Here is a 141764-nt window from a genome sequence, read left to right on the forward strand (position 1 = left end):
TGGATTTCCGGAGTCGGGAACTTCTGTCTCCCCTGGACCACACATTGGCCTGGAGGTGGAGGGGGGTCCTGAACCGCTGGTGCCTACAGGCTCCAGTTTCACAGTAGAACCCAGAGAGGACTCCTCCGCCATCGATCCTGGGGGTGGGATCATGACGGAGGCAGGACCAGCTGGCGCGGCCGGGACGTCCGCCCCACAGTGTGTGGTGGATGTGTCGGCCGCTGGCGGTGACGACCCGGAGGAGGATGGGGATTCGGTATTGGGCACGGAGGATGACCTTGATTCCATCGCCAGTGAGGTGGTGGAGTCCCTCGTGCCTCCCAACGAATCTCCTCTCATCCCCACGGCGGAACTCTGGCGCTGATCATCCAGTCCGTCCGTGTCGCCCTTCAGAAAGCGGGCAAGCGCGCAGGCGTGAAACTGGTTGAGAGACGCCGTTTTAATGTGTTCCTCAATGGGTTGCTGGGGGAGTGGAAGGCCAGGTGCACTTCCAGGACAACATCCACCTGGTGCGGGCCCTGATCCATCTTTCCCAGAGGACTGGTCTGTCAGATGCCTTTCTCTCCCTCTGGGACTCTGCGCGCTTTCGGACTCGGGCCGCATTTCGTGGCCCGGGTCCGGCTTTTTTACACCGCCGCAGAGTGTCTGGTCAAAGTTAACGGGTCCTTGACAGGGCCCCTTCGCTTTGGGAGAGGACTGCGTCAGGGATGCCCCATGTCCGGCCAATTGTACACCATCTGCGTGGAGCCCTTCCTGTGCCTTCTTCGTAGGAGATTGACGGAATTGGCTCTGCGCGAGCCGGCCATGCGGGTCGTTCACTCGGCTAACGCCGACGACGTGCTCCTCACGGTCACAGATCCCGTTGACTTTCGGAGGATGCGCGACTGCCAGCAGACCTTTTCTGGCGCGTCCTCCGCGAGGATCAATTGGGAGAAATGTTCCGGACTCCTGGTTGGTCAGTGGCGGGTGGACTCCCTGCCGGAGGAGTTGACACCTTTTGCGTGGAGCACCACGCACCTCCTCTTTCTGGGAGTCCACCTTAGCCCCGCTGAGGAAGCCTGGCCGGCAAACTGGCAGGAGTTGGAGGCAAAAGTCACCGCTCGGCTGGGGCGCTGGGCAGGACTTCTCCGAGTGCTTTCCTACAGGGGCCGAGCGCTGGTCATAAACCAACTGGTGGCCTCCATGTTGTGGTACCGGTTGGTCACTTTGGCCCCGCCCCCTGCATTTGCCACCAAGATCCAGAAGAAACTCGTCGATTTCTTCTGGGGCAAGAGGAAACACTGGGTCTCTGCCGCGGTCCTGAGTCTCCCGATTGAGGAGGGCGGCCAGTCGCTGGTGTGCGTCCGCACCCAGGCTGCGACTCGCCGCCTTCGGACCCTGCAGAGATACCTGTACGTCGAGCGTCCTCCCAGATGGTGTGCGCTGGCGACGTATTTTTTCCGCCAATGTCACTGCCTTCAAGATGACACGCAGCTCCCGGTGGAGTCCGTTAGCCGCGCCTCTCTGAGGGAGTTGCCTGTCTTTTACCGGGATTTATTCTGAGACTGGAACATGGTCGCCTCCAGTCAGGGCACTCCCCCGCCGGTGGAGGAGAGCGCCTCGGCTGTCCGGGTGTCCGACTCCGGGGACGGGCCAACGGGCGGAGGAGTAGCCGAAGCCCCCTGGACGCTCCTCGCTGTGGGTGGTGAGGTGGCTCGGGAGCGCAGAGCTGACTCCCGCTTGGCCGGAACTGCTCATCGGACCCAGGCCCCGAAACCCTCCTCGGGAGCCAGTCCCACACAACCCGAGCCGCTTCTCAGAAATGACCTCTGTGCCATTCCAATCAGTGCGGAGGGGTTTCCTGTACGGGCTGCTCCTGCACACTCTCCACTTCCTCGCCCTCTTCAGCCGGCCGGACACGCCCTGGCGATCCGCGTTGCCATCTGGCGAGGGGAAACCCCGATGGAGGTCTCTCTACGCGGGAGTCTTCCCCCTTTACATCGGGGACCTGGGATGCAGGGTGTTCCACAGGGCAGTCCCGTGCAATAGACTTTTAAGCAGGTTCACAGACTCCCAGGCCGCCTGTACTATCTGCGGCCTGGACGAGTCCGTGTTTCACCTCTATATGGAATGTGTGAGGTTGCAGCCCCTCTTTGAGTATTTACGAGGCTGCTGCTCATGTTTTGGTTGCACTTCAGCCCCACGCTCCTGATCTTTGGGCACCCGGTGAGGAGGGGTGTGGGCCAGGAGGAGGATCTCCTCGTCGGTCTGCTCCTGGGCCTGGCCAAGGTGGCAATTTACAGGTCCAGGCTGCGGGCTGTCGGGGGGTCCGTCCTCCCCGATTGCCTGCCCCTTTTCCAAGGTTACGTTCGCGCACGGGTGTCCCTGGAGAAGGAGCCTGCGGTGTCCACCGGTACGCTTGAGGCCTTCCGCGACCGCTGGGCACCGCAGGGACTGGAGTGCATCATTGACGCCGAGAATGGCATTTTAATTTGAGTTTTTGTTCGATTTTAATAAAATTTAATAAAATTGCCCAAGCCCTAATTGCCCTTGAGAAGGTGGTGGTGAGCTGCCTTCTTGAACCGCTGCAGTCCATGAGGTGTAGGTACACCCACAGTGCTGTTAGGAAGGGAGTTCCAGGATTTTGACCCAGCGACAGTGAAGGAACGGCGATATAGTTCCAAGTCAGGATGTTGTGTGCATTGGAGGGGAACTTGCAGGTGACGGTGTTCCCCATTTATTTGCTGCCCTTGTCCTTCTAGTTGGTAGAAGTCGCAGGTTTGGAAGGTGCTGTCTAAGGAGCCTTGGTGAGTTCTGCAGTGCATCTTGTAGATGGTACACACTGCTGCCACTGTGCATCGGTGGTGGAGGGAGTGAATGTTTGTAGATGGGTGCCAATCAAGCGGGCTGCTTTGTCCTGGATGGTGTCGAGCTTTTTGAGTGTTGTTGGAGCTGCACCCATCCAGGCAAGTGGAGAGTATTCCATCACACTCCTGACTTGTGCCTTGTAGATGGTGGACAGGCTTTGGGGAGTCAGGAGGTGAGATACTCACCGCAGGATTCCTAGCCTCTGACCTGGTCTTGTAGCCACAGTATTTATAAGGCTACTCCATTTCAGTTTCTGGTCAATGGTCGCCCCTAGGATGTTGACAGTGATGGTAATGCTATTGAACATCAAGGGGAGATGGTTAGATTCTCTCTTGTTGGATATGGTCATTGCCTGGCACTAGTGTGGCATGAATGTTACTTGCCACTTATCAGCCCAAGCCTGGATATTATCCAGGTCTTGTTGCATGTGGACACGGACTGCTTCAGTATCTGAGAATGGTGCTGAACATTGTGCAATCATCAATGAACATCCCATTTCTGACCTTATGATTGAAGGAAGGTCATTGATGAAGCAGCTGAAGATGATTGGGCCTGGGACACTACCCTGAGGAACTCCTGCAGTGATGTCCTGGGACTGAGATCATTGACCTCCAACAACCACAACCATCTTCCTTTGCGTTCGGTATGACTCCAACCAGCAGAGAGTTTTTCCCCTGATTCCCATTGACTCCAGTTTTGCTAGGGCTCCTTGATGCCATACTCGGTCAAATGCTGCCTTGATGTCAAGGGCAGTCTCTCTCACCTCTGGAAAGAGATGCAGTAGTTTTTGTTGAAGTTCATCCAGAGCAGCTCCATAACATAGGAACATGGGAGCATGAGTAGGCCATTCAGCCCATCGAGCCTGCTCCACCATTCAATATGATCATAGCTGATCATCCACTTCAATGCCTTTTCCCCACACTATCCCTTTATGTCATTGGTATTTAGAAATCTGTCAATCTCTGCTTTAAACATACTCAATGACTGAGCTTCCACACCCTCTGAGGTAGAGAATTCCAAAGATTCACAACCCTCTGAGTAAATTGTCCCTGTCTCTGTCCCAAGTGGCTTCCCCCTTACTTTGAAATTGTGTCCCCTGGTTCTAGACTCCCCAACCAGGGGAACATCTTACCTGCATCTACCCTGTCTATCCCTTTAAGTATTTTGTAGGTTTCAATGAGATCACCTCTCATTCTTCGAAGCTCTAGAGAATACAGGACCAGTTTCCCCAATCTCTCTTCATAGGACAGTCCCACCATCCCAGGAACAAGTCTGGTGAACCTTTGTTGCATTCCCTCTATGGCAATAATATCCTTCCTAAGGTAAGGGGACCAAAACTGCACACAGTACTCCAGGTGCGGTCTAACCAAGGTACTATACAATTGGAGCAACACTGCACTACTCCTGTATTCCTGTAATGCAGGACTCAATGCTCTATGGGCTGTTCCCAGGGGCGCACACTGAAGTAAACAACTTTTAGAAAGCCAGCACAGACACGACTGGCCGAATGGCCTCCCTCTGTGCTGCAACAATTCTGTGATTCTGTGAACTGCGGCTGGAGGATCATCAACTCGGTGAAAGACACACTTTGGTCTCCTGAAACGTGCTGGTCTTCCAGTGCAGAGTTGTTCATGACCGAGAGTTGCAAACTGGCACATTCCCAGGTCCAGGACTACGTGCTGAGGGACGCACTGAAGCTTGGGGGCAGCCGCTGCAAAGGCTCAATGATGAAAGACTCAATGTAAGGTCCTTCCGCCATAGTGAACTGAGGGGCTGGAACTCGTGTAAAATGCTTCAGGCTTTATACACCAGGGAATGATTTTGCTATGTTATGCAAATGTACCTCTGAGGCTGTCAACCTCATTGTCTCTAAATGGTCAATCCACTTAGTGTCCCTGCCTCCGAGTCCCCACTTCCTGTCCCCGTCTCCTGGTTCTATCTCCTGATCCTGCCTTCTCTTCCTGCCTCCCCGTCCCCTCCTCCAGTAAACCCACAAGTGGGTGATTTTCAATTGGGTTTGAGATTTTTAATGTTTCAACATCTCACCCGACCCCAACCCATCGTTTTTAGGGGTTCAAATTCACCCCAGTGTTTCTGGCCAATGACCTCTCCTCAGAACTGATGGCTGTTTAATAATCTCTTTAATTGGTTACTGTACCCACTATCACTGATGGCCATAATTACATGAAATTGCACAGTATTTACAGCACAGAAACAGGCCATTTGGCCCATCTGGTCCATGCTGGTGTTTATGTTCCACATGAGCCTCCTCCCACCCCTCTCCAACTCATCCTATCAGCATATTAATTCATTAACAAATAAATATTGGTTGTTCCTTGGCACAGAGCAACAGTAAAACCAGACCCAGCATCCAGAATTGTTACACAAGATTCGCACAATCTCCCAGAAAGGACAGGAGTGGCATTCCGTAGAGTGTTTCCGTGAGTCTTTCTTGTAGTTCAACAGTGCAATGCACTTAGCGGCTATGACAGGTTCCAGCTCTTCAAAGTGAGATTGAAACCAGTCTGCATTCTGCTTCACACGTTTGCCATAGGTGGTCATGGCTGACTCATAGATGGCGTCTCTGATGTGGGCCCACTTGGTCTCTGCATCCCCTGTAGGAGTGTTTTGAAGGGCTTTTTCAAATGAATTTAGAAACTCATGTAACAGCTGTGGATGAGAAATTCTACTAGTGTTAATGCGCGGGCGGCCCTTCTGCTTGGAGTGATGCAGCTTCTTTGGTTTGAGTCTAACTTTGCTGCACACCAGGGAGTGGTCGGTGTCGCAGTCTGCACTGTGGAAGCTGCGTGTGATTTGAACGCTGTTTATCGAGGCTCGCCTTGTGACAATGAGGTCTAGCTGGTGCCAACGACGTGATCTTGGGTGCCTCCAAGAAACCTGGTGACAGGGTTTAGTGTGAAAGAACGAGTTGGTGATGTAGAGGTTATGATAGGTACACAATTCCAGCAGTCTCTGTCCATTCTCATTCATCCTTCCAATGCCATAGCACTCAAGGCAGGAGGGCCATGAGTCATGGTCGGCCCCAACCCAAAGACTACTAAGATATAAACAACATTTAAAAATAGAAAAAAATTAGAGTCCTTGCAAAATTACGCTCCTGCCGGATGTGGAACAGTCCAAGTTTGCTTGAAATCCTCACAGCCGTCCAATGAGGAACAAAAGGTTCTTCAACAGTAGAACAGTCCAGAGTCTAATTCAGAAGTCGAAATAGTTGCTCCTTCTCCAGCGATGAATTTCAACAATTAACAACTTGCAAACACTTTTTAATGAATCAATTTGGCTTTAGAATTTTTGAAGGAAAGAAGATTGTCACAGTCTAACTTCCCTTCCTTTAGTTTAAATTATCAGAGATCTCTGTTTTGGCTTGACTTTTTAGAATTTTGAGAGAGAATAATAAATAAACAGACTAAATACTCTTCCTTCAGTTTAAATGGTCTGTTTCTCCTTTCAGGTGCTGACATACAGCTGTCTGTCTGTTTCTCCATTAGAACAGACTGTTTTTTTCCCCATTATAAGCCAGTTCAAAATTAAATTGTCACAAATGTATCTCTCAATGCTCAGTCTGAGTGGCTGTATCCAAGGCAAGCAGGATGCACCCTTTGAAGCAAGTTGGTTCCCTCACTGTATGGTTGTGTCCAACAGCAACCAAAATGCACCTTCTTGATAACTCCTGAGGCTTGCTTGTTCTTCAAGCAGTACTGATCCTTTGCTGTCTTAAAGACACACCACATATTTCCCGGAGAAAAAAAAAAGACAGGATCATGACACTGCCAGACAGTTCCTAGGACACAAAAAGTCATTTCTCCTTTGTCAATAAGTTCTAATATGTGCTCTATTCTTGTGTTGTATTAGAACACAGGCTTATAACTTTCAAAGCCACAGGCACAGGCTTGACTGCAGAGCCTCCTGCTGGTTTTTTGGCCGACCAGTAATTGGCCTGGACATGCCCAGATTTGCCACACTGGGAACATGTCAGGTGGACCCTTACTGGTTTATCCCCTGGGTTCCTTTTAAAAGTTGGAGACTGTTCACGTTGTCCTGTTCTGCTCTCCTTATCTCTCAAGCCCATTTCTGTATCCCTGCTATCTCTCCCTAGTTTGTATGAGTCACTAGACCCAAATTTATTTGGAGTTAGGGATTTATGTATTAATTCATAGTCATCGCCCATTTTTGCTGCTTCCCTTACTCTTGTGATTCTTTGTTCTTCGATGTGGGTTCTTATACTACTTGGGATGTTATTTTTAAATTCTTCCAGCAACATCACTTCTCTCAAATTTTCATATGAGGGTTCTAGCTTGAGAGACCGTATCCAGCCATCAAAAGCCGTACAATGAATTCATTGTAAGTCTGTGTGGGTCTTTTCCGGGTGTGTCAGAATTCCTGTCTATATGCTTCCGGTACCAGCTCATATGCATTTAGTGTTGTAGTTTTAGTTTGTTCATAATCAGGAGCTTTCTTCTGCTAACGGGGAAAAGCTTCACGAGTCCTACCCATGAAGTCACCCTGTAAGAGGAGGGTTCAAAATTCTTTTGGCCATTTTAGCCTGGTAGCTATTTTCTCAAATTAGATAAAATATGAGTGTAAGGGGAGACTGGCGTATGGACATCATGGGATACTTGGCATAAGACCAACGCTGCTAAAACTTGAGAAAAGCATGTCTGTGAGACACAGGGAGTCACATGAATAATCTGATCGAGAAATAGACGCAGTCAGGGGGAAGGGACAGGGAATCACATGATAATCTGATCACAAAAAGATGAGATCAGGGAAGAGAGTAAGATGGGAGATGATGTAATTAAAGAAACAGCTCATCAAATAAACCTCCTGTAAACTGTATAAAATGACGCTCAAACATTGTGCTAGTAGAATCCCTACGATCATTTGTGAGAGTGGGACTTCTCCTTGCATGCTCGTAATTAAAGATCGCTTGTTTGAACAAGCCATCCATCTCTCGAGCGGTTTTCGGATACCGGGGCAAGCCCTCACCCTTACATTTGGCGTAGTCGGCAGGATACACCAAATCGGGACCACGACAGTGAGGAGACCAATCAAGGGGTAACTATTTACCACCCATAGTTAGGAAAGGTCTACCTCACAGTCGTGCGACTGGTACTTTAAGTGGGTATCAAAGAACCAACGGCTTGGAGACTCGAGTGCTGAGCAATCAAAGTGCGCGCGAGGGTAGTAGGTCGCGAGTTGAGAGAACCAGGCAGAGAGCCGTGCTGAGAAAGCTGCAACACAGAGCCACATAGTAGGTGAAGCCGCGCAGGGGACTGAGGTATCCCAAAGGCCGTTAACGCGCAGGTGACCACTCTGAGAGAGATCGGAAAGCAGACCTTCACATGAGGTCGAGGTACGCAGGGGATTTAAAGGGTATCTGGTAGGTTCATATACCGCTCAGGCAGGACACACTCTGACAGAATGACCAATAGTGCAGAAGGTGTAGATTGGGGATGGGAGGATGAGAATTCGTTCAGTAAAATGAAAAAAGGTGTGTGGAAATCTCATGACCCTCCCCACCCCACAGAAGCACAAAGAGCATGTTGGAAGGACCAAAAGAAAGATAGGAAGGATAAGGTAATAATAATTATAATTAACTCATACCGAGGACTCTGTCAGTGAGTCTATAAATACACCCAAAACCAAAAACAAATCCCACATATATAACCCACAGCGAGTTTTGCTGTATGGGAAAATGAAAAAAGGAAATTGAGTGCGCATCAGCTGACGAGATATTTGTAATTCACAAACAAGAAATGCTGGAAATACTCAGCAGGTCTGGCAGCATCTGTGGAGAGAGAAGCAGTTCTGATGACGGGTCATTGACCTGAAACGTTAACTCTGCTTCTCTCTCCACAGATGCTGCCAGACCTGCTGAGTATTTCCAGAATTTCTTGTTATTTCAGATTTCCAGCATCTGCAGTATTTTGTTTTTATTTTAGATATTTGTAATTCTTGAGTCTGTCTGAATTTCTATGTGGTCTGGTTCTGTGAGTTGTTTTCACTTGTTGGTTGAGGAGTGAATGCAATTGTTTTTTCCCTAAAATTATATAGAGATGAGATTCCTCTAGGGGGCGAGTGAGCTACGGCACTATGTGGCTGTGATTGTAAACTTTGTCGCTTTGATTGTTCTCTAAGTGAACTCTTGAAGACTCCCTTTGCCTGCCCTATGCTGTGTGAGGCTGCTGTAAAAGTCACTTTTTCTAGAGTTTTTGCTTACAGTTGTTTGAAAAGGTACCTTGAAGAAAGAACTAAGACTCATGGTTTAAGTTATTCTTTTGTGCCTTTTTTTCCCTAAAAATAAAGCATGACATTTCTATTGTTTTGATTTAGTTTTAAGTTGTTAAAGTGTTTGAATGGAGAATGTCAGCTACAGTGTGTGGGAAGCTTCCAGAGAGAATGTGTGTGTGGGTAAAAAAGGAAAAGATTTTGTGTGGATGATGAATGTGTTTTAAGTTTGTTTCAGCACTTTTGAGTTTAAAAGGAATTTCACATTGGTTTAGGGAATGGTAATGGGAATTATTATCGAGATTAAGAGAGAAGTAATTGAAACAAAGTAAACATTTTAATTATAAATTCGAGTAGACATTTCTGATGTTGCAAATTTGAATTTTATTTTGTTAAACATGTGGGAATCCTAATAAATAAATAAATATTTAATAAACGGATCTTTTTCCGAGTGGCAGGCAGTGACTAGTGGGGTACCGCAGGGATCAGTGCTAGGACCCCAGCTATTCACAATATATATTAATGATATAGATGGGGGAATTAAATGTAATATATCCAAGTTTGCAGACAGAACAAAGCTGGGTGGGAGTGGGAGCTGTGAGGAGGATGCAGAGAAGCTCCAATGTGATTTGGACAGGTTGAGTGAGTGGGCAAATACATGGCAGATGCAGTATAATGTGGATAAATGTGAGGTTCTCCACTTTGGTGGCAAAAACAGAAAGGCAGATTATTATCTGAATGATGATAGATTGGGAAAGGGGGAGGTGCAGCGAGACCTGGGTGTCCTTGTGCACCAGTCGCTGAAAGTAAGCATGCAGGTGCAGCAGGCAGTTAAGAAGGCAAATGGTATGTTGGCCTTCATAGCGAGAGGATTCGAGTACAGAAGCAGGGATGTCTTGCTGCAATTACACAAGGCCTTGGTGAGACCACATCCGGAATATTGTGTGCAGTTTTGGTCTCCTTATCTGAGGAAGGAGGGAGTGCTATGGAGGGAGTGCATCAAAGGTTCACCAGACTGATTCCTGGGATGGCAGGACTGACGTATGAAGAGAGATTGAGTCAATTAGGCTTGTATTTGCTAGAGTTTAGAAGAATGAGAGGGGATCTCATAGAAACCTACAAAATTCTAACAGGACTGGACAGACTAGATGCAGGAAGGATGTTCCCGATGGCGGGGGAGTCCAGGACCAGGGGTCACAGTCTAAGGATAAGGGGTAAGCCATTTAGGACTGAGATGAGGAGAGATTTCTTCACCCAGAGAGTGGTGAACCTGTGGAATTCTCTACCACAGAAAGCAGTTGAGGTCAAATCATTAAATATATTCAAGAAAGAGTTAGATATAGTTCTTACTGCTAATGGGATCAAGGGATACGGGGAGAAAGCGGGAACAGGGTACTGAGTTTGGATGATCAGCCATGATCGTATTGAATAGCAGAGCAGGCTCGAAGGGCCGAATGGCCTACTCCTGCTCCTTTTTTTCTATGTTTCTAATCCAGGCATGGGTTCTCACACGTGAGTTAGTTTTAAGTTTGGAGGCAGTTAATTTGAACTTTTTTTTTAAAAACAGTTGGTTTTAAGCTCAGACTGTGAAAAAAGGATAATTTGACAAAAGGGGTTTAAAAGTTGGAAAAAAGGGAGAATTTAGAAATTGTCTGAGTGAATTGAATAGCTCCACCCTTTTTTACTGTACAGAGATCAGCTGCCTGTAGGGATATATAGAATTTTATGTTTTTAAATTGATAAAGTATATTTGGACTGAATTAATTAATTTAGCCTCAAGCCAAATAATGTTGTGTTTGTTTATTACTAGGTGGACTGTGCAACCAGCACAGCAAGCAAATGCGACATCTCTAAAGATCAAAGAACTTTATCAGAGTATTGTGATAGTTTAGACTGAAGGCTTTGCTTTTCTTTTGAAAAAATGAGTTAGCTTTAAACTCATTCAGATTTGTTACTATTTGTTATCTTTTGAGACTTGAAGTGTTTGTAAAGCAGTTATAATCGACTTCCCTACAACTGTAGATACCTTTATCTCTGATAAGTTGATTTTAAAACCACCAAGCCTGGACAGTTTTGAAATTTCAATTGATATCAGGTTGCTGTTCCTTGCCCTCAAAGAAAAAGGGAATTTATTTGAGTTTAAAGGGATAAATGGAATTTTTAGTTTTAAAGGAAATGTTAATAAAAACATTCTTGGTTCAAGGAAGAATTTTTTATTTGAAGAGAAATAATTTGAACACATTGTCAGGCAATGATATTATTGTTTGAATTTGGGACAAGTTGTATAGAAACAAGATATTGTAACTAGTATGGTTTGGTCGTAACCTAGTAAAAGGTTATCTCAGCTGAAGAACAAGCAAACATGTACAATCTGTTGTTTTAATGTTATTTACTTATATGCTAATAGCTTAGGAATTGACAGTATCCTGTAAAGTATAAGGGATGGTGTTGAGTGAGGTGATCTGCAGTGTAGTCTTAATGAATAATAGTGCGGTTATCAGAGTTCTTTTATGAAAAAATGTAAAGTTTATGCAGATTATGCCACTCAGACACTCAGGAACTAGAGAAGAAACAGCTCGTCAAATAAACCTCCTGTAAACTGTATAAATTGACGCTCAAACATTGTGCTAGTAGAATCCCTACGATCATTGAGAGTAGGACTTCTTGCATGCTCGTAATAAAGAGCGCTCGTTTGAACAAGACATCCGACTCTTGAGGCGGTTTTGGATGCTGGGGCAAGCCCTCACCCCTTACAATGACTCAACCTCCTCCTCACTAAATCTTGGCACTAGTCTTGAGTGTTGCAGCACATCAAAGGTTTTCTCTGAATTGGGGATAAGGTTTGAGAGAGTAGCAGTATTTTCATTTTAGGTTTTCAGTCTCTGTAACTCAAATCTTCTTGCTTCTTCCTCTCTTTGCATTTTTCTTTCCTCTTTTTCCTTTTGAAACTGCATCTCCTTTTCCTCTTTTACCTTTCAAAGCTGAAACCCTTTCTTCCTTTTCCTTTTGAAGCTGAAACTCTCTCTCTTCTCTTTTCATCTGTAACTGGATTCTAGCTGGAATTATTTTTTCAGACTCTGATTCTAGGCTTTCTTCTTGTTCAGGGGTAAGTTTAAAATGGTGGCTAGAATTTTCACTGGTTCAGATTTCTTTGCATTTTGTCTAAAAGTGATTCCCACCTCTGTAGTTAACTTTGTAAATCTTCAAGACTTAATTTGTTTAACTTATCATGGGTTACAATAAACCTGTTGAATTCTCTTGAGAGTCAGGTTCTAGATTGTTGCAGGCCTGAAGTGATTGTAGATTTCTCTCTTGATTGAACATTCTGTTGAAGATGGTGGGTCACTTCCAGATCTCTCTGCTGTGTAATGTAGATGTCAGATTCTTTCAGCAGGGCAGGTGCTTTCTGACTTGCTGGAATGCCAGCTGTTACAGGTAGCGTCCCTTTCTGGGTCAGTCTCTCACTCTCTCTCTCTCTCACTGTCTTTGTTTAAAGGTAAAATTGTGTCACCTCTCATTTCCTATTAGGAGACACTCTGGTTTCTCTCCCATGGTGATCGCACAATAGTCCAGGACATGGCAACTTCACATCTCCTTTGTTTTAGAAGAAGACATTCAATCCTGGAATGTTTTTAGGATAGGTGTGATCTGGGTTTCATTAACAATTTTTGCCTTTGAAGATTTGTCTTTTGTCTTTGTCAGACTGTTTGGATACACAAAAGGCTAATCCCCTTTTTCTTCAATGGCCATTTTGAACCATTGTTCACTTTTAAAAATAAAGGTTTGTTTTTGAAATACAAAGTTCATGTTTCATAACTCTTTCACAGTCAGTCCATGAATGTTGTATCATCACACTTCTGATGTGTGTGACAACAGTAGAAGACTATTCGGCCCACCATGTCCATGTTGGCTCTCTGCGAAAGCTATTCAACTAGTCCACTGCAATATTCATTTAAGCAGTTTGATACAATTGAGTAAAAGGCCTTTTGATTTAACACTTTGGGGCTTTCACCCCAGTTGCTTTGCTTCATGGGGGAATGTGGGAGAGGGTTAATTCCATCATTGAGTGTGATTAGATCTGTACAGTCACTGCTGTAATATTACTAGAATTTACACTGTAGCAGATTATAGGAAAGTAACTTTTCTATTTCATAGTCCTGCAAACAGATGCGGAATCTCACAATGGAATTATTTTCATCTGCAAGTTATGTCAGGATGTTCCATATGTACAAGCACATGGACAGATCTCACCAAGAGATGTGCTGAGAAGAACAATCCCCATTCCAGGCTTGGTCTGTGCTGCAATGGTGCTACAGGCATTGCAACTGGTCTCAGTGTCCCTGGACAAACTCAACCATGGTGCCAGCCTTGTCTTTGTTCACTACTTGCAACAGTGTGACTGAGTTACCAAGCTCATAGTGCAGGGATCTAGACACCTGGCTCAACTGGGGACAATCTATCAACAGAATGCAATGGAGATATTGCAGTTTCTCATTGGTGGCATTTAGATTTCCGGGGTGAATATATCATACCGCCTGTAGTTCACCCACCACCTGCGCCTCATCCAATGCCAGTAGCTCACCCACCGCCTGTAGCTCACCCACTGTGTGTAGCTTACCCTCACAACATTTAAGAAGTATTTCGATGAGCACTTGAAACGCCATAGCATACAAGGTTACGGGCCAAGTGCTGGATAATAGGATTAGAATAGATAGGTGCTTGATTGCCAGCACAGACATGATGGGCCGAAGGGCCGGTTTCTGTGCTGTATAACTCTATGACTCTATGACTCGACCAACTGCCTGTGGCTCACCCACCGCCTGTAGTTCACCCACTGCTGGTAGCTCTCCATCTGGCTGTAGTTCATCCACTACGTGTAGTTCACCCACAGCCTGTATCGAAGCCACTGCCTGTAGCTCATTCACTGCTTGCAGCTCACCCGCTGCTTGTAGCTCGTTCGCTGCATGTAGTTCATCCACCGCCTGTAGCTCATTCGCTGCCTGTAGCTCATTCGCTGCTTGTAGCTCATTCGCTGCTTGTAGCTCATTCGCTGCATGTGGTTCATTCGCTGAATGTAGTTCATCCGCCGCCAGTAGCTCATTCACCGCCTGTAGCTCATTCACCGCCTGTAGCTCACCCACTGCCTGTAGCTCACCCACTGCCTGTAGCTCACCCACTGCCTGTAGCTCACCCACTGCCTGTAGCTCATTCACTGCCTGTAGCTCACCCACTGCCTCTAGCTCATTCATTGCTTGCAGCTCATTTGCTGCATGTAGTTCATCCACCGCCTGTAGCTCATTTACTGCATGTAGTTCATTCACTGCCTGTAGCTCATTCACAGCCTGTAGCTCATTCATTGCCTGTAGCACACCCACTGTCTGTAGCTCATTCACTGCTTGTAGCTCATTCGCTGCCTGTAGCTCACCCACTGACTGTAGATCATTCACTGCTTGTAGCACACCCTCTGCCTGTAGCTCATTCGCTGCATGTAGTTCATCCACCGCCTGTAGCGCCCACACTGCCTGTAGCTCATATACTGCCTGTAGCTCATTCGCTGCCTGTAGCTCATTCGCTGCCTGTAGCTCATTCGCTGCCTGTAGCTCATTCATTGCCTGTAGCTCATTCACTGCTTGTAGCTCACCCACTGCCTGTAGCTCACCCACCGCCTGTAGCTCACCCACCGCCTGTAGCTCACCCACCGCCTGTAGCACACCCACCGCCTGTAGCTCACCCACCGCCTGTAGCACACCCACCGCCTGTAGCTCACCCACCGCCTGTAGCTCACCCACTGCCTGTAGCTCACCCACTGCCTGTAGCTCACCCACTGCCTGTAGCTCACCCACTGCCTGTAGCTCACCCACCGCCTGTAGCACACCCACTGCCTGTAGCTCACCCACTGCCTGTAGCTCACCCACTGCCTGTAGCTCACCCACCGCCTGTAGCACACCCACCGCCTGTAGCACACCCACCGCCTGTAGCTCACCCACCGCCTGTAGCTCACCCACTGCCTGTAGCTCACCCACCGCCTGTAGCACACCCACTGCCTGTAGCTCATTCACTGCTTGCAGCTCACCTGCTGCTTGTAGCTCATTCGCTGCATGTAGTTCATATACCACCTGTAGCTCATTCGCTGCCTGTAGTTCATTCGCTGAATGTAGTTCATCCGCCGCCAGTAGCTCATTCACCGCCTGTAGCTCACCCACTGCCTGTAGCTCACCCACTGCCTGTAGCTCATTCACTGCCTGTAGCTCACCCACTGCCTCTAGCTCATTCATTGCTTGCAGCTCATTTGCTGCATGTAGTTCATCCACCGCCTGTAGCTCATTCATTGCCTGTAGCACACCCACTGTCTGTAGCTCATTCACTGCTTGTAGCTCATTCGCTGCCTGTAGCTCACCCACCTCCTGTAGATCATTCACTGCTTGTAGCACACCCTCTGCCTGTAGCTCGTTCGCTGCAAGTAGTTCATCCGCCGCCTGTAGCGCCCACACTGCCTGTAGCTCATTCGCTGCATGTAGTTCATATACTGCCTGTAGCTCATTCGCTGCCTGTAGCTCATTCGCTGCCTGTAGCTCATTCGCTGCCTGTAGCTCATTCACTGCTTGTAGCTCATTCGCTGCATGTAGTTCATTCGCTGAATGTAGTTCATCCGCCGCCAGTAGCTCATTCACCGCCTGTAGCTCACCCACTGCCTTTAGCTCACCCACTGCCTGTAGCTCACCCACTGCCTGTAGCTCATTCACTGCCTGTAGCTCACCCACTGCCTCTAGCTCATTCATTGCTTGCAGCTCATTTGCTGCATGTAGTTCATCCACCGCCTGTAGCTCATTCACTGCATGTAGTTCATTCACTGCCTGTAGCTCATTCACTGCCTGTAGCTCATTCATTGCCCGTAGCACACCCACTGTCTGTAGCTCATTCACTGCCTGTAGATCATTCACTGCTTGTAGCACACCCTCTGCCTGTAGCTCATTCACTGCAAGTAGTTCATCCACCGCCTGTAGCGCCCACACTGCCTGTGGCTCATTCGCTGCATGTAGTTCATATACTGCCTGTAGCTCATTTGCTGCCTGTAGCTCATTCGCTGTCTGTAGCTCATTCGCTGTCTGTAGCTCATTCACTGCTTGTAGCTCACCCACTGCCTGTAGCTCACCCACTGCCTGTAGCTCATTCACTGCTTGTAGCTCACCCACTGCCTGTAGCTCACCCACCGCCTGTAGCTCACCCACTGCCTGTAGCTCACCCACTGCCTGTAGCTCACCCACTGCCTGTAGCTCACCCACCGCCTGTAGCACACCCACTGCCTGTAGCTCATTCACTGCTTGCAGCTCACCTGCTGCTTGTAGCTCATTCGCTGCATGTGGTTCATATACCACCTGTAGCTCATTCGCTGCCTGTAGCTCATTCGCTGCTTGTAGCTCATTCGCTGCTTGTAGTTCATTCGCTGCATGTAGTTCATTCGCTGAATGTAGTTCATCCGCCGCCAGTAGCTCATTCACCGCCTGTAGCTCACCCACTGCCTGTAGCTCACCCACTGCCTGTAGCTCACCCACTGCCTGTAGCTCATTCACTGCCTGTAGCTCACCCACTGCCTCTAGCTCATTCATTGCTTGCAGCTCATTTGCTGCATGTAGTTCATCCACGCCTGTAGCTCATTTACTGCATGTAGTTCATTCACTGCCTGTAGCTCATTCACAGCCTGTAGCTCATTCATTGCCTGTAGCACACCCACTGTCTGTAGCTCATTCACTGCTTGTAGCTCATTCGCTGCATGTAGCTCACCCACTGCCTGTAGATCATTCACTGCTTGTAGCACACCCTCTGCCTGTAGCTCATTCGCTGCATGTAGTTCATCCACCGCCTGTAGCGCCCACACTGCCTGTAGCTCATTCGCTGCATGTAGTTCATATACTGCCTGTAGCTCATTCGCTGTCTGTAGCTCATTCATTGCCTGTAGCTCATTCACTGCTTGTAGCTCATTCACTGCTTGTAGCTCACCCACTGCCTGTAGCTCACCCACCGCCTGTAGCACACCCACTGCCTGTAGCACACCCACTGCCTGTAGCTCACCCACTGCCTGTAGCTCACCCACTGCCTGTAGCTCACCCACCGCCTGTAGCACACCCACTGCCTGTAGCTCATTCACTGCTTGCAGCTCACCTGCTGCTTGTAGCTCATTCGCTGCATGTAGTTCATATACCACCTGTAGCTCATTCGCTGCCTGTAGCTCATTCGCTGCCTGTAGCTCATTCGCTGCTTGTAGCTCATTCGCTGCATGTAGTTCATTCGCTGAATGTAGTTCATCCGCCGCCAGTAGCTCATTCACCGCCTGTAGCTCACCCACTGCCTTTAGCTCACCCACTGCCTGTAGCTCACCCACTGCCTGTAGCTCACCCACTGCCTGTAGCTCATTCACTGCCTGTAGCTCACCCACTGCCTCTAGCTCATTCATTGCTTGCAGCTCATTTGCTGCATGTAGTTCATCCACCGCCTGTAGCTCATTCACTGCATGTAGTTCATTCACTGCATGTAGTTCATTCACTGCCTGTAGCTCATTCACTGCCTGTAGCTCATTCATTGCCTGTAGCACACCCACTGTCTGTAGCTCATTCACTGCTTGTAGCTCATTCGCTGCCTGTAGCTCACCCACTGCCTATAGATCATTCACTGCTTGTAGCACACCCTCTGCCTGTAGCTCATTCGGTGCAAGTAGTTCATCCACCGCCTGTAGCGCCCACACTGCCTGTAGCTCATTCGCTGCATGTAGTTCATATACTGCCTGTAGCTCATTCGCTGCCTGTAGCTCATTCGCTGTCTGTAGCTCATTCACTGCTTGTAGCTCATTCACTGCTTGTAGCTCACCCACTGCCTGTAGCTCACCCACTGCCTGTAGCTCATTCACTGCCTGTAGCTCACCCACTGCCTGTAGCTCACCCACCGCCTGTAGCACACCCACTGCTTGTAGCTCACCCACTGCCTGTAGCTCACCCACCGCCTGTAGCACACCCACTGCCTGTAGCTCATTCACTGCTTGCAGCTCACCTGCTGCTTGTAGCTCATTCGCTGCATGTGGTTCATATACCACCTGTAGCTCATTCGCTGCCTGTAGCTCATTCGCTGCCTGTAGCTCATTCGCTGCTTGTAGCTCATTCGCTGCTTGTAGCTCATTCGCTGCATGTAGTTCATTCGCTGAATGTAGTTCATCCGCCGCCAGTAGCTCATTCACCGCCTGTAGCTCACCCACTGCCTGTAGCTCACCCACTGCCTGTAGCTCACCCACTGCCTGTAGCTCATTCACTGCCTGTAGCTCACCCACTGCCTCTAGCTCATTCATTGCTTGCAGCTCATTTGCTGCATGTAGTTCATCCACCGCCTGTAGCTCATTTACTGCATGTAGTTCATTCACTGCCTGTAGCTCATTCACAGCCTGTAGCTCATTCATTGCCTGTAGCACACCCACTGTCTGTAGCTCATTCACTGCTTGTAGCTCATTCGCTGCCTGTAGCTCACCCACTGACTGTAGATCATTCACTGCTTGTAGCACACCCTCTGCCTGTAGCTCATTCGCTGCATGTAGTTCATCCACCGCCTGTAGCGCCCACACTGCCTGTAGCTCATTCGCTGCATGTAGTTCATATACTGCCTGTAGCTCATTCGCTGTCTGTAGCTCATTCACTGCTTGTAGCTCACCCACTGCCTGTAGCTCACCCACCGCCTGTAGCACACCCACTGCTTGTAGCTCACCCACTGCCTGTAGCTCACCCACCGCCTGTAGCACACCCACTGCCTGTAGCTCATTCACTGCTTGCAGCTCACCTGCTGCTTGTAGCTCATTCGCTGCATGTAGTTCATATACCACCTGTAGCTCATTCACTGCCTGTAGCTCATTCGCTGCCTGTAGCTCATTCGCTGCTTGTAGCTCATTCGCTGCTTGTAGCTCATTCGCTGCTTGTAGCTCATTCGCTGCATGTAGTTCATTCGCTGAATGTAGTTCATCCGCCGCCAGTAGCTCATTCACCGCCTGTAGCTCACCCACTGCCTTTAGCTCACCCACTGCCTGTAGCTCACCCACTGCCTGTAGCTCATTCACTGCCTGTAGCTCACCCACTGCCTCTAGCTCATTCATTGCTTGCAGCTCATTTGCTGCATGTAGTTCATCCACCGCCTGTAGCTCATTCACTGCATGTAGTTCATTCACTGCCTGTAGCTCATTCACTGCCTGTAGCTCATTCATTGCCTGTAGCACACCCACTGTCTGTAGCTCATTCACTGCTTGTAGCTCATTCGCTGCCTGTAGCTCACCCACTGCCTGTAGATCATTCACTGCTTGTAGCACACCCTCTGCCTGTAGCTCATTCGCTGCAAGTAGTTCATCCACCGCCTGTAGCGCCCACACTGCCTGTGGCTCATTCGCTGCATGTAGTTCATATACTGCCTGTAGCTCATTCGCTGCCTGTAGCTCATTCGCTGTCTGTAGCTCATTCGCTGTCTGTAGCTCATTCACTGCTTGTAACTCACCCACTGCCTGTAGCTCATTCATTGCTTGTAGCTCATTTGCTGCATGTAGTTCATCCACCGCCTGTAGCTCATTCACTGCTTGTAGCTCACCCACTGCTTGTAGCTCACCCACTGCCTGTAGCTCACCCACTGCTTGTAGCTCACCCTCTGCCTGTAGCTCATTCACTGCTTGTAGCTCATTCACTGCATGTAGCACACCCACTGCTTGTAGCTCACCCACTGCCTGTACCTCACCCACTGCCTGTAGCTCATTCACTGCTTGTAGCACACCCTCTGCCTGTAGCTCATTCACTGCTTGTAGCTCATTTGCTGCATGTAGTTCATCCACCGCCTGTAGCGCACTCACTGCTTGTAGTTCATTCGCTGCCTGTAGCTCATTCATTGCTTGTAGCTCATTTGCTGCATGTAGTTCATCCACCGCCTGTAGCTCATTCACTGCTTGTAGCTCACCCACTGCTTGTAGCTCACCCACTGCCTGTAGCTCACCCACTGCTTGTAGCTCACCCTCTGCCTGTAGCTCATTCACTGCTTGTAGCTCATTCACTGCATGTAGCACACCCACTGCTTGTAGCTCACCCACTGCCTGTACCTCACCCACTGCCTGTAGCTCATTCACTGCTTGTAGCACACCCTCTGCCTGTAGCTCATTCACTGCTTGTAGCTCATTTGCTGCATGTAGTTCATCCACCGCCTGTAGCGCACTCACTGCTTGTAGTTCACCCGCTGCCTGTAGCTCACTCTTTGCCTGTAGCTCACCCACTGTGTGTAGCTTACCCTCACAACATTTAAGAAGTATTTCAATGAGCACATGATATGCTATAGCATAGTGCGGGGCCAAGTGCTGGAAAATAGGATTAGAATAGATAGGTGCTTAATGGCCAGCACAGACATGATGGGCCAAAGGGCCGGTTTCTGTGCTGTATAACTCTATGACTCTACCAACTGCCTGTGGCTCACCCACTGTCTGTAGCCCATTACTGTCTACAGTTCTCCCATTGTCTGCAGCTACCCCAACCCATAGCTCAGCCACTGTCTATTGCTCACCCACCGCCTGTAGTTCATCCACCGCCTGTAGCTCTCCATCTGCCTGTAGCTCATCCACCGCCTGTAGCTCTCCATCTGCCTGTAGCTCATCCACCGCCTGTAGCGCACCCGCTGCCCATAGTTCATCCGCCGCTTGTAGCTCATTCACTGCTTGTAGCTGATTCACTGCCTGTAGCTCATCCACTGCCTGTAGCTCACCCACTGCTTGTAGCTTATCCACCACTTGTAACTCACCCACCAGCTGTTATTTCCAGCACTCTACGCCCTCCCTTTGTAAGTACCAGAAATGTAGAACTCACTCCCACCAAAAGCAGCAGATGATAGCTGAATTAATAATTTTAAATCTTTTTCTGAGACAGGCTATTAAGAGTTATGGAACCAAAGCAAGTGAATGGAGTTAGCATACAGATCAGACATGATCTCATTGAATTGCAGAACAGGCTTGAGGGGCTGAACAGCCTTCTCCTGATCCTGTGTTCCTTCAATTAATACCAGCACATACTGCCACAATTGCAAACTTCTCCAAGCTTCCATCATTACCTGCATCCTTGGATTTTTTTTGATTTTTTTATTTAGAGATACAGCACTGAAACAGGCCCTTCGGCCCACCGAGTCTGTGCCGACCAACAACCACCCATTTTTACTAACCCTACAGTAATCCCATATTCCCTATCACCTCCCTATACTAGGGGCAATTTACAACGGCCAATTTACCTATCACCTGCAAGTCTTTTGACTGTGGGAGGAAACCGGAGCACCCGGAGGAAACCCACGCAGACACAGGGAGAACTTGCAAACTCCACACAGGCAGTACCCGGAATTGAACCTAGGTCCCTGGAGCTGTGAGGCTGCGGTGCTAACCACTGCACCACTGTGCCGCCCTTCTAGATCATCTAGCTCTTCTTCCCAGCCTCCCTCCTCAGCATAAGGGAAAGTCGTTGCTCCCCCCACTCTCTGGAGATCCCTTTCTAAACAACTTCCCCCACCCCACCCCACCCCACCATCCCGCAAAAAATCTCTCCCCAAAACTATTTCTCCAGCCATAGGTAGAGACCACTCCCCAAACGCCTACTTCCTGTTCAGTCTCCGCATCGCCCCCTTTTAGTCTTGGGCCTCTGAGTATTTGGCTATGTTCAGCTGGAGTTTGTTTAAGCAGTATAATAAACTAACTGCCAGGTTGTGATTAAATTTCCAAAGTACTCACCACACCCTGCCAAGATCCAATCGTAAACCACATTGAGAGCAGAAAAGCAACACAGCAAACAGGCATCCGTGACTAATCATCTCAAACTGTTAACTCCTCACTGCAAATGGATTGAACAAGTACAGCGATGGGATATAGCACAGAACAGGAAGAATTGTTAGATATACTGGCCTGAGACTGGGGGGATCCCTGCACCGAGGTTGTGCTGGAGGCTGGGGGGGATTCCTGCATCGGGGTTGTGCTGGAGGGGTCATGCTGGAGGCTGGGGGGATTCCTGCATCGGGGTCGTGCTGGAGGCTGGGGGGATTCCTGCATCGGGGTCGTGCTGGAGGCTGGGGGGATTCCTGCATCGGGGTCGTGCTGGAGGCTGGGGGGATTCCTGCATCGGGGTCGTGCTGGAGGCTGGGGGGATTCCTGCATCGGGGTCGTGCTGGAGGCTGGGGGGATCACTGCACCGGGATTGTGCTGAAGGCTGGGGGGATCCCTGCACCGGGGTCGTGCTGGAGGCTGGGGGGATTCCTGCATCGGGGTCATGCTGGAGGCTGGGGGGATCACTGCACCGGGATTGTGCTGAAGGCTGGGGGGATCCCTGCACCGGGATTGTGCTGGAGGCTGGGGGGATCCCTGCACCGGGATTGTGCTGGAGGCTGGGGGGATTCCTGCACTGGTGTCATGCTGGAGGGGTCATGCTGGAGGCTGGGGGGATTCCTGCATCGGGGTCGTGCTGGAGGCTGGGGGGATTCCTGCATCGGGGTCGTGCTGGAGGCTGGGGGGATTCCTGCATCGGGGTCGTGCTGGAGGCTGGGGGGATCCCTGCACCGGGATTGTGCTGGAGGCTGGGGGGATCCCTGCACCGGGATTGTGCTGGAGGCTGGGGGGATCCCTGCACCGGGGTCATGCTGGAGGCTGGGGGGATTCCTGCATCGGGGTCGTGCTGGAGGCTGGGGGGATCCCTGCACTGGGATTGTGCTGAAGGCTGGGGGGATCTCTGCACCGGGATTGTGCTGAAGGCTGGGGGGATCCCTGCACCGGGATTATGCTGGAGGCTGGGGGGATCCCTGCACCGGGGTCGTGCTGAAGGCTGGGGGGATCCCTGCACCGGGATTGTGCTGGAGGCTGGTGGGGATCCCTGCACCGGGATTGTGCTGGAGGCTGGGGGGATCCCTGCACCGGGATTGTGCTGGAGGCTGGGGGGATCCCTGCACCGGGGTCATGCTGAAGGCTGGGGGGATCCCTGCACCTGGGTCATGCTGAAGGCTGGGGGGATCCCTGCACCGGGGTCGTGCTGGAGGCTGGGGGGATCCCTGCACCGGGATCGTGCTGAAGGCTGGGGGGATCCCTGCACCGGGATTGTGCTGAAGGCTGGGGGGATCCCTGCACCGGGATTGTGCTGAAGGCTGGGGGGATCCCTGCACCGGGATTGTGCTGAAGGCTGGGGGGATCCCTGCACCGGGATTGTGCTGGAGGCTGGTGGGGATCCCTGCACCGGGGTCATGCTGGAGGCTGGGGGGATCCCTGCACCGGGGTCGTGCTGAAGGCTGGGGGGATCCCTGCACCGGGGTCGTGCTGAAGGCTGGGGGGATCCCTGCACCGGGGTCGTGCTGAAGGCTGGGGGGATCCCTGCACCGGGATTGTGCTGAAGGCTGGGGGGATCCCTGCACTGGGATTGTGCTGAAGGCTGGGGGGATCCCTGCACCGGGGTCATGCTGGAGGCTGGGGGGATTCCTGCATCGGGGTCGTGCTGGAGGCTGGGGGGATCCCTGCACCGGGGTCGTGCTGAAGGCTGGGGGGATCCCTGCACCGGGATTGTGCTGGAGGCTGGGGGGATCCCTGCACCGGGATTGTGCTGGAGGCTGGGGGGATCCCTGCACCGGGATTGTGCTGGAGGCTGGGGGGATCCCTGCACCGGGATTGTGCTGGAGGCTGGGGGGATCCCTGCACCGGGATTGTGCTGAAGGCTGGGGGGATCCCTGCACCGGGATTGTGCTGGAGGCTGGGGGGATCCCTGCACCGGGATTGTGCTGAAGGCTGGGGGGATCCCTGCACTGGGATTGTGCTGAAGGCTGGGGGGATCCCTGCACCGGGGTCGTGCTGGAGGCTGGGGGGATCCCTGCACCGGGATTGTGCTGAAGGCTGGGGGGATCCCTGCACCGGGGTCGTGCTGGAGGCTGGGGGGATCCCTGCACCGGGGTCGTGCTGGAGGCTGGGGGGATCCCTGCACCGGGATTGTGCTGAAGGCTGGGGGGATCCCTGCACCGGGATTGTGCTGAAGGCTGGGGGGATCCCTGCACCGGGATTGTGCTGAAGGCTGGGGGGATCCCTGCACCGGGATTGTGCTGAAGGCTGGGGGGAGCTGTTGTTTGTGCCAGTGATGTGAGTATGCGAGCCACCTGTGAATTGTCCAGAGATCTGATTCTCTTCCTCCCCGGTCCTTTCTAAATGCTGCTATATTTAACTGCCAGTCCTGCCAACCATCATTACAACTGCTAAACTGATATCAGATGTTCAATATAACTGCAAACAACCCCAACATCAACTATGCAGCCACATTTCAGTTATTCCCAATAAAATGGTGACAATATGTGACGGAGTGGGAATACTGTGAGAAATTCCTGGCTGGAGAGTGAGATTCCCAGTTTATTATTGGAAGTGCCCGCTGCAGTTCCAGCTCAGAGCAGCAGATGGTGGCAGCAGAATGTCAGACTTGAGTGACGAGGAATCGGAACTGAAACCTCGGAGAGGAAGTTTATTGAAAATGTTTCTTTCTCTCCAGAATGAATTTTGAAGCCTCGATTGCTCTGAATACCCACCTCAGCCTCCAACACTGGCCCCAGTCTGAGAATATCCTTCACACCCCGCCCACCCACTCTCCCGCCCCCTCTCTCCTCCCCTTCTACCTCCACCTCCTCCCTGTCTCTCACTCCTCCTCCACCCCCTCTCCCTGTCCACCTCCTCCCCCTCTGCCTCTTTTCCCTTCTCCCTTTACCACTACCCCTCATCTCCCTCTCCCCACTCCCTCCTCCCCCTCCTCTCCATTCCTCTCCCCCTCTGCCTCCTCCTACCCCCACTCTCCCCTCCCTACCCCTCACCCTCCCCTAACTTTTCCCACCGCTCCCCTCCACCTCCTGTCAGCATTTTGAGGATTTAATGCCATTTCTCTCTTGCCCTTGCTAGGCCTCAGACCAGCCACTGGAGTGGCAATGTGCTCCTCCCATCCCCTCCTAGCTGGGATCTCTGATGGGCAACCCTTATCAAAGTCACAAATGACATCCTGAGTGACTGTGACTAAGGTAAATTCTCCCTCCTTATCCTCCTCAGCCTGTCTGCATCTTTTGACACACAGTTGACCACACCGTCCTCCTCCATTGGTTCGCTGCTGTTGTCCAGCTGGGTGGGACTGCTCTCACCTGGTTCCATTCTTATCTAATTGGAGCCAGAGAATAACTTGCAATGGTTTCTCTTTCTGCTTCCACACCGTTACCTCTGGTGTCCCCCAAGGATCTATGTTCCACCCCCTCCTATTTCCCATCTACATTCTGCCCCTTGGTGACATCATCCAAAAGCACAGCGTTAGTTTTCACATGTATGCTGACAATACCCAGTTCTACTCTCTCAAACCCTCCAGAATCAGAGCTCTTGTCTGATATTCAGTAATGTACAACATAGTTACTTGAAAAGCTGCTGTTTCCACAAACCACAGGTGTTCCTGCACAGGTCAGTTTGACAGGAGAGGACAGCAGGAAAGGAGTGAAGGTGTTAATGTGAGTTAAAGTGAAGGACCATGTGACAACCTTTATATGCACAGGTGTGCCAGGGCCTGTAAACAGTGGGCGGCAGTTTCTGCACTTGTTCCCCTGGGGGGCATTGAGACAATAGAGGTGGTGGGAGGGGGGGGGAGATTGTGTTTCCAGTTGCTGTTTTTTTCTGTAGAGTTTCCCTCTAAACAATTCCCTTTGGTATTTTCTGTATCCAGTGCGTGCGTGTGGGCTGTTACTGACTCCATCCCTTACAGGTGTGCTGCTCATTCGAGTTATGTTTCAGTTTAATTAGATAAACATTTAACAAGGGTGCAGTATTTTGCTTTTATAGAAGAGTTAAATACTCCAGTTCACACCCACTCAGGCACTCCCACCTCTGCAATTAGACCTGCAGCTGAAGTAATGGAAAGTATGCAATGTGGTGAGTTAGTCCAGATTGAAAACATTCAGTGATCTCACTCCAATCCACACAGATACAGAAAAGGAGGCTTGGGCAGTCTTTAAGGAGAACCAAGTTCAACTGATAGTTCCCCTCACCCCCTGCCCCACACAATGCTCCCCATTTCCCCGAATACAAATTACAAACAAAACACACCAGCGAGAAGGGAGGAAGGGAACATTCTCAGTTTGCCTGGATGTGGCCAGTGGTGTTTCCCAGGGATCTGTACTGGAGCCTCAGCTTTTCACCATATTTATCAATGGTTTGGATGAAGGAATAGAGAGTTATATATCCAAGTTTGCAGATGACACTAAGTTGGGAGGCACAGTAAGTTGTGTAAATGAGAACAGGAAGTTACAGAGGGACATAGAGTCAGCAAAATGATGACAGATGGAGTTCAATGTGAGGATGTATGAGGTTTCCAGTTTAGACCTAAGAAAGATAGATCAGAATATTTTTTAAATGGCAAAAGGCTAGAAACTATGAAGGAACTGAAAGATTTTGGAGTCCAAGGTACAGAAATTACTATTGGAGAGATACAAAAATAATTTAAAAGGCTTATGGAATGTTGGCCTTTATCTCAAGAAGGCTGGAATACAAAGGGGTGGAAATTATGCTTTAACCAAGAGCCTTGGTTAGACTGAATCAGGAGTAACTGGGTTCAGTTCTAGGCCCCGCAGCTTGGAGGGGGTGCAGTGCAGATTCACCAGGATGATATTGGGGCTAAAATGGATAAATTATGAGGACAAATTACACAGACTGGGCTTGTATTCTCTTGAATATAGAAGACTGAGGGTGATCAAATTGAGGGGTTTAGATGATTGATGAAAGGATTTGATAGGGTAGATTGAGAAAAACTATTTCCTCTGGTGGGGGAGGGGGGAGTCCAGAACAAGGAGGCAGAACCTTAACATTCGTGCCAGGCTGTTCAGGGTGATGTCAGGAAACACTTCTTCACACAAAGCAGAGTGGAAATCTGGAACTCTCTCTCCCCAAAAACCCATGGATGCTGGAGCTGTCAAGACAGAAGTCAAAAGCCCAGGGTGACGAGCAGGAGCAGGTCCTCATCATCTGCTGCATGGGTCAGCTAATTATCACTGTCACCTCTTCTGTTTAATACAGTTTTCATTTGTCCCTTTACTCCTCCCCTACCTTCAAATAAAATGAGTAACCTTTTACTCAGTATTTATCCGACAACATGACAACACATCCATCACATCATATCACTGCTCCTAAATTACAACCTCAATGACAATAACTTCTTTAGAATATTTCAGCACGAAGTGTGTCCCTCATAGAATGATGCAGCAGAGGAGGCCATTCAGCCCATCGAGACTGCATCTGTTCTTTCAAAGAATAATCTAGTTAGTCCCATTTCCTCACTCTTTTCCCATATCCCTGTACTTTTTCCTCCAAATATTTATCCAATTCCCTTTTGAAGGCTTCTATTGAATCTGTGTTCACCACTCTATCCAGCAGTGCAATCCATATCCTAACAGCAGAGTGTGTAAAGAATATTATCGCTGTGGCTCAGCGGAGAACACTCTCTCCTGTTAGTTAGAAGATTGTAGCTTCAAGTCCCACTCCAGGACCTGACCAATCAAGTCTGGCACGATGTCAGTGGTGTCTTTTGGGTGAGATGTTAAACCAATGGGTCCTCAGCTGCACATTAAAGATCTCACAACTGCTACTTTGAAGAAGAGCCGGGGAGTTCTCCCTGTGTCCTGAACAATATTTATCCCTCAATCAGCATCACAAACAGATTATCCGGTCATTATCACAATGCTGTTTGTGGGCTCTTGCTGTGCACAAATTAGCTGCCACGTTTCCTACATTGCAACAGTGACGGCACTGCAAAAAGTACCTTCTGAAGAAGAGTCACTGACCTGAAACATTAACTCTGTTTCTCTCTCCACAGATGTTGCCAGACCTGCTGAGTATTTCCAGCATTTCTTGTTTTTATTTCAAAAAGTACCTCATTGGCTGTTAAGAGCTTTGGGAAATCCTGTGGTCATGGAAGGCGCTAGAGAAATGCAAGTCTTTCTTTGCCACTGGTACTTCTGCCAATCATCTCAGATCAGTGTCTCTGGTTCTCGATCCTTCAGCCCTTGGAAACAAGTTTCTCTTTATTTATTCTTTCAACACCCTTCATGATTTAAACACCTCAATTAAATCGCCTCAGCCTGGGGGTGGCTATTTAAACATATCAGTGCTTCACTGAGCTGAGAGGATGCAGAGGGCTGGAATAACGAGGAATCACGAGAAGGAATAACGAGGAATCACGAGAAAAGACTCACAAGAATGGTTCCAGGGATGAGGAATTTCAGTTATGAAGATAGATTGGAGAAATTAGGACTGTTTTCCTTGGAGAAGAGAAGGCTGAGAGGTGATTTGATAGAGGTATTCAAAATCATGAGGGGTTAGCTGGTGAAAGGATTGCGAACGAGAGGGCACAGATTTAAATATTTAGTAAGAGAAGCAAAAGTGACATGAGGAAAAACTTCTTCACACAGCGACTGGTTAAGGTCTGGAATGCACTGTCTGAGAGTGTGGTGGTGGCAGGTTCAGTGAGTGTTTAGGATCTGGAATGCACTGTCTGAGAGTGCGATGGAGGCAGGTTCAGTGTGCGTTTAGGATCTGGGATGCACTACCTGACAATGTGGTGGAGGCAGGTTCAGTGAGTGTTTAGGATCTGGAATGCACTGTCTGAGAGTGTGGTGGAGGCAGGTTCAGTGAGTGTTTAGGATCTGAAATGCACTGTCTGAGAGTGTGGTGGAGGCAGGTTCAGTGAGTGTTTAGGATCTGGAATGCACTGTCTGAGAGTGTGGTGGAGGCAGGTTCAGTGAGTGTTTAGGATCCGGAACGCATTTTCTGAGAGTGTGGTGGAGGCAGGTTCAGTGAGTGTTTAGGATCCGGAAAGCATTTTCTGAGAGTGTGGTGGAGGCAGGTTCAGTGAGTGTTTAGGATCTGGAATGCACTGTCTGAGAGTGTGGTGGAGGCAGGTTCACTGAGTGTTTAGGATCTGGAATGCACTGTCTGAGAGTGTGGTGGAGGCAGGTTCAGTGAGTGTTTAGGATCTGGAATGCAATGTCTGAGAGTGTGGTGGAGGCAGGTTCAGTGAGTGTTTAGGATCTGGAATGCAATGTCTGAGAGTGTGGTGGAGGCAGGTTCAGTGAGTGTTTAGGATCCGGAATGCACAGCCTGAGAGTGTGGTGCAGGCAGGTTCAGTGTGCGTTTAGGATCTGGACTGCACTGCTTGAGAATGTGGTGGAGGCAGGTTCAGTGAGTGTTTAGGGTCTGGAATGCACTGTCTGAGAGTGTGGTGGAGGCAGGTTCAGTGAGTGTTTAGGATCTGGAACGCACTTTCTGAGAGTGTGGTGGAGGCAGGTTCAGTGAGTGTTTAGGATCCAGAATGCACTGCCTGAGAGTGTGGTGCAGGCAGGTTCAGTGAGTGTTTAGGATCTGGAATGCAATGTCTGAGAGTGTGGTGGAGGCAGGTTCAGTGTGTGTTTAGGATCTGGGATGCACTGCCTGAGAATGTGGTGGAGGCAGGTTCAGTGAGTGTTCAGGATCTGGAATGCACTGTCTGACAGTGTGGTGGAGGCAGGTTCAGTGAGTGTTTAGGATCTGGAATGCACTGTCTGAGAGTGCGGTGGAGGCAGGTTCAGTGAGTGTTTAGGATCTGGAATGCACTGTCTGAGAGTGTGGTGGAGGCAGGTTCAGTGAGTGTTTAGGATCTGGAATGCAATGTCTGAGAGTGTGGTGGAGGCAGGTTCCGTGAGTGTTTAGGGTCTAGAATGCACTGTCTGAGAGTGTGGTGAAGGCAGGTTCAGTGAGTGTTTAGGATCTGGAATGCAATGTCTGAGAATGTGGTGGAGGCAGGTTCAGTGAGTGTTTAGGATCTGAAATGCACTGTCTGAGAATGTGGTGGAGGCAGGTTCAGTGAGTGTTTAGGATCTGGAATGCAATGTCTGAGAGTGTGGTGGAGGCAGGTTCAGTGAGTGTTTAGGATCTGGAATGCAATGTCTGAGAATGTGGTGGAGGCAGGTTCAATGAGTGTTTAGGATCTGGAATGCACTGTCTGAGAGTGTGGTGGAGGCAGGTTCAATGAGTGTTTAGGATCTGGAATGCACTGTCTGAGAGTGTGGTGGAGGCAGATTCAATGAGTGTTTAGGATCTGAAATTCAATGTCTGAGAGTGTGGTGGAGGCAGGTTCAATGAGTGTTTACGATCTGGAATGCACTGTCTGAGAGTGTGGTGGAGGCAGGTTCAGTGAGTGTTTAGGCTCAGGAACGCACTGTCTGAGAGTGTAGTGGAGGCAGGTTCAGTGAGTGTTCAGGATCTGGAATGCACTGTCTGACAGTGTGGTGGAGGCAGGTTCAGTGAGTGTTTAGGATCTGGAATGCACTGTCTGAGAGTGCGGTGGAGGCAGGTTCAGTGTGCGTTTAGGATCTGGGAGGCACTACCTGACAATGTGGTGGAGGCAGGTTCAGTGAGTGTTTAGGATCTGGAATGCACTGTCTGAGAGTGTGGTGGAGGCAGGTTCAGTGTGCGTTTAGGATCTGGGATGCACTGCCTGAGAGTGTGGTGGAGGCAGGTTCAGTGAGTGTTTAGGATCTGAAATGCACTGTCTGAGAGTGTGGTGGAGGCAGGTTCAGTAAGAGTTTAGGATCTGGAATGCACTGTCTGAGAGTGTGGTGGAGGCAGGTTCAGTGAGTGTTTAGGATCTGGAATGCACTGTCTGAGAGTGTGGTGGAGGCAGGTTCAGTGAGTGTTGAGGATCTGGAATGCACTGTCTGAGAGTGTGGTGGAGGCAGGTTCAGTGAGTGTTTAGGATCTGGAATGCACTGTCTGAGAGTGTGGTGGAGTCAGGTTCAGTGAGTGTTTAGAATCTGGAATGCAATGTCTGAGAGTGTGGTGGAGGCAGGTTCAGTGAGTGTTTAGGATCCGGAATGCACTGCCTGAGAGTGTGGTGCAGGCAGGTTCAGTGTGCGTTTAGGATCTGGACTGCACTGCTTGAGAATGTGGTGGAGGCAGGTTCAGTGAGTGTTTAGGGTCTGGAATGCACTGTCTGAGAGTGTGGTGGAGGCAGGTTCAGTGAGTGTTTAGGATCTGGAACGCACTTTCTGAGAGTGTGGTGGAGGCAGGTTCAGTGAGTGTTTAGAATCTGGAATGCAATGTCTGAGAGTGTGGTGGAGGCAGGTTCAGTGAGTGTTTAGAATCTGGAATGCAATGTCTGAGAGTGTGGTGGAGGCAGGTTCAGTGAGTGTTTAGGATCCGGAATGCACTGCCTGAGAGTGTGGTGCAGGCAGGTTCAGTGTGCGTTTAGGATCTGGACTGCACTGCTTGAGAATGTGGTGGAGGCAGGTTCAGTGAGTGTTTAGGGACTGGAATGCACTGTCTGAGAGTGTGGTGGAGGCAGGTTCAGTGAGTGTTTAGGATCTGGAACGCACTTTCTGAGAGTGTGGTGGAGGCAGGTTCAGTGAGTGTTTAGGATCCAGAATGCACTGCCTGAGAGTGTGGTGCAGGCAGGTTCAGTGAGTGTTTAGGATCTGGAATGCAATGTCTGAGAGTGTGGTGGAGCCAGGTTCAGTGTGTGTTTAGGATCTGGGATGCACTGCCTGAGAATGTGGTGGAGGCAGGTTCAGTGAGTGTTCAGGATCTGGAATGCACTGTCTGACAGTGTGGTGGAGGCAGGTTCAGTGAGTGTTTAGGATCTGGAATGCACTGTCTGAGAGTGCGGTGGAGGCAGGTTCAGTGAGTGTTTAGGATCTGGAATGCACTGTCTGAGAGTGTGGTGGAGGCAGGTTCAGTGAGTGTTTAGGATCTGGAATGCAATGTCTGAGAGTGTGGTGGAGGCAGGTTCCGTGAGTGTTTAGGGTCTAGAATGCACTGTCTGAGAATGTGGTGGAGGCAGGTTCAATGAGTGTTTAGGATCTGGAATGCAAAGTCTGAGAGTGTGGTGGAGGCAGGTTCAGTGAGTGTTTTGCATCCGGAACGCATTTTCTGAGAGTGTGGTGGAGGCAGGTTCAGTGAGTGTTTAGGATCTGAAATGCACTGTCTGAGAGTGTGGTGGAGGCAGGTTCAGTGAGTGTTTAGGCTCAGGAACGCACTGTCTGAGAGTGTAGTGGAGGCAGGTTCAGTGAGTGTTCAGGATCTGGAATGCACTGTCTGACAGTGTGGTGGAGGCAGGTTCAGTGAGTGTTTAGGATCTGGAATGCACTGTCTGAGAGTGCGGTGGAGGCAGGTTCAGTGTGCGTTTAGGATCTGGGAGGCACTACCTGACAATGTGGTGGAGGCAGGTTCAGTGAGTGTTTAGGATCTGGAATGCACTGTCTGAGAGTGTGGTGGAGGCAGGTTCAGTGTGCGTTTAGGATCTGGGATGCACTGCCTGAGAGTGTGGTGGAGGCAGGTTCAGTGAGTGTTTAGGATCTGAAATGCACTGTCTGAGAGTGTGGTGGAGGCAGGTTCAGTGAGTGTTTAGGATCTGGAATGCACTGTCTGAGAGTGTGGTGGAGGCAGGTTCAGTGAGTGTTGAGGATCTGGAATGCACTGTCTGAGAGTGTGGTGGAGGCAGGTTCAGTGAGTGTTGAGGATCTGGAATGCACTGTCTGAGAGTGTGGTGGAGGCAGGTTCAGTGAGTGTTTAGGATCTGGAATGCACTGTCTGAGAGTGTGGTGGAGGCAGGTTCAGTGAGTGTTTAGGATCCGGAACGCATTTTCTGAGAGTGTGGTGGAGGCAGGTTCAGTGAGTGTTTAGGATCCGGAAAGCATTTTCTGAGAGTGTGGTGGAGGCAGGTTCACTGAGTGTTTAGGATCTGGAATGCAATGTCTGAGAGTGTGGTGGAGGCAGGTTCAGTGAGTGTTTAGGATCCGGAATGCACTGCCTGAGAGTGTGGTGCAGGCAGGTTCAGTGTGCGTTTAGGATCTGGACTGCACTGCTTGAGAATGTGGTGGAGGCAGGTTCAGTGAGTGTTTAGGGTCTGGAATGCACTGTCTGAGAGTGTGGTGCAGGCAGGTTCAGTGTGCGTTTAGGATCTGGACTGCACTGCTTGAGAATGTGGTGGAGGCAGGTTCAGTGAGTGTTTAGGGTCTGGAATGCACTGTCTGAGAGTGTGGTGGAGGCAGGTTCAGTGAGTGTTTAGGATCCAGAATGCACTGCCTGAGAGTGTGGTGCAGGCAGGTTCAGTGAGTGTTTAGGATCTGGAATGCACTGTCTGAGAGTGTGGTGGAGGCAGGTTCAGTGAGTGTTTAGGATCTGGAATGCAATGTCTGAGAGTGTGGTGGAGGGAGGTTCAGTGAGTGTTTAGGATCTGGAATGCACTGTCTGAGAGTGTGGCGGAGGCAGGTTCAGTGAGTGTTTAGGATCTGGAATGCACTGTCTGAGAGTGCGGTGGAGGCAGGTTCAGTGTGCGTTTAGGATCTGGGATGCACTACCTGACAATGTGGTGGAGGCAGGTTCAGTGAGTGTTTAGGATCTGGAATGCACTACCTGACAATGTGGTGGAGGCAGGTTCAGTGAGTGTTTAGGATCTGGAATGCACTGTCTGAGAGTGCGGTGGAGGCAGGTTCAGTGTGCGTTTAGGATCTGGGATGCACTACCTGACAATGTGGTGGAGGCAGGTTCAGTGAGTGTTTAGGATCTGGAATGCACTGTCTGAGAGTGTGGTGGAGGCAGGTTCAGTGTGCGTTTAGGATCTGGGATGCACTGCCTGAGAGTGTGGTGGAGGCAGGTTCAGTGAGTGTTTAGGATCTGGAATGCACTGTCTGAGAGTGTGGTGGAGGCAGGTTCAGTGAGTGTTGAGGATCTGGAATGCACTGTCTGAGAGTGTGGTGGAGGCAGGTTCAGTGAGTGTTTAGGATCTGGAATGCACTGTCTGAGAGTGTGGTGGAGGCAGGTTCAGTGAGTGTTTAGGATCTGGAATGCACTGTCTGAGAGTGTGGTGGAGGCAGGTTCAGTGAGTGTTTAGGATCCGGAACGCATTTTCTGAGAGTGTGGTGGAGGCAGGTTCACTGAGTGTTTAGGATCTGGAATGCACTGTCTGAGAGTGTGGTGGAGGCAGGTTCAGTGAGTGTTTAGGATCTGGAATGCACTGTCTGAGAGTGTGGTGGAGGCAGGTTCAGTGAGTGTTTAGGATCCGGAATGCACTGCCTGAGAGTGTGGTGCAGGCAGGTTCAGTGTGCGTTTAGGATCTGGACTGCACTGCTTGAGAATGTGGTGGAGGCAGGTTCAGTGAGTGTTTAGGGTCTGGAATGCACTGTCTGAGAGTGTGGTGGAGGCAGGTTCAGTGAGTGTTTAGGATCTGGAATGCAATGTCTGAGAGTGTGGTGGAGGCAGGTTCAGTGTGTGTTTAGGATCTGGAATGCACTGTCTGAGAGTGTGGTGGAGGCAGGTTCAGTGAGTGTTTAGGATCTGGAATGCACTGTCTGAGAGTGTGGTGGAGGGAGGTTCAGTGAGTGTTTAGGATCTGGAATGCACTGTCTGAGAGTGCGGTGGAGGCAGGTTCAGTGAGTGTTTAGGATCTGGAATGCACTGTCTGAGAGTGTGGTGGAGGCAGGTTCAGTGAGTGTTTAGGATCTGGAATGCAATGTCTGAGAGTGTGGTGGAGGCAGGTTCAGTGAGTGTTTAGGGTCTAGAATGCACTGTCTGAGAGTGTGGTGAAGGCAGGTTCAGTGAGTGTTTAGGATCTGGAATGCAATGCTGAGAATGTGGTGGAGGCAGGTTCAGTGAGTGTTTAGGATCTGAAATGCACTGTCTGAGAGTGTGGTGGAGGCAGGTTCAGTGAGTGTTTAGGATCTGGAATGCAATGTCTGAGAGTGTGGTGGAGGCAGGTTCAGTGAGTGTTTAGGATCTGGAATGCAATGTCTGAGAATGTGGTGGAGGCAGGTTCAATGAGTGTTTAGGATCTGGAATGCACTGTCTGAGAGTGTGGTGGAGGCAGGTTCAATGAGTGTTTAGGATCTGGAATGCACTGTCTGAGAGTGTGGTGGAGGCAGGTTCAATGAGTGTTTAGGATCTGAAATTCAATGTCTGAGAGTGTGGTGGAGGCAGGTTCAATGAGTGTTTACGATCTGGAATGCACTGTCTGAGAGTGTGGTGGAGGTAGGTTCAATGAGTGTTTACGATCTGGAATGCACTGTCTGAGAGTGTGCTGGAGGCAGGTTCAGTGAGTGTTTTGCATCCGGAACGCATTTTCTGAGAGTGTGGTGGAGGCAGGTTCAGTGAGTGTTTACGATCTGGAATGCACTGTCTGAGAGTGTGGTGGAGGCAGGTTCAATGAGTGTTTAGGATCTGAAATTCAATGTCTGAGAGTGTGGTGGAGGCAGGTTCAGTGAGTGTTTTGCATCCGGAACGCATTTTCTGAGAGTGTGGTGGAGGCAGGTTCAGTGAGTGTTTAGGATCTGGAATGCACTGTCTGAGAGTGTGGTGGAGGCAGGTTCAGTGAGTGTTTAGGATCTGAAATGCACTGTCTGAGAGTGTGGTGGAGGCAGGTTCAGTGAGTGTTTAGGCTCAGGAACGCACTGTCTGAGAGTGTAGTGGAGGCAGGTTCAGTGAGTGTTCAGGATCTGGAATGCACTGTCTGACAGTGTGGTGGAGGCAGGTTCAGTGTGCGTTTACGATCTGGGAGGCACTACCTGACAATGTGGTGGAGGCAGGTTCAGTGAGTGTTTAGGATCTGGAATGCACTGTCTGAGAGTGTGGTGGAGGCAGGTTCAGTGTGCGTTTAGGATCTGGGATGCACTGCCTGAGAGTGTGGTGGAGGCAGGTTCAGTGAGTGTTTAGGATCTGAAATGCACTGTCTGAGAGTGTCGTGGCGGCAGGTTCAGTGAGTGTTTAGGATCTGGAATGCACTGTCTGAGAGTGTGGTGGAGGCAGGTTCAGTGAGTGTTTAGGATCTGGAATGCACTGTCTGAGAGTGTGGTGGAGGCAGGTTCAGTGAGTGTTGAGGATCTGGAATGCACTGTCTGAGAGTGTGGTGGAGGCAGGTTCAGTGAGTGTTTAGGATCTGGAATGCACTGTCTGAGAGTGTGGTGGAGGCAGGTTCAGTGAGTGTTTAGGATCCGGAACGCATTTTCTGAGAGTGTGGTGGAGGCAGGTTCAGTGAGTGTTTAGGATCCGGAAAGCATTTTCTGAGAGTGTGGTGGAGGCAGGTTCACTGAGTGTTTAGGATCTGGAATGCACTGTCTGAGAGTGTGGTGGAGGCAGGTTCAGTGAGTGTTTAGGATCTGGAATGCAATGTCTGAGAGTGTGGTGGAGGCAGGTTCAGTGAGTGTTTAGGATCCGGAATGCACTGCCTGAGAGTGTGGTGCAGGCAGGTTCAGTGTGCGTTTAGGATCTGGACTGCACTGCTTGAGAATGTGGTGGAGGCAGGTTCAGTGAGTGTTTAGGGTCTGGAATGCACTGTGTGAGAGTGTGGTGGAGGCAGGTTCAGTGAGTGTTTAGGATCTGGAACGCACTTTCTGAGAGTGTGGTGGAGGCAGGTTCAGTGAGTGTTTAGGATCTGGAATGCAATGTCTGAGAGTGTGGTGGAGGGAGGTTCAGTGAGTGTTTAGGATCTGGAATGCACTGTCTGAGAGTGTGGTGGAGGCAGGTTCAGTGAGTGTTTAGGATCTGGAATGCACTGTCTGAGAGTGTGGTGGAGGCAGGTTCAGTGAGTGTTTAGGATCTGGAATGCACTGTCTGAGAGTGCGGTGGAGGCAGGTTCAGTGTGCGTTTAGGATCTGGGATGCACTACCTGACAATGTGGTGGAGGCAGGTTCAGTGAGTGTTTCGGATCTGGAATGCACTACCTGACAATGTGGTGGAGGCAGGTTCAGTGAGTGTTTAGGATCTGGAATGCACTGTCTGAGAGTGCGGTGGAGGCAGGTTCAGTGTGCGTTTAGGATCTGGGATGCACTACCTGACAATGTGGTGGAGGCAGGTTCAGTGAGTGTTTAGGATCTGGAATGCACTGTCTGAGAGTGTGGTGGAGGCAGGTTCAGTGAGTGTTTAGGATCTGGAATGCAATGTCTGAGAGTGTGGTGGAGGGAGGTTCAGTGAGTGTTTAGGGTCTGGAATGCAATGTCTGAGAGTGTGGTGGAGGCAGGTTCAGTGAGTGTTTAGGATCTGGAATGCACTGTCTGAGAGTGTGGTGGAGGCAGGTTCAGTGAGTGTTTAGGATCTGGAATGCAATGTCTGAGAGTGTGGTGGAGGCAGGTTCAGTGAGTGTTTAGGGTCTAGAATGCACTGTCTGAGAGTGTGGTGAAGGCAGGTTCAGTGAGTGTTTAGGATCTGGAATGCAATGTCTGAGAATGTGGTGGAGGCAGGTTCAGTGAGTGTTTAGGATCTGAAATGCACTGTCTGAGAGTGTGGTGGAGGCAGGTTCAGTGAGTGTTTTGCATCCGGAACGCATTTTCTGAGAGTGTGGTGGAGGCAGGTTCAGTGAGTGTTTAGGATCTGAAATGCACTGTCTGAGAGTGTGGTGGAGGCAGGTTCAGTGAGTGTTTAGGCTCAGGAACGCACTGTCTGAGAGTGTAGTGGAGGCAGGTTCAGTGAGTGTTTAGGATCTGGAACGCACTGTCTGAGAGTGTGGTGGAGGCAGGTTCAGTGTGCGTTTAGGATCTGGAATGCACAGCCTGAGAATGTGGTGGAGGCAGGTTCAGTGAGTGTATAGGATCTGGAATGCACTGTCTGAGAATGTGGTGCAGGCAGGTTCAGTGAGTGTTTAGGATCTGGAATGCACTGTCTGAGAGTGTGGTGGAGGCAGGTTCAGTGAGTGTTTAGGATCTGGAATGCACTGTCTGAGAGTGTGGTGGAGGCAGGTTCAGTGAGTGTTTAGGATCTGGAATGCACTGTCTGAGAGTGTGGTGGAGTCAGGTTCAGTGAGTGTTTAGGATCTGGAATGCACTGTCTGAGAGTGTGGTGAAGGCAAGTTCAGTGAGTGTTTAGGATCTGAAATGCACTGTCTGAGAGTGTGGTGCAGGCAGGTTCAGTGAGTGTTTTGGATCCGGAACGCATTTTCTGAGAGTGTGGTGGAGGCAGGTTCAGTGAGTGTTTAGGATCTGGAATGCACTGTCTGAGAGTGTAGAGGAGGCAGGTTCAGTGTGCGTTTAGGATCTGGAATGCACTGCCTGAGAATGTGGTGGAGGCAGGTTCAGTGAGTGTTTAGGATCTGGAATGCACTGTCTGAGAATGTGGATGGAGGCAGGTTCAGTGAGTGTTTAGGATCTGGAATGCACTGTCTGAGAGTGTGGTGGAGGCAGGTTCAGTGAGTGTTTAGGATCTGGAATGCACTGTCTGAGAGTGTGGTGGAGGCAGGTTCAGTGAGTGTTTTGGATCTGGAACGCACTTTCTGAGAGTGTGGTGGAGGCAGGTTCAGTGAGTGTTTAGGATCTGGAATGCACTGTCTGAGAGTGTGGTGGAGGCAGGTTCAGTGAGTGTTTTGGATCTGGAACGCACTTTCTGAGAGTGTGGTGGAGGCAGGTTCAGTGAGTGTTTAGGTTCCGGAATGCACTTTCTGAGAGTGTGGTGGAGGCAGGTTCACTGTGCGTTTAGGATCTGGAATGCACTGTCTGAGAGTGTGGTGGAGGCAGGTTCAGTGAGTGTTTAAGATCTGGAATGCACTGTCTGAGAGTGTGGTGGAGGCAGGTTCAGTGAGTGTTTAGGATCTGGAACGCACTGTCTGAGAATGTGGTGGAGGCAGGTTCAGTGAGTGTATAGGATCTGGAATGCACTGTCTGAGAGTGTGGTGGAGGCAGATTCAGTGAGTGTTTAGGATCTGGAATGCACTGTCTGAGAGTGTGGTGGAGGCAGGTTCAGTGAGTGTTTAGGATCTGGAATGCACTGTCTGAGAGTGTAGTGGAGGCAGGTTCAGTGAGTGTTTAGGATCTGGAACGCACTGTCTGAGAGTGTAGAGGAGGCAGGTTCAGTGTGCGTTTAGGATCTGGAATGCACTGTCTGAGAGTGTGGTGGAGGCAGGTTCAGTGAGTGTTTAGGATCTGAAATGCACTGTCTGAGAGTGTGGTGGAGGCAGGTTCAGTGAGTGTTTAGGATCTGGAATGCACTGTCTGAGAATGTGGATGGAGGCAGGTTCAGTGAGTGTTTAGGATCTGGAATGCACTGTCTGAGAGTGTGGAGGAGGCAGGTTCAGTGAGTGTTTAGGATCTGGAATGCAATGTCTGAGAGTGTGGTGGAGGCAGGTTCAGTGAGTGTTTAGGATCTGGAATGCAATGTCTGAGAATGTGGTGGAGGCAGGTTCAATGAGTGTTTAGGATCTGGAATGCACTGTCTGAGAGTGTGGTGGAGGCAGGTTCAGTGAGTGTTTAGGATCTGGAATGCAATGTCTGAGAGTGTGGTGGAGGCAGGTTCAGTGTGTGTTTAGGATCTGGAATGCAATGTCTGAGAGTGTGGTGGAGGCAGGTTCAATGAGTGTTTAGGATCTGGAATTCAATGTCTGAGAGTGTGGTGGAGGCAGGTTCAATGAGTGTTTACGATCTGGAATGCACTGTCTGAGAGTGTGGTGGAGGCAGGTTCAGTGAGTGTTTAGGATCTGGAATGCAATGTCTGAGAGTGTGGTGGAGGCAGGTTCAATGAGTGTTTAGGATCTGGAATTCAATGTCTGAGAATGTGGTGGAGGCAGGTTCAATGAGTGTTTAGGATCTGGAATGCACTGTCTGAGAGTGTGCTGGAGGCGGGTTCAGTGAGTGTTTAGGATCTGGAATGCACTGTCTGAGAGTATGGTGGAGGCAGGTTCAATGAGTGTTTAGGATCTGGAATGCAGTGTCTGAGAGTGTGGTGGAGGCAGGTTCAGTGAGTGTTTAGGATCTGGAACGCACTGTCTGAGAGTGTGGTGGAGGCAGGTTCAGTGTGTTTCTAGGATCTGGAATGCACTGCCTGAGAATGTGGATGGAGGCAGGTTCAGTGAGTGTTTAGGATCTGGAATGCACTGTCTGAGAGTGTGGTGGAGGCAGGTTCAATGAGTGTTTAGGATCTGGAATGCACAGTCTGAGAGTGTGGTGGAGGCAGGTTCAGTGAGTGTTTAGGATCTGGAATGCACTGTCTGAGAGTGTGGTGGAGGCAGGTTCAGTGAGTGTTTAGGATCTGGAATGTACTGTCTGAGAGTGTGGTGGTGGCTGGTTCAGTGAGTGTTTAGGATCTGGAATGCAATGTCTGAGAGTGTGGTGGAGGCAGGTTCAGTGAGTGTTTAGGGTCTAGAATGCAATGTCTGAGAGTGTGGTGGAGGCAGGTTCAGTGAGTGTTTAGGATCTGGAATGCAATGTCTGAGAATGTGATGGAGGCAGGTTCAGTGAGTGTTTAGGATCTGAAATGCACTGTCTGAGAGTGTGGTGGAGGCAGGTTCAGTGAGTGTTTAGGATCTGGAATGCAATGTCTGAGAGTGTGGTGGAGTCGGTTCAGTGAGTGTTTAGGATCTGGAATACAATGTCTGAGAGTGTGGTGGAGGCAGGTTCAGTGTGCGTTTAGGATCTGGAATGCACTGCTTGAGAATGTGGTGGAGGCAGGTTCAGTGAGTGTTTAGGATCTGGAATGCACTGTCTGAGAGTGTGGTGGAGGCAGGTTCAGTGAGTGTTTAGGATCTGAAATGCACTGTCTGAGAGTGTGGTGGAGGCAGGTTCAGTGAGTGTTTAGGATCTGGAATGCAATGTCTGAGAATGTGATGGAGGCAGGTTCAGTGAGTGTTTAGGATCTGGAATGCACTGTCTGAGAGTGTGGTGGAGGCAGGTTCAGTGAGTGTTTAGGATCTGGAATGCAATGTCTGAGAGTGTGGTGGAGGCAGGTTCAGTGAGTGTTTAGGATCTGGAATGCACTGTCTGAGAGTGTGGTGGAGGCAGGTTCAGTGAGTGTTTAGGATCTGGAATGCACTGTCTGAGAGTGTGTTGGAGGCAGGTTCACTGAGTGTTTAGGATCTGGAATGCACTGTCTGAGAGTGTGGTGGAGGCAGGTTCAGTGAGTGTTTAGGATCTGGAATGCACTGTCTGAGAGTGTGGTGGAGGCAGGTTCAGTGAGTGTTTAGGATCTGGAATGCAATGTCTGAGAGTGTGGTGGAGGCAGGTTCAATGAGTGTTTAGGATCTGGAATGCACTGTCTGAGAGTGTGGTGGAGGCAGGTTCAATGAGTGTTTAGGATCTGGAATGCAATGTCTGAGAGTGTGGTGGAGGCAGGTTCAATGAGTGTTTAGGATCTGGAATGCACTGTCTGAGAGTGTGGTGGAGGCAGGTTCAGTGAGTGTTTAGGATCCGGAACGCATTTTCTAAGAGTGTGGTGGAGGCAGGTTCAGTGAGTGTTTAGGATCTGGAATGCACTGTCTGAGAGTGTGGTGGAGGCAGGTTCAGTGAGTGTTTAGGATCTGGAATGCAATGTCTGAGAGTGTGGTGGAGGCAGGTTCAATGAGTGTTTAGGATCTGGAATGCACTGTCTGAGAGTGTGGTGGAGGCAGGTTCAGTGAGTGTTTAGGATCCGGAACGCATTTTCTAAGAGTGTGGTGGAGGCAGGTTCAGTGAGTGTTTAGGATCTGGAACGCACTGTCTGAGAGTGTAGTGGAGGCAGGTTCAGTGAGTGTTTAGGATCTGGAATGCACTTTCTGAGAGTGTGGTGGAGGCAGGTTCAGTGAGTGTTTAGGATCTGGAACGCACTGTCTGAGAGTGTGGTGGAGGCAGGTTCAGTGAGTGTTTAGGATCTGGAATGCACTTTCTGAGAGTGTGGTGGAGGCAGGTTCAGTGAGTGTTTAGGATCTGGAATGCACTGTCTGAGAGTGTGGTGGAGGCAGGTTCAGTGAGTGTTTAGGATCTGGAATGCAATGTCTGAGAGTGTGGTGGAGGCAGGTTCAGTGAGTGTTTAGGATCTGGAATGCACTGTCTGAGAGTGTGGTGAAGGCAGGTTCAGTGAGTGTTTAGGATCTGGAATGCAATGTCTGAGAATGTGGTGGAGGCAGGTTCAGTGAGTGTTTAGGATCTGAAATGCACTGTCTGAGAGTGTGGTGGAGGCAGGTTCAGTGAGTGTTTAGGATCTGGAATGCAATGTCTGAGAGTGTGGTGGAGGCAGGTTCAGTGAGTGTTTAGGATCTGGAATGCAATGTCTGAGAATGTGGTGGAGGCAGGTTCAATGAGTGTTTCGGATCTGGAATGCACTGTCTGAGAGTGTGGTGGAGGCAGGTTCAGTGAGTGTTTAGGATCTGGAATGCACTGTCTGAGAGTGTGGTGGAGGCAGGTTCAATGAGTGTTTAGGATCTGGAATGCACTGTCTGAGAGTGTGGTGGAGGCAGGTTCAGTGAGTGTTTAGGATCTGGAATGCACTGTCTGAGAGTGTGGTGGACCAGGTTCAGTGAGTGTTTAGGATCCGGAAAGGATTTTCTGAGAGTGTGGTGGGGGCAGGTTCACTGAGTGTTTAGGATCTGGAATGCACTGTCTGAGAGTGTGGTGGAGGCAGGTTCAGTGAGTGTTTAGGATCTGGAATGCACTGTCTGAGAATGTGGTGGAGGCAGGTTCAGTGAGTGTTTAGGATCTGGAATGCACTTTCTGAGAGTGTGGTGGAGGCAGGTTCAGTGAGTGTTTAGGATCTGGAATGCACTGTCTGAGAGTGTAGTGGAGCCAGCTTCAGTGAGTGTTTAGGATCTGGAACGCACTGTCTGAGAGTGTGGTGGAGGCAGGTTCAGTGAGTGTTTAGGATCTGGAATGCACTTTCTGAGAGTGTGGTGGAGGCAGGTTCAGTGAGTGTTTAGGATCTGGAATGCTCTGTCTGAGAGTGTGGTGGAGGCAGGTTCAGTGAGTGTTTAGGATCTGGAATGCAATGTCTGAGAGTGTGGTGGAGGCAGGTTCAGTGAGTGTTTAGGATCTGGAATGCACTGTCTGAGAGTGTGGTGGAGGCAGGTTCAGTGAGTGTTTAGGATCTGGAATGCAATGTCTGAGAGTGTGGTGGAGGCAGGTTCAGTGAGTGTTTAGGATCTGGAATGCACTGTCTGAGAGTGTGGTGGAGGCAGGTTCAGTGAGTGTTTAGGATCTGGAACGCACTGTCTGAGAGTGTGGTGGAGGCAGGTTCAGTGAGTGTTTAGGATCTGGAATGCACTATCTGAGAGTGTGGTGGAGGCAGGTTCAGTGAGTGTTTAGGATCTGGAATGCACTGTCTGAGAGTGTGGTGGAGGCAGGTTCAGTGAGTGTTTAGGATCTGGAATGCAATGTCTGAGAGTGTGGTGGAGGCAGGTTCAGTGAGTGTTCAGGGTCTAGAATGCACTGTCTGAGAGTGTGGTGAAGGCAGGTTCAGTGAGTGTTTAGGATCTGGAATGCAATGTCTGAGAATGTGGTGGAGGCAGGTTCAGTGACTGTTTAGGATCTGAAATGCACTGTCTGAGAGTGTGGTGGAGGCAGGTTCAGTGAGTGTTTAGGATCTGGAATGCAATGTCTGAGACTGTGGTGGAGGCAGGTTCAGTGAGTGTTTAGGATCTGGAATGCAATGTCTGAGAATGTGGTGGAGGCAGGTTCAATGAGTGTTTAGGATCTGGAATGCACTGTCTGAGAGTGTGCTGGAGGCGGGTTCAGTGAGTGTTTAGGATCTGGAATGCACTGTCTGAGAGTATGGTGGAGGCAGGTTCAATGAGTGTTTAGGATCTGGAATGCAGTGTCTGAGAGTGTGGTGGAGGCAGGTTCAGTGAGTGTTTAGGATCTGGAACGCACTGTCTGAGAGTGTGGTGGAGGCAGGTTCAGTGTGTTTCTAGGATCTGGAATGCACTGCCTGAGAATGTGGATGGAGGCAGGTTCAGTGAGTGTTTAGGATCTGGAATGCACTGTCTGAGAGTGTGGTGGAGGCAGGTTCAATGAGTGTTTAGGATCTGGAATGCACAGTCTGAGAGTGTGGTGGAGGCAGGTTCAGTGAGTGTTTAGGATCTGGAATGCACTGTCTGAGAGTGTGGTGGAGGCAGGTTCAGTGAGTGTTTAGGATCTGGAATGTACTGTCTGAGAGTGTGGTGGTGGCTGGTTCAGTGAGTGTTTAGGATCTGGAATGCAATGTCTGAGAGTGTGGTGGAGGCAGGTTCAGTGAGTGTTTAGGGTCTAGAATGCAATGTCTGAGAGTGTGGTGGAGGCAGGTTCAGTGAGTGTTTAGGATCTGGAATGCAATGTCTGAGAATGTGATGGAGGCAGGTTCAGTGAGTGTTTAGGATCTGAAATGCACTGTCTGAGAGTGTGGTGGAGGCAGGTTCAGTGAGTGTTTAGGATCTGGAATGCAATGTCTGAGAGTGTGGTGGAGTCGGTTCAGTGAGTGTTTAGGATCTGGAATACAATGTCTGAGAGTGTGGTGGAGGCAGGTTCAGTGTGCGTTTAGGATCTGGAATGCACTGCTTGAGAATGTGGTGGAGGCAGGTTCAGTGAGTGTTTAGGATCTGGAATGCACTGTCTGAGAGTGTGGTGGAGGCAGGTTCAGTGAGTGTTTAGGATCTGAAATGCACTGTCTGAGAGTGTGGTGGAGGCAGGTTCAGTGAGTGTTTAGGATCTGGAATGCAATGTCTGAGAATGTGATGGAGGCAGGTTCAGTGAGTGTTTAGGATCTGAAATGCACTGTCTGAGAGTGTGGTGGAGGCAGGTTCAGTGAGTGTTTAGGATCTGGAATGCACTGTCTGAGAGTGTGGTGAAGGCAGGTTCAGTGAGTGTTTAGGATCTGGAATGCAATGTCTGAGAATGTGGTGGAGGCAGGTTCAGTGAGTGTTTAGGATCTGAAATGCACTGTCTGAGAGTGTGGTGGAGGCAGGTTCAGTGAGTGTTTAGGATCTGGAATGCAATGTCTGAGAGTGTGGTGGAGGCAGGTTCAGTGAGTGTTTAGGATCTGGAATGCAATGTCTGAGAATGTGGTGGAGGCAGGTTCAATGAGTGTTTCGGATCTGGAATGCACTGTCTGAGAGTGTGGTGGAGGCAGGTTCAGTGAGTGTTTAGGATCTGGAATGCACTGTCTGAGAGTGTGGTGGAGGCAGGTTCAATGAGTGTTTAGGATCTGGAATGCACTGTCTGAGAGTGTGGTGGAGGCAGGTTCAGTGAGTGTTTAGGATCTGGAATGCACTGTCTGAGAGTGTGGTGGACCAGGTTCAGTGAGTGTTTAGGATCCGGAAAGGATTTTCTGAGAGTGTGGTGGGGGCAGGTTCACTGAGTGTTTAGGATCTGGAATGCACTGTCTGAGAGTGTGGTGGAGGCAGGTTCAGTGAGTGTTTAGGATCTGGAATGCACTGTCTGAGAGTGTGGTGAAGGCAGGTTCAGTGAGTGTTTAGGATCTGGAATGCACTGTCTGAGAGTGTGGTGGAGGCAGGTTCAGTGAGTGTTTAGGATCTGGAATGCACTGTCTGAGAGTGTAGTGGAGGCAGGTTCAGTGAGTGTTTAGGATCTGGAATGCACTGTCTGAGAGTGTGGTGGAGGCAGGTTCAGTGAGTGTTTAGGATCTGGAATGCACTGTCTGAGAGTACGGTGGAGGCAGTTTCAGTGAGTGTTTAGGATCTGGAATGCACTGTCTGAGAGTGTGGTGGAGGCAGGTTCAGTGAGTCTTTAGGATCTGGAACGCACTGTCTGAGAGTGTAGTGGAGGCAGGTTCAGTGAGTGTTTAGGATCTGGAATGCACTGTCTGAGAGTGTGGTGGAGGCAGGTTCAGTGAGTGTTTAGGATCTGGAATGCACTGTCTGAGAGTGTGGTGGAGGCAGGTTCAGTGAGTCTTTAGGATCTGGAACGCACTGTCTGAGAGTGTGGTGGAGGCAGGTTCAGTGAGTCTTTAGGATCTGGAACGCACTGTCTGAGAGTGTAGTGGAGGCAGGTTCAGTGAGTGTTTAGGATCTGGAATGCACTGTCTGAGAGTGTGGTGGAGGCAGGTTCAGTGAGTGTTTAGGATCTGGAATGCACTGTCTGAGAGTGTGGTGGAGGCAGGTTCAGTGAGTGTTTAGGATCTGGAATGCACTGTCTGAGAGTGTGGTGGAGGCAGGTTCAGTGAGTGTTCAGGATCTGGAATGCACTGTCTGAGAGTGTGGTGGAGGCAGGTTCAGTGAGTGTTTAGGATCTGGAATGCACTGTCTGAGAGTGTGGTGGAGGCAGGTTCAGTGAGTGTTTAGGATCTGGAATGCACTGTCTGAGAGTGTGGTGGAGGCAGGTTCAGTGAGTGTTCAGGATCTGGAATGCACTGTCTGAGAGTGTGGTGGAGGCAGGTTCAGTGAGTGTTTAGGATCTGGAATGCACTGTCTGAGAGTGTGGTGGAGGCAGGTTCAGTGAGTGTTCAGGATCTGGAATGCACTGTCTGAGAGTGTGGTGGAGGCAGGTTCAGTGAGTGTTTAGGATCTGAAATGCACTGTCTGAGAGTGTAGTGGAGGCAGGTTCAGTGAGTGTTTAGGGTCTAGAATGCAATGTCTGAGAGTGTGGTGGAGGCAGGTTCAGTGAGTGTTTAGGGTCTAGAATGCAATGTCTGAGAGTGTGGTGGAGGCAGGTTCAGTGAGTGTTTAGGATCTGAAATGCACTGTCTGAGAGTGTGGTGGAGGCAGGTTCAGTGAGTGTTTAGGATCTGGAATGCAATGTCTGAGAGTGTGGTGGAGTCGGTTCAGTGAGTGTTTAGGATCTGGAATACAATGTCTGAGAGTGTGGTGGAGGCAGGTTCAGTGAGTGTTTAGGATCTGGAATGCACTGTCTGAGAGTGTGGTGGAGGCAGGTTCAGTGAGTGTTTAGGATCTGGAATGCAATGTCTGAGAGTGTGGTGGAGTCGGTTCAGTGAGTGTTTAGGATCTGGAATACAATGTCTGAGAGTGTGGTGGAGGCAGGTTCAGTGAGTGTTTAGGATCTGGAATGCACTGCTTGAGAATGTGGTGGAGGCAGGTTCAGTGAGTGTTTAGGATCTGGAATGCACTGTCTGAGAGTGTGGTGGAGGCAGGTTCAGTGAGTGTTTAGGATCTGAAATGCACTGTCTGAGAGTGTGGTGGAGGCAGGTTCAGTGAGTGTTTAGGATCTGGAATGCAATGTCTGAGAATGTGATGGAGGCAGGTTCAGTGAGTGTTTAGGATCTGAAATGCACTGTCTGAGAGTGTGGTGGAGGCAGGTTCAGTGAGTGTTTAGGATCTGGAATGCACTGTCTGAGAGTGTGGTGGAGGCAGGTTCAGTGAGTGTTTAGGATCTGGAATGCAATGTCTGAGAGTGTGGTGGAGGTAGGTTCAGTGAGTGTTTAGGATCCGGAAAGCATTTTCTGAGAGTGTGGTGGAGGCAGGTTCAGTGAGTGTTTAGGATCTGGAATGCACTGTCTGAGAGTGTGTTGGAGGCAGGTTCACTGAGTGTTTAGGATCTGGAATGCACTGTCTGAGAGTGTGGTGGAGGCAGGTTCAGTGAGTGTTTAGGATCTGGAATGCAATGTCTGAGAGTGTGGTGGAGGCAGGTTCAATGAGTGTTTAGGATCTGGAATGCACTGTCTGAGAGTGTGGTGGAGGCAGGTTCAATGAGTGTTTAGGATCTGGAATGCAATGTCTGAGAGTGTGGTGGAGGCAGGTTCAATGAGTGTTTAGGATCTGGAATGCACTGTCTGAGAGTGTGGTGGAGGCAGGTTCAGTGAGTGTTTAGGATCCGGAACGCATTTTCTAAGAGTGTGGTGGAGGCAGGTTCAGTGAGTGTTTAGGATCTGGAACGCACTGTCTGAGAGTGTGGTGGAGGCAGGTTCAGTGAGTGTTTAGGATCTGGAATGCACTTTCTGAGAGTGTGGTGGAGGCAGGTTCAGTGAGTGTTTAGGATCTGGAATGCACTGTCTGAGAGTGTGGTGGAGGCAGGTTCAGTGAGTGTTTAGGATCTGGAATGCAATGTCTGAGAGTGTGGTGGAGGCAGGTTCAGTGAGTGTTTAGGATCTGGAATGCAATGTCTGAGAGTGTGGTGGAGCCAGCTTCAGTGAGTGTTTAGGATCTGGAACGCACTGTCTGAGAGTGTGGTGGAGGCAGGTTCAGTGAGTGTTTAGGATCTGGAATGCACTTTCTGAGAGTGTGGTGGAGGCAGGTTCAGTGAGTGTTTAGGATCTGGAATGCACTGTCTGAGAGTGTGGTGGAGGCAGGTTCAGTGAGTGTTTAGGATCTGGAATGCAATGTCTGAGAGTGTGGTGGAGGCAGGTTCACTGAGTGTTTAGGATCTGGAATGCAATGTCTGCGAGTGTGGTGGAGGCAGGTTCAGTGAGTGTTTAGGATCTGGAATGCAATGTCTGAGAGTGTGGTGGAGCCAGCTTCAGTGAGTGTTTAGGATCTGGAACGCACTGTCTGAGAGTGTGGTGGAGGCAGGTTCAGTGAGTGTTTAGGATCTGGAATGCACTTTCTGAGAGTGTGGTGGAGGCAGGTTCAGTGAGTGTTTAGGATCTGGAATGCACTGTCTGAGAGTGTGGTGGAGGCAGGTTCAGTGAGTGTTTAGGATCTGGAATGCAATGTCTGAGAGTGTGGTGGAGGCAGGTTCAGTGAGTGTTTAGGATCTGGAATGCACTGTCTGAGAGTGTGGTGAAGGCAGGTTCAGTGAGTGTTTAGGATCTGGAATGCAATGTCTGAGAATGTGGTGGAGGCAGGTTCAGTGAGTGTTTAGGATCTGAAATGCACTGTCTGAGAGTGTGGTGGAGGCAGGTTCAGTGAGTGTTTAGGATCTGGAATGCAATGTCTGAGAGTGTGGTGGAGGCAGGTTCAGTGAGTGTTTAGGATCTGGAATGCAATGTCTGAGAATGTGGTGGAGGCAGGTTCAATGAGTGTTTCGGATCTGGAATGCACTGTCTGAGAGTGTGGTGGAGGCAGGTTCAGTGAGTGTTTAGGATCTGGAATGCACTGTCTGAGAGTGTGGTGGAGGCAGGTTCAATGAGTGTTTAGGATCTGGAATGCACTGTCTGAGAGTGTGGTGGAGGCAGGTTCAGTGAGTGTTTAGGATCTGGAATGCACTGTCTGAGAGTGTGGTGGAGCAGGTTCAGTGAGTGTTTAGGATCCGGAAAGGATTTTCTGAGAGTGTGGTGGAGGCAGGTTCAGTGAGTGTTTAGGATCTGGAATGCACTGTCTGAGAGTGTGGTGGAGGCAGGTTCAATGAGTGTTTAGGATCTGGAATGCACTGTCTGAGAGTGTGGTGGAGGCAGGTTCAGTGAGTGTTTAGGATCTGGAATGCACTGTCTGAGAGTGTGTTGGAGGCAGGTTCACTGAGTGTTTAGGATCTGGAATGCACTGTCTGAGAGTGTGGTGGAGGCAGGTTCAGTGAGTGTTTAGGATCTGGAATGCACTGTCTGAGAATGTGGTGGAGGCAGGTTCAGTGAGTGTTTAGGATCTGGAATGCAATGTCTGAGAGTGTGGTGGAGGCAGGTTCAATGAGTGTTTAGGATCTGGAATGCACTGTCTGAGAGTGTGGTGGAGGCAGGTTCAATGAGTGTTTAGGATCTGGAATGCAATGTCTGTGAGTGTGGTGGAGGCAGGTTCAATGAGTGTTTAGGATCTGGAAAGCAATGTCTGAGAGTGTGGTGGAGGCAGGTTCAGTGAGTGTTTAGGATCTGGAATGCAATGTCTGAGAGTGTGGTGGAGGCAGGTTCAGTGAGTGTTTAGGATCTGGAATGCAATGTCTGAGAGTGTGGTGGAGGCAGGTTCAGTGAGTGTTTAGGATCTGGAATGCACTTTCTGAGAGTGTGGTGGAGGCAGGTTCAGTGAGTGTTTAGGATCTGGAATGCTCTGTCTGAGAGTGTGGTGGAGGCAGGTTCAGTGAGTGTTTAGGATCTGGAATGCAATGTCTGAGAGTGTGGTGGAGGCAGGTTCAGTGAGTGTTTAGGATCTGGAATGCACTGTCTGAGAGTGTGGTGGAGGCAGGTTCAGTGAGTGTTTAGGATCTGGAACGCACTGTCTGAGAGTGTGGTGGAGGCAGGTTCAGTGAGTGTTTAGGATCTGGAATGCACTATCTGAGAGTGTGGTGGAGGCAGGTTCAGTGAGTGTTTAGGATCTGGAATGCACTGTCTGAGAGTGTGGTGGAGGCAGGTTCAGTGAGTGTTTAGGATCTGGAATGCAATGTCTGAGAGTGTGGTGGAGGCAGGTTCAGTGAGTGTTCAGGGTCTAGAATGCACTGTCTGAGAGTGTGGTGAAGGCAGGTTCAGTGAGTGTTTAGGATCTGGAATGCAATGTCTGAGAATGTGGTGGAGGCAGGTTCAGTGACTGTTTAGGATCTGAAATGCACTGTCTGAAAGTGTGGTGGAGGCAGGTTCAGTGAGTGTTTAGGATCTGGAATGCAATGTCTGAGAGTGTGGTGGAGGCAGGTTCAGTGAGTGTTTAGGATCTGGAATGCAATGTCTGAGAATGTGGTGGAGGCAGGTTCAATGAGTGTTTAGGATCTGGAATGCACTGTCTGAGAGTGTGGTGGAGGCGGGTTCAGTGAGTGTTTAGGATCTGGAATGCACTGTCTGAGAGTGTGGTGGAGGCAGGTTCAATGAGTGTTTAGGATCTGGAATGCAGTGTCTGAGAGTGTGGTGGAGGCAGGTTCAGTGTGTTTCTAGGATCTGGAATGCACTGCCTGAGAATGTGGATGGAGGCAGGTTCAGTGAGTGTTTAGGATCTGGAACGCACTGTCTGAGAGTGTAGTGGAGCCAGCTTCAGTGAGTGTTTAGGATCTGGAACGCACTGTCTGAGAGTGTGGTGGAGGCAGGTTCAGTGAGTGTTTAGGATCTGGAATGCACTTTCTGAGAGTGTGGTGGAGGCAGGTTCAGTGAGTGTTTAGGATCTGGAATGCACTTTCTGAGAGTGTGGTGGAGGCAGGTTCAGTGAGTGTTTAGGATCTGGAATGCAATGTCTGAGAGTGTGGTGGAGGCAGGTTCAGTGAGTGTTTAGGATCTGGAATGCACTGTCTGAGAGTGTGGTGAAGGCAGGTTCAGTGAGTGTTTAGGATCTGGAATGCAATGTCTGAGAATGTGGTGGAGGCAGGTTCAGTGAGTGTTTAGGATCTGAAATGCACTGTCTGAGAGTGTGGTGGAGGCAGGTTCAGTGAGTGTTTAGGATCTGGAATGCAATGTCTGAGAGTGTGGTGGAGGCAGGTTCAGTGAGTGTTTAGGATCTGGAATGCAATGTCTGAGAATGTGGTGGAGGCAGGTTCAATGAGTGTTTCGGATCTGGAATGCACTGTCTGAGAGTGTGGTGGAGGCAGGTTCAGTGAGTGTTTAGGATCTGGAATGCACTGTCTGAGAGTGTGGTGGAGGCAGGTTCAATGAGTGTTTAGGATCTGGAATGCACTGTCTGAGAGTGTGGTGGAGGCAGGTTCAGTGAGTGTTTAGGATCTGGAATGCACTGTCTGAGAGTGTGGTGGAGCAGGTTCAGTGAGTGTTTAGGATCCGGAAAGGATTTTCTGAGAGTGTGGTGGAGGCAGGTTCAGTGAGTGTTTAGGATCTGGAATGCACTGTCTGAGAGTGTGGTGGAGGCAGGTTCAATGAGTGTTTAGGATCTGGAATGCACTGTCTGAGAGTGTGGTGGAGGCAGGTTCAGTGAGTGTTTAGGATCTGGAATGCACTGTCTGAGAGTGTGTTGGAGGCAGGTTCACTGAGTGTTTAGGATCTGGAATGCACTGTCTGAGAGTGTGGTGGAGGCAGGTTCAGTGAGTGTTTAGGATCTGGAATGCACTGTCTGAGAATGTGGTGGAGGCAGGTTCAGTGAGTGTTTAGGATCTGGAATGCAATGTCTGAGAGTGTGGTGGAGGCAGGTTCAATGAGTGTTTAGGATCTGGAATGCACTGTCTGAGAGTGTGGTGGAGGCAGGTTCAATGAGTGTTTAGGATCTGGAATGCAATGTCTGTGAGTGTGGTGGAGGCAGGTTCAATGAGTGTTTAGGATCTGGAAAGCAATGTCTGAGAGTGTGGTGGAGGCAGGTTCAGTGAGTGTTTAGGATCTGGAATGCAATGTCTGAGAGTGTGGTGGAGGCAGGTTCAGTGAGTGTTTAGGATCTGGAATGCAATGTCTGAGAGTGTGGTGGAGGCAGGTTCAGTGAGTGTTTAGGATCTGGAATGCACTTTCTGAGAGTGTGGTGGAGGCAGGTTCAGTGAGTGTTTAGGATCTGGAATGCTCTGTCTGAGAGTGTGGTGGAGGCAGGTTCAGTGAGTGTTTAGGATCTGGAATGCAATGTCTGAGAGTGTGGTGGAGGCAGGTTCAGTGAGTGTTTAGGATCTGGAATGCACTGTCTGAGAGTGTGGTGGAGGCAGGTTCAGTGAGTGTTTAGGATCTGGAATGCACTGTCTGAGAGTGTGGTGGAGGCAGGTTCAGTGAGTGTTTAGGATCTGGAATGCAATGTCTGAGAGTGTGGTGGAGGCAGGTTCAGTGAGTGTTTAGGATCTGGAATGCACTATCTGAGAGTGTGGTGGAGGCAGGTTCAGTGAGTGTTTAGGATCTGGAATGCACTGTCTGAGAGTGTGGTGGAGGCAGGTTCAGTGAGTGTTTAGGATCTGGAATGCAATGTCTGAGAGTGTGGTGGAGGCAGGTTCAGTGAGTGTTCAGGGTCTAGAATGCACTGTCTGAGAGTGTGGTGAAGGCAGGTTCAGTGAGTGTTTAGGATCTGGAATGCAATGTCTGAGAATGTGGTGGAGGCAGGTTCAGTGACTGTTTAGGATCTGAAATGCACTGTCTGAAAGTGTGGTGGAGGCAGGTTCAGTGAGTGTTTAGGATCTGGAATGCAATGTCTGAGAGTGTGGTGGAGGCAGGTTCAGTGAGTGTTTAGGATCTGGAATGCAATGTCTGAGAATGTGGTGGAGGCAGGTTCAATGAGTGTTTAGGATCTGGAATGCACTGTCTGAGAGTGTGGTGGAGGCGGGTTCAGTGAGTGTTTAGGATCTGGAATGCACTGTCTGAGAGTGTGGTGGAGGCAGGTTCAGTGAGTGTTTAGGATCTGGAACGCACTGTCTGAGAGTGTAGTGGAGCCAGCTTCAGTGAGTGTTTAGGATCTGGAACGCACTGTCTGAGAGTGTGGTGGAGGCAGGTTCAGTGAGTGTTTAGGATCTGGAATGCACTGTCTGAGAGTGTGGTGGAGGCAGGTTCAGTGAGTGTTTAGGATCTGGAATGCACTTTCTGAGAGTGTGGTGGAGGCAGGTTCAGTGAGTGTTTAGGATCTGGAATGCACTGTCTGAGAGTGTGGTGGAGGCAGGTTCAGTGAGTGTTTAGGATCTGGAATGCAATGTCTGAGAGTGTGGTGGAGGCAGGTTCAGTGAGTGTTTAGGATCTGGAATGCACTGTCTGAGAGTGTGGTGAAGGCAGGTTCAGTGAGTGTTTAGGATCTGGAATGCAATGTCTGAGAATGTGGTGGAGGCAGGTTCAGTGAGTGTTTAGGATCTGAAATGCACTGTCTGAGAGTGTGGTGGAGGCAGGTTCAGTGAGTGTTTAGGATCTGGAATGCAATGTCTGAGAGTGTGGTGGAGGCAGGTTCAGTGAGTGTTTAGGATCTGGAATGCAATGTCTGAGAATGTGGTGGAGGCAGGTTCAATGAGTGTTTCGGATCTGGAATGCACTGTCTGAGAGTGTGGTGGAGGCAGGTTCAGTGAGTGTTTAGGATCTGGAATGCACTGTCTGAGAGTGTGGTGGAGGCAGGTTCAATGAGTGTTTAGGATCTGGAATGCACTGTCTGAGAGTGTGGTGGAGGCAGGTTCAGTGAGTGTTTAGGATCTGGAATGCACTGTCTGAGAGTGTGGTGGAGCAGGTTCAGTGAGTGTTTAGGATCCGGAAAGGATTTTCTGAGAGTGTGGTGGGGGCAGGTTCACTGAGTGTTTAGGATCTGGAATGCACTGTCTGAGAGTGTGGTGGAGGCAGGTTCAGTGAGTGTTTAGGATCTGGAATGCACTGTCTGAGAATGTGGTGGAGGCAGGTTCAGTGAGTGTTTAGGATCTGGAATGCAATGTCTGAGAGTGTGGTGGAGGCAGGTTCAATGAGTGTTTAGGATCTGGAATGCACTGTCTGAGAGTGTGGTGGAGGCAGGTTCAATGAGTGTTTAGGATCTGGAATGCAATGTCTGTGAGTGTGGTGGAGGCAGGTTCAATGAGTGTTTAGGATCTGGAAAGCAATGTCTGAGAGTGTGGTGGAGGCAGGTTCAGTGAGTGTTTAGGATCTGGAATGCAATGTCTGAGAGTGTGGTGGAGGCAGGTTCAGTGAGTGTTTAGGATCTGGAATGCAATGTCTGAGAGTGTGGTGGAGGCAGGTTCAGTGAGTGTTTAGGATCTGGAATGCACTTTCTGAGAGTGTGGTGGAGGCAGGTTCAGTGAGTGTTTAGGATCTGGAATGCTCTGTCTGAGAGTGTGGTGGAGGCAGGTTCAGTGAGTGTTTAGGATCTGGAATGCAATGTCTGAGAGTGTGGTGGAGGCAGGTTCAGTGAGTGTTTAGGATCTGGAACGCACTGTCTGAGAGTGTGGTGGAGGCAGGTTCAGTGAGTGTTTAGGATCTGGAATGCACTATCTGAGAGTGTGGTGGAGGCAGGTTCAGTGAGTGTTTAGGATCTGGAATGCACTGTCTGAGAGTGTGGTGGAGGCAGGTTCAGTGAGTGTTTAGGATCTGGAATGCAATGTCTGAGAGTGTGGTGGAGGCAGGTTCAGTGAGTGTTCAGGGTCTAGAATGCACTGTCTGAGAGTGTGGTGAAGGCAGGTTCAGTGAGTGTTTAGGATCTGGAATGCAATGTCTGAGAATGTGGTGGAGGCAGGTTCAGTGACTGTTTAGGATCTGAAATGCACTGTCTGAAAGTGTGGTGGAGGCAGGTTCAGTGAGTGTTTAGGATCTGGAATGCAATGTCTGAGAGTGTGGTGGAGGCAGGTTCAGTGAGTGTTTAGGATCTGGAATGCAATGTCTGAGAATGTGGTGGAGGCAGGTTCAATGAGTGTTTAGGATCTGGAATGCACTGTCTGAGAGTGTGGTGGAGGCGGGTTCAGTGAGTGTTTAGGATCTGGAATGCACTGTCTGAGAGTGTGGTGGAGGCAGGTTCAATGAGTGTTTAGGATCTGGAATGCACTGTCTGAGAGTGTGGTGGAGGCAGGTTCAATGAGTGTTTAGGATCTGGAATGCAGTGTCTGAGAGTGTGGTGGAGGCAGGTTCAGTGAGTGTTTAGGATCTGGAATGTACTGTCTGAGAGTGTGGTGGTGGCTGGTTCAGTGAGTGTTTAGGATCTGGAATGCAATGTCTGAGAGTGTGGTGGAGGCAGGTTCAGTGAGTGTTTAGGGTCTAGAATGCACTGTCTGAGAGTGTGGTGGAGGCAGGTTCAATGAGTGTTTAGGATCTGGAATGCAATGTCTGAGAGTGTGGTGGAGGCAGGTTCAGTGAGTGTTTAGGGTCTAGAATGCACTGTCTGAGAGTGTGATGGAGGCAGGTTCAGTGAGTGTTTAGGATCTGGAATGCAATGTCTGAGAATGTGATGGAGGCAGGTTCAGTGAGTGTTTAGGATCTGAAATGCACTGTCTGAGAGTGTGGTGGAGGCAGGTTCAGTGAGTGTTTCGGATCTGGAATGCACTGTCTGAGAGTGTGGTGGAGTCGGTTCAGTGAGTGTTTAGGATCTGGAATACAATGTCTGAGAGTGTGGTGGAGGCAGGTTCAGTGTGCGTTTAGGATCTGGAATGCACTGCTTGAGAATGTGGTGGAGGCAGGTTCAGTGAGTGTTTAGGATCTGGAATGCACTGTCTGAGAGTGTGGTGGAGGCAGGTTCAGTGAGTGTTTAGGATCTGAAATGCACTGTCTGAGAGTGTGGTGGAGGCAGGTTCAGTGAGTGTTTAGGATCTGGAATGCAATGTCTGAGAATGTGATGGAGGCAGGTTCAGTGAGTGTTTAGGATCTGAAATGCACTGTCTGAGAGTGTGGTGGAGGCAGGTTCAGTGAGTGTTTAGGATCTGGAATGCACTGTCTGAGAGTGTGGTGGAGGCAGGTTCAGTGAGTGTTTAGGATCTGGAATGCAATGTCTGAGAGTGTGGTGGAGGCAGGTTCAGTGAGTGTTTAGGATCTGGAATGCACTGTCTGAGAGTGTGGTGGAGGCAGGTTCAGTGAGTGTTTAGGATCTGGAATGCACTGTCTGAGAGTGTGTTGGAGGCAGGTTCACTGAGTGTTTAGGATCTGGAATGCACTGTCTGAGAGTGTGGTGGAGGCAGGTTCAGTGAGTGTTTAGGATCTGGAATGCACTGTCTGAGAGTGTGGTGGAGGCAGGTTCAGTGAGTGTTTAGGATCTGGAATGCAATGTCTGAGAGTGTGGTGGAGGCACGTTCAATGAGTGTTTAGGATCTGGAATGCAATGTCTGAGAGTGTGGTGGAGGCAGGTTCAATGAGTGTTTAGGATCTGGAATGCACTGTCTGAGAGTGTGGTGGAGGCAGGTTCAGTGAGTGTTTAGGATCCGGAACGCATTTTCTAAGAGTGTGGTGGAGGCAGGTTCAGTGAGTGTTTAGGATCTGGAATGCACTGTCTGAGAGTGTGGTGGAGGCAGGTTCAGTGAGTGTTTAGGATCTGGAACGCACTGTCTGAGAGTGTAGTGGAGGCAGGTTCAGTGAGTGTTTAGGATCTGGAATGCACTTTCTGAGAGTGTGGTGGAGGCAGGTTCAGTGAGTGTTTAGGATCTGGAATGCACTGTCTGAGAGTGTGGTGGAGGCAGGTTCAGTGAGTGTTTAGGATCTGGAATGCAATGTCTGAGAGTGTGGTGGAGGCAGGTTCAGTGAGTGTTTAGGATCTGGAATGCACTGTCTGAGAGTGTGGTGGAGGCAGGTTCAGTGAGTGTTTAGGATCTTCAATGCAATGTCTGAGAGTGTGGTGGAGGCAGGTTCAGTGAGTGTTTAGGGTCTAGAATGCAATGTCTGAGAGTGAGGTGGAGGCAGGTTCAGTGAGTGTTCAGGGTCTAGAATGCACTGTCTGAGAGTGTGGTGAAGGCAGGTTCAGTGAGTGTTTAGGATCTGGAATGCAATGTCTGAGAATGTGGTGGAGGCAGGTTCAGTGAGTGTTTAGGATCTGAAATGCACTGTCTGAGAGTGTGGTGGAGGCAGGTTCAGTGAGTGTTTAGGATCTGGAATGCAATGTCTGAGAATGTGGAGGAGGCAGGTTCAGTGAGTGTTTAGGATCTGAAATGCACTGTCTGAGAGTGTGGTGGAGGCAGGTTCAGTGAGTGTTTAGGATCTGGAATGCAATGTCTGAGAGTGCGGTGGAGGCAGGTTCAGTGAGTGTTTAGGATCTGGAATGCACTGTCTGAGAGTGTGGTGGAGGCAGGTTCAATGAGTGTTTAGGATCTGGAATGCACTGTCTGAGAGTGTGGTGGAGGCAGGTTCAGTGAGTGTTTAGGATCTGGAATGCACTGTCTGAGAGTGTGGTGGAGCAGGTTCAGTGAGTGTTTAGGATCCGGAAAGGATTTTCTGAGAGTGTGGTGGGGGCAGGTTCACTGAGTGTTTAGGATCTGGAATGCACTGTCTGAGAGTGTGGTGGAGGCAGGTTCAGTGAGTGTTTAGGATCTGGAATGCACTGTCTGAGAATGTGGTGGAGGCAGGTTCAGTGAGTGTTTAGGATCTGGAATGCAATGTCTGAGAGTGTGGTGGAGGCAGGTTCAATGAGTGTTTAGGATCTGGAATGCACTGTCTGAGAGTGTGGTGGAGGCAGGTTCAATGAGTGTTTAGGATCTGGAATGCAATGTCTGTGAGTGTGGTGGAGGCAGGTTCAATGAGTGTTTAGGATCTGGAATGCAATGTCTGAGAGTGTGGTGGAGGCAGGTTCAGTGAGTGTTTAGGATCTGGAATGCAATGTCTGAGAGTGTGGTGGAGGCAGGTTCAGTGAGTGTTTAGGATCTGGAATGCAATGTCTGAGAGTGTGGTGGAGGCAGGTTCAATGAGTGTTTAGGATCTGGAATGCACTGTCTGAGAGTGTGGTGGAGGCAGGTTCAATGAGTGTTTAGGATCTGGAATGCAATGTCTGTGAGTGTGGTGGAGGCAGGTTCAATGAGTGTTTAGGATCTGGAATGCAATGTCTGAGAGTGTGGTGGAGGCAGGTTCAGTGAGTGTTTAGGATCTGGAATGCAATGTCTGAGAGTGTGGTGGAGGCAGGTTCAGTGAGTGTTTAGGATCTGGAATGCAATGTCTGAGAGTGTGGTGGAGGCAGGTTCAGTGAGTGTTTAGGATCTGGAATGCTCTGTCTGAGAGTGTGGTGGAGGCAGGTGCAGTGAGTGTTTAGGATCTGGAATGCAATGTCTGAGAGTGTGGTGGAGGCAGGTTCAGTGAGTGTTTAGGATCTGGAATGCACTGTCTGAGAGTGTGGTGGAGGCAGGTTCAGTGAGTGTTTAGGATCTGGAATGCAATGTCTGAGAGTGTGGTGGAGGCAGGTTCAGTGAGTGTTCAGGGTCTAGAATGCACTGTCTGAGAGTGTGGTGAAGGCAGGTTCAGTGAGTGTTTAGGATCTGGAATGCAATGTCTGAGAATGTGGTGGAGGCAGGTTCAGTGAGTGTTTAGGATCTGGAATGCAATGTCTGAGAGTGTGGTGGAGGCAGGTTCAGTGAGTGTTTAGGATCTGGAATGCAATGTCTGAGAATGTGGTGGAGGCAGGTTCAATGAGTGTTTAGGATCTGGAATGCACTGTCTGAGAGTGTGGTGGAGGCGGGTTCAGTGAGTGTTTAGGATCTGGAATGCAATGTCTGAGAGTGTGGTGGAGGCAGGTTCAGTGAGTGTTTAGGATCTGGAATGCAATGTCTGAGAGTGTGGTGGAGGCAGGTTCAATGAGTGTTTAGGATCTGGAATGCACTGTCTGAGAGTGTGGTGGAGGCAGGTTCAATGAGTGTTTAGGATCTGGAATGCAATGTCTGTGAGTGTGGTGGAGGCAGGTTCAATGAGTGTTTAGGATCTGGAATGCAATGTCTGAGAGTGTGGTGGAGGCAGGTTCAGTGAGTGTTTAGGATCTGGAATGCAATGTCTGAGAGTGTGGTGGAGGCAGGTTCAGTGAGTGTTTAGGATCTGGAATGCAATGTCTGAGAGTGTGGTGGAGGCAGGTTCAGTGAGTGTTTAGGATCTGGAATGCTCTGTCTGAGAGTGTGGTGGAGGCAGGTGCAGTGAGTGTTTAGGATCTGGAATGCAATGTCTGAGAGTGTGGTGGAGGCAGGTTCAGTGAGTGTTTAGGATCTGGAATGCACTGTCTGAGAGTGTGGTGGAGGCAGGTTCAGTGAGTGTTTAGGATCTGGAATGCAATGTCTGAGAGTGTGGTGGAGGCAGGTTCAGTGAGTGTTCAGGGTCTAGAATGCACTGTCTGAGAGTGTGGTGAAGGCAGGTTCAGTGAGTGTTTAGGATCTGGAATGCAATGTCTGAGAATGTGGTGGAGGCAGGTTCAGTGAGTGTTTAGGATCTGGAATGCAATGTCTGAGAGTGTGGTGGAGGCAGGTTCAGTGAGTGTTTAGGATCTGGAATGCAATGTCTGAGAATGTGGTGGAGGCAGGTTCAATGAGTGTTTAGGATCTGGAATGCACTGTCTGAGAGTGTGGTGGAGGCGGGTTCAGTGAGTGTTTAGGATCTGGAATGCACTGTCTGAGAGTGTGGTGGAGGCAGGTTCAATGAGTGTTTAGGATCTGGAATGCAGTGTCTGAGAGTGTGGTGGAGGCAGGTTCAGTGAGTGTTTAGGATCTGGAACGCACTGTCTGAGAGTGTGGTGGAGGCAGGTTCAGTGTGTTTCTAGGATCTGGAATGCACTGCCTGAGAATGTGGATGGAGGCAGGTTCAGTGAGTGTTTAGGATCTGGAATGCACTGTCTGAGAGTGTGGTGGAGGCAGGTTCAATGAGTGTTTAGGATCTGGAATGCACAGTCTGAGAGTGTGGTGGAGGCAGGTTTAGTGAGTGTTTAGGATCTGGAATGCACTGTCTGAGAGTGTGGTGGAGGCAGGTTCAGTGAGTGTTTAGGATCTGGAATGTACTGTCTGAGAGTGTGGTGGTGGCTGGTTCAGTGAGTGTTTAGGATCTGGAATGCAATGTCTGAGAGTGTGGTGGAGGCAGGTTCAGTGAGTGTTTAGGGTCTAGAATGCACTGTCTGAGAGTGTGGTGGAGGCAGGTTCAGTGAGTGTTTAGGATCTGGAATGCAATGTCTGAGAATGTGATGGAGGCAGGTTCAGTGAGTGTTTAGGATCTGAAATGCACTGTCTGAGAGTGTGGTGGAGGCAGGTTCAGTGAGTGTTTAGGATCTGGAATGCACTGTCTGAGAGTGTGGTGGAGTCGGTTCAGTGAGTGTTTAGGATCTGGAATACAATGTCTGAGAGTGTGGTGGAGGCAGGTTCAGTGTGCGTTTAGGATCTGCAATGCACTGCTTGAGAATGTGGTGGAGGCAGGTTCAGTGAGTGTTTAGGATCTGGAATGCACTGTCTGAGAGTGTGGTGGAGGCAGGTTCAGTGAGTGTTTAGGATCTGAAATGCACTGTCTGAGAGTGTGGTGGAGGCAGGTTCAGTGAGTGTTTAGGATCTGGAATGCAATGTCTGAGAATGTGATGGAGGCAGGTTCAGTGAGTGTTTAGGATCTGAAATGCACTGTCTGAGAGTGTGGTGGAGGCAGGTTCAGTGAGTGTTTAGGATCTGGAATGCACTGTCTGAGAGTGTGGTGGAGGCAGGTTCAGTGAGTGTTTAGGATCTGGAATGCAATGTCTGAGAGTGTGGTGGAGGCAGGTTCAGTGAGTGTTTAGGATCTGGAATGCACTGTCTGAGAGTGTGGTGGAGGCAGGTTCAGTGAGTGTTTAGGATCTGGAATGCACTGTCTGAGAGTGTGTTGGAGGCAGGTTCACTGAGTGTTTAGGATCTGGAATGCACTGTCTGAGAGTGTGGTGGAGGCAGGTTCAGTGAGTGTTTAGGATCTGGAATGCACTGTCTGAGAGTGTGGTGGAGGCAGGTTCAGTGAGTGTTTAGGATCTGGAATGCAATGTCTGAGAGTGTGGTGGAGGCAGGTTCAATGAGTGTTTAGGATCTGGAATGCAATGTCTGCGAGTGTGGTGGAGGCAGGTTCAATGAGTGTTTAGGATCTGGAATGCACTGTCTGAGAGTGTGGTGGAGGCAGGTTCAGTGAGTGTTTAGGATCCGGAACGCATTTTCTAAGAGTGTGGTGGAGGCAGGTTCAGTGAGTGTTTAGGATCTGGAATGCAATGTCTGAGAGTGTGGTGGAGGCAGGTTCAGTGAGTGTTTAGGGTCTAGAATGCAATGTCTGAGAGTGAGGTGGAGGCAGGTTCAGTGAGTGTTCAGGGTCTAGAATGCACTGTCTGAGAGTGTGGTGAAGGCAGGTTCAGTGAGTGTTTAGGATCTGGAATGCAATGTCTGAGAATGTGGTGGAGGCAGGTTCAGTGAGTGTTTAGGATCTGAAATGCACTGTCTGAGAGTGTGGTGGAGGCAGGTTCAGTGAGTGTTTAGGATCTGGAATGCAATGTCTGAGAGTGTGGTGGAGGCAGGTTCAGTGAGTGTTTAGGATCTGGAATGCAATGTCTGAGAATGTGGTGGAGGCAGGTTCAATGAGTGTTTCGGATCTGGAATGCACTGTCTGAGAGTGTGGTGGAGGCAGGTTCAGTGAGTGTTTAGGATCTGGAATGCACTGTCTGAGAGTGTGGTGGAGGCAGGTTCAATGAGTGTTTAGGATCTGGAATGCACTGTCTGAGAGTGTGGTGGAGGCAGGTTCAGTGAGTGTTTAGGATCTGGAATGCACTGTCTGAGAGTGTGGTGGAGCAGGTTCAGTGAGTGTTTAGGATCCGGAAAGGATTTTCTGAGAGTGTGGTGGGGGCAGGTTCACTGAGTGTTTAGGATCTGGAATGCACTGTCTGAGAGTGTGGTGGAGGCAGGTTCAGTGACTGTTTAGGATCTGGAATGCACTGTCTGAGAATGTGGTGGAGGCAGGTTCAGTGAGTGTTTAGGATCTGGAATGCAATGTCTGAGAGTGTGGTGGAGGCAGGTTCAGTGAGTGTTTAGGATCTGGAATGCAATGTCTGAGAATGTGGTGGAGGCAGGTTCAATGAGTGTTTCGGATCTGGAATGCACTGTCTGAGAGTGTGGTGGAGGCAGGTTCAGTGAGTGTTTAGGATCTGGAATGCACTGTCTGAGAGTGTGGTGGAGGCAGGTTCAATGAGTGTTTAGGATCTGGAATGCACTGTCTGAGAGTGTGGTGGAGGCAGGTTCAGTGAGTGTTTAGGATCTGGAATGCACTGTCTGAGAGTGTGGTGGAGCAGGTTCAGTGAGTGTTTAGGATCCGGAAAGGATTTTCTGAGAGTGTGGTGGGGGCAGGTTCACTGAGTGTTTAGGATCTGGAATGCACTGTCTGAGAGTGTGGTGGAGGCAGGTTCAGTGAGTGTTTAGGATCTGGAATGCACTGTCTGAGAATGTGGTGGAGGCAGGTTCAGTGAGTGTTTAGGATCTGGAATGCAATGTCTGAGAGTGTGGTGGAGGCAGGTTCAATGAGTGTTTAGGATCTGGAATGCACTGTCTGAGAGTGTGGTGGAGGCAGGTTCAATGAGTGTTTAGGATCTGGAATGCAATGTCTGAGAGTGTGGTGGAGGCAGGTTCAATGAGTGTTTAGGATCTGGAATGCAATGTCTGAGAGTGTGGTGGAGGCAGGGTCAGTGAGTGTTTAGGATCTGGAATGCAATGTCTGAGAGTGTGGTGGAGGCAGGTTCAGTGAGTGTTTAGGATCTGGAATGGAATGTCTGAGAGTGTGGTGGAGGCAGGTTCAGTGAGTGTTTAGGATCTGGAATGCAATGTCTGAGAGTGTGGTGGAGGCAGGTTCAGTGAGTGTTTAGGATCTGGAATGCAATGTCTGAGAGTGTGGTGGAGGCAGGTTCAATGAGTGTTTAGGATCTGGAATGCACTGTCTGAGAGTGTGGTGGAGGCAGGTTCAATGAGTGTTTAGGATCTGGAATGCAATGTCTGAGAGTGTGGTGGAGGCAGGTTCAGTGAGTGTTTAGGATCTGGAATGCAATGTCTGAGAGTGTGGTGGAGGCAGGTTCAATGAGTGTTTAGGATCTGGAATGCACTGTCTGAGAGTGTGGTGGAGGCAGGTTCAGTGAGTGTTTAGGATCGGGAATGCACTGTCTGAGAGTGTGGTGGAGGTAGGTTCAGTGAGTGTTTTGGATCCGGAACGCATTTTCTGAGAGTGTGGTGGAGGCAGGTTCAGTGAGTGTTTAGGATCTGGAATGCAATGTCTGAGAGTGTGGTGGAGGCAGGTTCAATGAGTGTTTAGGATCTGGAATGCACTGTCTGAGAGTGTGGTGGAGGCAGGTTCAGTGAGTGTTTAGGATCTGAAATGCACTGTCTGAGAGTGTGGTGGAGGCAGGTTCAGTGAGTGTTTAGGATCTGGAATGCAATGTCTGAGAATGTGATGGAGGCAGGTTCAGTGAGTGTTTAGGATCTGAAATGCAATGTCTGAGAGTGTGGTGGAGGCAGGTTCAGTGAGTGTTTAGGATCTGGAATGCACTGTCTGAGAGTGTGGTGGAGGCAGGTTCAGTGAGTGTTTAGGATCTGGAATGCACTGTCTGAGAGTGTGTTGGAGGCAGGTTCACTGAGTGTTTAGGATCTGGAATGCACTGTCTGAGAGTGTGGTGGAGGCAGGTTCAGTGAGTGTTTAGGATCTGGAATGCACTGTCTGAGAGTGTGGTGGAGGCAGGTTCAGTGAGTGTTTAGGATCTGGAATGCAATGTCTGAGAGTGTGGTGGAGGCAGGTTCAATGAGTGTTTAGGATCTGGAATGCACTGTCTGAGAGTGTGGTGGAGGCAGGTTCAATGAGTGTTTAGGATCTGGAATGCAATGTCTGAGAGTGTGGTGGAGGCAGGTTCAATGAGTGTTTAGGATCTGGAATGCACTGTCTGAGAGTGTGGTGGAGGCAGGTTCAGTGAGTGTTTAGGATCCGGAACGCATTTTCTAAGAGTGTGGTGGAGGCAGGTTCAGTGAGTGTTTAGGATCTGGAATGCACTGTCTGAGAGTGTGGTGGAGGCAGGTTCAGTGAGTGTTTAGGATCTGGAACGCACTGTCTGAGAGTGTAGTGGAGCCAGCTTCAGTGAGTGTTTAGGATCTGGAACGCACTGTCTGAGAGTGTGGTGGAGGCAGGTTCAGTGAGTGTTTAGGATCTGGAATGCACTTTCTGAGAGTGTGGTGGAGGCAGGTTCAGTGAGTGTTTAGGATCTGGAATGCACTGTCTGAGAGTGTGGTGGAGGCAGGTTCAGTGAGTGTTTAGGATCTGGAATGCAATGTCTGAGAGTGTGGTGGAGGCAGGTTCAGTGAGTGTTTAGGATCTGGAATGCACTGTCTGAGAGTGTGGTGGAGGCAGGTTCAGTGAGTGTTTAGGATCTGGAATGCAATGTCTGAGAGTGTGGTGGAGGCAGGTTCAGTGAGTGTTTAGGGTCTAGAATGCAATGTCTGAGAGTCAGGTGGAGGCAGGTTCAGTGAGTGTTCAGGGTCTAGAATGCACTGTCTGAGAGTGTGGTGAAGGCAGGTTCAGTGAGTGTTTAGGATCTGGAATGCAATGTCTGAGAATGTGGTGGAGGCAGGTTCAGTGAGTGTTTAGGATCTGAAATGCACTGTCTGAGAGTGTGGTGGAGGCAGGTTCAGTGAGTGTTTAGGATCTGGAATGCAATGTCTGAGAGTGTGGTGGAGGCAGGTTCAGTGAGTGTTTAGGATCTGGAATGCAATGTCTGAGAATGTGGTGGAGGCAGGTTCAATGAGTGTTTCGGATCTGGAATGCACTGTCTGAGAGTGTGGTGGAGGCAGGTTCAGTGAGTGTTTAGGATCTGGAATGTACTGTCTGAGAGTGTGGTGGAGGCAGGTTCAATGAGTGTTTAGGATCTGGAATGCACTGTCTGAGAGTGTGGTGGAGGCAGGTTCAGTGAGTGTTTAGGATCTGGAATGCACTGTCTGAGAGTGTGGTGGAGCAGGTTCAGTGAGTGTTTAGGATCCGGAAAGGATTTTCTGAGAGTGTGGTGGGGGCAGGTTCACTGAGTGTTTAGGATCTGGAATGCACTGTCTGAGAGTGTGGTGGAGCCAGGTTCAGTGAGTGTTTAGGATCTGGAATGCACTGTCTGAGAATGTGGTGGAGGCAGGTTCAGTGAGTGTTTAGGATCTGGAATGCAATGTCTGAGAGTGTGGTGGAGGCAGGTTCAATGAGTGTTTAGGATCTGGAATGCACTGTCTGAGAGTGTGGTGGAGGCAGGTTCAATGAGTGTTTAGGATCTGGAATGCAATGTCTGAGAGTGTGGTGGAGGCAGGTTCAATGAGTGTTTAGGATCTGGAATGCAATGTCTGAGAGTGTGGTGGAGGCAGGTTCAGTGAGTGTTTAGGATCTGGAATGCAATGTCTGAGAGTGTGGTGGAGGCAGGTTCAGTGAGTGTTTAGGATCTGGAATGGAATGTCTGAGAGTGTGGTGGAGGCAGGTTCAGTGAGTGTTTAGGATCTGGAATGCAATGTCTGAGAGTGTGGTGGAGGCAGGTTCAGTGAGTGTTTAGGATCTGGAATGCAATGTCTGAGAGTGTGGTGGAGGCAGGTTCAATGAGTGTTTAGGATCTGGAATGCACTGTCTGAGAGTGTGGTGGAGGCAGGTTCAATGAGTGTTTAGGATCTGGAATGCAATGTCTGAGAGTGTGGTGGAGGCAGGTTCAGTGAGTGTTTAGGATCTGAAATGCACTGTCTGAGAGTGTGGTGGAGGCAGGTTCAGTGAGTGTTTAGGATCTGGAATGCACTGTCTGAGAGTGTGGTGGAGGCAGGTTCAATGAGTGTTTAGGATCTGGAATGCACTGTCTGAGAGTGTGGTGGAGGCAGGTTCAGTGAGTGTTTAGGATCTGGAATGCACTGTCTGAGAGTGTGGTGGAGCAGGTTCAGTGAGTGTTTAGGATCCGGAAAGGATTTTCTGAGAGTGTGGTGGGGGCAGGTTCACTGAGTGTTTAGGATCTGGAATGCACTGTCTGAGAGTGTGGTGGAGGCAGGTTCAGTGAGTGTTTAGGATCTGGAATGCACTGTCTGAGAATGTGGTGGAGGCAGGTTCAGTGAGTGTTTAGGATCTGGAATGCAATGTCTGAGAGTGTGGTGGAGGCAGGTTCAATGAGTGTTTAGGATCTGGAATGCACTGTCTGAGAGTGTGGTGGAGGCAGGTTCAATGAGTGTTTAGGATCTGGAATGCAATGTCTGAGAGTGTGGTGGAGGCAGGTTCAATGAGTGTTTAGGATCTGGAATGCAATGTCTGAGAGTGTGGTGGAGGCAGGGTCAGTGAGTGTTTAGGATCTGGAATGCAATGTCTGAGAGTGTGGTGGAGGCAGGTTCAGTGAGTGTTTAGGATCTGGAATGGAATGTCTGAGAGTGTGGTGGAGGCAGGTTCAGTGAGTGTTTAGGATCTGGAATGCAATGTCTGAGAGTGTGGTGGAGGCAGGTTCAGTGAGTGTTTAGGATCTGGAATGCAATGTCTGAGAGTGTGGTGGAGGCAGGTTCAATGAGTGTTTAGGATCTGGAATGCACTGTCTGAGAGTGTGGTGGAGGCAGGTTCAATGAGTGTTTAGGATCTGGAATGCAATGTCTGAGAGTGTGGTGGAGGCAGGTTCAGTGAGTGTTTAGGATCTGGAATGCAATGTCTGAGAGTGTGGTGGAGGCAGGTTCAATGAGTGTTTAGGATCTGGAATGCACTGTCTGAGAGTGTGGTGGAGGCAGGTTCAGTGAGTGTTTAGGATCGGGAATGCACTGTCTGAGAGTGTGGTGGAGGTAGGTTCAGTGAGTGTTTTGGATCCGGAACGCATTTTCTGAGAGTGTGGTGGAGGCAGGTTCAGTGAGTGTTTAGGATCTGGAATGCAATGTCTGAGAGTGTGGTGGAGGCAGGTTCAATGAGTGTTTAGGATCTGGAATGCACTGTCTGAGAGTGTGGTGGAGGCAGGTTCAGTGAGTGTTTAGGATCTGAAATGCACTGTCTGAGAGTGTGGTGGAGGCAGGTTCAGTGAGTGTTTAGGATCTGGAATGCAATGTCTGAGAATGTGATGGAGGCAGGTTCAGTGAGTGTTTAGGATCTGAAATGCAATGTCTGAGAGTGTGGTGGAGGCAGGTTCAGTGAGTGTTTAGGATCTGGAATGCACTGTCTGAGAGTGTGGTGGAGGCAGGTTCAGTGAGTGTTTAGGATCTGGAATGCACTGTCTGAGAGTGTGTTGGAGGCAGGTTCACTGAGTGTTTAGGATCTGGAATGCACTGTCTGAGAGTGTGGTGGAGGCAGGTTCAGTGAGTGTTTAGGATCTGGAATGCACTGTCTGAGAGTGTGGTGGAGGCAGGTTCAGTGAGTGTTTAGGATCTGGAATGCAATGTCTGAGAGTGTGGTGGAGGCAGGTTCAATGAGTGTTTAGGATCTGGAATGCACTGTCTGAGAGTGTGGTGGAGGCAGGTTCAATGAGTGTTTAGGATCTGGAATGCAATGTCTGAGAGTGTGGTGGAGGCAGGTTCAATGAGTGTTTAGGATCTGGAATGCACTGTCTGAGAGTGTGGTGGAGGCAGGTTCAGTGAGTGTTTAGGATCCGGAACGCATTTTCTAAGAGTGTGGTGGAGGCAGGTTCAGTGAGTGTTTAGGATCTGGAATGCACTGTCTGAGAGTGTGGTGGAGGCAGGTTCAGTGAGTGTTTAGGATCTGGAACGCACTGTCTGAGAGTGTAGTGGAGCCAGCTTCAGTGAGTGTTTAGGATCTGGAACGCACTGTCTGAGAGTGTGGTGGAGGCAGGTTCAGTGAGTGTTTAGGATCTGGAATGCACTTTCTGAGAGTGTGGTGGAGGCAGGTTCAGTGAGTGTTTAGGATCTGGAATGCACTGTCTGAGAGTGTGGTGGAGGCAGGTTCAGTGAGTGTTTAGGATCTGGAATGCAATGTCTGAGAGTGTGGTGGAGGCAGGTTCAGTGAGTGTTTAGGATCTGGAATGCACTGTCTGAGAGTGTGGTGGAGGCAGGTTCAGTGAGTGTTTAGGATCTGGAATGCAATGTCTGAGAGTGTGGTGGAGGCAGGTTCAGTGAGTGTTTAGGGTCTAGAATGCAATGTCTGAGAGTCAGGTGGAGGCAGGTTCAGTGAGTGTTCAGGGTCTAGAATGCACTGTCTGAGAGTGTGGTGAAGGCAGGTTCAGTGAGTGTTTAGGATCTGGAATGCAATGTCTGAGAATGTGGTGGAGGCAGGTTCAGTGAGTGTTTAGGATCTGAAATGCACTGTCTGAGAGTGTGGTGGAGGCAGGTTCAGTGAGTGTTTAGGATCTGGAATGCAATGTCTGAGAGTGTGGTGGAGGCAGGTTCAGTGAGTGTTTAGGATCTGGAATGCAATGTCTGAGAATGTGGTGGAGGCAGGTTCAATGAGTGTTTCGGATCTGGAATGCACTGTCTGAGAGTGTGGTGGAGGCAGGTTCAGTGAGTGTTTAGGATCTGGAATGTACTGTCTGAGAGTGTGGTGGAGGCAGGTTCAATGAGTGTTTAGGATCTGGAATGCACTGTCTGAGAGTGTGGTGGAGGCAGGTTCAGTGAGTGTTTAGGATCTGGAATGCACTGTCTGAGAGTGTGGTGGAGCAGGTTCAGTGAGTGTTTAGGATCCGGAAAGGATTTTCTGAGAGTGTGGTGGGGGCAGGTTCACTGAGTGTTTAGGATCTGGAATGCACTGTCTGAGAGTGTGGTGGAGCCAGGTTCAGTGAGTGTTTAGGATCTGGAATGCACTGTCTGAGAATGTGGTGGAGGCAGGTTCAGTGAGTGTTTAGGATCTGGAATGCAATGTCTGAGAGTGTGGTGGAGGCAGGTTCAATGAGTGTTTAGGATCTGGAATGCACTGTCTGAGAGTGTGGTGGAGGCAGGTTCAATGAGTGTTTAGGATCTGGAATGCAATGTCTGAGAGTGTGGTGGAGGCAGGTTCAATGAGTGTTTAGGATCTGGAATGCAATGTCTGAGAGTGTGGTGGAGGCAGGTTCAGTGAGTGTTTAGGATCTGGAATGCAATGTCTGAGAGTGTGGTGGAGGCAGGTTCAGTGAGTGTTTAGGATCTGGAATGGAATGTCTGAGAGTGTGGTGGAGGCAGGTTCAGTGAGTGTTTAGGATCTGGAATGCAATGTCTGAGAGTGTGGTGGAGGCAGGTTCAGTGAGTGTTTAGGATCTGGAATGCAATGTCTGAGAGTGTGGTGGAGGCAGGTTCAATGAGTGTTTAGGATCTGGAATGCACTGTCTGAGAGTGTGGTGGAGGCAGGTTCAATGAGTGTTTAGGATCTGGAATGCAATGTCTGAGAGTGTGGTGGAGGCAGGTTCAGTGAGTGTTTAGGATCTGGAATGCAATGTCTGAGAGTGTGGTGGAGGCAGGTTCAATGAGTGTTTAGGATCTGGAATGCACTGTCTGAGAGTGTGGTGGAGGCAGGTTCAGTGAGTGTTTAGGATCGGGAATGCACTGTCTGAGAGTGTGGTGGAGGTAGGTTCAGTGAGTGTTTTGGATCCGGAACGCATTTTCTGAGAGTGTGGTGGAGGCAGGTTCAGTGAGTGTTTAGGATCTGGAATGCAATGTCTGAGAGTGTGGTGGAGGCAGGTTCAATGAGTGTTTAGGATCTGGAATGCACTGTCTGAGAGTGTGGTGGAGGCAGGTTCAGTGAGTGTTTAGGATCTGGAAGGCACTGTCTGAGAGTGTAGAGGAGGCAGGTTCAGTGTGCGTTTAGGATCTGGAACGCACTGTCTGAGAGTGTAGAGGAGGCAGGTTCAGTGTGCGTTTAGGATCTGGAATGCACTGCCTGAGAATGTGGTGTAGGCAGGTTCAGTGAGTGTTTAGGATCTGGAATGCAATGTCTGAGAATGTGATGGAGGCAGGTTCAGTGAGTGTTTAGGATCTGAAATGCACTGTCTGAGAGTGTGGTGGAGGCAGGTTCAGTGAGTGTTTAGGATCTGGAATGCAATGTCTGAGAATGTGATGGAGGCAGGTTCAGTGAGTGTTTAGGATCTGAAATGCACTGTCTGAGAGTGTGGTGGAGGCAGGTTCAGTGAGTGTTTAGGATCTGGAATGCACTGTCTGAGAGTGTGGTGGAGGCAGGTTCAGTGAGTGTTTAGGATCTGGAATGCACTGTCTGAGAGTGTGGTGGAGGCAGGTTCAGTGTGCGTTTAGGATCTGGAATGCAGTGCTTGAGGATGTGGTGGAGGCAAGTTCAGTGAGTGTTTAGGGTCCAGAATACACTGTTTGAGAGTGTGGTGGAGGCAGGTTCAGTGTGTTTCTAGGATCTGGAATGCACTGCCTGAGAATGTGGATGGAGGCAGGTTCAGTGAGTGTTTAGGATCTGGAATGCACTGTCTGAGAGTGTGGTGGAGGCAGGTTCAGTGAGTGTTTAGGATCTGGAATGCCATGTCTGAGAGTGTGGTGGAGGCAGGTTCAGTGAGTGTTTAGGATCTGGAATGGAATGTCTGAGAGTGTGGTGGAGGCAGGTTCAGTGAGTGTTTAGGATCTGGAATGCAATGTCTGAGAGTGTGGTGGAGGCAGGTTCAGTGAGTGTTTAGGATCTGGAATGGAATGTCTGAGAGTGTGGTGGAGGCAGGTTCAGTGAGTGTTTAGGATCTGGAATGCAATGTCTGAGAGTGTGGTGGAGGCAGGTTCAGTGAGTGTTTAGGATCTGGAATGCAATGTCTGAGAGTGTGGTGGAGGCAGGTTCAATGAGTGTTTAGGATCTGGAATGCACTGTCTGAGAGTGTGGTGGAGGCAGGTTCAATGAGTGTTTAGGATCTGGAATGCAATGTCTGAGAGTGTGGTGGAGGCAGGTTCAGTGAGTGTTTAGGATCTGGAATGCAATGTCTGAGAGTGTGGTGGAGGCAGGTTCAATGAGTGTTTAGGATCTGGAATGCACTGTCTGAGAGTGTGGTGGAGGCAGGTTCAGTGAGTGTTTAGGATCGGGAATGCACTGTCTGAGAGTGTGGTGGAGGTAGGTTCAGTGAGTGTTTTGGATCCGGAACGCATTTTCTGAGAGTGTGGTGGAGGCAGGTTCAGTGAGTGTTTAGGATCTGGAATGCAATGTCTGAGAGTGTGGTGGAGGCAGGTTCAATGAGTGTTTAGGATCTGGAATGCACTGTCTGAGAGTGTGGTGGAGGCAGGTTCAGTGAGTGTTTCGGATCTGGAAGGCACTGTCTGAGAGTGTAGAGGAGGCAGGTTCAGTGTGCGTTTAGGATCTGGAACGCACTGTCTGAGAGTGTAGAGGAGGCAGGTTCAGTGTGCGTTTAGGATCTGGAATGCACTGCCTGAGAATGTGGTGGAGGCAGGTTCAGTGAGTGTTTAGGATCTGGAATGCAATGTCTGAGAATGTGATGGAGGCAGGTTCAGTGAGTGTTTAGGATCTGAAATGCACTGTCTGAGAGTGTGGTGGAGGCAGGTTCAGTGAGTGTTTAGGATCTGGAATGCACTGTCTGAGAGTGTGGTGGAGGCAGGTTCAGTGAGTGTTTAGGATCTGGAATGCACTGTCTGAGAGTGTGGTGGAGGCAGGTTCTGTGAGTGTTTAGGATCTGGAATGCACTGTCTGAGAGTGTGGTGGAGGCAGGTTCAGTGTGCGTTTAGGATCTGGAATGCAGTGCTTGAGGATGTGGTGGAGGCAAGTTCAGTGAGTGTTTAGGGTCCAGAATACACTGTCTGAGAGTGTGGTGGAGGCAGGTTCTGTGAGTGTTTAGGATCTGGAATGCACTGTCTGAGAGTGTGGTGGAGGCAGGTTCAGTGAGTGTTTAGGATCTGGAATGCACTGTCTGAGAGTGTGGTGGAGGCAGGTTCAGTGAGTGTTTAGGATCTGGAACGCACTGTTTGAGAGCGTGGTGGAGGCAGGTTCAGTGAGTGTTTAGGATCTGGAACATACTGTCTGAGAGTGTGGTGGAGGCAGGTTCAGTGTGTTTCTAGGATCTGGAATGCAATGTCTGAGAGTGTGGTGGAGGCAGGTTCAGTGAATGTTTAGCATCTGGAATGCACTGTCTGAGAGGTTGGTGAAGGCAGGTTCATTGAGTGTTTAGCATCTGGAATGCACTGTCTGAGAGTGCGGAGGAGGCAGGTTCAGTGAGTGTTTAGGATCTGGAATGCACTGTCTGAGAGTGTGGTGGAGGCAGATGCAGTGAGTGTTTAGGGTCTAGAATGCACTGTCTGAGAGTGTGGTGGAGGCAGGTTCAGTGAGTGTTTAGGATCTGGAATGCAATGTCTGAGAATGTGATGGAGGCAGGTTCAGTGAGTGTTTAGGATCTGAAATGCACTGTCTGAGAGTGTGGTGGAGGCAGGTTCAGTGAGTGTTTAGGATATGGAATGCACTGTCTGAGAGTGTGGTGGAGGCAGGTTCAGTGAGTGTTTAGGATCTGGAACGCACTGTCTGAGAGTGTGGTGGAGGCAGGTTCAGTGTGTTTCTAGGACATGGAATGCACTGCCGGAGAATGTGGTGGAGGCAGGTTCAGTGAGTGTTTAGGATATGGAACACACTGTTTGAGAGTGTGGTCGAGGCAGGTTCAGTGAGTGTTTAGGATCTGGAATGCACTGTCTGAGAGTGTGGTGGAGGCAGGTTCAGTGAGTGTTTACGATCTTTAACGTACTGTCTGAGAGTGTGGGGGAGGCAGGTTCAATGAGTGTTTAGGATCTGGAATGCACTGTCTGAGAGTGTGGTGGAGGCAGGTTCAGTGAGTGTTTAGGATCTGGAACGCACTGTCTGAGAGTGTGGTGGAGGCAGGTTCAATGAGTGTTTAGGATCTGGAATGCACTGTCTGAGAGTGTGGTGGAGGCAGGTTCAGTGAGTGTTTAGGATCTGGAATGCACTGTCTGAGAGTGTGGTGGAGGCAGCTTCAGTGTGCGTTTAGGATCTGGAATGCACTGTCTGAGAGTGTGGTGGAGGCAGGTTCAGTGAGTGTTTATGATCTGGAATGCACTGTCTGAGAGTGTGGTGGAGGCAGGTTCAATGAGTGTTTAGGATCTGGAATGCACTGTCTGAGAGTGTGGTGGAGGCAGGTTCAATGAGTGTTTAGGATCTGGAATGCACTGTCTGAGAGTGTGGTGGAGGCAGGTTCAGTGAGTGTTTAGGATCTGGAATGCACTGTCTGAGAGTGTGGTGGAGGCAGCTTCAGTGTGCGTTTAGGATCTGGAATGCACTGTCTGAGAGTGTGGTGGAGGCAGGTTCAGTGAGTGTTTATGATCTGGAATGCACTGTCTGAGAGTGTGGTGGAGGCAGGTTCAATCGAGGCATTCAAATGGGGAATTGGATAGTTAGCTGAAGTGGAAGAATTTGGATTGCGATGTGAGAAAGTGGGAGAATTGCACTAAGTGAATTGCTCATTCAGAGAACCACTGCTGATATGATGGGCGAATGGCCTCCTTCTGCGCTGTAACAATTCTGTGATTCTGTTTATTCTTGTGGGTGTGAACGGAGACAGTGCAAAGGTTTTGAGGGAGGGGCCAACAAGATTCAGGGTCCTGAAACCTATGGATCTCCCCGAGCGCAATTCCACAGAGAGTAGCAAGACTCCTGGCAGCGCCAGAACTGGTAACAAAAATCGATATCTATCTGTACCACCTTCAAAATTAATACATTTCTTATAAAAGATAGTTTTTGAAAGGTAACCTTTCCTTCGTGCCCCATTTAAACGCAAGTTCAGCAATTAAACTTTCTCCCCCCGAGACTCTGCTACAATTAAGAGAAATCACTCTGAGCCTCAAGCCTGCTAATTAAGAAAAATATAAAAATAAAATGCTCCCTCACACAGGACTTTCCAACAACACCAATCAAACAATATTTTGGTTTTGGCCCCTGCTGAATTCTTTGCTTTCCATTGCCCTGCTCAGGCCTGTTGTTACTTTGAGAGTGAACGTTGACTGGAGCCTTTTTGCTGCTTTAGGTTGTCTGTTTTGCTGTATCGTCTGAGAAGAGGATACAATTCACACTGAAAACAACGACAGTGTCAGACAGTGATGTTATCCTGGATCCAGATAATGTGACTCTTGGGCTGTTGTCACACTCCAACCGTGAAGACATTGAGGCAGATTCTGGTCCTGCCTGAACCCAGAGGCCTGAGGTCCAGCAGGAGACCCCTTGGTCAAGTGAATGGGTGGAGGTTGGCTGGTCTGTGAGGGAGGAATGCAGCAGGTGATTGGAGGGTAGCAGTGATTCTCCTGCTAGCTGCACAGGAACAGTTTCCCTCCTTCAAAAATATGTTTGAATTTACCTTTCGATGGCAAATTATGAAGAATTCCCATTGGAGCCGATCAGGCCAGACGATTCCATCAGGCCAGACACGCCCAGTTGGGCCAGACACGCCCAGTTGGGCCAGACACGCCCAGTTGGGCCAGACGGTTGCAATGGGGCCAGATGGTCTGAATCGGGCCAGACGTTCCCAATCAGGCCAAACGGTCCCCATAAAGCCAGACAATCCCAGTTGGACCAGACAGTCCCAATCAGGCCAGACCTCTCCAATCAGGCCAGACAGTCCCAATCGGGTCAGATAGTCATAGATAGTCATAGAGAGATGGTCCCAATCAGGCTGGATGGTCCCAACTGGGGCAGACAGTCATAAAGAGACCAGACAGTCCCAATCAGACCAGATTACAGGATAGATCAGGACATTAGGATGTTCTTGCTATAGCGGGAGTGCAGCGAAGGTTTACCAGATTGATTCCTGGGATGGCGGGACTGATGTATGAGGAGAGATTGAGTCGTTTAGGATTATATTCGCTAGAGTTCAGAAGAGTGAGGGGGGATCTCATAGAAACCTATAAAATTCTAACAGGACTTGACAGAGTAGATGCAGGAAGGATGTTCCCGATGGTGGGGGAGTCCAGAACCAGGGGTCATAGTCTAAGGATAAGGGGTAAACCTTTCAGGACTGAGATGAGGAGAAATTTCTTCACCCAGAGTGTGTTGAACCTGTGGAATTCACTACCACAGAAAGCAGTTGAGGCCAAAACATTGTATGTTTTCAAGAAGGAGTTAGATATCGCTCTTGGGTCTAAAGGGATCAAAGGGTATGGGACAAAAGCTGGAACAGGTTACTGAGTTGGATGATCAGCCATGATCATAATGAATGGTGGAGCAGGCTCGAAGGGCCGAATGGCCTACTCCTGCTCCCATTTTCTATGTTTCTATGTAGATGGTCTCAATCAGGCCAGACAGTCCCAATCGGGCCAGACGGTCTCAATCAGGCCAGACGGTCCCAATCGAGACAAACAGTCGCAATCGGGTCAGACGGTCCCAATCGAGACAAACGGTCCCAATCGGGCCAGACGGCCCCAATCAGGCCAGACGGTCTCAATCGGGCCAGACGGTCCCAATCAAGACAAACGGTCCCAATCAGGCGAGACGGTCTCAATCAGGCCAGAATGTCCCAGTCAGGCCAGACAGTCCCAATCCCAGATTTGATCATCCAAAAAATGCGTGCAATGCAAACCAGCTTCTGCTCCAATATCTCCCCTCGGCACGGGCAGCTTAACTTAAAAACACTTTCCCATCTAGTGTCACAAACTACACACAGTCAAAAGGTACAGAAGCTCTCTCATTGTGTTATTTGTGGGTCAATTAAAAAAATCAGCACGCTGTTTTATACAAATTATCAGTTCTTTAATCAATTCCTGTCATATTTTGTGCAGTAAGTGTCAGCTTGGCACACTTCTCAATTGGGAGTTTGTTCAAAACCTATGATAGGCGTTGAGCACATGATGGCGGCTGAGACTTCCATTGAGACACAGAGGGAGTGCCGCACTGTCGGAGGGTCAGTACTGAGGGAGTGCCGCACTGTCGGAGGGTCAGTACTGAGGGAGTGCCGCACTGTCAGAGGGTCAGTACTGAGGGAGTGCCGCACTGTCGGAGGGTCAGTACTGAGGGAGTGCTGCACTGTCGGAGGGTCAGTACTGAGGGAGCGCTGCACTGTCGGAGGGTCAGTACTGAGGGAGTGCCGCACTGTCGGAGGGTCAGTACTGAGGGAGTGCCGCACTGTCGGGGGGTCAGTACTGAGGGAGTGCCGCACTGTCGGAGGGTCAGTACTGAGGGAATGCCGCAATGTCGGAGGGTAAGTACTGAGGGAGTGCCGCACTGTCGGAGGGTCAGTACTGAGGGAGTGCCGCACTGTCGGAGGGTCAGTACTGAGGGAGTGCCGCACTGTCGGAGGATCAGTACTGAGGGAGTGCTGCACTGTCGGAGGGTCGGTACTGAGGGAGTGCTGCACAGTCGGAGGGTTCAGTACTGAGGGAGTGCCGCACTGTCGGAGGGTCAGTACTGAGGGAGTGCCACACTGTCAGAGGGTCAGTACTGAGGGAGTGCCGCACTGTCGGAGGGTCAGTACTGAGGGAGTGCTGCACTGTCAGAGGGTCAGTACTGAGGGAGTGCCGCACTGTCGGAGGGTCAGTACTGAGGGAGTGTCACACTGTCAGAGGGTCAGTACTGAGGGAGTGCCGCACTGTCGGAGGGTCAGTACTGAGGGAGTGCCGCACTGTCGGAGGGTCAGTACTGCGGGAGTGCCGCACTGTCGGAGGGTCAGTACTGCGGGAGTGCCGCACTATCAGAGGGTCAGCACTGAGGGAGTGCCGCAATGTCGGAGGGTAAGTACTGAGGGAGTGCCGCACTGTCGGAGGGTCAGTACTGAGGGAGTGCCGCACTGTCGGAGGGTCAGTACTGAGGGAGTGCCGCACTGTCGGAGGATCAGTACTGAGGGAGTGCTGCACTGTCGGAGGGTCAGTACTGAGGGAGTGCTGCACTGTCGGAGGGTCGGTACTGAGGGAGCGCTGCACTGTCGGAGGATCAGTACTGAGGGAGTGCCGCACTGTCGGAGGGTCAGTACTGAGGGAGTGCTGCACTGTCGGAAGGTCGGTACTGAGGTTGCGCTGCACTGTCGGAGGGTCAGTACTGAGGGAGTGCTGCACTGTCGGAAGGTCCGTACTGAGGGAGCGCTGCACTGTCAGAGGGTCAATACTGAGCGAGTGCTGCACTGTTGGAGATTCAGTACTGAGGGAGTTCTGCACTGTCAGAGGGTGAGTACTGAGGGAGTGCTGCACTGTCGGAGGGTCGGTACTGAGGGAGCGCTGCACTGTCGGATGATCAGTACTGAGGGAGTTCTGCACGGTCGGAGCATCAGTACTGAGGGAGCGCTGCACTGTCGGAGAGTCGATACTGAGGGAGCGCTGCACTGTCAGAGGGTCGGTACTGAGGGAGCGCTGCACTGTCGGAGGGTCAGTACTGAGGGAGTGCTGCACTGTCAGAGGGTCAGTACTGAGGGAGTGCCGCACTGTCGGAGGGTCAGTACTGAGGGAGTGCCACACTGTCAGAGGGTCAGTACTGAGGGAGTGCCGCACTGTCGGAGGGTCAGTACTGAGGGAGTGCTGCACTGTCGGAGGGTCGGTACTGAGGGAGCGCTGCACTGTCGGAGGATCAGTACTGAGGGAGTGCTGCACTGTCGGAAGGTCGGTACTGAGGTTGCGCTGCACTGTCGGACGGTCAGTACTGAGGGAGTGCCACACTGTCGGAGGGTCAGTAGTGAGGGAGTGCCGCACTGTCGGAGGGTCAGTAGTGAGGGAGTGCTACACTGTCGGAGGGTCAGTGCTGAGGGAGTGCCGCACTGTTGGAGGGTCAGTACTGAGGGAACGCCGCACTGTTGGAGGGTCAGTACTGTGGGAGCGCCGCACTGTTGGAGGGTCAGTATTGAGGGAATGCCGCACTGTTGGAGGGTCAGTACTGAGGGAACGCCGCACTGTTGGAGAGTCAGTACTGTGGGAGCGCCGCACTGTTGGAGGGTCAGTATTGAGGGAATGCCGCACTGTTGGAGGGTCAGTACTGAGGGAACGCCGCACTGTCGGAGTGTCAGTCGTGAGGGAGTGCTGCACTGTCGGAGGATCAGTGCTGAGGAAGTGCCGCACTGTCGGAGGGTCTGTAGTGAGGGAGCGCCGCACAGTTGGAGGGTCAGTACTGAGGGAGTGCCGCACTGTCGGAGGGTCAGTACTGAGGGAGTGCCGCACTGTTGGAGGGTCAGTGCTGAGGGAGTGCTGCACTGTTGGAGGGTCAGTACTGAGGGAGTGCCGCACTGTTGGAGGGTCAGTACTGAGGGAGTGCCGCACTGTTGGAGGGTCAGTCGTGAGGGAGTGCCGCACTGTTGGAGGGTCAGTACTGAGGGAGGGGCACACTGTCGGGGGGTCAGTACTGAGGGCTTGGCGCACTGTTGGAGAGTCAGTACTGAGGGAATGCCACACTGTTGGAGGGTCAGTACTGAGGGAGTGCCGCACTGTTGCAGGGTCAGTACTGAGGGAGTGCCGTACTATTGGAGGGTCAGTACTGAGGGAGTGCCGCACTGTTGGAGGGTCAGTACTGAGGGAGTGCCGCACTGTTGGATTGTCAGTAGTGAGGGAGTGCTGCACTGTCGGTGGGTCAGTACTGAGGGAGTGCCGCACTGTCAGAGGGTCAGTACTGAGGGAGTGCCGCACTGTCGGAGGGTCAGTCCTGCGGGAGTGCCGCACTATCAGAGGGTCAGTACTGAGGGAGTGCCGCACTGTCGGAGGGTCGGTACTGAGGGAGCGCTGCACTGTCGGAGGGTCAGTACTGAGGGAGTGCCACACTGTCGGAGGGTCAGTACTGAGGGAATGCCGCAATGTCGGAGGGTAAGTACTGAGGGAGTGCCGCACTGTCGGAGGGTCAGTACTGAGGGAGTGCCGCACTGTCGGAGGGTCAGTACTGAAGGAGTGCCGCACTGTCGGAGGATCAGTACTGAGGGAGTGCTGCACTGTCGGAGGGTCAGTACTGAGGGAGTGCCACACTGTCAGAGGGTCAGTACTGAGGGAGTGCTGCACAGTCGGAGGGTTCAGTACTGAGGGAGTGCCGCACTGTCGGAGGGTCAGTACTGAGGGAGTGCCACACTGTCAGAGGGTCAGTACTGAGGGAGTGCCGCACTGTCGGAGGGTCAGTACTGAGGGAGTGCCGCACTGTCGGAGGGTCAGTACTGAGGGAGTGCTGCACTGTCGGAGGGTCGGTACTGAGGGAGCGCTGCACTGTCGGAGGATCAGTACTGAGGGAGTGCCGCACTGTCGGAGGGTCAGTACTGAGGGAGTGCTGCACTGTCGGAAGGTCGGTACTGAGGTTGCGCTGCACTGTCGGAGGGTCAGTACTGAGGGAGTGCTGCACTGTCGGAAGGTCCGTACTGAGGGAGCGCTGCACTGTCAGAGGGTCAATACTGAGCGAGTGCTGCACTGTCAGAGGGTGAGTACTGAGGGAGTGCTGCACTGTCGGAGGGTCGGTACTGAGGGAGCGCTGCACTGTCGGAGGATCAGTACTGAGGGAGTTCTGCACGGTCGGAGCATCAGTACTGAGGGAGCGCTGCACTGTCGGAGAGTCGATACTGAGGGAGCGCTGCACTGTCAGAGGGTCGGTACTGAGGGAGCGCTGCACTGTCGGAGGGTCAGTACTGAGGGAGTGCTGCACTGTCAGAGGGTCAGTACTGAGGGAATGCCGCACTGTCGGAGGGTCAGTACTGAGGGAGTGCCACACTGTCAGAGGGTCAGTACTGAGGGAGTGCCGCACTGTCGGAAGGTCAGTACTGAGGGAGAGCCGCACTGTCGGAGGGTCAGTAGTGAGGGAGTGCTACACTGTCGGAGGGTCAGTGCTGAGGGAGCGCTGCACTGTTGGAGGGTCAGTATTGAGGGAATGCCGCACTGTCGGAGGGTCAGTACTGAGGGAGTGCCGCACTGTCGGAGGGTCAGTACTGAGGGAGTGCCGCACTGTCGGAGGGTCGGTAGTGAGGGAGTGCTGCACTGTCGGAGGGTAGGTACTGAGGGAGTGCCACACTGTCGGAGAGTCAGTAGTGAGGGAGTGTCGCACTGTCGGAGGGTCAGTAGTGATGGAGTGCTACACTGTCGGAGGGTCAGTGCTGAGGGAGTGCTGCACTGTTGGAGGGTCAGCACTGAGGGAACGCCGCACTGTTGGAGAGTCAGTACTGAGGGAGCGCCGCACTGTCGGAGGGTCAGTACTGAGGAAGTGCCGCACTGTTGGAGGGTCAGTCGTGAGGGAGTGCCGCACTGTTGGAGGGTCAGTAGTGAGGGAGTGCCGCACTGTTGGAGGGTCAGTACTGAGGGAGTGCCGCACTGTTGGAGGGTCAGTACTGAGGGAGTGCCGCACTGTTGCAGGGTCAGTACTGAGGGAGTGCCGTACTGTTGGAAGGTCAGTACTGAGGGAGCGCCGCACTGTTGGAGGGTCAGTACTGAGGGAGTGCCGCACTGTCGGAGAGTCAGTACTGAGGGCGTGGCGCACTGTTGGAGAGTCAGTACTGAGGGAGTGCCACGCTGTTGGAGGGTCAGTACTGAGGGAGTGCCGTACTGTTGGAGGGTCAGTACTGAGGGAGTGCCACACTGTTGCAGGGTCAGTACTGAGGGAGTGCCCTCTGTCTGGCCTCTCTCGTGGATGTAAAATTTCCCGTCGCCAGTATTTGAAAGACGAGCAGGGGAGTTCTCTCCAGTGTCCTTGGGCAATATTCATCGCTCAATCAACATCAAGAAAACAGGTTCTCGGATCATTACTGTTTGTGGGAGCTTGCTGTGCACAAAAATGGCTGCTTCATTTCCTGCATTACAACAGTGACATCACATCAGAATTATTTCATTGGTTGTGAAGTAGTTTGAGACGTCCTGGGGCTGTGAGACGTTCTGTCTTTGGGTGGTATTTAATGGCGGCGACGGGCTTCTCGCCCGCTGCCTGGAGAGCCAATGGGAGCCGTGCGGTGACGCTCGGGAAGACCTGTCAATCAGGCACTTCATTGGGCAGCAGCGGGAATTCCCCCAGGGTGAAAGACCCCGGGATAGATATCCCGCCCACTGAGAGCTGCCGGCCAATCAGAGGCCAGCCAATCAGAGGCAGGCCAATCAGACGCTGGGCAATCAGAGGCAGGCTAATCTGATACCAGCCAATCAGAGGCCAGCAGCTCTTTTACCCTGCAGCGCCACCAGGGAGGCAGTGGCTGCTGCTGGTAATGCACCCCCTGGCCTCAGTTTGTCATGGACCTGGGCCCCAGGTGAGAGATGGCAGGAGGGGTTTCTCAGGGTGGGGGTTCACAGGGAAGGGGGGGTGTTGTGGGGTCGGCAGGGGGGTGGCTCTCAATGGGAACCCCCACCTTTCCCTGGAGCCAGCAAGCCGGGTTTGCGGTCGTCTTCCCCATGTGGCCACAGGCTGATAATTAACATTAGGAAGAGGCCATTATCGGCCATTAACTGCCCATTTAAGGGCCTTAATTGGCAGCGGGGCAGGAAGACTGTCCACAGGCTACAGAGTGAATCGGGGTGGAGGTGGGAAGGTATGGGTCTCCCCTCACCCCACCACCATCTCGCCCGATTTAATACCCTCCCCGCCCCCAAACTCACCATGTGGGAGAGCATAAAATCCAGCCCTTTGTCTTTCTTAAATCTTCTTTGGCCTCCTTGTCTCGAGAGACAATGGGTAAGCGCCTGGAGGTGGTCAGTGGTGTGTGAAGCAGCGCCTGGAGTGGCTATAAAGGCCAATTCTAGAGTGACAGGCTCTTCCACAGGTGCTGCAGATAAAATTGGTTGTCGGGGCTGTTACACAGTTGGCTCTCTCCTTGCGCTTCTGTCTATTTTCCTGCCAACTGCTAAGTCTCTTCGACTCGCCACACTTTAGCCCCGCCTTTATGGCTGCCCGCCAGCTCTGGCGAACGCTGGCAACTGACTCCCACAACTTGTGATCAATGTCACAGGATTTCATGTCGCATTTGCAGACGTCTTTAAAGCGGAGACATGGACGGCCGGTGTGTCTGATACCAGTGACGAGCTCGCTGTACAATGTGTCCTTGGGGATCCTGCCACCTTCCATGCGGCTCACATGGCCAAGCCATCTCAAGTGCCGCTGGCTTAGTAGGGTGTATATGCTGGGGATGTTGGCCGCCTCGAGGACTTCTGTGTTGGAGATGCGGTCCTGCCACCTGATGCCAAGTATTCTCCAGAGGCAGCGAAGATGGAATGAATTGAGACGTCGCTCTTGGCTGACATACGTTGTCCAGGCCTCGCTGCCGTAGAGCAAGGTACTGAGGACACAGGCTTGATACACTCGGACTTTTGTGTTCCGTGTCATTGCGCCATTTTCCCACACTCTCTTGGCCAGTCTGGACATAGCAGTGGAAGCCTTTCCCATGCGCTTGTTGATTTCTGCATCTAGAGACAGGTTACTGGTGATAGTTGAGCCTAGGTCGGTGAACTCTTGAACCACTTCCAGAGCGTGGTCGCCGATATTGATGGATGGGGCATTTCTGACGTCCTGTCCCATGATGTTCGTTTTCTTGAGGCTGATGGTTAGGCCAAATTCGTTACAGGCAGCCGCAAACCTGTCGATGAGACTCTGCAGACACTCTTCGGTGTGAGATGTTAAAGCAGCATCGTCAGCAAAGAGGAGTTCCCTGATGAGGACTTTCCGTACTTTGGTCTTCGCTCTTAGACGGGCAAGGTTAAACAACCTGCCCCCTGATCTTGTGTGGAGGAAAATTCCTTCTTCTGAAGACTTGAACGCATGTGAGAGCAGCAGTGAGAAGAAAATCCCAAACAGTGTGGGTGCGAGAACACAGCCCTGTTTCACGCCACTCAGGATAGGAAAGGGGTCTGATGAGGCACCGCAATGCCTTTCATATTGTCATGGAATGAGGTGATGATTCTTAGTAGCTTTGGTGGACATCCGATCTTTGCTAGTAGTCTGAAGAGACCACGTCTGCTGATGAGGTCAAAGGCTTTGGTGAGATCAATGAAAGCAACGTAGAGGGGCATCTGTTGTTCACGGCATTTCTCCTGTAGCTGGCGAAGGGAGAACAGCATGTCAATGGTGGATCTCTCTGCTCGAAAGCCACACTGTGCCTCAGGGTAGACGCGCTCGGCCAGCTTCTGGAACCTGTTTAGAGCGACTCGATCAAAGACTTTCCCCACTATGCTGAGCAGGGAGATTCCACGGTAGTTGTTGCAGAAACAAAATATTCCCTATCACATGGATAAATTGAAAGAATTGTATTTCCAAACTCAAGTTAACTTATTGGCTGATTTCACAATCACAAGCCGATGGATCCAGGACATGAAGCCAAGGCAGGTAAATGAGGTTGAGATACAGATCAGACCTGAACTAACCGAATGGCGGGACAGGCTGAAGGGGCTGAATGGCCTCCTCCTCTTCCAATGGTCCATAAGTTTCCTTTTATTGATCAATGAAAAGAAAGTAATAGATACTGTACATAAACTGAAAGTGTAGGATATTTTCTGAAAACCGACCGATGTCTCTCTCTGAAAATCACTTGGTTTCAGTTTGGTTTGTGTGAATCCATCCTGTGATCTATTGATCTTGAACCAGGAACGCAATGGCAGTGTCTGTTGCTTCATTTTGAAATGTCCTTTGTTGTAAGGAGTTTGTTGCTGTCCAAATAAATTCAAGAGATAGTAAAATTTATCATTGAAGCAATGACTGGATGAAGCAGGAGCCAATACTGGGTTAACAATGGCCCTACCTAGAATTACACCGGTTTTTCAAACTGCATTTGAGTGGAATAATTTGGGAAAGGAAACATTGGGAAGGTCCACTAAATCTTTCAAAGAATCTGTCCAGGACAGGGCAGGGAAACAGGACAGAAATGCTCAGTGTTGACAGGCAGGCAAAGGGAGACAGAAAGGAAGATGTTAGGGAGGTAAAGCAAGCCTGCGATTGGCTTCTCAATGGACAAGTCCCAAAGCTCTCTAGGGGTCAGGAAGGGCAACCTCCGTAAGAGCAATTAAAGAATAGAAACCTTAAAATAAAACTCAAAATGGGTGAGGAGCCAATCGACTTCTCCAGCCCACACTGGTGCGACAGCATGAAAACGGCAGTGGACTGAAGGAACTTCTTGCCATGTCAGTGCCTGGGGCTGTAACACGAAAATAGGAAAATCCTATTAAAAACATATCAGTAGGTCTAAAATAGAGGAATGAAAAAAGAACTTTCATTTATATAGCACCTTTCACAACCTCAGGACATCCCATAGGAAGGGGAGGAGGCCATTTCGCCCCTTAAGCCTGTTTGGTCATTCAATTTGATCATGACTGATCTGATGGGAACTCCATCCATCTGCCTTACTTCTGTAACTCTTAATATCCTCATCTAATGAAAGGCACCCCAAACTCAATGAAGTACTTGTGAAGTATAGTCATTGCTGTGCTCTAGGGTGTGAACACAGTTAACATTGAGCAGTGCAGAGGAAGCCTTTTCAGGGGTGGGAATCCAGATTTTAAGAACATATAGCTTGTTCTGTGAAATCCCCAGCAGTAGCCCAAGTGGAAACTCCTGACTTTGAGAGTAGGGACAGCCAACACTAAGAGAACAAATTTGAAGCAAGGATTCCCTCCCTGAGGGACCAGGACTCTAAGCAAGGATTCCCTCTGGGGAACACAAGGTATTGAGCAGCGATTTTTAAAAAAAATTTAATTCATATGGCAAGATTAGGGAACCATGGATGACAGGTGAAATTGTGAGACTAGCTAAGAGGAAAAAGGAAGCATACATAAGGTCTAGGCGGCTGATGAAAGACGAAGCTTTGAAAGAATATCGGGAATGTAGGACCAATCTGAAACAAGGAATTAAGAGGGCTAAAAGGGGTCATGAAGTATCTTTAGCAAACAGGGTTAAAGAAAATCCCAAAGCCTTTTATTCATATATAAGGAGAAAGAGGGTAACTAGAGAAAGGATTGGCCCACTAAAGGACAAAGGAGGAATGTTATGCTTGGAGTCAGAGAAAATGGGTGAGATTCTAAACGAGTACTTTGCATCGGTATTCACCGAGGAGAGGGACATGACGGATGTTGAGGTTAGGGACAGATGTTTGATTACTCTAGGTCAAGTCGGCATAAGGAGGGAGGAAGTGTTGGGTATTCTAAAGGGCATTAAGGTGGACAAGTTCCCAGGTCCGGATGGGATCTATCCCAGGTTACTGAGGGAAAAGAGAGAGGAAATAGCTGGGGCCTTAACAGATATCTTTGCAGCATCCTTAAACACGGGTGAGGTCCCGGAGGACTGGAGAATTGCTAATGTTGTCCCCTTGTTTAAGAAGGGTAGCAGGGATAATCCAGGTAATTATAGACCGGTGAGCCTGACGTCAGTGGTAGGGAAGCTGCTGGAGAAGATACTGAGGGATAGGATCTATTCCCATTTGGAAGAAAATGGGCTTATCAGTGATAGGCAACATGGTTTTGTGCAGGGAAGGTCATGTCTTACCAACTTAATAGAATTCTTTGAGGAAGTGACAAAGTTGATTGATGAGGGAAGGGCTGTCGATGTCATATACATGGACTTCAGTAAGGCGTTTGATAAGGTTCCCCATGGCAGGCTGATGGAGAAAGTGAAGGCGCATGGGGTCCAAGGTGTACTAGCTAGATGGATAAAGAACTGGCTGGGCAACAGGAGACAGAGAGTAGCAGTGGAAGGGAGTTTCTCAAAATGGAGACGTGTGACCAGTGGTGTTCCACAGGGATCCGTGCTGGGACCACTGTTGTTTGTGATATACATTAATGATTTGGAGGAAAGTATAGGTGGACTGATTAGCAAGTTTGCAGACGACACTAAGATTGGTGGAGTAGCAGATAGTGAAGGGGACTGTCAGAGAATACAGCAGAATATAGATAGATTGGAGAGTTGGGCAGAGAAATGGCAGATGGAGTTCAATCAGGGCAAATGCGAGGTGATGCATTTTGGAAGATCCAATTCAAGAGTGAACTATACAATAAATGGAAAAGTCCTGGGGAAAATTGATGTCCAGAGAGATTTGGGTGTTCAGGTCCACTGTTCCCTGAAGGTGGCAACGCAGGTAAATAGAGTGGTCAAGAAGGCATACGGCATGCTTTCCTTCATCGGACGGGGTATTGAGTACAAGAGTTGGCAGGTCATGTTACAGTTGTATAGGACTTTGGTTCGGCCACATTTGGAATACTGCGTGCAGTTCTGGTCGCCACATTACCAAAAGGATGTGGATGCTTTGGAGAGGGTGCAGAGGAGGTTCACCAGGATGTTGCCTGGTATGGAGGGCACTAGCTATGAAGAGTGGTTGAGTAGATTAGGCTTATTTTCATTAGAAAGACGGAGGTTGAGGGGGGACCTGATTGAGGTGTACAAAATCATGAGAGGTATAGACAGGGTGGATAGCAAGAGGCTTTTTCCCAGAGTGGGGGATTCAATTACTAGAGGACACGAGTTCAAAGTGAAAGGGGAAAAGTTTAGGGGGGATATGCGTGGAAGGTTCTTTACGCAGAGGGTGGTAGGTGCCTGGAACGCGTTGCCAGCGGAGGTGGTAGATGCGGGCACGATGGCGTCTTTTAAGATGTATCTAGACAGATACATGAATGGGCAGGAAGCAAAGAGATACAGACCCTTAGAAAATAGGCGACATGTTTAGATAGAGGATCTGGATCGGCGCAGGCTTGGAGGGCCGAAGGGCCTGTTCCTGTGCTGTAATTTTCTTTGTTCTTTGTTTATATGATGTGAGCTCCTTTGGACAGGCCAGCATTTATTGCCCATCCCTAATTGCCCTTGAGAAGGTGGTGGTGAGCTGTCTTCTTGAACCGCTGCAGTCCATGTGAGGTAGGTACACCCACAGTGCTGTTAGGAAGGGAGTTCCAGGATTTTGACCCAGCGACAGTGAAGGAACGGCGATATAGTTCCAAGTCAGGATGGTGTGTGACTTGGACGGGAACTTGCAGGTGGTGGTGTTCCCATGCATTTGCTGCCCTTGTCCTTCTAGTTGGTAGAGGTCGTGGGTTTGGAAGGTGTTGCTGAAGGAAACTTGGTGCGTTGCTGCAGTGCATCTTGTGGATGGTACACACTGCTACCACTGTGCGTCAGTGGTAGAGGGAGTGAAGGTGGTAGGTGGGGTGCCAATCAAGCGGGCTGCTTTGTCCTGGATGGTGTCGAGCTTCTTGAGTGTTGTTGGAGTCACCCTCATCCGGGCAAATGGGCTGTATTCCATCACACTCCTGACTTGTGCCTTATTGATGGTGGACAGGCTTTCAGGAGTCAGGAGTAAGTTACTCACCTCAGAATTTCTAGCCTCCTTGAAGCCACTGTATTTATGTGGCTGGTCCAGTTAAGTTGCTGAGTAAGTGCCACTTGATGGCACTGTCAATAATACCTTCCATCCATCACTTTACTAATGATCAGTAGACTGATGGGGCGGTAATTGGCCGGGTTGGATTTTTCCTACTTCTTGTGTACAGGACATACCTGGGCAATTTTCCACATTGCAGGGTAGATGCCAGTGTTGTAGCTGTAGTGGAACAGCTTGGCCAGGGGCACGGCAAGTTCTGAATGACAGTCTTCAGTACTATTGCCGGAATGTTGTCAGGGCCCATAACCTTTGCAGTATCCAGTGCCTTCAGTCAATCCTTGATATCACATGGAGTGAATCAAATTGGCTGAAGTCTGGCATCTGTAATGCTGGGGACTTCAGGAGGAGGCCGAGATGGATCATCAACTCGGCACTTCTGGCTGAAGATTGTTGCAAATACTTCAGCCTTATCTTTTGCACTGATGTGCTGGGCTCCCCCATCATTGAGGCTGCGGATGTTTATGGAGCCACCTCCTCCAGTTAGTTGTTTAATTGTCCACCACCATTCATGACTGGATATGGCAGGATTGCAGAGCTTAGATCTGATCCGTTGCTTGTGGGATCGCTTTGCTCTGTCTATCGCATGCTGCTTACGCTGTTTGGTATGATGTATTCCTGTGTTGTAGCTTCACCAGGTTGACACCTCATTTTGAGGTATGCCTGGTGCTGCTCCTGGCATGCCCTCCTGCACTCTTCATTGAACCAGGGTTGGTCTCCTGGCTTGATGGTAATGGTAGAGTGGGGGATATGCCGGGCCATGAGGATACAGATTGTGGTTGAATACAATTTTGCTGCTGATGGTCCACAGCGCCTCATGGATGCCCCGTTTTGAGTTGCTAGATATGTTCGAAATCTATCCCATTCAGCACGGTGGTAGTGCCACACAACACGATGGACGGTATCCTCAATGTGAAGACAGGACTTTGGCTCCACAAGGTCTGTGTGGTGGTCACTCCTGCCAATACTGTCATGGACAGAAGCATCTGCAGCAGGCAGATTGGTGAGGCCTAGTAGATTTTTCCCTCTTGTCGGTTCCCTCGCCACTTGCCGCAGCCCAGTCTAGCAGCTGTGTCCTTTAGGACTCGGCCAGCTCGGTCAGTAGTAATGCTACCGAGCCACTCTTGGTGATGGACATTGAAGTCCCTCACCCGGAGTACATTTTGTGCCCTTGCTTCTTCAGTGCTTCTTCCAAGTGGTGTTGAACATGGAGGAGTACTGACTCATCAGCTGAGGGAGGGCGGTAGATGGTAATCAGTAGGAGGTTACCTTGCCCATGTTTGACCTGATGTCATGAGACTTCATGGGGTCCGGAGTCGATGTTGAGGACTCCCAGGGCAACTCCCTCCCTACTGTATACCACTGTGCCACCACCTCTGCTGGGTCTGTCCTGCCGGTGGGACAGGACATACCCGGGGATGGTGATGGCAGTGTCTGGGACATTGTCTGTCAGGTATGATTCCGTGAGTATGACTATGTCAGGCTGTTCCCTGACGAGTCTGGGACAGCTCTCCCAACTTCAGCACAAGCCCCCAGATATTAGTGAGGAGGATTTTATATGGTTGACGGGGCTGGGTTTGCCGTTGTCATTTCCAGTGCCTAGGTCGATGCCGGTTGGTCCGTCCAGTTTCATTATTAGACTTTTCTGTAGCTAGGCCATTTCAGACGGCAGTTATGTGTCAATCACATTGCTGTGCGTCTGGAGTCACATGTAGGCCAGACCAGGTAAGGACGGCAGATTCCCTTCCCTAAAAGACATGAGTGAACCAGATGGGTTTTTACAACAATCGACAATGGTTTCATCGCCATCGTTAGACCAGCTTTTTATTCCAGATTTGTTAATTAACTGAATTTAAATTCCCCCAGCTGCCATGGTGGGATTTGAACTCATATCTCTGGATCATTCATCCAGGTCTCTAGATTACTATTCCTGCCGAGGGAGCAGATTTTGAGTGTGGAGTTCCCCTGGGGTGTGCTCGGCTTGTTTGTTGGTTAATGATTTCCACAAGGGCAATGAAGGCAAGAGCCTTTGTTTCATCAATAGGACCGTTCCTGACGACAGTAATTGACAGGAGCACCTGCCTACTAAGCCAATGAGCTGCATGGGGCGGGGTTGAATGCTGTGATTGTCGGGCACTCTGTATAAAGTCCGGATGCTGTTGGTTACGTTCCTGGTCCTTTGGAATCTTCAGATTGGTAAGTAGAGGAGAGTTTGCAGTAGCCTATGGGCAGACTGCTCCAATCTTTTATTTGTTAAAGTGATGGATTATATTATTGTTAATTCTTTTTTTTAAAATTACTTTCTTGAGGAAAGAAACTACCTGAAAAGTATTTCAGTGGAGAATTGAACAAATTCTGCAACTACATTCCAATGTTTAGTAGACAGGAGCAGTTGGATTTGAAGCTTTAAGCTAATGATGAATTGGAGTGTGGAGTCAGTGTTGTTCTGGCTGTTGCTTTTAAGAGAAATCTTCTATTGTGTGTGGTGGAGATCTGTTTGATGTTCTGTGATCTAATATCTTCCTTTCACCCCAATTTTCTTTGTGCCAGCTCCCACTCGATCACAGCCAAGCCCACATCAACATCAGCAATGCTGTCTCAACTGGAAAGTGCTATGGACGCAATCATCAAAGTTTTCTACAGATACTCGGGAAAAGAGGGAGACAAGTACACACTAACCAAAGCTGAACTCAAGGAGCTGCTGAAGGGGGAGCTTGGAGCTTTCCTGAAGGTAAATGATAAAGTGTTAGCTTGGGTTGTAAAAACCCAGTAGTTAGAAATTGGTTGAGTGAATCGAGCTGAATGAATCCTGATGCAGAGAGATTCTGTGTTCAGTGTGAATGGGTCTCCTCCCATAGAAGGTGCTAGGATGCAGGTGAGTACCTAGACTTAGAGTCGATGACCCTTATTTTCGAAATGAATTGAAATGCTGTGCTCAGACTGAGCTCTGTGTAATGTCACTCTTTTTTCTGCTGGGTGAGCTCTGATTGGTGCAGAGCAAGCTAACAAGCCACCAATTAGATCCAAATCACTAGCTTTTGGAAGGAAGCAGCAACCAGTTTCCTTGTTGGGGGGCGGGGGGAGGTCAGGGGGCATGGAAGAAGACAGCGTCCATTCTGATAGCACCATTGTCCATCTCAGGACATCCCAAAGTGCTTCACAGCCAACAGAATACTTGTTTTGACGTGTAGTCATTATTGTAATGTAGGAAATGCTGCCGTCAATTTGCACAGAGTAAGATCCCACAAACAGCAATGCTATAATGCCTGATCATCTATTTGTAGTGATGCTGGGAATAACCCCCTTACAGAATAGTGACTGTAGGATCTTGTACCTCCATCTGAAGGGAGCAGAGAGGGCCTCACTTTAAAGTCTCATCTGAAAGAGAGCACGCTGGACAGTACAACACCCCCTCAGTATTACTCTAGGAGTGTCAGCCTGGATTTTGTGCTCCAGCCTCCAGAGTGAGGTTTGAACCGACAACCTCCTGACTCAAGTTGATACTTTACTACAACCACCGTACAGAACCACTGCAAATATACACCAATCAACTGTAGACCAGGACTTGCAGCTGCCTCTTAAACCAGTGCTGATTCCCACTGTCCTGTCAGGGTATCACAGGGAGTGGGCCCAGGGATATCTCATAGGGAAAATCCACAGCAACAGAGGCTTCAAATCATCAGCTGCCTTTCTACTTGGTGATGTTGTAAATAGTGAGGAGGAAAGCCTTAGATTACAGGGAGATATAGATGGGCTGGTAAGATGGGCAGAGCAGTGGCAAATGGAATTTAATCCTGAGAAGTGTGAGGTGATGCATTTTGGGAGGACTAACAAGGCAAGGGAATATACAATGGATGGTAGGACACTGGGAAGTACAGAGGGTCAGGGGGACATTGGTGTACTTGTCCATAGATCACTGAAGGCAGCAGCACAGGTAGATAAGGTGGTTAGGAAGGCATATGGGATACTTGCCTTTATTAGCCGAGGCTTAGAATATAAGAGCAGGGAGGTTATGATGGAGCTGTATAAAACGCTAGTTAGGCCACAGCTGGAGTACTGTGTACAGTTCTGGTCACCACACTATAGGAAGGATGTGATTGCACTGGAGAGGGTGCAGAGGAGATTCACCAGGATGTTGCCTGGGCTGGAGCATTTCAGCTATGAAGAGAGACTGAAAAGGCTAGGGTTGTTTTCCTCAGAACCGAGAAGGATGAGGGGGGACCTGATTGAGGTATACAAAATTATGAGGGACATTGGTAGGTTAGATAGGAAGAGACTTTTTCCCTTAGCGGAGGGGTCAATAACCAGAGGGCATAGATTTAAGGTAAGGGGCGGGAGGTTTAGAGTGGATTTGAGGAAAAAAGTTTTCACCCAGAGGATGGTTGGAATCTGGAACACACTGCCTGAAGGGGTGGTAGAGGCAGGAACCCTCACAACATTTAAGAAATATTTAGATGAGCATTTGAAACGCCATAGTGTAGAAGGCTACGGGCCAAGTGCTGGAGAATGGGATTAGAATAGTTAGGTGCTTGATGGCCGGCACAGACACGATGGGCCGAAGGGCCTGTTTCGCTGCTGTATAACTCAATGACTCTACTCAGCTGAGGTAAGCGACAGACACTTTCTCAGGAACATTTTCACTTCCCGAACATTGCTGCACAATCACTGGAAGGTTTACATCAGCTGTTCATTGCAACACCACAGATGCATTTCAATCATTTTCTGAACAGGCAGAGCAACTGGCATCAGAGTGGGTGGGAAGTGAGCAAGAGAGCAGAACTTGTTTAGAACCTTGATTAAAACTGCAATACTGTGAGCAATTCTGGCCTTCATATTATATAAAAGGATAGAGAGGCACTGGAAAAGGTGCAACAAAGATTTACAAGGATGATAGCAGAACTGAGAGGGTATAACTATCAGCAGGCTGAGAATCTTTTCTCTTAAAAAAACACTGAGGGTGACCTGATTGAGGTTGTTTAAATTATGGAGGGTTTTTAATAGAGTCGACATAGAGAAGATGTTTCCACATCTGGGGGAGACCAGGAATAGGGGCCATACTTATGGGGTGTAGGGGGAGGGGCAGGGTGAGGGATGGGATGTAGGGGGTGGGTACAGGGTGGGGGATGGGATATGGGGGATGGGATGTGGGGGGCCGGTACAGGGTGGGGGATGGGATGTGGGGGGTGGGTACAGAGTGGGGGATGGGATGTGGGGGGTGGGTACAGGGTGGGGGATGGGATGTGGGGGGTGGGTACAGGGTGGGGGATGGGATGTGGGGGGTGGGTACAGGGTGGGGGATGGGATGTGGGGGGTGGGTACAGGGTGGGGGATGGGATGTGGGGGGTGGGTACAGGGTGGGGGATGGGATGTGGGGGGTGGGTACAGGGTGGGGGATGGGATGTGGGGGGTGGGTACAGGGTGGGGGATGGGATGTGGGGGGTGGTTACAGGGTGGGGATGGGATGTGGGGGGTGGGTACAGGGTGGGGGATGGGGTGTGGGGGGTGGGTACAGGGTGGGGGATGGGATGTGGGGGGTGGTTACAGGGTGGGGGATGGGATGTGGGGGGTGGGTACAGGGTGGGGGAATGGGATGTGGGGGGTGGGTACAGGGTGGGGGATGGGATGTGGGGGGTGGGTACAGGGTGGGGGATGGGATGTGGGGGATGGGATGTGGGGGGCGGGTACAGGGTGGGGGATGGGATGTGGGGGGCAGGTACAGGGTGGGGGATGGGATGTGGGGGTGGGTACAGGGTGGGGGATGGGATGTGGGGGGTGGGTACAGGGTGGGGGATGGGATATGGGGGATGGGATGTGGGGGGCGGGTACAGGGTGGGGGATGGGATGTGGGGGGCGGGTACAGGGTGGGGGATGGGATGTGGGGGTGGGTACAGGGTGGGGGATGGGATGTGGGGGGTGGGTACAGGGTGGGGGATGGGATATGGGGGATGGGATGTGGGGGGCGGGTACAGGGTGGGGGATGGGATGTGGGGGATGGGATGTGGGGGCGGGTACAGGGTGGGGGATTGGATGTGGGGGGTGGGTACAGGGTGCGGGATGGGATGTGGGGGGCGGGTATAGGGTGGGGGGTGGGTACAGGGTGGGGGATGGGATGGGGGCGGGTACAGGGTGGGGGATGGGATGTGGGGGCGGGTACAGGGTGGGGGATGGGATGGGGGGCGGGTACAGGGTGGGGGATGGGATGTGGGGGTGGTTACAGGGTGGGGGAGGGATGTGGGGGCGGGTACAGGGTGGGGGATGGGATGTGGGGGGCAGGTACAGGGTGGGGGATGGGATGTGGGGGGCGGGTACAGGGTGGGGGATGGGATGTGGGGGGCGGGTACAGGGTGGGGGATGGGATGTGGGGGGCGGTTACAGGGTGGGGGATGGGATGTGGGGGGCGGGTACAGGGTGGGGGATGGGATGTGGGGGGTGGGTACAGGGTGGGGGATGGGATGTGGGGGATGGGATGTGAGGGGCGGGTACAGGGTGGGGGATGGGATGTGGGGGGTGGGTACAGGGTGGGGGATGGGATATGGGGGACGGGATGTGGGGGGCGGGTACAGGGTGGGGGATGGGATGTGGGGGGTGGGTACAGGGTGGGGGATGGGATGTGGGGGGTGGGTACAGGGTGGGGGATGGGATGTGGGGGGTGGGTACAGGGTGGGGGATGGGATGTAGGGGGTGGGTACAGGGTGGGGGATGGGATGTGGGGGGTGGTTACAGGGTGGGGATGGGATGTGGGGGGTGGTTACAGGGTGGGGATGGGATGTGGGGGGTGGGTACAGGGTGGGGGATGGGATGTGGGGGGTGGGTACAGGGTGGGGGATGGGGTGTGGGGGGTGGGTACAGGGTGGGGGATGGGATGTGGGGGGTGGTTACAGGGTGGGGGATGGGATGTGGGGGGTGGGTACAGGGTGGGGGAATGGGATGTGGGGGGTGGGTACAGGGTGGGGGATGGGATGTGGGGGGTGGGTACAGGGTGGGGGATGGGATGTGGGGGGTGGTTACAGGGTGGGGGATGGGATGTGGGGGGTGGGTACAGGGTGGGGGAATGGGATGTGGGGGGTGGGTACAGGGTGGGGGATGGGATGTGGGGGGTGGGTACAGGGTGGGGGATGGGATGTGGGGGATGGGATGTGGGGGGCGGGTACAGGGTGGGGGATGGGATGTGGGGGGCGGGTACAGGGTGGGGAATGGGATGTGGGGGTGGGTACAGGGTGGGGGATGGGATGTGGGGGGTGGGTACAGGGTGGGGGATGGGATATGGGGGATGGGATGTGGGGGGCGGGTACAGGGTGGGGGATGGGATGTGGGGGATGGGATGTGGGGGCGGGTACAGGGTGGGGGATTGGATGTGGGTACAGGGTGGGGGATGGGATGGGGGGCGGGTACAGGGTGGGGGATGGGATGTGGGGGCGGGTACAGGGTGGGGGATGGGATGGGGGGCGGGTACAGGGTGGGGGATGGGATGTGGGGGTGGTTACAGGGTGGGGGAGGGATGTGGGGGCGGGTACAGGGTGGGGGATGGGATGTGGGGGGCAGGTACAGGGTGGGGGATGGGATGTGGGGGGCGGGTACAGGGTGGGGGATGGGATGTGGGGGGCGGGTACAGGGTGGGGGATGGGATGTGGGGGGCGGTTACAGGGTGGGGGATGGGATGTGGGGGGCGGGTACAGGGTGGGGGATGGGATGTGGGGGGTGGGTACAGGGTGGGGGATGGGATGTGGGGGATGGGATGTGAGGGGCGGGTACAGGGTGGGGGATGGGATGTGGGGGGTGGGTACAGGGTGGGGGATGGGATATGGGGGACGGGATGTGGGGGGCGGGTACAGGGTGGGGGATGGGATGTGGGGGGTGGGTACAGGGTGGGGGATGGGATGTGGGGGACGGGATGTGGGGGGCGGGTACAGGGTGGGGGATGGGATGGGGGGGTGGGTACAGGGTGGGGGATGGGATGTGGGGGATGGGATGTGGGGGGCGGGTACAGTGTGGGGGATGGGATGTGGGGGGTGGTTACAGGGTGGGGGAGGGATGTGGGGGTGGGTACAGGGTGGGGGATGGGATGTGGGGGGCAGGTACAGGGTGGGGGATGGGATGTGGGGGGTGGGTACAGGGTGGGGGATGGGATGTGGGGGATGGGATGTGGGGGGTGGGTACAGGGTGGGGGAGGGATGTGGGGGTGGGTACAGGGTGGGGGATGGGATGTGGGGGATGGGATGTGGGGGTGGGTACAGGGTGGGGGATGGGATGTGGGGGGTGGGTACAGGGTGGGGGGTGGGATGTGGGGCGTGGGTACAGGGTGGGGGATGGGATGTGGGGGATGGGATGTGGGGGGCGGGTACAGGGTGGGGGATGGGATGTGGGGGGTGGGTACAGGGTGGGCGATGGAATGTAGGGGGTGGGTACAGGGTGGTTACAGGGTGGGGGATGGGATGTGGGGGTGGGTACAGGGTAGGGGATAGGATGGGGGAGGGGGTTTGGGGTGGGGGATGGGATGGGGGAGGGAGTTTGGGGTGGGGGATGGGATGGGGAGTGGGTTTGGGGTGGGAGATGGGATGGGGAGGGGATTTGGGGTGGGGCATTTGATGAGGGAGGGGGTTAGGGTGGGGAATGGAATGGGGGAGGGGGTTTGGGGTGGGGGATGGAATGGGGGAGGGTGTTTGGGGTGGGGGATGGAATGGGGGAGGGGGTTTGGGGTGGGGGATTTGATGAGGGAGGGGGTTAGGGTGGGGAATGGAATGGGGGAGGGGGTTTTGGGTGGGGGAAGGAATGGGGGAGGGTGTTTGGGGTGGGGGATGGGATGGGGGAGGGGGTTTGGGGTGGGGGATTTGATGAGGGAGGGGGTTAGGGTGGGGGAGGGGGTTTGGGGTGGGGGATGGGATGGGGAGGGGATTTGGGGTGGGGGATGGGATGAGGAGGGGATTTGGGGTGGGGGATGGGATGGGGAGTGGGTTTGGGGTGGGAGATGGGATGGGGAGGAGGTTTGGGGTGGGGGATTTGATGAGGGAGGGGGTTAGGGTGGGGAATGGAATGGGGGAGGGGGTTTGGGGTGGGGGATGGAATGGGGGAGGGTGTTTGGGGTGGGGGATGGAATGGGGGAGGGGGTTTGGGGTGGGGGATTTGATGAGGGAGGGGGTTAGGGTGGGGAATGGAATGGGGGAGGGGGTTTTGGGTGGGGGATGGAATGGGGGAGGGTGTTTGGGATGGGGGATGGGATGGGGGAGGGGGTTTGGGGTGGGGGATTTGATGAGGGAGGGGGTTAGGGTGGGGAATGGAATGGGGGAGGGGATTTGGGGTGGGGGATGGAATGGGGGAGAGGGTTTGGGGTGGGGGATGGAATGGGGGAGGGGGTTTGGGGTGGGGGATGGAATGGGGAGGGTGTTTGGGGTGGGAGATGGGATGGGGGAGGGGGTTTGGGGTGGGGGATGGGATGGGGAGTGGGTTTGGGGTGGGAGATGGAATGGGGGAGGGTGTTTGGGGTGGGGAATGGGATGGGGGAGGGGATTTGGGGTGGGGTATGGGATGGGGAGTGGGTTTGGGGTGGGGGATGGGATGGGGAGTGGGTTTGGGGTGGGAGATTGGATGGGGGAGGGGGTTTGGGGTGGGGGATTTGATGAGGGAGGGGGTTAGGGTGGGGAATGGAATGGGGGAGGGGGTTTGGGGTGGGGAATGGAATGGGGGAGGGTGTTTAGGGTGGGGGATGGAATGGGGGAGGGTGTTTGGGGTGGGGGGTGGGGGATGGGATGGGGGAGGGGGTTTGGGGTGGGGAATGGAATGGGGGAAGGTGTTTAGGGTGGGGGATGGAATGGGGGAGGGTGTTTGGGGTGGGGGATGGAATGGGGGAGGGTGTTTGGGGTGGGGGATGGGATGGGGAGTGGGTTTGGGGTGGGGGATGGGATGGGGAGTGGGTTTGGGGTGGGAGATGGGATGGGGGAGGGGGTTTGGGGTGGGGGATGGGATGGGGGAGGGGGTTTGGGGTGGGGGATGGGATGGGGGAGGGAGTTTGGGGTGGGGGATGGGATGGGGAGTGGGTTTGGGGTGGGAGATGGGATGGGGAGGGGGTTTGGGGTGGGGCATTTGATGAGGGAGGGGGTTAGGGTGGGGAATGGAATGGGGGAGGGGGTTTGGGGTGGGGGATGGAATGGGGGAGGGTGTTTGGGGTGGGGGATGGAATGGGGGAGGGGGTTTGGGGTGGGGGATTTGATGAGGGAGGGGGTTAGGGTGGGGAATGGAATGGGGGAGGGGGTTTTGGGTGGGGGAAGGAATGGGGGAGGGTGTTTGGGGTGGGGGATGGGATGGGGGAGGGGGTTTGGGGTGGGGGATTTGATGAGGGAGGGGGTTAGGGTGGGGGAGGGGGTTTGGGGTGGGGGATGGGATGGGGAGGGGATTTGGGGTGGGGGATGGGATGGGGAGTGGGTTTGGGGTGGGAGATGGGATGGGGAGGAGGTTTGGGGTGGGGGATTTGATGAGGGAGGGGGTTAGGGTGGGGAATGGAATGGGGGAGGGGGTTTGGGGTGGGGGATGGAATGGGGGAGGGTGTTTGGGGTGGGGGATGGAATGGGGGAGGGGGTTTGGGGTGGGGGATTTGATGAGGGAGGGGGTTAGGGTGGGGAATGGAATGGGGGAGGGGGTTTTGGGTGGGGGATGGAATGGGGGAGGGTGTTTGGGATGGGGGATGGGATGGGGGAGGGGGTTTGGGGTGGGGGATTTGATGAGGGAGGGGGTTAGGGTGGGGAATGGAATGGGGGAGGGGATTTGGGGTGGGGGATGGAATGGGGGAGAGGGTTTGGGGTGGGGGATGGAATGGGGGAGGGGGTTTGGGGTGGGAGATGGGATGGGGGAGGGGGTTTGGGGTGGGGGATTGGATGGGGAGTGGGTTTGGGGTGGGAGATGGAATGGGGGAGGGTGTTTGGGGTGGGGGATGGGATGGGGGAGGGGATTTGGGGTGGGGGATGGGATGGGGAGTGGGTTTGGGGTGGGGGATGGAATGGGGGAGGGTGTTTGGGGTGGGGGGTGGGGGATGGGATGGGGGAGGGGGTTTGGGGTGGGGAATGGAATGGGGGAAGGTGTTTAGGGTGGGGGATGGAATGGGGGAGGGTGTTTGGGGTGGGGGATGGAATGGGGGAGGGTGTTTGGGGTGGGGGGTGGGGGATGGGATGGGGGAGGGGGTTTGGGGTGGGGAATGGAATGGGGGAAGGTGTTTAGGGTGGGGGATGGAATGGGGGAGGGGGTTTGGGGTGGGAGATGGGATGGGGGAGGGGGTTTGGGGTGGGGGATTGGATGGGGAGTGGGTTTGGGGTGGGAGATGGAATGGGGGAGGGTGTTTGGGGTGGGGGATGGGATGGGGGAGGGGATTTGGGGTGGGGGATGGGATGGGGAGTGGGTTTGGGGTGGGGGATGGGATGGGGAGTGGGTTTGGGGTGGGAGATTGGATGGGGGAGGGGGTTTGGGGTGGGGGATTTGATGAGGGAGGGGGTTAGGGTGGGGAATGGAATGGGGGAGGGGGTTTGGGGTGGGGAATGGAATGGGGGAGGGTGTTTAGGGTGGGGGATGGAATGGGGGAGGGTGTTTGGGGTGGGGGGTGGGGGATGGGATGGGGGAGGGGGTTTGGGGTGGGGAATGGAATGGGGGAAGGTGTTTAGGGTGGGGGATGGAATGGGGGAGGGTGTTTGGGGTGGGGGATGGAATGGGGGAGGGTGTTTGGGGTGGGGGATGGGATGGGGAGTGGGTTTGGGGTGGGAGATGGGATGGGGGAGGGGGTTTGGGGTGGGGGATTTGATGAGGGAGGGGGTTAGGGTGGGGGATTTGATGAGGGAGGGGGTTAGGGTGGGGAATGGAATGGGGGAGGAGGTTTGGGGTGGGGGATGGAATTGGGGAGGATGTTTGGGGTGGGGAATGGAATGGGGGAGGGTGTTTAGGGTGGGGGATGGAATGGGGGAGGGTGTTTGGGGTGGGGGATGGGATGGGGGAGGGGGTTTGGGGTGGGGAATGGAATGGGGGAAGGTGTTTGGGATGGGGAGTGGGTTTGGGGTGGGGGATGGGATTAGGAGTGGGTTTGGGGTGGGAGATGGGATGGGGGAGGGGGTTTGGTGTGGGGGATTTGATGAGGGAGGGGGTTAGGGTGGGGAATGGAATTGGGGAGGGGGTTTGGGGTGTTGGATGGAATGGGGGAGGATGTTTAGGGTGGGGGATGGAATGGGGGAGGGTGTTTAGGGTGGGGATGTGTGTGGTAACTTCCAGTGAATAATGAGGGTGTAAGGGCTGGAATAATTAAGGGAAGAGTCTGTCGGCAATGAGAGAACAGCGTTGGCACGGGGCGGGACTGAGGTGTTTACACCAATCGGGGATGAGCTGAGTAGGAATACTGATCATTACTCAGTCCGAGTCCCCAGAGGGATTTGCAGCTTAAAGCTTCTACAGAAATGTGAGATAATTACTAGGTGAGATCTTAATGAATGTTTGAGGTGACAAACTGTCTGAGATCGAGTTATGGTTCTTGCAGGAAAGAATCATCAATGGAAATTGTCAAATGCTTGGGGGAGGCGGGAGGGGGGGGAGGGTGAAGGAAGTGAGAGGAGAGAAGGGGAGGGGGGAGAGCCACTGCCCTCTGGTACTGCACCCAAATACCCATTGTTTGTGTGAGCTCACGAATTGAATACTGAAGGGATAGTTAACTGTGGGAGCATCACAACTGGATCCGATTCAATGTCTTCACCAAGCCAAGCCAGCAAGTGTCATTAATTACCCTTTGCACTGTGTCTAGACTGGGAAGAGGTCACAACCTCTCCTTGTCCAGTTTAACATTGAATCAGAGTCACCAGCACAGGCTGTGTAACCAAAATATAAACCTGCTTACACATAACACACAGCAGATTCAAGGACATCCCATAATTGCAACAGGGAAGAGACTTTCCCTCTCGATACCCTTGTATACGTTTACTAAACAATCTCCCAGCATTAGTGTTGCAGCATTCTCCTGTAACCAACATTCTCACTGTAGTAGTCATCCTCCAATTATCACCACATTAATGTTTCCACCTGTCTGTTAAATCTAAACAAAGATTAGTTTTTAGCCATGGCTCATGAGTAGCTCTCTTAACTCTGAGTCATGAAGGCTCTGGGTTCAAGTCTCACTCGAGAGACTTGAGCACAAAATCCAGGTTGACACTGCTACAGCACTGAGGGAGTGCTGCACTGTCCGACACTCAGTACTGAGGGAGTGTTGCACTGTTCGAGGATCAGTACTGAGGGAATGCTGCACTGTCCGAGGGTCAGTACTGAGGGAGCGCCGCACTGTCCGACACTCAGTACTGAGGGAGTGTTGCACTGTTCGAGGGTCAGTACTGAGGGAGTGCTGCACTGTCCGAGGGTCAGTACTGAGGGAATGCTGCACTGTCCGAGGGTCAGTACTGAGGGAGCGCCGCACTGTCGGAGGGTCAGTACTGAGGGAAGGTCGCACTGTCAGAGGGTCAGTACTGAGGGAGCGCCGCACTGTCGGAGGGTCAGTACTGAGGGAGTGCTGCACTGTCCGAGGGTCAGTACTGAGGGAGTGCTGCACTGTTCGAGGGTCACTACTGAGGGAGTGCTGCACTGTCTGAGGGTCAGTACTGAGGGAGCGCCGCACTGTCGGAGGGTCAGTACTGAGGGAAGGTCGCTCTGTCAGAGGGTCAGTACTGAGGGAGCGCTGCACTGTCGGAGGGTCAGTACTGAGGGAGTGCCGCACATTTGGAGGGTCAGTACTGAGGGAGCGGCGCACTGTCGGAGGGTCAGTACTGAGGGAGCGCCGCACTGTCGGAAGGTCAGTACTGAGGGAGCGCCGCACTGTCGGAGGGTCAGTACTGAGGCAGTGCTGCACTGTCAGAGGGTCAGTACTGAGGGAGTGCCGCACTGTCGGAGGGTCAGTACTGAGGGAGTGCTGCACTGTCCGAGGGTCAGTACTGAGGGAGTGCTGCACTGTCCGAGGGTCAGTACTGAGGGAGTGCTGCACTGTTCGAGGGTCAGTACTGAGGGAAGGTCGCACTGTCAGAGGGTCAGTACTGAGGGAGCGCCGCACTGTCGGAGGGTCAGTACTGAGGGAGTGCTGCACTGTCCGAGGGTCAGTACTGAGGGAGTGCTGCACTGTTCGAGGGTCAGTGCTGAGGGAGTGCTGCACTGTCCAAGGGTCAGTACTGAGGGAGTGCCGCACTGTCCGAGGGTCAGTACTGAGGGAGCGGCGCACTGTCGGAAGGTCAGTACTGAGGGAGCGCCGCACTGTCCGAGGGTCAGTACTGAGGGAGTGCTGCACTGTCCGAGGGTCAGTACTGAGGGAGCGCCGCACTGTCGGAGGGTCAGTACTGAGGGAAGGTCGCACTGTCAGAGGGTCAGTACTGAGGGAGCGCCGCACTGTCGGAGGGTCAGTACTGAGGGAGTGCTGCACTGTCCGAGGGTCAGTACTGAGGGAGTGCTGCACTGTTCGAGGGTCAGTACTGAGGGAGTGCTGCACTGTTCGAGGGTCAGTACTGAGGGAGCGCCGCACTGTCGGAGGGTCAGTACTGAGGGAGCGCCGCACTGTCGGAGGGTCAGTACTGAGGGAGCGCCGCACTGTCGGAGGGTCAGTACTGAGGGAGCGCCGCCCTGTCGGAGGGTTAGTACTGAGGGAGTGCCGCACTGTCGGAGGGTCAGTACTGAGGGAGTGCCGCACTGTTGGAGGTGCTGTCTTTAATGAGATAATAAACCAAGGCTCTGTCTGGTGGAAGTAATAGATCCTGAAGCAGAACAAAGGAGATTCTGCCCAGTGTCCTGCAGCCAATATTTATCCCTCAATCAGGAAAAGTTTGCATTTGTGATTTCACTAAATGAAGACTGGAGGCAGCCTCTGCACAGCAATGTCTGTACAGTTCAATTAGTATTCGCACTGGAGACATTATCTTTACAGGCCAATCAACCCTATGGAGTGATTTCCCTTGAAATATCTGTTGATTGGCAGAGAGTGAAGAATGGACGAGCTGTCAGTTTTAACCTTTTTTCTTCCAACAGTATCAGAAAGATCCCAATTCTGTGGATTCCATCATGAGAGATTTGGATGTGAACCATGATGGGCAAGTGGATTTCCAGGAGTTTGTTCACTTGGTGACAGCACTCACCATTGCCTGCAATGACTTCTTTGTTGAGCTCCTGAAGAAACAGGGGAAGTTGTAAAGAGTAAAACGATGGGGCTTTGTGCTTGTGTGAACACAAACAAGCGCTGAATCCTCAACATAATCCCTCAAACTCTGGACATTGTTTCTGCAGCTTCAATAAAGGTGACACTCAGGCTGTGACTGCCTGCTTTCTTTCATTTCATTCGCTTTTTCAGTGTTTTCTAATAGTTTCAAGTTCAACAACAATAACAAGTGTTATCTGTATAACACATTTAACCGAGTCAAACATCCCGCAAGGTGCTTCATTTTTTTTTATTTAGAGATACAGCACTGAAAATGGACCTTCGGCCCACCGAGTCTGTGCCGACCATCAACCACCCATTTATACTAATTCTACAATAATCCCATTATCCCCACCTTCCCTATATTTCCCTACCACCTACCTACACTAGGGGCAATTTATAATGGCCAATTTACCTATCAACCTGCAAGTCTTTGGCTGTGGGAGGAAACCGGAGCACCCGGAGGAAACCCACACAGACACAGGGAGAACTTGCAAACTCCACACAGGCAGTACCCAGAATTGAACCCAGGTCCCTGGAGCTGTGAGGCTGCAGTGCTAACCACTGCACCACCCCAGAGGAGCATTATCGTACAAAATTTGACACTGAGCCACATAAGGAGCGTCTTAAAGGAGAAGAGAGAGACAGAGAGGTTTAGGGAGAGAATTCGAGAGCTTAGGGCCCAGGCAGCTGAAGGCATGGCCGTCAAGGTGAATAAAACTGGGGATGTGCAAGAGGCCAGAATTACGAGATCTCGGAGGGTTGTAGAGGCTGGAGGAGGTTACAGAGATAGGGAAGCTTCAGTTTCTTATGGATATGGGAATATTTATGGTGTGACACAGTCATAGCCCAATGGCCTGCCAAAAGAATGCACCAATCACAGGCCTCGACTAACCGTTTTCGGCTATTTCCATACTGCCAAGTTTGAACAGATTCACACATGGCACACTAACTCCCTGGGCACTAGTACTCAGAGAACACCCACTAGATTTGGGCAGTAAATATCAGGACAGGCTGCATGTACAATCCCAGTCGAACAAGTCCCACCCATATATCAACAAGGGATGTCTTGTCACACTGAACCTCCCAGTAAGGACAAGCATATTGTACACAGTCACTTTCAAAGGGATCTGTATTTGCAAGGAAATTACAGAGAGGTGCAGAAACTATGGAGTAGTTATAATGGAGAACTTAAATTATAAAACAAAAAGTGCTGGAAATACTCAGCAGGTCTGGCAGCATCTGTGGAGAGAGAAGCAAAGTTAATGTTTCAGGTCAGTGACCCTTCATCAGAACTGGCAAAGGTTAGAAAAGAAGTGAAGGAGAGGGGGTGGGGGGGGGAGAACAAAGGGGAAGGTGTTTGCTCGGGCAGGAGACATTAAATAACAAAGCTGGCTGGGAAAAAGGAAAAGCGTGTGTTAATGCTTGTGGTGAAAGGCAAAGCATCAGTTCCAGAGAGACTGTTAATTGCGAAATAATGAACAGCTCTGACTACATGCAAAACAGGCACATGGGTAAAAAATAAAATATTTAAAAAAGGCCAGTCATGCTCTGAAGTCATTGAACTCTATGTTCAGTCCACAAGGCTGTAGAGTGCCTAATCGAAAGATCAGGTGCTGCTCCTCGAGCTTGTATTGATGTTCACTGGAACATTGCAGCAGGTCAAAGACAGAAATGTGGGCATGAAAGCAGGGAGGAGTGGAAAACAACCGAAAGCTCGGGGTTATGCTTTCAGACTGAGCAAAGGTGTTCAGCAAAACGGTCACCCAATCTGCATTTGGTCTCCCCGAACTAGAGAAGACCACATTGTGAGCAGTGAATACAGTATACTACATTGAAAGAAGTACAAGTAAATCACTGCTTCACCTGAAAGGAGTGTTTGAGGTCTTGGATAGTGAGGAGAGGGAAGGTAAATGGGCAATTATTACACCTCCTGAGATTGCAGGGGAAGGTGCCATGGGATGAGGTGTCGGGGTAATGGAGGAGTGGACCAAGGTGTCGCAGAGGGAATGATCCCTTCGGAACACTGATAGGAGAGGGGAGGGGAAGATGCATTTGGTAGTGGCATCACATTGGATGTGGCGGAGGATGATCCTTTGGATGTGAAGGCTGGTGAGGTGGAAAGTGAGGACAAGGGGAACCCTGTCACAGTTCTGGGAGGGAGAGGAAGGAGTGAGGGTAGAGGTGCGGGAAATGGGCCGCACACGATTGAGGGCCCTGTCAACAACAGTGGGGGGAGAATCCTCGGTTGAGGAAAAAGGAAGACATATCAGAAGTGCTGTTGTAGAAGGTAGCATCATCAGAGCAGATGCGTCGGAGATGGAGAAACTGGGAGAATGGAATGGAGTCCTTACAGGAGGCAGGGTGTGAAGAAGAATCAAGGTAGTTGTGGGAGTCGGTGGGCTTATAATGAACCACGTGGCAGATGAAATTTTATGCAGAGTAATGTATAGTGATACATTTTGGTAGGAAGAATGAGGAGAGACAATATAAAATAAAGGATACAATTCCAAAGGGGGTGCAGGGGCAGAGGGACCTGGGGGTATATGTGCACAAATCACTGAAGGTGGCAGGGCAGGTTGAGAAAGTGATTAATAAAGCATACGGGATTGCAAGATTATTAGGTTGCTAAAAGTTACTAACCAGTGTATTAATTGTTAAATCCCAGCTATTATAAACTATCAACCAACTAATTATCATAAACTAACATTTAGCTTTATTTGAACTCTTCTTTGTAGTATGGTAAAGTGGAAAAACTTAGGAAATAAGGCACAGTATGGACAAGATGTCAAGACAGAGCGATGCTGGGAGATTATGTCAAGTTTTAAAATTCTTACTTGCAGCGAAAGGGTGAGTCCTTGAGAGCAGACAGTGAAAACAGCTTCTGTGTAGATTTGTCTTGTAATGAGATCAGGAACCTTGAAATGTAAAAACATTGAGATAAAGTGGTCAAAACAAAGAGGTACTACTTGTGCAAATCTGAAGGGTTAGCAACCATCACAAAACGATCCTTGGTTAGTTAAGAAAGGCATCTTTTAATACAAGACTAATCGCTGATTGGGAGAGGGGAAGGTTAACTGGAAAGCTGCCAGTATCAAGTCCCGTCCTTGATACTGTATGGCAGAGAATTTTCAAACAACAAGAAGAGACAAGAGAGATAAAGAAAGACCAACAAGGAAAACTGAAGACCAAAAGCTGCAAGAGAAATAGTCGGCTGTGCCGTCCAGTCGCTAATACGGGTAGTATCTCTGTTAGACAGTTAATTACTGCCTGAGTTTGTGATTATGGTTTATGTGAAAACTGAACAAACTTGTCCTTACCTTTATCTCAATAAAGTTCATAACAGGCTTTGTGCTGCAAAGTCTGTTCCCATCTTAGAAGGTGGTATAAAACACCCCCATCATATCAAATCTTACAGGATCCGGGGCTTTATAAATAGAGACATAAGTACAAAAGCAAGGAAGTGAAGGTGAACCTTTATAAAGCACTGGTTTGGCCTCAAATGGAATATTGTGTCTAATTCTGGGCATCAGACTTTAAGAAGGATATGAAGGCACAGGAGAGGGTGCAGAAAAGATTAATGAGAATGGTTCTAGGGATGAGAGACTTCATTTACATGGATAGACTGGAAAGGCTGGGGCTGTTCTCCTTGGAGAAGATTAAGAGGAGATTTGATAGAAGTGTTCAAAATCATGAGGAGTCGGGACAGAGCACATAGAGAGAAACTGTTCCCATTGGTGGAAGGATCGAGAACCAGAGGACATCGATTTAAGTTCAGCAAAAGAACCAACAGCAACATGAGGAAAAACTTTTTTACGCAGTGAGTGTTTAGGATCTGGAACACACTTCCTGAGAGTGTGGTGGAGGCAGGTTCAGTGAGTGTTTAGGATCTGGAATGCACTGTCTGAGAGTGTGGTGGAGGCAGGTTCAGTGAGCATTTAGGATCTGGAATGCACTGTCTGAGAGTGTGGTGGAGGCAGGTTCAGTGAGTGTTTAAGATCTGGAATGCACTGTCTGAGAGTGTGGTGGAGGCAGGTTCAGTGAGTGTTTAGGATCTGGAATGCACGGTCTGAGAGTGTGGTGGAGGCAGGTTCAGTGAGTGTTTAGGATCTGGAATGCACTGTCTGAGAGTGTGGTGGAGGCAGGTTCAGTGAGTGTTTAGGATCTGGAATGCACTGTCTGAGAGTGTGGTGGAGGCAGCTTCAGTGAGTGTTTAGGATCTGGAATGCACTGTCTGAGAGTGTGGTGGAGGCAGGTTCAGTGAGTGTTTAGGATCTGGAATGCACTGTCTGAGAGTGTGGAGGAGGCAGGTTCAGTGAGTGTTTAGGATCTGGAATGCACTGTCTGAGAGTGTGGTGGAGGCAGCTTCAGTGAGTGTTTAGGATCTGGAATGCACTGTCTGAGAGTGTGGTGGAGGCAGGTTCAGTGAGTGTTTAGGATCTGGAATGCACTGTCTGAGAGTGTGGTGGAGGCAGGTTCAATTGTGGCTTTCAAAAGGGAATTGGATAATTATCTTGTGACTAATTTGCAGGGCTATGGGGAAGGGGTGGGAGAGTGGGACTAGGTGAGTTGCTCTTGCAGAGAGCTGGCTGAGGCACGATGGGCCAAATGGCCTCCTGTGCTGTAACCATTCTAGGATTGTCTCTATCTCCTGCACTTACAGTGGGTTTGAATTGAAAGGCCACTGAGGTTACGAGTTCTGGGGACTGACTGGCCCTACAGATTTGCAGATTTAAAATCCCTTCTCAGGATAAGGATCTTCACTGACATGGCCAGAATTTATTGCCCATCTCTGAGAGAGTTTAATTCAGCTGGGTGTCCTGCTCGGTCATTTAAGAGCGAACTACGTTGGGGTGAGACTGGAGTCACATGCAGGCCCAGACCCAGTAAGGACGGCAGGTTTCCTTCTCTAAAGGACATCGGTGAAGCAGTTGGGTTTTGATGGCAATCTGACAGTTTCATGGTCACTTTCACAGAGAGCAGAGTTTTAAAACTGAATTGACATTGTCAAACTGCCCTGCTGGGAGCTGAATTCATGTTTCTCTGGATTGGCTGGTTCAGTAACATAGCCACTATACTGTAAAGGTTCTGGGTGGTTCGGAACCTTATTTGCAAACAATGGTTTTGACGCAACAAATTAGAGGATTTATTCAGTAACAAAATTATACTGAACAACTAGGCGATAGTTTGAAAGTCACACAAGGTCATTACTTTCCAGAGCACTCAGACACACAGTGACGCTACTTCTGGTCTCTTCTTTCTTCTCCCCAGTAAAGCTGTGTGGCAAGGCTACTTGTGCCTTGACTTTTAACCCTTTCTTAGAGGTTTACACCCCTAACCAGATGACCAACCCCAGTTCTTCTGATCGGTCTCAGATGTAGCAATCACTTTCTTATTGATTTCTTAAAGTGACAGACACCTAATTTCAACGATCATACGACCATACAAATTAGGAACAGGAGTAGGCCACTCGGCCCTTCGAGCCTGCTCCGCCATTCAATAAGTTCATGGCTGAGCTGATTACTCCACATTTCCACCTACCCCCGATAACCTTTCACCCCCTTGTTTATCAAGAATCTATCTACCTCTGCCTTAAAAATATTCAAAGACTCTGCTTCCACCGCCTTTTGAGGAAGAGAATTCCAAAGACTCACGACCCCGAGAGAAAATTTCTTTCCTCATCTCTGTCTTAAATGGGAGACCCCCTATTTTTATTATTATTTGTAGACTCCTTATGTCCTCTTCACAACCTACTTTCCTACCTATCTTTGTGTCATCAGCAAATTTAGCATCCATACCTTTGGCCCATTCATCTATGTCATTTATATAAATTGTAAAAAATTGAGGCCCCAGCACAGATCCCTGTGGCTCACTACGCGTTACATCTTGCCAACCAGAAAATGACCCATTTATGCCTAATCTCTGTTTCCTGTTAGCTAACCAATCTTCTATCCATGCCAATAAGTTACTCACTACACCATGAGCTTTTATTTTCTGCAATAACTTTTGATGTGCCACCTTATCAAATGCCTGCTGGAAATCTAAGTACAGTACATCCACCCGTTGCCATTTATTCACAGCACATATAACTCCCTCAAAGAACTCCAATAAATTGGTTAAACATGATTTCCCTTTCACAAAACCATGTTGACTATCTTGAATTTTTCTAAAAGTCCTGCTATAACGGCTTTAATAATAGCTTCTGTCATTTTCCCTATGACTGATGTTAAGCTAACTGGCCTGTAGTTTCATGCTTTCTGTCTCCCTCCCTTTTTGAATAAAGGAGTTACATTCGCTATTTTCCAATCTAACGGAACCTTCCCCGAATATAGGGAATTTTGGAAAATTAAAACGAACACATCAACTATCTCACTAGCCATTTCTTTTAACACCCTAGGATGAAGTTCATCAGGACCTGGGAACTTGTCAGCCCGCAGCTCCAACAATTTGTTCAGTACCACTTCCCTGGTGATTGTAATTAGATTGAGAAGGGATCTAGCCAGGGTAATATGGAACAAAAGTCTGACAGGAAGAGCTGTTTTTGAACAATGGGTTATCTTTAAGGAAGAGATGCTTCAGGTACAGGCTAGGTACATTCCAACAAGGGTGAAACCTCGCAGCTCTTAAACTCAATCCCCCTGTTAATGAAAGCCAACACACCATACACCTTCTTAACAACCCTATCAACTTGGGTGGCAACTTTGAGCGATCTATGGACATGGACCCCAAGATCCCTCTGTTCCTCCACACTACCAAGAATCCTGTCTTTAAGCCTGTATTCCGCATTCAAATTCGACCTTCCAAAATGAATCACTTCACACTTTTCCAGGTTGAACTCCATCTGCCACTTCTCAGCCCAGCTCTGCATCCTGTCAATGTCCCGTTGCAACCTACAACAGCCTTCCACACTATCCACAACTCCAGCAACCTTCGTGTCATCGGCAAATCTGCTAACCCAGCCTTCCACTTCCTCATCCAAGTCATTTATAAAAATCACAAACAGCAGAGGTCCCAGAACAGATCCCTGCGGAACACCACTGGTCACCGAGCTCCATGCTGAATACTTTCCATCTACTACCACCCTCTGACTTCTATGGGCCAGCCAATTTTGTATCCAGACAGCCAACTTTCCCTGAATCCCATGCCTCCTTACTTTCTGAATGAGCCTACCATGGGGAACCTTATCAAACGCCTTGCTAAAATCCATATACACCACATCCACTGCTCTTCCTTCATCAATGTGTTTTGTCACATCTTCAAAGAATTCAATAAGGCTTGTGAGGCATGACCTGCCCCTCACAAAGCCATGCTGACTGTCTCTAATCAAACTATGCTATCCAAATAATCATAAATCCTGTCTCTCAGAATCCTCTCCAATAATTTGCCCACTACCGACGTAAGACTGACTGGTCTGTAATTCCCAGGGTTATCCCTATTCCCTTTCTTGAACAAGGGAACAACATTTGCCACCCTCCAATCATCTGGTACTACTCCAGTGGACAGTGAAGACGCAAAGATCATCGCCAAAGGCGCAGCAATCTCTTCCCTCGCTTCCCATAATATCCTTGGGTATATCCCGTCTGGCCCCGGGGACTTATCTGTCCTCATATCATTCAAAATTTCCAGCACATCCTCCCTCTTAACCTCAACCTGTTCGAGCATATCAGCCTGTTCCACGCTGTCCTCACAAACGACCAGGTCCCTCTCACTAGTGAATACTGAAGCAAAGTATTCATTTAGGACCTCCCCTACCTCCTCCGACTCCAGGCACAAGTTCCCTCCACTATCTCTGATCGGCCCTACCCTCACTCTGGCCATCCTCTTGTTCCTCACATAAGTGTAGAACGCCTTGGGATTTTCCTTAATCCTATCCACCAAGTCTTTTTCATGTCCCCTTCTAGCTTTCCTAAGTCCATTCTTCAGTTCCTTCCTGGCTACCTTGTAACCCTCTAGAGCCCTGTCTGATACTTGCTTCCTCAACCTAAGTAAGCTTCCTTCTTCCTCTTGACTAGCTGTTCCACATCTCTTGTCATCCAAGGTTCCTTCACCCTACCATCCCTTCCCTGCCTCATCAGGACAAACCTATCCAGCAGTCGCAGCAAGTGCTCCCTAAACAACCTCCACATTTCTGTCGTGCATTTCCCTGAGAACATCTGTTCCCAATTTATGCTCCCCAGTTCCTGCCTAATAGCATTGTAATTCCCCCTCCCCCAATTAAATATTTTCCCATCCTGTCTGCTCCTGTCCCTCTCCATGACTATCGTAAAGGTCAGGGAGTTGTGATCACTATCACCGAAATGCTCTCCCACCAAGAGATCTGCCACCTGGCCTGGTTTGTTGCCAAGCACCAAGTCCAACATAGCCTCCCCTCTAGTCGTCCTATCTACATATTGAGTCAGGACACCTTCCTGGACACACCTGACAAAAACTGCTGCATCCAATCTATTTGCACTAAGGAGGTTCCAATCAATATTAAGGAAAGTTGAAGTCACCCATGACAACAACCCTGTTACTTCTGCACCTTTCCAAAATCTGCCTCCCAATCTGTTCCTCCGTGTCTCTGTTGCTATTGGGGGGTCTATAGAAAACTCCCAACAAAGTGACTGCTCCTTTCCTGTTTCTGACTTCCACCCATAATGACTCAGTAGACAAACCCTCCTCGACGACCTCCCTTTCTGCAGCTGTGATACTATCCCTGATTAGCAATGCCACTCTCCCACCTCTTTTACCTCCCTCCCTATTCCTTTTGAAACATCTAAGCCCCGGAACATCCAACATCCATTCCTGCCCCTGTGATATCCACGTCTCTGTAATGGCCACAACATCGTAGCTCCAAGTACTAATCCATGCTCTAAGTTCATCACCCTTATTCCTGACACTTCTTGCGTTAAAATAGACACACTTCAACCCATCATACTGGCTGCAACTTTGCCCTGTCAACTGTCTAACCTTCCTCACAGACTCTCTGCACTCGGTATCTGCCTGTTCAACAGCTACCCCATCCACTGATCCGTAGCTCCGGTTCCCATCCCCCTGCCAAACTAGTTTAAACCCTCCCGAAGAGCTCTAGCAAACCTCCCGCCCAGGATATTGGTGCCCCTCCAGTTCAAATGCAACCCATCCTTCTTGTACAGGTCCCACCTTCCCCAGAAGGTATCCCAATGATCCACATATCTGAAGGCCTCCCTCCTACACCAGCTCTGTAGCCATGTGTTCAGCTGCACTCGCTCCCTGTTTCTAGCCTCACTAGCACGTGGCACCGGTATCAATCCTGAGATTACTATCCTGCTCGTCCTGCCTTTTAGCTTCCAACCTAACTCCCTATATTTGCTTTTCAGGTCCTCATCCCTTTTCCTAGCTATGTCATTGGTACCGATATGTACCATGACTTCTGGCTGCTCCCCCTCCCCCTTAAGAATCCTGCAGATTCGATCCGAGACATCCCTGACCCTGGCACCCGGGAGGCAACATACCATCCGGGGGTCTCGTTCGCGACCACAGAATCTCCTGTCTGTTCCTCTAACCATTGAATCTCCTATCACTATCGCTCTCCTATTCTCCCCACTTCCCTTCTGAGCCACAAAGCCAGGCTCAGTGCCAGAGACCTGGCCGCTGTGGCTTTCCCCTGGTAGGTCCAATCCCCACCAATCGTATCCAAAACGGTATACTTATTATTGAGGGGAACGGCCACAGGGGATCCCTGCACTGTGCGCCTATTCCCTTTCCCTCCCCTGACGATCACCCAGCTTCCTTTACCCTGTAACTTAGGTGTCACTACCTCCCGAGAACTGCTCTCTATCACCACCTCAGCATCCTGAATGATCCAAAGTTCATCCAGTTCCAGCTCCAGTTCCCTAACGCGATCTGCGAGGAGCTGGAGTTGGGTGCACGTCTCACAGGTGAAGTCAGCAGGGACACAAGTGGTGACCCTCACCTCCCACATCCTGCAAGAGGAGCATGCAACTGCCCTAGCTTCCATCCCCTCTGCTCTAAATTGACAACAGAGATTAAAGAAAAAGGAAAACCTTACCTTACCAAAACCCTCCACACAAGAGGCCTTTTTTTTTGGTTAGAGGAGGAGGATGGGTGGGAGACACTACACGTGTAGTGTTTCAGGTTTAGCAACTGCCCAAATATATAGGTTTACTTACCCAGCAGTCCCCGTGTCCACCGAAACAAAAGGCAAGTTATTTTAAACTGAAACTCACCTTCCCAGCTGACACCTCGCTCGCACTACTGTTGTGTGGCACTACCACCGTGCTAAATGGGATAGATTTCGAACAGATCTAGCAATGCAAAACTGGGCATCCATGAGGTGCTGTGGGCCATCAGCAGCAGCAGAATTGTACTCAACCACAATCTGTAACCTCATGGCCCGGCATATCCCCCACTCTACCATTACCATCAAGCCAGGAGACCAACCCTGGTTCAATGAAGAGTGCAGGAGGGCATGCCAGGAGCAGCACCAGGCATACCTCAAAATGAGGTGTCAACCTGGTGAAGCTGCAACCCAGGACTACTTGCATGCCAAACTGTGTAAGCAGCATGCGATAGACAGAGCTAAGCGATCCCATAACCAACGGATCAGATCTAAGCTCTGCAGTCCTGCCACATCCAGCCATGAATGGCGGTGGACAATTAAACAACTAACTGGAGGAAGTGGCTCCACAAATATCCCCATCCTCAATGATGGGGGAGCCCAGCACATCAGTGCAAAAGATAAGGCTGAAGCATTTGCAACAATCTTCAGCCAGAAATGCCAAGTTGATGATCCATCTCGGCCTCCTCCTGAAGTCCCCAGCATCACAGATGCCAGACTTCAGCCAATTTGATTCACTCAACGTGGTATCAAGAAACGACTGAAGGCACTGGATACTGCAAAAGCTATGGGCCCTGACAACATTCCACCAATAGTATTGAAGACCTGTGCTCCAGAACTTGCCGCACCCGTAGCCAAGCTGTTCCAGTAGAGCTACAACACTGGCATCTACCCGCCAATGTGGAAAATTGCCCACGTCCTGTACACGAAAAGCAAGACAAGTCCAACCCAGCCAATTACCGCTCCATTGGCCTACTCTCAATCATCAGTAAAGTGATGGAAGGTGTCATCAACAGTGCCATCAAGCAGCACTTGCTTAGCAGTAACCTGCTCAATAACGCTCAGTTTGGGTTCCACCAGGGCCACTCAGCTCCTGACCTCATTACAGCCTTGGTTCAAACATGGACAAAAGAGCTGAACTCAAGAGGTGAGGTGAGAGTGACTGCCCTCGACATCAAGGCAGCATTTGACCAAGTATGGCATCAAGGAGCCCTAGCAAAACTGGAGTCAATGGGAATCAGGAGGAAAACCCTCCGCTGGCTGGAGTCATACCTAGCGCAAAGGAAGATGGTTGTGGTTGTTGGAGGTCAATCATCTCAGCTCCAGGACATCACTGCAGGAGTTCCTCAGGGTAGTGTCCTCGGCCCAACCATCTTCAGCTGCTTCATCAATGACCTTCCTTCAATCATAAGGTCAGAAGTGGGGATGTTTGCTGATGATTGCACAATGTTCAGAACCATTCGTGACTCCTCAGATACTGAAGCAGTCCGTGTAGAAATGCAGCAAGACCTGGACAATATCCAGGCTTGGGCTGATAAGTGGCAAGTAACATTCGCGCACACAGGCAATGACCATCTCCAACAAGAGAGAATCTAACCATCGCCCCTTGACATTCAATGGCATTACCATCGCTGAATCCCCCACTATCAACATCCTAGGGGCTACCATTGACCAGAAACTGAACTGGAGTAGCCATATAAATACCGTGGCTACAAGAGCAGGTCAGAGGCTAGGAATCCTGAGGCGAGTAACTCACCTCCTGACTCCCCAAAGCCTGTCCACCATCTCCAAGGCACAAGTCAGGAGTGTGATGGAATACTCTCCACTTGCCTGGATGGGTGCAGCCCCTGCAACACTCAAGAAGCTCGACACCATCCAGGACAAAGCAGCCTGCTTGATTGGCACCCCATCGACAAACATTCACTCCCTCCACCACCGACGCACAGTGGCAGCAGTGTGTACCATCTACAAGATGCACTGCAGCAATGCACCAAGGCTCCTTAGACAGCAGCTTCCAAACCCGCGACCTCTACCAACTAGAAGGACAAGGGCAGCAAATGCATGGGAATACCACCACCTGCAAGTTCCCCTCCAAGTCACACACCATCCTGACTTGGAACTATATCGCCATTCCTTCACTGTCACTGGGTCAAAATCCTGGAACTTCCTTCCTAACAGCACTGTGGGTGTACCTACCCCAAATGGACTGCAGCGGTTCAAGAAGGCAGCTCACCACCACCTTTTCAAGGGCAATTAGGGATGGGCAATAAATGTTGGCCTGGCCAGCGATGCCCACATCCCTGAATGAATTAAAAAAAAGGATACAGCTACTTGAAGGAAAATCAGTGGCAAACCAATGGGAGGCATTCAAAAGTGAGATTCTACAGGCACAGTGTAGACAAATCCCCACAAAGATAAAGGGTGGTACTGCCACATCTAGAGCCCCCGATTATCTAGAGGCGTACAGGGTAAGATAAAGCAAAAAAAGAAAGCTTATGACAGTCACAAAAAGCTTAATACCTTAGAAAACCAAGAGGAGTATAGAAAGTGCAGGGATGAAGTAAAATAAGAAAATTAGGAAAGCAAAGAGAGGAAATGAAAGAATATTGCAGGTAAAATCAAGGAAAACCCAAAGATGTTTTATCAGTACATTAAGAGCAAGAGGATAACTAAGGAAAGGGTAGAGCCTATCAGAGATGTACAAGGGAACTTATGCATGGATGCAGAAGATGTGGGCAGGGTTCTTAATGAGTTTTTTGTCTCTGTCTTCACAAAGGAGAGGGTTGATGCAGACATTGTAGTTAAAGAGGAGGAGTGTGAAATATTAGATACAATAAGCATAATGAGAGAGGAAGTACTAGAAGGCCTGACATCCTTGAAAGTGGATAAATCGCCAGGGCCGGATGGATTCCAGGTTGTTAAAGGAAGCCAGAGGATGCTCTGAGGATCATCTTCAAATCCTCACTGGTATGGGTGAGGTACCAGAGGATTGGAGGTCTGCGAACATTATACCATTGTTTAAAAAGGGTGCAAGGGATAGGGCAAATAATTATAGGTGGTGGGTAATTTATTAGAATCAATTCTGAGAGACAGGATAAACTGCCACTTCGAAAGGCACGGATTAATCAGGGATAGTCAGTATGGATTTGTTAGGGGAAGGTCATGTCTTACTAACTTAATTGAGTTTTTTGAGGAAGTGACGAGGAGGATTGATGAGGGGAGTGCAGTGGATGTTGTCTACGTGGATTTTAATAAGGTATTTGACAAGGTCCCACATGGCAGACTGGTCAGTAAAATGAAAGCCCATGGAATACAGGGCAATTCATCACATTATATAAAGGACATAATTGCTCTGGAGAGAGTAAAGAGGAGATTTACGAATGTTGTCAGGGCTTGAAGGTTGCAGCTATGAGGAAACATTGGATCGGCTAGGGTTGTTTTCCTTGGAACAGAGGAGGCAGTGGGGTAACTTAATTGAGCGGTACAAAATTATGAGGGGCCTAGATAGACAGGAAGGACCTGTTTCACCTAGCGGAGAGGTCAATTACCAGGGGACACAGATTTAAGGTGATTGGTAGAAGGATTAGAGGGGACATGAGGAAAAACTTTTTCACCCTGAGGGTGGTGGATGTCTGGAATTCACTGCCAGGATCGGTGGTGGAGACAGAAACCCTCAATTCTTTTAAAAGGTACCTGGACCTGCACCTGAAGTGCTGTAACCTGCAAGGCTATGGACCAGGTGCTGGAAGGTGAGATAAGATTGGGCAGCTAGTTTTCTGAGCCGGCGCAGATGTGATGGACTGAATGGCCTCTTTCTATGCTGTACTTTTTCTATGCTTCTTTGGTTCTAGGGACTAGGAAACACATATTGAAACTTTTGTGTACGAGATGCAGGGGGAATATGAGGAAGCATTTTTTTACACAGTGAGTGGTAATGACCTGGAACTCACTGCCCACAAGGGTGGTGGAAGTGGAGACAATCAATGACTGCAAGAACAAAGAACAAAGAACAATACAGCACAGGAACAGGCCATTCGGCCCTCCAAGCCTGCGCTGATCTTGATGCCTGCCTAAACTAAAACCTTCTGCACTTCCGGGGACCGTATCCATCTATTCCCATCCTATTCATGTATTTGTCAAGATGCCTCTTAAACGTCGCTATCGTATCTGCTTCCACCACCTCCCCCGGCAGCAAGTTCCAGGCACTCACCACCCTCTGTGTAAAGAACTTGCCTCGCACATCTCCTCTAAACTTTGCCCCTCTCACCTTAAACCTATGTCCCCTAGTAACTGACTCTTCCACCCTGGGAAAAAGCTTCTGACTATCCACTCTGTCCATGCCGCTTATAACTTTGTAAACCTCTATCATGTCACCCCTCCACCTCCGTCTGAAAACAATCCGAGTTTATCCAACCTCTCCTCATAGCTAATGCCCTCCAGACCAGGCAATATCCTGGTAAACCTCTTCTGTACCCTCTCCAAAGCCTCCACATCTTTCTGGTAGTGTGGCGACCAGAATTGCATGCAATATTCTAAGTGTGGCCTAACTAAGGTTCTGTACAGCTGCAACATGACTTGCCAATTTTTATACTCTATGCCCTGACCGATGAATGCAAGCATGCCATATGCCTTCTTGACTACCTTATCCACCTGCGTTGCCACTTTCAGTGACCTGTGGACCTGTACGCCCAGATCTCTCTGCCTGTTAATACTCCTAAGGGTTCTGCCATTTACTGTATACTTCCCACCTGCATTAGACCTTCCAAAATGCATTACCTCACATTTGTCCGGATTAAACTCCATTTGCCATTTCTCCGCCCAAGTCTCCAACCGATCTATATCCTGCTGTATCCTCTGACAATCCTCATCATTATCCGCAACTCCACCAACCTTTGTGTCGTCCGCAAACTTACTAATCAGACCAGCTACATTTTCCTCCAAATCATTTATAATTAATACAAACAGCAAAGGAGCGAGCACTGATCCCTGCGGAACACCACTAGTCACATCCCTCCATTCAAAAAAGCACCCTTCCACTGCTACCCTCTGTCTTCTATGACCGAGCCAATTCTGTATCCATCTTGCCAGCTCCCCTCTGATCCCGTGTGACTTCACCTTCTGTACCAGTCTACCATGAGGAAGTTGGATCTGAGAGAAATAGACTTGCAAGGCCACGGGGATCGAGCCAGGGAGTGGGACTGACTGCACAGCTCCGTGGAGAGCTGGTCTGGACTCGACAGGCTGAATGGCCTCCTTCTGTACCATAAATGACTCTATGACCTAAAGCAGTACTATCCCTTTGTTCTCTAGAGATAAGGGACCTCGTGTTTTACAGGAATTAGAGTCATGTTTCCAGGAATCCTGTCTTATCACTGCAACCCGGGGAGACCACAAGATTTCCAAGAAAAGGGTCTCACTTCTTATATTGTCTTATAAATGAAATTATTAGGGGCAAGTAATGTTTTCAAACATGACAAAAAGTAAGAGGACACAAAATCCGAAAACTAATACAAAACTAGAAACTAGTTCATATAACAACCAGGATGTATAACAATGTGGATAAAATATGGCGACAAGATTCCAAAATACATGTGCAGGGATAAATTAATCAGAACATAGTTCATATTCTCATAACAGCACTGTACCCGGGTTTAATTCGATAATATCCCGAAAGAAATAGATATTAATGACCTGGACTTGGGTTAACAGCACATAATTTCAAAGTTTGCAGATGACAGGAATTTCAGCAATGTAGTTAACAGTGTCGAGGATAGTAACAGATTTCAAGAGCACATAGACAGAAATGGGCAGAAATACAGCAAACCAAATTTAATGCACAGAAGTGTGAAGTATTGTATGTTAATCGGAAGAATGAGAGGCAATATAAACTAAATGGTACAGTCTTAAAAGGGCTGCAGAAACACCCAGATGCTGTGGCTCAGTTGGTAACACACTTGCCTCTGAGTCACAATGGTCTGGGTTTAAATCCCCCTCCAGGGCTTGAGCACAAAAGTCCAGGCTAACAGTCCCATGCAATGCTGAGGGAGTGCTGCACTGTCAGATGTGCTGCCTTTTATAGGTGACATTACACCATCTGTCTCCTTGGGTGGATGTAAAAGATCCCATACTCCTATTTTGAGGAAGGACAGAGGAGTTCTGTCTGGTAGCCTGGTCAATATTTATTCCACACTCAACATCACACAAAAAAACAGATGATCTGGTTATTATCACATTGCTGTTTGTGGGAGCTTGCTGTGCACATACTGCCTGCCAAGTTTCCTGTATTACAGCTGTGACTACACTTCAGAAAAGTACTTCATTGGCTGTAAAGTGCTTTGAAATGACCTGTGGTTGTGAAAGGTGCTATATAAATGCAAGTCTATTTCTTTTTTGTACGTACACAAATCTTTGAGGGCGGATGGACAAGTTGAGATCGCTGTTAAAAAAGCACACAGAATCCTTAGCTTTTTTAATAGAGCGATAGAGTACAAAAGCAAAGAAATTATGCTAAACATTTATAAATCACTGGTTAGGCCCCAGCTGGGGATTGTGTCCAATTTTGGGCATGGCAGTTTAGGAAGAATGTCAAGACCTTGGAGGAGATTTACTGGAACAATCCCAGGGATGAGGGACTGGAGAAGCTGGGATTGTTCTCCTTAGAGCAGAGACGATTAAGGGGAGATTTAATAGTGGTGTACAAGATTGTGAAGATTATGATCGAGTAAATAAGGATAAATTGTTTCCAGTGGCAGGAGGGGTGGAGACTGGGTGTGAGCTGTACAGACAGACGTATCCTCCCCACGGGCTGTAACTTTTGGGAATGTTCTAAACACCTGATTATGAAAGCTGAGAAAAGCAAACAAGCTGAAACCTGTTGGAATCCAGATTATTGGCCAAAATTTGGTCGAATGATCACAGTGGTTGAGCAAGAGAAGTGAGTGTAGACGTGGCACTCCAACACCCTATTCTCCAGTTGGTTTGTGGGTGTTTACACTTAAACTCCAGAAAAGAATAGGGTGAGGAATGAACTGATTAAAATTATGAGAATTCAATAGGATTGACATAGAGAAAATGTTTTCACTTATAGGGGAAACCAGAACTAGGGGTCTGTTTCTGTGCCGTGAATACTCTGTAGATGCAAATCCCTACTGCTGTTTAAAATACTGGAGGTTATGAGGGGAGTTCTGTGTATTGATCTGTCCCAACACACCGATTGAGAGGAGTTCAGGGTCTCAGCCATAACAAGCACGAGGAACGCAGGCTGTGGGTCCCTTTGCAGCAAACAGATCAAACTGATAAAAGCTCAACGGTGTCAAGCAGACTTTCAGACAGATGTTGAACGGACCAGTGTTCAGGCATGGAGCAGCAACTCTGCAACAAAGACATGGCACACAATACAGAGACAGAAACATCAGCAAAGTCCCATGGCATTTAAACACTGGTCCAGGAAAGATTTTTTCACACAGACAGTAGTGAAAATCTGAAACCTGCTCCCACAAAAAACAGTGGTGCTGGGAGACAGTCAGCTTTTCAAGACTTAGGCTGACAGATTTTGTAAAGTATCAAGGGGTTTGGAGCAAATGTAGAGACAAGGAGGTAGGACACAGATCAGCCAAGATCTATTTGAATCACAGAACAGGATCGAGGGGCTGAATGGCCTCCTCCTGTTCCAGGGCAACATCTGCCAGGATAAAAGTCTCAGGAGTTGAGACCCCAGAGACCAGTAGCAGTCCAAAGCCAGAGATACGGCCCAGTGTGTGTGAGAGAGAGAGGGAGAGAGAGAGATACGGCTCAGTGTGAGAGAGATACGGCTCAGTGTGAGACTAATTCACACAAACTGGGCAAATACTGGCTTGATCTCAGCCCAAGCACTACATCTGGTCTCAGTACCTCCGGATTCTTGGAGAAAAGTTCAGCCAGGATTCTTGCTCCTGATTACTGTCCAAGAGTGAATGGTTTGGAGCAGGTGAAACATTTTGTGGAACAACAGTTTAACACAAATCTTTTGTCAGCGTGAATGAGTTTTATTCAATGTGTTTCTCCAAAGATGTGTCCATGACTGCAAATCACACAGGATACACCAAGCTTGACAAGGCCTTCTGCAAATATTTGTCTCCAACTGTGTATTATAAAACAATTGATCTTTACACAAGATTCATCAGCAGCTTTGAACCCAACCTGGCCAGAAATGAGAATTGATAGCAGCTGAATTAACCTCACACTGCTTCATAGAGTCATACAGCACAGAAACAGGCCCTTCAGCCCATTGTGTCTGTGCCAGCCATCAAGCACCTAACTATTCTAATCCCATTTTCCAGCACTTGGCCCGTAGCCTTCTACACTATGGCGTTTCAAGTGCTCATCTAAATACTTCTTAAATGTTGTGAGGGTTCCTGCCTCCACCACCTCTTCAGGCAGTTCCAGATTCCTCAAATCCCCTCTAAACCTCCTGCCCCTTACCTTAAATCTATGCCCCCTGGTTATTGACCCCTCCGCTAAGAGAAAAAGTTTCTTCCTATCTAACCTATCACTGCTCCTCATAATTTTGTATACCTCAATCAGGTCCCCCCTCAGCCTTCTCTGCTCTAAGGAAAACAACCCTAGCCTTTTCAGTCTCTCTTCATAGCTGAAATGCTCCAGCCCAGGCAACATCCTGGTGAATCTCCTCTGCACCCTCTCCAGTGCAATCACATCCTTCCTATAGTGTGGTGCCCAGTACTGTACACAGTACTCCAGCTGTGGCCTAACTAGCATTTTATACAGCTCCATCATAACCTCCCTGCTCTTATATTCTATGCCTCGGCTAATAAAGGCAAGTATCCCATATGCCTTCCTAACCACTTTATCTACCTGTGCTGCTTCCTTCAGTGATCTATGGACAAGTACACCAAGGTCCCTCTGACCCTCTGTACTTTCTAGGGTCCTACCATCCATTGTATATTCCCTTGTCTTGTTAGTCCTCCCAAAATGCATCACCTCACACTTCTCAGGATTAAATTCCATTTGCTACAGCTTTGCCCATCTTACCAGCCCATCTATATCGTCCTGTAATCTAAGGCTTTCTTCCTCACTATTTACAACACCACCAATTTTCATGTCATCTGCGAACTTACTGATCATATCTCTTATATTCACGTCTAAATCATTAATGTACACTACAAACAGCAAGGGTCCCAGCACTGATCCCTGTGGTACAACATTGGTCACAGGCTTCCACTCGCAGAAACAACCCTCGACCATCACCCTCTGCCTCCTGTCACTAAGCCAATTTTGGATCCAATTTGCCAAATTGCCCTGGATCCCATGGGCTCTTCCCTTCTTTAACCAATCTCCCATGCGGGACCTACGTACTGGCTCAAAAAGCTCTCCTGTACACATTTTAAAAATTCCGCCCCCTTTAAGCCTTTTGCACTAAGACTATCCCAGTTAAAATTGGGGAAGTTGAAATCCCCTACTATTATTACCCTATTATTTTTCACCTCTCTGAGATTTGCCTACATTTCTGCTCCTCTATCTCTCCCTGACTGTTTGGAGGCCTGTAGTACACTCCCAGCCAAGTGATTGTCCCCTTTTTGTTTTTAAGTTCTACCCATATGGCCTCATTTGAGGAATCTTCTAAGATATCATCCCTCCTTACTGCAGTAATTGACTCCTTGATCAACAGTGCAATGCCACCTCCTCTTTTATATTGCAGAATTGAGCCCCAAGATCCCCATCACCCACCGCAGCACTCAGAGAGACTGTCAAAGCTCAGCATCAGCATGAGGCTCAGAACAGCAACACAAATTTTAAAAAGCAGGAATTAGAGGAAGAAGGAAATTCTGGTGGAGAGTATTCACCCAGAGTGGAGAAAATGACCAGGAATGGTCATTGTGGTCAATGTCATGGGGTCAAGGGGAAATGGATGTATTTCTGGAGAAGGGGAATGGAGGGATACGGGGTTTTGGAATTGAGTGACATGTGGAGGAAGCTGGGAGACTGTAGTTGGAGGTGAGGCACTGGAAGAGGATGAGTCAGTGGGATGGGTCCGATGATGCAAGATACCTGGGTGTCAGCCGTTCAACAATTACTCTGATGAACAATCCCAACAAAATTCACTGAGTCACTAAATCCTGGAGGGAAGCTAATGAGACCAATCAGCTGCAAAATATGATGTGATTGACAGGAGGTGGGAGATGTGATGTCTGGATATATTTCAGCGCCCAACTGCTGTTTCATTGCTCACATCCTGAACAGGTGAGTAAACATCGGAGCGGAAAGTTCAGTGGTGGGAGCAGGAGCAGGAGCAGTGGGAGCAGGAGCAGGGACTCCGGAGCGGGAGCAGTGGGAGTGGGAGCAGTGGGAGTGGGAGCAGGAGCAGTGGGAGCAGGAACAGTGGGAGCAGGAGCAGGGACTCCGGAACGGGAGCAGTGGGATTGGGAGCAGTGGAAGCAGGAACAGGGACTCCGGAGCGGGAGCAGTGGGAGCAGGAGCAGGAGCAATGGGAGCAGGAGCAGGGATTCCGGAGTGGGAGCAGTGGGAGTGGGAGCAGGAGCGGGAGCAGTGGGAGTGGGAGCAGGAGCAGGAGCAGGGACTCCGGAGCGGGAGCAGTGGGAGCGGGAGCAGGGACTCCGGAGGGGGAGCAGTGGGAGTGGGAGCAGGAGCGGGAGCAGTGGGAGTGGGAGCAGGAGGAGCAGGAGCAGTGGGAGCAGGAGCAGGGACTCCAGAGCGGGAGCAGTGGGAGTGGGAGCAGGAGCAGGGGGAGCAGTGGGAGTGGGAGCAGGAGCAGTGGGAGCAGGAGCAGGGACTCCGGAGCGGGAGCAGTGGGAGTGGGAGCAGGAGCGGGAGCAGTGGGAGTGGGAGCAGGAGCAGGGGGAGCAGTGGGAGTGGGAGCAGGAGCGGGAGCAGGAGCAGGGGGAGCAGTGGGAGTGGGAGCAGGAGCAGGGGAAGCAGGAGCAGGAGCGGGAGCAGTGGGAGCAGGAGCAGGGACTCCGGAGCGGGAGCAGTGGGAGCAGGAGCAGGGACTCCGGAGCGGGAGCAGTGGGAGTGGGAGCAGGAGCAGGGGGAGCAGTGGGAGTGGGAGCAGGAGCGGGAGCAGGAGCAGGGGGAGCAGTGGGAGTGGGAGCAGGAGCAGGGGAAGCAGGAGCAGGAGCGGGAGCAGTGGGAGCAGGAGCAGGGACTCCGGAGCGGGAGCAGTGGGAGCAGGAGCAGGGACTCAGGAGCGGGAGCAGTGGGAATGGGAGCAGGGACTCCGGAGCGGGAGCAGTGGGAGTGGGAGCAGGGGGAGCAGGAGCAGGAGCGGGAGCAGGGGGAGCGGGAGCAGGAGCAGGGGAAGCAGGAGCAGGAGCGGGAGCAGTGGGAGCAGGAGCAGGGACTCCGGAGCGGGAGCAGTGGGAGTGGGAGCAGGGGGAGCAGGAGCAGGAGCGGGAGCAGTGGGAGCAGGAGCAGGAGCAGGAGCAGTGGGAGCAGGAGCAGGGACTCCGGAGCGGGAGCAGTGGAAGTGGGAGCAGGGACTCCGGAGCGGGAGCAGTGGGAGTGGGAGCAGGGGGAGCAGGAGCAGGAGCGGGAGCAGGGGGAGCGGGAGCAGGAGCAGGGACTCCAGAGCGGAAGCAGTGGGAGTGGGAGCAGGGACTCCGGAGCGGGAGCAGTGGGAGTGGGAGCAGGGGGAGCGGGAGCAGGAGCAGGGACTCCGGAGCGGGAGCAGTGGGAGTGGGAGCAGGAGCGGGAGCAGGAGCAGGGACTCCGGATTGGGAATACCAGCTGCCCCTGTTGCAAGTGTTTGGCTGCTGGGACATTCAAAGGTTTGATGAGCTTTTTCTTTTCCTTGGATATTAACTATTCTAGATGAAATCTTTATTCGAGTTTGAGCCGGTGTCTAAAGCTGCAGCAATACTGTTATTTGCTGCCTTTTACGATGTGCTGCTGTCTTCTGTATCCCAGCTTTTGTTTGATGTGCTGAGGATTCTCTTGTGTTTTCTTTTCCAGTTCTGCTCCTGATCTCTCATCATGTCCTGTGATCATTCACAAGTCAATCAGGCTTTGATAGCCCTGCTCACTATCTTTAAAAAAGCGGCTTCCAGTAATGACCAGGACAAAACCACACTGAACCGCACTGAGCTTAAACAACTGATCAGAACTCAGCTTCCGTCTTTAATACAGGTCAGAACCTCGGCAAAGCTCAGCTAACTGACTCGGTGCAAGGCGCCAGAGTTTGCACCCTCTTCCAGCGCAGCAGCGGCGGGAGAGAGAGGGGGAGAAAGGGGGAGGGGAGAGAGGGGGAGGGGAGAGAGGGGGGAAGAGAGGGGGAGGGGAGAGAGGGGGAGAGAAAGGGGGAGAAAGGGGGAGGGGAGAGAGGGGGAGGGGAGAGAGGGGGAGGGGAGAGAGGGGGAGGGGAGAGAGGGGGGAGAAAGGGGGAGAAAGGGGGAGGGGAGAGAGGGGGAGAAAGGGGGAGGGGAGAGAGGGGGAGAAAGGGGGAGGGGAGAGAGGGGGAGAAAGGGGGAGGGGAGAGAGGGGGAGAAAGGGGGAGGGGAGAGGGGGGAGAAAGGGGGAGGGGAGAGGGGGGAGAAAGGGGGAGGGGAGAGGGGGGAGAAAGGGGGAGGGGAGAGGGGGGAGAAAGGGGGAGGGGAGAGGGGGAGAAAGGGGGAGGGGAGAGGGGGGAGAAAGGGGGAGGGGAGAGGGGGGAGAAAGGGGGAGGGGAGAGGGGGGAGAAAGGGGGAGGGGAGAGGGGGGAGAAAGGGGGAGGGGAGAGGGGGGAGAAAGGGGGAGGGGAGAGGGGGAGAAAGGGGGAGGGGAGAGGGGGGAGAAAGGGGGAGGGGAGAGGGGGGAGAAAGGGGGAGGGGAGAGGGGGGAGAAAGGGGGAGGGGAGAGGGGGGGAGGGGAGAGGGGGGTGAGGGGGGAGAAAGGGGGAGGGGAGAGAGGGGGAGAAAGGGGGAGGGGAGAGAGGGGGAGAAAGGGGGAGGGAGGGGGAGAAAGGGGGAGGGGAGAGAGGGGGAGAAAGGGGGAGGGGAGAGGATGTTGTGAGTGAGTGGAGTGAATGCAGTGGATTTGATCTGCAATGTGGCCAAGACACTAACATTGTCACTTTCCTTTCTCTCAACAGCCTAACTTTGAAACACACTTTGAAGATTTCTTCAAATGCATGGAAGGGACGTCTGGCTCTAATGTTGATTTTAGAGGGTTTATGTGCCTGTTAGCGACTATTGTGCTGTGTCGTGATGAAGAATTGTCCCAGCAAGCACAATAAACCAGTGTGGAGCCGCTATTAAACACCCAATCAAATCTGATCAACTGTTCAATAAATAGTTTCAAAAGATGATGCTTTCTCTCCGTTTCTTCTATGCAATATAGTGAGAGAGTAGGGCTAACCCCCTCACACCTAAACCACATATTGTCAATCAGGACCACAAGTTTAAAATAAAAGCAAAATACTGCAGATGCTGGAAATCTGAAATAAAAACAAACTGCTGGAAATTCTCAGCAGGTCTGACAGCATCTGTGGAGAGAGAAGCAGAGTTAATGTTTCAGATCTGTGACCCTTCATCAGAACTGGCAAAGGTTAGAAATGTAATATGTTTTAAGTAAGTAAAGTGGGCGTGGAGCAAGAGATAACAAAAGAGAAGGTGTTGACGGGACACGATCACAGAGAATTAGCGACCAGAAGGTCATGGAGCAAAGGCAAACGGTATGGAACGGATCAGATCTGAGATCTGCAATCCTGCCACATCCAGCTGTGAATGGTGATGGACAATTAAACAATTAACTGGAGGAGGAGGCTCCACAAATATCCCCATCCTCAATGATGGGGGTGCCCAGCACATCAGTGCGAAAGATAAGGCTGAAGCATTTGCAACAATCTTCAGCCAGAAGTGCCGAGTTGATGATCCATCTCGGCCTCCTCCTGAAGTCCCCAGCATCACAGATGCCAGACTTCAGCCAATTCGATTCAGTTCGCGTGATATCAAGAAACAACTGAAGGCACTGGATACGGCAAAGGCTATGGGCCCTGACAATATTCTGGCAATAGTACTGAAGACCTGTGCTCCAGAACTTGCCGCGCCCTTAGCCAAGCTGTTCCAGTACAGCTACAACACTGGCATCTACCCTGCAATGTGGACAATTGCCCAGGTATGTCCTGTACACAAAAAGCAGGACAAGTCCAACCCGGCCAATTACCATCCCATCAGTCTACTCTCAATCATCAGTAAAGTGATGGAAGGTGTCATCAACAGTGCCATCAAGCAGCACTTGCTTAGCAATAACCTGCTCAGTGACGCTCAGTTTGGGTTCCACCAAGGTCACTTGGGCGGCACAGTGGCGCAGTGGTTAGCACCGCAGCCTCACAGCTGCAGGAACCCGGGTTCGATTCCGGGTACTGCCTGTGTGGAGTTTGCAAGTTCTCCCTGTGTCTGCGTGGGTTTTCTCCGGGTGCTCCGGTTTCCTCCCACAAGCCAAAAGACTTGCAGGTTGATGGGTGGATTGGCCATTGTAAATTGTCACTAGTGTGGGTAGGTGGTAGGGAAATATAGGGACAGGTGGGGATGTTTGGTAGGAATATGGGATTAGTGTAGAATTAGTATAAATGGGTGGTTGATGTTCGGCACAGACTCGGTGGGCCGAAGGGCCTGTTTCAGTGCTGTATCTCTAATCTAATCTAACTCTAATCACTCAGCTCCTGACCTCATTACAGCCTTGGTTCAAACATGAACAAAAGAGTTAAATTCCAGAGGTGAGGGGAGAGTGACTGCCCTTGACATCAAGGCAGCGTTTGACTGAGTATGGCATCAAGGAGCCCGAGCAAAACTGGAGTCAATGGGAATCAGGGGGAAAACTCTCTGCTGGTTGGAGTCATACCTAGTGCATAGGAAGATGGTTGTGGTTGTTGGAGGTCAATCATCTGAGCTCCAGGACATCACTGCAGGAGTTCGTCAAGGTCGTGTCCTGGGCCCAACCATCTTTAGCTGCTTCATCAATGACCTTCCTTCAATCATAAGGTCAGAAGTGGGGATGTTAGCTGATGATTGCACAATGTTCAGAACCATTCACCACTCCTCAGATACTGAAGCAGTCCGTGTAGAAATGCAGCAAGACCTGGACAATATCCAGGCTTGGGCTGATAAGTGGCAAGTAACATTTGCGCCACATAAGTGCCAGGCAATGACCATCTCTAACAAGAGAGAATCTAACCATCTCCCCTTGACATTCAATGGCATTGCCATCGCTGAATCCCCCACTATCAACATCCTAGGGGCTACCATTGACCAGAAACTGAACTGGAGTAGCCATATAAATACCGTGGCTACAAGAGCAGGTCAGAGGCTACGAATCCTGCAGCGAGTAACTCACCTCCGGACTCCCCAAAGCCTGTCCACCATCTACAAGGCATAAGTCAGGAGTGTGATGGAATACCCTCCACTTGCCTGGATGGGTGCAGCTCCAACAACACTCAAGAAGCTCGACACCATCCAGGACGAAGCAGCCCACTTGATTGGCACCCCATCCACAAACATTCCCTCCCTTCACCACCGACGCACAGTGGCAGCAGTGTGTACCATCTACAAGATGCACTGCAGCAATGCACCAAGGCTCCTTAGACAGCACCTTCCAAACCCGCGACCTCTACCAACTAGAAGGACAAGGGCAGCAAATACATGGGAACACCACCACCTGCAAGTTCCCCTCCAAATCACACACCATCCTGACTTGGAACTATATCTGTTCCTTCACTGTCGCTGGGTCAAAATCCTGGAACTCCCTCCCTAACAGCACTGTGGTTGTACCTACCCCACATGGACTGCAGCAGTTCAAGAAGGCAGCTCACCACCACCTTCTCAAGGGCAATTAGGGATGGGCAATAAATGCTGGCCTGGCCAGCGATGCCCACATCCTATGAATGAATATTTAAAAAATGGTGTGCTGAAAGACAAAGCATTAGTACAGAGAGGGTGTCAATGGACAGAAAACCGAACAGCCCTGGCCCCAAGCACAAACATGAACAGTGGGTAGGTAGAGTACAAACAAATTAAACAAACTAAAATAAAATAAACAAAGAAAAAATAAAAAAATAAAAATAAAAAATAACTGAAAATAAAAAGGAGGGCCCATCATGCTTTGAAATTATTGAACTCAATGTTCAGTCCGGTAGACTGTAGCGTGCCTAATCAGTGAATGAGGTGCTGTTTCTCAAGCTTGCATTGATGAAAGGTCACTGACCTGAAACATTAACTCTGCTTCTCTCTCCACAAGTTTAAAAGCTGGGGTTCAGGGTTTTTCCCTGTGGTTTGTGGGGTACATGGTGCCAGTTAATTCCACTTTTGCCATCAAGGGATATGGGGATCGCATGGGAAAATGGCATTGAGGTAGATGATCCGTCACGATCGTATTGAATGGCGGAGCAGGCTCGACACGCTGAATGGCCTACTCCTGCTCCTATGTTCCTAGCCCTGGAGCACTGTGTGCAGTTCTGGTCTCGTATTGTAAAAAGTTGCAAAAATATTTACAAGGACAACATCAGAACATAAGAACTAGGAGCAGGAGTAGACAATTCAGCCCCTCGAGCCTTCTCTGCCATTCAATACGATCATGGCTGATCTCATCTCGGCCTCAACTCCACTTTCCTGCCTGTTCTCCATAACCCTTCAACCCATTACTAATTAAAAATCTGTCTATCTCCTCCTTAAATGTACTCAATTTCACGGCATCCACCGGACTCTGAGGTAGTGAATTCCACAGACCCTTTGAGAGAAGTAATTTCTCCTCATCTCTGTTTTAAATCTGCTACCCCTTTATCCTAAAACTATGACCTCTCGTTCTAGATTGACCCACCAGAGGAAACATCCTCTCTGTGTCTACTTTGTCAATCCCCTTAATCATCTTATATACCTCAATTAGATCTCCTCTCATTCTTCTAAACTCTAGAGAGTAAAGCTGCTCAATTTCTCTTCATAAGACAAACCCCTCATCTCTGGAATCAATCTAGTGAACCTCCTCTGAACTGCCTCAAATGCAACCACATCCCTCCGCAAGTAAGGGGACTAAAACTGTACGCAATACTCCAGGTGCGGTCTCACTAATGCCTTGTACAGTTGCAGCAACACTTCCCTACTTTTATACTCTATTCCTTTAGCAATAAATGCCAAAATTCCATTTGCCTTCCTTATTACCTGCTGCAACTGCATACTAGTTTTCTGCGATTCATGCAAGAGGGCACCCAGATCCCTCTGCACCGAAGCACTCTAAAGTTTCTCTCCATTTAGATAATAATTTGCCTTTCTATTCTTCCGACCAAAATTGATCTCACACATATCCACGTTAAACTCCATCTGCCAAATGTTGGCCCATTGACCTAACCTATCCATATCCATTTGTAAATTTCTTATTTCTTTATTGCAACTTACTATCCCACCTATTTTAGTGTCATCTGCAAATTTGGCTATAGTACCTTCTATCCCTGCATCCAAGCCATTAATATAGATTGTAAATAGTTGGGGCCCGAGGACTGAACCCTGTGGCACCCCACTAGTTACATCTTGCCAACCAGAAAAGGACCCATTTATCCCGACTCTCTGTTTTCTGTTGGTTAGCCAATCCTCTATCCAAGCTAATAAATTGCCCCTAACCCCATGTGATCTTACCTTGTGTATTAACCTTTTGTACGGCACCTTATCAAATGCCTTCTGGAAGTCTGGATATACAACATCTACAGGATCCCCATTATCCACTTTACTTGTTACATCTTCGAAGAACGCTAGCAAATTAGTCAAACACGATCAAATAAATAAAAACCATGCTGACTCTGATGGATTGCGTTTTGACTTTCTAAATGTCCTGTTACTTTCTTTTTTTCTTTTGGGCCTCCTTATCTCGAGAGACAATGGATACGCGCCTGGAGGTGGTCAGTGGTTTGTGAAGCAGCGCCTGGAGTGGCTATAAAGGCCAATTCTGGAGTGACAGGCTCTTCCACAGGTGCTGCAGAGAAATTTGTTTGTTGGGGCTGTTGCACAGTTGGCTCTCCCCTTGCGCCTCTGTCTTTTTTCCTGCCAACTACTAAGTCTCTTCGACTCGCCACAATTTAGCCCTGTCTTTATGGCTGCCCGCCAGCTCTGGCGAATGCTGGCAACTGACTCCCACGACTTGTGATCAATGTCACACGATTTCATGTCGCGTTTGCAGACGTCTTTATAACGGAGACATGGACGGCCGGTGGGTCTGATACCAGTGGCGAGCTCGCTGTACAATGTGTCTTTGGGGATCCTGCCATCTTCCATGCGGCTCACATGGCCAAGCCATCTCAAGCGCCGCTGACTCAGTAGTGTGTATAAGCTGGGGATGTTGGCCGCTTTAAGGACTTCTGTGTTGGAGATATAGTCCTGCCACCTGATGCCAAGTATTCTCCGAAGGCAGCGAAGATGGAATGAATTGAGACGTCGCTCTTGGCTGGCATACGTTGTCCAGGCCTCGCTGCCGTAGAGCAAGGTACTGAGGACACAGGCCTGATACACTCGGACTTTTGTGTTCCGTGTCAGTGCGCCATTTTCCCACACTCTTTTGGCCAGTCTGAACATAGCAGTGGAAGCCTTACCCATGCGCTTGTTGATTTCTGCATCTAGAGACAGGTTACTGGTGATAGTTGAGCCTAGGTAGGTGAACTCTTGAACCACTTCCAGAGCGTGGTCGCCAATATTGATGGATGGAGCATTTCTGACATCCTGCCCCATGATGTTCGTTTTCTTGAGGCTGATGGTTAGGCCAAATTCATTGCAGGCAGACGCAAACCTGTCGATGAGACTCTGCAGGCATTCTTCAGTGTGAGATGTTAAAGCAGCATCGTCAGCAAAGAGGAGTTCTCTGATGAGGACTTTCCGTACTTTGGACTTCGCTCTTAGACGGGCAAGGTTGAACAACCTGCCCCCTGATCTTGTGTGGAGGAAAATTCCTTCTTCAGAGGATTTGAACGCATGTGAAAGCAGCAGGGAGAAGAAAATCCCAAAAAGTGTGGGTGCGAGAACACAGCCCTGTTTCACACCACTCAGGATAGGAAAGGGCTCTGATGAGGAGCCACCATGTTGAATTGTGCCTTTCATATTGTCATGGAATGAGGTGATGATACTTAGTAGCTTTGGTGGACATCCGATCTTTTCTAGTAGTCTGAAGAGACCACGTCTGCTGACGAGGTCAAAGGCTTTGGTGAGATCAATGAAAGCAATGTAGAGGGGCATCTGTTGTTCACGGCATTTCTCCTGTATCTGACGAAGGGAGAACAGCATGTCAATAGTCGATCTCTCTGCACGAAAGCCACACTGTGCCTCAGGGTAGACGCGCTCGGCCAGCTTCTGGAGCCTGTTCAGAGCGACTCGAGCAAAGACTTTCCCCACTATGCTGAGCAGGGAGATTCCACGGTAGTTGTTGCAGTCACCGCGGTCACCTTTGTTTTTATAGAGGGTGATGATGTTGGCATCGCGCATGTCCTGGGGTACTGCTCCCTCGTCCCAGCTCAGGCATAGCAGTTCATGTAGTGCTGAGAGTATAGCAGGCTTGGCACTCTTGATTATTTCAGGGGTAATGCTGTCCTTCCCAGGGGCTTTTCCGCTGGCTAGGGAATCAATGGCATCACTGAGTTCCGATTTGGTTGGCTGTATGTCCAGCTCATCCATGACTGGTAGAGGCTGGGCTGCATTGAGGGCAGTCTCAGTGACAGCATTCTCCCTGGAGTACAGTTCTAGGTAGTGCTCAACCCAGCGGTCCATCTGTTTGCGTTGGTCAGTGATTATGTCCCCCGATTTAGATTTGAGGGGGGTGATCTTCTTGATGGTTGGCCCAAGAGCTCTCTTCATGCCATCATACATTCCTCTGATGTTTCCGGTGTCTGAGGCCAGCTGAATATGACTGCATAGGTGTTGCCAGTAGTCGTTTGCGCAATGCCTAGCTGTTCTTTGTGCAGTACTTCTGGCTGCTTTAAGTGCTGCGGATGTTAAATCGCTGGGGGCTTTCTTGTAGTTCAAAAGTGCAATGCGCTTAGCGGCTATGACAGGTTCCAGCTCTTCATTATGAGATTGAAACCAGTCTGCATTTCTCTTCGCACTTTTGCCGTAGGTGGTCAAAGCTGACTCATAGATGGCGTCTCTGATGTGGGCCCACTTGGTCTCAGCATCCCCTGTGGGAGTGTTTTGAAGGGCTGTTACAAGTGAATTTAGAAATTTTTGTAACAGCTGTGGGTGAGAAATTCTGCTCGTGTTGATGCGCGGGTGGCCCTTCTGCTTGGAATGATGCAACTTCTTTGGTCTGAGTCTAACCTTGCTGCACACCAGGGAGTGGTCGGTGTCGCAGTCCGCACTGTGGAAGCTGCGTGTGATTTGAACACTGTTTAAGGCGGCTCGCCTTGTGACAATGAGGTCTAGCTGGTGCCAACGACGTGATCTTGGGTGCCTCCATGAAACCTGGTGACAGGGTTTAGTGTGAAAGAACGAGTTGGTGATGCAGAGGTTATGATAGGTACACAACTCAAGCAGTCTCTGCCCGTTCTCATTCATCCTTCCAACGCCATAGCGCCCAAGGCAGGAGGGCCATGAGTCATGGTCGGCCCCAACCCTGGCATTAAAGTCCCCCAGCAGGAATAGGTGTTCGGTGTTGGGGATGCTGCTAATGATGTTATGGAGTTGTTCATAGAACTGGTCTTTAGCTTCAGGTGCGGAACAGAGTGTTGGAGCATAGATGCTGAGTAGGTGTACTGGACCAGAGGTGGTGAGCAGTCGGATGGACAGTATGCGTTCCGAGCCATTTGAGGGAGGCTCTATCATGCTGAGCAAGGAGTTTCTGATGGCGAAGCCCACTCCATGCTGTCTTGGTTCTTCAGGATCCCTGCCCTGCCAGAAGAAGGTGTAGTCTTGCTCTGCTAGAGAGCCACTCGCGGGGAGGCGAGTCTCCTGAAGTGCTGCAATGTCCACATTGAGTCTACTGAGCTCGTTGTTAATGATGGCGGTCTTCCGAGAATCGTTGATTTGTGTAAGGTCTTCCGACAGGCCAGGACACATAGTTCTGACGTTCCAGCTTGCAAAGCGAAGGGCTGGTACCTTCTTTCCTTTTTTCATGTTGTTTGGTGCGGTGTATCAGTCCACCTTTCGGGCAATGACCCTGAGCTCCAAGCACCCATTGAAGCAGGCAGACTGTGGCGGGACAGAACCTTATTGACCGGGGGCTGCCCGGTTTGAGGCGGGCGGTAGCTGTCCAGTGAGGTGCAATGACCTCTCCCACCGACAAAGGCAACCCGTGGCGCCCAGTTTCTACGCCAATTTATCTGGACTTATAACCCGTAACTGCTGCCTTCCGTGTTGTTTCAGTCGCTGTGAGGCAACTATGGAGTGACCTCTCCATGGCGCATGCCTGGGCAAATTTATGGAGGTTGAGAGTTGCCCAGTCGTCAAAACCCCCCTCTCGGCCTTTCTGGTGGGGTCCAAAGGAGTGCAGGACACGACGTTTGGCACCAGTATGGCTGCAGGAACTGCCGGAAACATGCCAAAGGTGACACATGACCGCCTACGGGGTTCCGCTCCGGATTTTCTGTTAGGGTTTACTCCCTTAGCCTTGGTCTCTCCCGAGACGCCCACAAGGCAGTGGGGTTGTTGGGGCCCCTACACAGGTGTAGGATGGTGCCGGTGGGAGGAGGGGATGCAAGGGGGAGGGGTAGAGGGAGGGGGTGGGTGCAGGGGAAGGGGGTGCGGGGTGAAGATGGTGCGAGGGGGGGGCGGGCTGGGACGGGGTTGTGAGGGGGTGAGCTGAGAGGGTGGAGCAGGGAAGGGGACGGGGGTGGGGGGGGGGGAGGGGGGGTGGAATCTGGTGCAGGTAATAAGCCATTTCCTCAGTGCCCACCATCGACGTCCGGAAAGCTCATCCACGTCCTTCGGGAGGTGAAGCATCATTTGGCAGACTTAGAGGTGATTACATTTGCTAAGGGTTTTTTTTCTGCAGTGGTTTAAATAAAGGCATGCAGCATTGCCGACAGTGCGCTGCAGATGCTCTCCGAGCCATCTCCCGCGGGCGCTTTGAAGTTGCGGCCGGGGGGGCCGTTCGTGGATGTTTTGGGTGTTCGGGGCACCTTTTCACAGGACTTCTCTCGGGTCCCGCAGCTCCTTCTTCACCTCAATGGACTTACCGCATGCCGTGGCTGCAGACACTCTGGGCGGTGAAGACAGCAGGATCGGAGATTGAAGTATCGACAGCTGTGCTCGTCAGTTTCATCCGGATCAATTTCATTGAGAAAACAAAGAGCAGGTGTGGCTGGGGGAGGGCAGTGGGCCCAGGTAACATACACTAAACTAACTGTTAACTTTTAGATAGGGCTAAAATGAACTGATTTAAAGAGCCAGGGGAATTGAAACAGTTTAAGAGGGCAGATTGGGGGAGAAAACGCTAGGGATGGGAGCAGATGGCCATGGATAGAGTTGAACAGCAAGGGAGCTTCCTAGGGAGCTTCCAGCCCAGGAGCCATCTTGAACCAGTATGTTACTACTTCCTTAATAATGGATTCTAACAATTTCCCAACGACAGATGTTAAACAAACTGGTCTGTAGTTTCCTACTTTCTGCCTCCCTCCCTTTTTGAATAAGGGTGTTATTTTAGCATTTTTCCAATCCACTGGAACCTTCCCCGCATCCAGGGAATTTTGGAATATTATAACCAATGGATCCACTATCTCCGCTGCTGCTTCCTTTAAGACCCTAGGATGTAGGCCATCAGGCCCTGGGGACTTGTCTGCCTTCAATCCCAATAGTTTGCTCAGTACTTTTCTCCGAGTGATGATGATTGTTCTAAGTTCCTCCCTTTCTATAACCTCTGCATTACCTGTTACTATTGGGATGGTACTAGTGTCCTCCACCGTGAAAACTGAGGCAAAATACTGATTTAGTGTCTCTGCCATTTCTGTGTTCCCTCTCTAGAACTGAGAGGGTATAACAAACAGCAAAAACTGAACAGCACGGGGCTGTTCTCGAAAGAGATGGCTTAGGGGTGACCTGATAAGAGATCTTTAAGATTATAAATGGGATTGATAAGGTAGACATAGAGATGTTCCAACTTGTGGGTGAGACCAGAACTCGGGCTCGTAGAATTAAAGTAAAATATTGAGGATGCTGGAAATCTGACATAACAGAAAATGCTGAAAATGCAGATCTGGCAACCTCCAGTGAGAGAAACAGTTAGTATTTCAGATCCATGATCTTCCATCAGAACTACAGAGATGTAACAGGTTTTAAGCAAGCACAGAGGCAAGGGGGAGGGGGAAAAGAACAAAAGTCTGTGATTGGGTGGAAACAGGAGAGAACAAACAACAAAAGAACAAAGAACAGTACAGCACAGGAACAGGCCATTCGGCCCTCCAAGCCTGCGCCGATCTTGATGCCTGCCTAAACTAAAACCTTCTGCACTTCCGGGGCCCATATCCCTCTATTCACACTGCTCACAGTGTGGCCTCCTCTACATTGAGGAGACCAAGCGCAGACTGGGTGACCGCTTTGTGGAACATCTCCGTTCAGTCCGCAAGCAGGACCCTGAGCTTCCGGTTGCTTGCCATTTCAACACTCCACCCTGCTCTCATGCTCACATCTCCGTCCTGGGATTGCTGCTGTGTTCCAGTGAACATCAATGCAAGAATTAGAATTAGAATTAGAATTAGAACATTACAGCCCAGTACAGGCCCTTCGGCCCTCGATGTTGCGCCGACCATCTGACCTACACTATTCCATTTTCATCCATATGTCTATCCAATGACCACTTAAATGCCCTTAAAGTTGGCGAGTCTACTACTGTTGCAGGCAGGGCGTTCCACGCCCCTACTACTCTCTGCGTAAAGAAACTACCTCTGACATCTGTCCTATATCTTTCACCCCTCAACTTAAAGCTATGTCCCCTCGTGTTTGCCATCACCATCCGAGGAAAAAGACTCTCACTATCCACCCTATCTAACCCTCTGATTATCTTGTATGTCTCTATTAAGTCACCTCTCCTCCTCCTTCTCTCTAACGAAAACAACCCCAAGTCCCTCAGCCTTTCCTCGTAAGACCTTCCCTCCATACCAGGCAACATCCTAGTAAATCTCCTCTGCACCCTTTCCAAAGCTTCCACATCCTTCCTATAATGCGGTGACCAGAACTGCACGCAATACTCAAGGTGCAGCCTCACCAGAGTTTTGTACAGCTGCATCATGACCTCGTGGCTCCGAAACTCGATCCCCCTACTAATAAAAGCTAACACACCATATGCCTTCTTAACAGCCCTATTAACCTGGGTAGCAACTTTCAGGGATTTATGTACCTGGACACCTCTCTGCTCATCTACACTACCAAGAATCTTCCCATTAGCCCAGTACTCTGCATTGCTGTTACTCCTTCCAAAGTGAATCACCTCACACTTCTCCGCATTAAACTCCATTTGCCATCTCTCAGCCCAGCTCTGCAGCCTATCTATGTCCCTCTGTACCCTACAACACCCTTCGACACTATCCACAACTCCACCGACCTTCGTGTCATCCGCAAATTTACTAACCCACCCTTCTACACCCTCATCCAGGTCGTTTATAAAAATGACAAACAGCAGTGGCCCCAAAACAGAACCTTGCGGTACACCACTAGTAACTAAACTCCAGGATGAACATTTGCCATCAACCACCACCCTCTGTCTTCTTTCAGCTAGCCAATTTCTGATCCAAAGCTCTAAATCACCTTCAACCCCATACTTCCGTATTTTCTGCAATAGCCTACCGTGGGGAACCTTATCAAACGCCTTACTGAAATCCATATACACCACATCCACGGCTTTACCCTCATCCACCTGTTTGGTCACCTTCTCGAAAAACTCAATAAGGTTTGTGAGGCATGACCTACCTTTCACAAAACCGTGCTGACTATCGCAAATGAACTTATTCTTTTCAAGATGATTAAAAATCCTATCTCTTTTATAACCTTTTCCAACATTTTACCCACAACCGAAGTAAGGCTCACAGGTCTATAATTACCAGGGCTGTCTCTACTCCCCTTCTTGAACAAGGGGACAACATTTGCTATCCTCCAGTCTTCCGGCACTACTCCTGTCGACAATGACGACATAAAGATCAACAACAACGGCTCTGCAATCTCCTCCCTGGCTTCCCAGAGAATCCTAGGATAAATCCCATCTGGCCCAGGGGACTTATCTATTTTCACTCTTTCCAAAATTGCTAACACCTCCTCCTTGTGAATCTCAATCCCATCTAGCCTAGTTGGCTGTATCTCAGTAATCTCCTCGACAACATTTTCTTTCTCTACTGTAAATACTGACGAAAAATATTCATTTAATGCTTCCCCTATCTCCTCTGATTCCGCACACAACTTCCCACTACTATCCTTGATTGGCCCTGTTCTAACTCTTATCATTCTTTTATTCCTGATATACCTATAGAAAGCCTTAGGGTTCTCTTTGATCCTATCCGCCAATGACTTCTCGTGTCCTCTCCTTGCTCTTCTTAGCCCTCCCTTTAGATCCTTCCTGGCTAGCTTGTAACTCTCAAGCACCCTAACTGAGCCTTCACGTCTCATCCTAACATAAGCCGCCCTCTTCCTCTTGACAAGCGCTTCAACTTCTTGAGTAAACCACGGCTCCCTCGCTCGGCAACTTCCTCCCTGCCTGACAGGTACATACTTATCAAGGACACGCATTAGCTGCTCCTTGAATAAGCTCCACATTTCGTTTGTGCCCATCCCCTGCAGTTTCCTTCCCCATCCTACACATCCTAAATCTTGCCTAATCGCGTCATAATTTCCTTTCCCCCAGCTATAATTCTTGCCCTGCGATATATACCTCTCCCTGCCCATCGCTAAGGTAAACCTAACCGAATTGCGATCACTATCGCCAAAGTGCTCACCTACATCTAAATCGAACACCTGGCCGGGTTCATTACCCAGTACCAAATCCAATGTGGCATCGCCCCTGGTTGGCCTGTCCACATACTGTGTCAGAAAACCCTCCTGCACACACTGGACAAAAACTGACCCATCTAAAGTACTCGAACTATAGTATTTCCAGTCAATATTTGGAAAGTTAAAGTCCCCCATAACCACTACCCTGTTACTCTCACTCCTGTCGAGAATCATCTTCGCTATCCTTTCCTCTACATCTCTGGAACTATTCGGAGGTCTATAGAAAACTCCCAACAGGGTGACCTCTCCTCTCCTGTTTCTAACCTCGGCCCATACTACCTCAGTAGACGAGTCCTCAAACGTCCTTTCTGCCGCTGTAATACTTTCCTTGATTAACAATGCCACACCCCCCCCCTCTTTTACCCTCTTCTCTGTTCTTACTGAAACATCTAAATCCCGGAACCTGCAACATCCATTCCTGCCCCTGCTCTACCCATGTCTCTGAAATGGCCACAACATCAGGATCCCAGGTACCAACCCATGCTGCAAGCTCACCCACCTTATTCCGGATGCTCCTGGCGTTGAAGTAGACACACTTTAAACCAAGTTCTTGCTTGCCAGTGCCCTCTTGCGTCCTTGTAACCTTATCCCTGACCTCACTACTCTCAACATCCTGTACACTGGAACTACAATTTAGGTTCCCATCCCCCTGCTGATTTAGTTTAAACCCCCCGAAGAGCACTAACAAATCTCCCCCCCAGGATATTGGTACCCCTCTGGTTCAGGTGAAGACCATCCTGTTTGTAGAGGTCCCACCTACCCCAGAAAGAGCCCCAATTATCCAGGAAACCAAAACCCTCCCTCCTACACCATCCCTGCAGCCACGTGTTCAACTCCTCTCTCTCCCTATTCCTCTCTTCGCTAGCACGTGGCACGGGCAACAACCCAGAGATAACAACTCTGGTTGTTCTCGCTCTAAGCTTCCACCCTAGCTCCCTGAATTTCTGCCTTAAATCCCCATCTCTCTTCCTACCTATGTCGTTGGTGCCTATGTGGACCACGACTTGGGGCTACTCCCCCTCCCCCTTAAGGATCCCAAAAACACGATCAGAGACATCACGAACCCTGGCACCTGGGAGGCAACACACCAACCGTGAGTCTCTCTCGTTCCCACAGAACCTCCTATCTGTTCCCCTAACTATGGAGTCCCCAATGACTAATGCTCTGCTCCTCTTCCCCTTTCCCTTCTGAGCAACAGGGACAGACTCTGTGCCAGAGACCTGTACCCCATTGCTTACCCCTGGTAAGTCGTCCCCCCCAACAGTATCCAAAACGGTATACCTGTTGTTGAGGGAAACGGCCACAGGGGATCCCTGCACTGCCTGCTGGTTCCCTTTCCTTCCCCTGACGGTAACCCACCTATCTACTTCTTTTACCTCCCTATAACTCCTGTCAATAATCCCCTCCGCCTCCCGAATGATCCGAAGTTCATCCAGCTCCAGCTCCAGTTCCCTAACACGGTCTGCGAGGAGCTGGAGTTGGGTGCACTTCCCGCAGATGCAGTCAGCAGGGACACTCTTGGCGACCCCTACCTCCCACATTCTGCAGGAGGAACATTCAACTGCCTTTACCTCCATTCCCACTATTCTAGATTCCCAACAAATCTACTGAAAAACCAAACGAGAAAAAAAAAGTCAAAACCTGTTCGCTTAGCAATCCGACGGACTGAACTTTTTAAATAAAAAACTTACCTTATCAACACACCAGAGTCCTTTTTTTTTTGGTTAGAGGAGGAGGGTGGGTGGGAGACACTACACGTGTAGTGTCTCGGGTACTGCCACTGCCCAAATAAATAGTTTTCCCTTACCCAGCAGTCCCCTGGTCCTCCGAAACAAAAGGGGATTAACTTGTAACTTACACTGAAATTGACCGCTCAGCTGTAAGTTCGCTCCGCACCTCGTTCTGTCAAAGCTGCTCCTCGCAAAAAAGCTCGAGGAACAGCATCTCATCTACCGATTAGGCACACTACCGCCTGCCAGACTGAACATTGAGTTCAATAATTTCAGAGCATGACAGCCCCCCATTTTACTTTCATTTTTAGTTATTTTTTCTTCCTTGTTTTTACATTCTTATTTACATTTTTTACAATCTTTGTTTGCATTTATTTCATTTCATCCTAGTTTGTTCAGTTTGCTTACCCACTGGGTTTTTTTCAGGTTTCTACTTGCTGCTGTTCAATATTCAGTGTATTAACACCTAATCTGTACTAATGCTTTGTCTTTCAACACACCATTAACATATTGTTTGCCTTTGCTCCGTGACCTTTTGGTCAGCTATGTGGCCTGGTCCAATCTAGACCTCCTTTGTTATTTCTTGCCCCACCCCCACCTCACTTGCTTATAACCTGTGACTTTTCTAATATTTGTCAGTTCCGAAGAAGGGTCACTGACCCGAAACGTTAACTCTGCTTCTCTTTTCACAGATGCTGCCAGACCTGCTGAGTGATTCCAGTATTTCTTGTTTTTATTTCAGATTTCCAGCATCCGCAGTATTTTGCTTTTATCCCTCTATTCCCATCCTATTCATGTATTTGTCAAGATGCCTCTTAAACGTCTCTATCGTATCTGCTTCCACCACCTCCCCCAGCAGCAAGTTCCAGGCACTCACCACCCTCTGTGAAAAGAACTTTCCTCGCACATCCCCTCTAAACTTTGCCCCTCTCACCTTAAACCTATGTCCCCTAGTAACTGACTCTTCCACCCTGGGAAAAAGCTTCTGACTATCCACTCTGTCCATGCCGCTTATAACTTTGTAAGCCTCTATCATGTCGCCCCTCCACCTCCATCGTTCCAGTGAAAACAATCCGAGTCTATCCAACCTCTCCTCATAGCTAATGCCCTCCAGGCAACATCCTGGTAAACCTCTTCTGTACCCTCTCCAAAGCCTCCACGTCCTTCTGGTAGTGTGGCGACCAGAATTGCACGCAATATTCTAAGTGTGGCCTAACTAAAGTTCTGTACAGCCGCAGCATGACTTGCCAATTTTTATACTCTATGCCCCGACCGATGAAGGCAAGCATGCCGTATGCCTTCTTGACTACCTTATCCACCTGCGTTGCCACTTTCAGTGACCTGTGGACCTGTACGCCCAGACCTTTCTGCCTGTCAATACTCCTAAGGGTTCTGCCATTTACTGTATACTTCTCACCTGCATTAGACCTTCCAAAATGCATTACCTCACATTTGTCTGGATTAAACCCCATCTGCCATTTCTCCGCCCAAGTCTCCAACCGATCTATATCCTGCAGTATCCTCTGACAATCCTCATCACTGTCCACAACTCCACCAACCTTTGTGTCGTCCTCAAACTTACGAATCAGACCAGCTACATTTTCCTCCAAATCATTTATATATAATACAAACAGCAAAGGTCCCAGCACTGATCCCTGCGGAACACCACTAGTCACAGCCCTCCATTCAGAAAAGCACCCTTCCACTGCTACCCTCTGTCTTCTATGACCGAGCCAGTTCTGTATCCATCTTGCCAGCTCACCTCTGATCCCGTGTGACTTCACCTTTTGTACCAGTCTGCCATGAGGGACCTTGTCAAAGGCTTTACTGAAGTCC

General features: G+C 50.3%; 1 protein-coding gene across 3 annotated transcripts; it reads left to right on the forward strand.

The window, feature by feature from the left end:
* Positions 1–24200: 24200 nt before the first annotated feature.
* Positions 24201–102250, forward strand: LOC137351338 (protein S100-A1-like). Of its 3 annotated transcripts, XM_068015778.1 has the most exons (4): positions 24201–24235; positions 25037–25152; positions 89550–89730; positions 102015–102250. In XM_068015778.1, exons 3-4 carry the CDS (start codon positions 89590–89592, stop codon positions 102174–102176), a joined length of 303 nt encoding a protein of 100 aa, XP_067871879.1. In that variant the 5' UTR covers positions 24201–24235; positions 25037–25152; positions 89550–89589; the 3' UTR covers positions 102177–102250. The 3 variants fall into 3 exon arrangements, with proteins under 3 accessions (XP_067871879.1, XP_067871881.1, XP_067871880.1); XM_068015780.1 differs by lacking the exons at positions 24201–24235; positions 25037–25152 and adding an exon at positions 25554–25623; XM_068015779.1 differs by lacking the exons at positions 24201–24235; positions 25037–25152 and adding an exon at positions 89164–89195.
* The last annotated feature ends 39514 nt before the right edge of the window (positions 102251–141764 follow it).

This window comes from Heterodontus francisci, chromosome 36, assembly GCF_036365525.1.
Source record: "Heterodontus francisci isolate sHetFra1 chromosome 36, sHetFra1.hap1, whole genome shotgun sequence".
In the NCBI taxonomy this organism is placed as follows: Eukaryota; Metazoa; Chordata; class Chondrichthyes; order Heterodontiformes; family Heterodontidae; genus Heterodontus; species Heterodontus francisci.

Excerpts from the sequence above, each read along its gene's own strand:
- LOC137351338 (XM_068015778.1), top strand. The coding sequence starts at position 89,590 with ATGCTGTCTCAACTGGAAAGTGCTATGGACGCAATCATCAAAGTTTTC. Across the intron at positions 89,731-102,014 it reads AGCTTGGAGCTTTCCTGAAG|TATCAGAAAGATCCCAATTC; the intron begins GTAAATGATAAA and ends TTCTTCCAACAG.